Below are 144,179 nucleotides of genomic sequence, written 5' to 3' on the forward strand. Positions count from 1 at the left end.
AGATAGTTAGCTGGATCCTATAAGATTCATCACTGTGAAACGGTATTCCTGTAGCTGCAGGATCCATTTCTCAATCCTGGGAGGTGATTCTGATGAGGACCCTGTAAATAGAAGCATCAGTGGCTTGTGGTCCATGTGAACTATGAACGGATAGCAGTAGAGATAAGGGTGAAAATTATGACAACCCCAGTAGACCGTAATAGCTTCCTTCTCAATATGACAGTAACTCTGCTCCGCATCCGTTAGAGCACGACTAGAGTACGCCACCGGAACCCATTCACCGACATCCTGTTTTCGTCCAAAAATATTATTTATTGGTTGTAATGATAAGACAGTACACAACAAAACCAAATGGCGGAGGGTAACAACATTGCATTACTTATGCTGAGAGCGACAGAAAAATAAAGAATCGTGCACAGTTTATGCATTAGGTCTCAACAACCCCTTAACAGGTTCAACCAGAACCTCCCAGACCCCTTCTCGACATCCTGTTTTTAAGAGCGAACGGCACCCAGGCCATTAGGGTTGGCATTCACGACAATTCTGTCCCATGGCCCAGAGTGGTTTGGGCTGACAAAGTTTTTGTTATTGCTTAAAAAGCTTCTTCTTGGGCAGGCCCCTACCCTGCATTTGTTTTAGTCAGTTCTTGAAGAGGAGCTGTGAGTGTGGTCAAATGTTGAATGAATTGGCCACAGTATGTGACCATCCCCAAGAAACTGCGAACGCCTGTGGTTGGCGCAGGGGCAGACTGAATGTCCAGAACCTTTGCAGGATCGGGCATGACCCCATATTCAGAGAAATTGTAGATGAAAAAAAGCACACTTTTCACGATGCAGGGTGAGTCCACTGTCCTGCAATCGCTATAACGTTGCCTTCAGCCAGCCAAGATGCTGTTTTATGGTTGGAGCATGCACTAGGATGTCAACACTGACATTGATGACCCCTTCAAGACCAACCAGCACGCCCCTGATGGTATCTTGAAAAACTTCATCCTCAATCGAAACCCCGAAACTGAGGCGTTTGTATCTCCTTAGACCCATGTGTGTTGACAAAGCAGTGATAGCTCTGGTTTGGGAGCGAGCAACAGTTAATGGTATCCTGCTCGGAGATCCATCTTTGAGAACCATCTCGAACCACTCACTTCCACCACTATATCATCCTAAGTGGGCGTCAGGTGACATTAACGCCGGATGGCTATACTGGGTGGTTGCAGGTCAATGCAAATCCTGACTTCACCAGGCTGTTTAGGCTTGCAGGCGACAACTGGGGACACCCAGGGCGCAGAAACCTCTACTTTCTCAATGTCTGCCTGCTCCAGGTTCCTCAGTTCGTCCTCTACCTTTGGGCTCAGATGGAAGGCCACCCAACGATGTCTCAGTGCAACCGACTGGATGGACTCATCTATATGAAGTGTATGAGACGGTCCTTTAGGACAACAAATGCCTTGGAATAGCTGCAAATACAAAGTCAGCAAATCGTCTACACTTCCCAGGTGCACACTGAGAGCAAAAGTGACTGTGTAAAGTCATTCTGCCGTGTGACAACTCAGCAACATTCCAGAGTCACTCTTGGTGACGTATACCTTGGCACGTATGGAACGTGATTCATGAGAGATTTCTGTGGTAAAGACCCCTGCTAGTGGAAGTGGCGTTGAAGATCCATAGGCAAACACCTAAGTGATGGTGGGGAGTAGGATAGTCTGTAGCTGGAGAGTTTTCAGTAGAGACTGTGCAAGAATATTAATCGAAGCCCTGTGTCTCTCTGGGCCGAAACTTGGTAGCCCACTAGGACTGCACTGTGGAATGCGTCGTTGAGGGTACTCTCCTAGCTGCATGGCTGCCCCCTCCACATCATCGTCATCATCTTCACCATCTGGGGCCTGCATGACATTAACAGATTTGGATTTTCACGCCTTTTGAAGGGCGGAGAAGCGTCATACTTTGGCAAAATAATTGTATTTATTGCAGGCAGTACATCTCTTGCGATGGGCAGGGCACGACCCCTGATGAGGGTAGTGTCCTCCGCACGTGTAACACACCTTGGAACTCATAGTAGGCACGCCTTGGAACTCATAGTAGGCTGGGGTGGGTCTTCTTTTTTCCTGCTCCCACACTTGTCACCGCATTGACAGGTTCAATCTTAACGTGTGTTTGGAGAGCCACTCACATGTGAGCACATGTACTTTACAGAGTTTCTTTGACTGCAGCATCATGTGTATATCAGTTATGGACATCCCTGGGACCTGTAAAATGTATCCCGTAGTATGACAGATGCGCAACCCTACTTGAACTGTGCACAAATCTCATCATCAGTGTTGAGCAGCGTGCAAGTGCTTAGTCACGCTTAAAAGGTGTTCACCAATTCCTCAAGAATCTGCCTGGCTTGGCTTAGGAGGAATCGTTCATAGTTGGGATTTGCAAGAAGCTCAAAATGCTAGGTGAAGGCTCGTTTTGGAGTTGCACATGTAAATGGCGGGCTGGCCTCCACTAATGATTTTCCTAGCTTGCGAATGGTGGCACGCCGAAGATGTAGGAGCATGAGACGGCAACTGTCATTTTCCAAGGCTACTGCAGCAAAATAGTTTTCCAGTCTCTCTACCCAGTCTTTACATCAGGCTGCCTGTGCAGAGGCGGGGCCTGCTACAATAAAAGGCTCAAGTGTAGGTACTGAGGCCACCCCAGGTCAAGCAGGTAGCCGATTGTGCCGGAGCAAGGAGGTGGGGCAACAGTAGGAGCCAAGCAACTTGTGATTTGAAAGGCACCACCAGGGGGGAAGACATACGGAGGAGATGGGGATTTAGGCCTCCAGGTCACCACCACCAGGAGCCACACCCCTTTTTAGCCTTAAGAGGTGGCAGCAGCAACAAAGAGGTTGGGAAGGCTCTTACTCTCTCACTGATGCAGACAGCTGGCAGCAGAGGACGTTGTTCAGCCCAGAACACAAAAACATGTCACATGAAGGCTAAAGCAGCTGCGCCCTCTAGGCAGCTCACCCTTATGAAGGAGACAAAAGGGCAGCAGCAGCACGCTCCGGACATGGAGCTGAAGGAGGCAAGAAATGCAGCAGGCGGGGCAGCCAGGAACAGGAGAAGCGCCCTCCACAGCCCAGGAGGACAGTCGATGCAGCCCGCCTCAATTGACACGAGCAGCTGCAGACCGTGGTGGACGGCGAGGCCGGAGAATAGACAGCAAAATTCCCGGGGTCCAGTACGGAGGAGGCGTGCAATAGCGACAGCACCTGTGGGAGAAAGCATAATGCGTGTGAGCTTCGGGGCCAGATCGGGTGCACAGGAACAAACCACCCGCTCGTCAGCAATTTATCATGTAGTGGAGTGCGACCTGGAGCTGGAGGCGATCTCACAGTGTAAATAAATGTAGAGCGGACACTAGTTTTCGTTAACTATCTGACCACAAGGTCCGGGCCTCTGGTCCTTTTATTCATGCATGACAGGTTCCTCTGCTTTACCCCCATCACTTGCTTTGAAGAGTGGGACGTTCCACTGTGCCAAACACAACATATTTCAGTACTCCAACGAGTTTCACAGTTTATCCCACCCCATCCTTTTTCCACCCAGGAGACAGAAACAAAGACTACTCTGCTTCATACCGGAAGAGAAAGCAAAAGACTGAAAGATGCATTGGTCAAACTGCATCCATCACCAAGTTATCAGTTCCTTCTGCTGTTTCAGCTGAGAATAGAATGCTAACCATTTAATTCTATTTTTTGTCTAAAGATGTCAATTGTACGTAATTATCGAGCTCTATTTTTAGCACAGATAAAACCACCTTTGCTTCACTTTGTAAACGAGAATGGTAGTAGTTGGTTTGAGGTAAATACAAGTCTTCTCCTTTCCTTTTGACGCAAATAAACACATTTAAAAATACAGCACTTAATTAAGGCCTTTTCTGAGACACAAAGAATGTATTAGAACTGAATAGACATATCCAACAACAAGCTGTGGACCCCTGTTGATGGGCAGGTCTTTGGTACACATTGGTAATACATAATACAAGCACAAACGGGCTTATCACAGCTAGCAACATCTTAGACGCGCCTTTGTGCTGTAAACAGACTTCACAGCTCCATGATGTTAAAAATCACTGACGGTTTGAGGCTTGTTGGTGTAACTGACCTGGAAGGGTGTATGCCAGTTACGTGGTGAATAAAAACAAACAACTTTAATGTTAACACCAGCAAAGAAAATGGAAAATGTGCAGCGCTTATGTGCAGTTTTCTTTGATTGGGCACTTCAGAATGCTCTATTCAAAGTTGTTTAAATAATAACTTAAAAATTAAACAGAATTTTTTTAAAAACACTCTTGACTTGGTTTAGCGTACCGATTTCTGAATATCTCAAATGATTCAAGAATCTCTGTTGGTTACTTGAATTCTGAGTGCGACACCAATCTTCCCACTGGTCTCTGTCCTCTGAGGGCTACTGCCGACCCGGTTTCCAGGCAAACGTTGTGCGGAGATGGGCAATTGGTTTGTGGCAACAAATTGACAAAATCTGAATAAAATATGAATTTGATACTGAACTTGGCAGCATGGAATATATCGGTCCGGCTTAAAAAAATCTGTTACACAGTTAAAAAAAAATCTAATAAAAAATATGATTTTACCTTGCAAGAGTGTCCAGAGCAAACTTTTCCGCATAGTTTAGTCTGGTTTCACACAGCACGGTGTCCCATACAATGACTCTCCTAGCAGCGCAGCAGGAGGGACATTCACTGCATTGCAAAATCTGAGTGCCAGATTTCAATTTACAAAATTGGTAGGGAGTGAGGATAAAGCAATTATTGCCATTGAAATAGATAAACTATAAGACATGGGGGCAAAAGGCAATAAGGTACTTCTGGTACCCGCACTAAGCCACCCCAGTAGCACCTAGAAATCTTAATTGGTTTCCTGCTTTACACAGGTGGCTCCAAAACCCATACTAAGTATGCATCTGAAAGAGTTTGCATGGAGATCATCCACTTTTCATAGTTTTCAGCAGTTTGGCAAGTGGCCATTACATTGTGCAATAGCTGGTCCAAGTCTTTCACCAGTTACATTAAATCCAGTCTGCCTGTACTACCCCCCACAATCTCTTGTGGAATAGCGGTGATTGTCTCAAGCCAGAAGGGCCTATCGTTAATAGACTGCTTCATCCATGTTATCATCGCTGTCTCCGCCGAAATCTTCCCCATTTTCGAAGTAGGACATTATGTAGTCGGTCTCCTGAAAGAGAAGACAGAGTGAACAAAAACATCGGAAATTAATGAAAAGCAACAAAAACTAGGAATCAATATTAGAAAAAATTGGAAATTTATCAACAGCCTCATGGATCATAATGGCAGGAAACAGGACTTTACCACTGTCCCACCAGCCTTTCAGATGCATGAGCTGCCAAGAAATCTCAAGTATTCATAAACAGTCTACCCTGCATCTGGTAGGCACAGCAACCAGTTCAACCTGCTGAGGGAGAATGTACTTGTAAAAGAGAAACAGCCAATGCTATTAGATCAAGTTACAGCACTAAGGACATCTTTCATGCCAAAGAGCTTTAAATAAAAATACAAAATAAAAAAAAGTCATTTTATAGAGTAACTTACCACCCCTCAATAGACATAAGCCACAACACTTACATAAAAATGCACCTCGGAAACGATGCCCAATCGTAAGCCACATAGCCTCAATATGGCAAACTTCACCACTCGTATTGCCAGAGGGATGTACTGAGTGGGGGCCCTTCCCATGCTTAATATGTCCGTTCAAGGACCATAAACTCCAAGTTAATTCAAAATATTTTATTTTACAAATTGAAATATACCTTTGAAAAGTTGACTCTCCTCAGTTTGGAAGAATACGTCCCTTACGTTTGGCACCCTTCTTCCTGATGAATGCTGAAGTCACAAAGCCCTCCAGTTAACTCACCCTAACCATCTATTCCACCACCACAATGCACTGAGAACTACCCTAATGTGCTAAGCAGCTTTCCCCCGCATTTGGTTTGTAATTTTTTGTTTTGGCGACTGCACTATAACGTAAAATGTCCTAATATCGTACGGTCCAAGTGCCCAATAAAAATGATTCAAACACATTAAAACTACTGGATGAAGCCAATAAAGACGAGTGGCAAGTGCTGAGGATTAAGGAAGCAGCACCAGTGGCAGCCTCTGCAAGCTACGTTTCCTTTTTTTATTATTTATTGTTTTTTCATTATTTGGAGAGGATTTACAAAAATAAAGATTCGTAAACATTTCATACATATAATAACCTCCTGCATCCAATTAGGCAAGAGATTATAACTCCATATTTCATGTATATTTACATTATATAGACAGAAAACAAAAGAGTTAAGCAAAGAAAGAAAAACATGAGAAGTATATAGGCGAATCACAGCGAGATCAAGAAAATGACAGCGAGATCAAGAAAATAACATTTCAATACACAATCAGTTCTTGCCGATCTCATGATCGAGGGACCATGTTACGACCTATTCCTTTTACACACCAGTTTGTCTAATAATCTATTTTTCCAAAGGTGCCCAGATTTCTCTGCCTCGCTTACGAGCGCCCGACCTTTACATTTATATAGAGATTTCTCCAAATGATATATAGCCAGCAAACGACTTATCCATGCTTGAAATCGAGGAGGATATGGATCTTTCCAATGGGTAGCAATAAAAAGTCGTATTATGTCAACAGCAATAAAAACAAATTTGCTCTTGCGTTAATCACATTGTACCTTCTCATCACACCCTAGCATCATTAGAGTTAAAGATATTTTAATGAAATTCTCTACGGCTGCTGTCAACATTTTTTCTATTTGTTTTATTAATGGATCTAGTTTCTCACAACTATAAAACATATGAATTATGTCTGCTGGTCCTTGATCACACCTAGGACATTTATCGTCCTCCTTTTCCCCCCAGCGATGTAATTTCTCAGGAGTAAAATAAAGGTCATATATTGTATAGTAATACTGAGCTTTTAAATTTGCAGCAAGAAATGTCTCATTAGATAAGGTCAGGGAGCGACATATATCAATATCATGGTCTCCAGTTTTCATAGCCCATTTGGCTTCTACCACCTCCAGATCATCCAGAAGTGTACCCATTCAAATTTTATATATGTTTTTGATTCTAGTCTGAGACTGAGAGATAGTTTCTATTAGGGAGTTCCTTTGCAAGAAGAGTCCCTTTAACTCGTAAACTGCCTATATTTAAACAATGTTCCATCCGATATACCATATCTCTGCTGTAGCTCCAAAACGACAGTCTTTGTTGTATTAAATAAAGGTCCCCCACCCTCAGAATTCCCTTCTCCTCCCACTGCCTGGCCAGCTTATCATACATTGATATAGGAAAAAGGGAAGATCGCCACAATGGAGTTTATCTGTTATATATAGGAATTTTCACAAGGTCCACCATCCTTTTCCAGATTTTCCAAATTGCTATCATTATCTTAAATTTAGTTTTTTATAATAGCTTGGCTCAATTTGCTGAAGAAGCACCCCTTGAGCGTTTGTTTCCATGGCTAGCTCATATATTGAAGGAAGATCCCCAGCTATATTATACTGTCTGTTTCCTATAACTGGCAGGATTACAAAAGCCATTTGCTGTAGAAAGCATGCATAATATTAGTACCTAATATTGGGGCGGACCATCCCCCTCGATCTTGTGGCAATGTTAAAAATGTAAAAGATCGCCGGACTTTTGAATACTTCCAGGCAAAACTACTAAAGATACTGCATTTTTTAAAAAATGATCCTCGATTTCTACTGGAATAGATCTAAACATATATAGAATTTTGAGAAACATAACCATTTTTTAAATATTACAACGCCCTATAAGTGACAGATGAAGTCTATCTAATCAGCAAAGATCTGTACTAATCCTATTATTATTGGTGTCATATTAATCTTCCAGATGGCATCTATATTACTGGAAATCTTAATACCTAAATAGGTTACCTTGGTTAATCTTCGAGGATCACTGCACGGAGTTTTGGTATTACATAAAATTTGGGTTTTCCCAGCATTTATCAAATACCCTGATTTTCGACCATATTCCTCAGCTAATTTCTGGATTTGTACAATTGCTTTTTCAGGGTCCCCTCTTACTATTGCCAAGTCATCGGCATAGGCCAATATTTTGGTCTCATAGCCATTACACTTAACCGGAGTGATAATCTGATCTTGGAGGATTTGCTCTATAAAAATGTCAATATACAGAGCAAATAGTATTGGAGAACAGGGACACCCCGGTCTCGTCTTCCTGCAATCTCAATAGAGATTGATTCTTGCCCCATTATATTTAATCTAGCATATGGCTGATAGTAGATAGCTTATATAGCTCTCAAAATACCGGGCCCAAAACCTCTCTGTACCATCGTTGTCCATAAATACTGCCATGCCACACAATCAAACGCTTTCTCCGCGTCCAGGAGGATCATAGCCATTTTCTCGCCAGTTGCCTCAGTAATATCTAATAAGGCTATAGCACGTCTAATGTGGTCTGTTGTGCCTCTAGTTGGTATAAAGCCGTGCTGCCATGGGGAGACAAGATGAGCTATGATCCTCCCTAACCTGGTGGCTAACATTTTTTAATATAATTTTGTATCAACATTAATGAGGGATATAGGTCTGTATGAAGCAGGGTTATCAGCAGGTTTCCCCTTTTTTAAAAAAAAAACACAATATCTGCCCTTTGCCAGGACTAGGCCGGGGTCCCAGTATGTTGTATCCCAAGTAACAGATCTAAAAGTATAGGAGCTATTTCTTCTTGGATTGCTTTGTATAACTCCAGTGGGATCCTATCTTGACCTGCCGTTTTCCCTAAAGCCATAGTATGAAGTCGAAGAGAACCTCTTCCTTGGTTATTTCTCTGTCCAGCTCTTGCTGCATTTCTTCGCTGAGCCTCCGTTGGTTACCAAAAATGTGCTCAGTGTCATTAACAGGCATAGGAACAATATTACCCTGCTGATATAAATCTTGGTAAAATTTCTCAAAGGTCTTAATGATATCTTTCTTTTCTGCGTATACTACTCTATCACGTCCCTTGATTTCCATTATGTTTTTTCTGGCTATTTTCTGCTTGGTCCGTAACCTTATTCATATCCCTCAGACGTGTGTGCTTGATAGATAGCTGCCCCCTTCTTAGTATAGTAGTTATTTACTTTAGCTTTAATGATCCCGATCTTTTGGCGTAATATCGTTTCTTCGCTTTCTTGATTTTGTCTAACTGCCTCTGTATACTCTTTTTCAAGTTCTCCCAATTCGATTATCAGCATATTAATTTCCCTCTTTTCTTGTTTTATAGCTTTCCCCACGAAGACCAGCTTTAAAACTATCCCAGACTACATTGCGCGAGGAGCGATATTGATTAATCTCATAGTATTCTAGAAGTTATTTTTTAATATATGCAAGATAAATATCATTAAGTAATATTGATCTGTCAAATGCCCATTTCACTTGTGGATGATCTCCATTTGAAAGTATCAAATCCATGATTAGAGGATTGCGATCAGAAAATAGTTTGGGTAATTTTTTTATGCCTACAGTTGGAATCAAGCAAGATGACGCCAAAAAATAATCGAGCCTAAAAACGTTCTTGTAGGGATTTGAATAGTATGTATAGCCAGGATCTACTGGATATTTCGTCCCCCAGACATCTTGCAGGTCATAACTAATTTGTAAAGCCAAAAGTGCTTGATGAACATGGGGTTTTCTCCTTTGATATTTCTGAGTGCTACAACACCCCTTCTCATAGTGAATATTCAGATCCCCATAGAATATAAACGGGCCCGGCCATGATGCAGTCTCGACTTCTAGGTTGCTCAAAATCTGTGGATCATCTTCATTTGACCCATATATTGTGCAGACAGTCCGTCCAATGGGGAGTTGCGCAATAGCCCATCTCCCCGATTTATCTCCCAGTACCCGCATGGCTGGTCCAAAACGATTCTTCACATGAATTGTAGTCCCTCTAATAGTTGAAGTTTGAGTAGAACAAGTTACAAGATTGTATCCTCTTATGGCAAGCATATCGCGATTCCCCCAAGGGATATATGTTTCTTGTTGATATATTATGTCAGCATTTAAACTTTTTAATATTTTTATAACTCTGATACGTTTTTGCCTATCATTAAGGCCGCCTACATTAACCGAACAAACAGTAATCTTCCCCATTTAAACTTTTTGGTTTCCTCTGCCTTAATCGCCCTTGCCAACTGATAACTGTTATTTCAAATTTCTTTTCTATTGCATCCTCTCCCCAAAATATGTTTCCCCCCTTTCTGTAACCCTTCCACCCTGCACCCTTTCCACCACCCTCCCTTCACCCTCCCTTCCTTCACCCACCCTACAACCGTGCCCTAGCACCCCCTTTGGGCCCCCCCGCCCACCCTTCCCATGCAGAAAAGTGTTCAGACTACTACCAGTCTGCTGTGATGGTTGCTGCCCCCTGACTCAAAAGGTTAAGTAGCTGACAATTAGGACAGATAAGAACTTGGAAACATATACTATAAACACAGGCCTTATAGCACTATATTCAAAAAGAAAAGAAAAGGAAAAGAAGAATAGAAAGTGATTGGACAGCCTAGACCTTAATCTCAGAATTAATCAATCTATGATTTCAAGTCCCAGTTCTCCAGATATTCTTTCACTTTAATTTCTGAGGTAAAAAAGCGAACATGTTCTCCTTTTATTATTTTTAGACGGGCTGATGTAGCAGATATGCTTGCCCCCCTCGATCTTGCACTGGTTTGATCATTTGTCGAAGACGCCATCGTCTTTCTACCATAAAATGGCAGAAGTCTGGTTGGACAAAAAAGGAATAATCCCCACCGCTGAGTTTCGTTGTTGGTTTTGCTTTGTCATAAACTGCCTGCCGAAGTAATACATTTCTGAAGTAGACATCTATGGGGCGAGGTTTTGTATTGGGCTTTACAGGCAGCTTGAGATTAAAAGGGACACAATGGGCTCTTTGAACTTCCATTTTCCAGTTCCATCCCTCCAAATCTGGGAATGCCTTAGCTAGGATATCAACCATATACCTCAGAATGTCTGCCTCTTCCTTTCCCTCCGGTACGCCTAGGACCCGTAAATTATTTCAGCGTTGCCGGTTTTCATAGTCCTCAAGCTTCCATTGTATATCAATTAACTGCGCATCATGTGCCGTGGTGTTTGTGCGTGTAGTTGCTACATAATTTTCCAGCACTTCAGTCCGAGCTTCAAGGGTTGTAAGACGTTCATCAATGACAGCACATGATTTTGCAACCTGTATTCTGGCGAGGGAGAGAGAGGCAAGATGGCGGCTGAGTAATACGCCTGCTTGCTGCTCTCTGACCACGGACTATGGATAGAGATAGAATCATAGCGGCAAGGAAGGATAAGCTATATGGAGCTTATAGCACGAATGGATGTAGCAAGTTACAAGAAAAATTTGGAAAAGCAGAAGAAAGAAAAAAAGCAAGGCGGCGGCAGATGGACGGGAATGGATGCAGTGTTCCCGTACCTTGAGCTCTGCCCCGGACCCGCCCAGTGTGGAGTTGTGCTCTGCCGTGCAGAGCTTGTGAAGGCAGTCTCAGCTTGCCTGGCAGTCTCGGCGTTTGGCGGAGCGAAGAGGGATCACTGCTTGCGGTGTTCTGACTTTCGTCAGGCGTGTTTCTCCATTATGGCCCGAAGATTCCTGTTGTGACGGGCGTAGAGGGGAAGACGCGCTTGGGAGTGAGCGCTGGTTTATCCCCTAGGCGGCTGCATCTACGGACTCCCACCCAAAGCTAGGTGGGAAGAAGCAAAACTCTAACGCTGCAAGTGGTCTGCTCAAACTGGATGAGAAGAAAAACCAGAGTGGACCACAGCCGGCGGCCGAACCTAATGTTCTGGAGATGCTACGAGCAACACCAGGGATAAAACATGCACAGCAGCAAGAAAACTCAGCAGGTAAGCAGTACCGGGGGGATGGGGGAAAATATGGACAAGGGAGATGGAGTTGGGGAGGTGGATGGTTTAAATCCTCTAGTAGCATCAGATGAAAATCGGATTGTGAATACAGATGTTGACATTGAAGCATGTAAATCTAGTCAACATACCCAGCCTTCTCTCCCAATAATCACCCCCTCCTGTCTGCAACCAGAGATACAAGCTTTTCATGATGGAGATATAATATCAGGGCCAGGACTTCAAGAAAATTACGCCACATCAGGGTCCATTACTCCTACCAATACTCCAGGAGGCGCTATGGCCATGGCTAACAATCATGCTACATCTCCTAATCATAGTGAGCAAGACTTTTATTCATTCTCTGATGGCATTTGGCCAGTATCCAGCTCAGCCTCCGAGTCACTTGAGGACTCTAGCGAAGAAAATTCAGATAAAGGGAAAAGAGATATGACCGCTACAATGCGCAAAGCGGCAAGAAGGACAATCCAACCAAGTCCACAAAAAGAAACTTTAGATGGGACTATCTGGAAGCAGATTTACTTAATGCTAGTGCAGTGTCATCGACTAAAGAGGAGAACATACCCCCTCCAGTACCTCCAATGCTGGACACAGTTATCCAATGTATACTTTCTCATCGCGAAGAAACACGCCAGGATAGCAAACGTGTGTAGACAACAATGCAAAAGATTCAAGGGGAAATTAGAAAAGTTGCAAAAGCAAGCTACGTTTCCATCGGAGAAAATACAATAATTGTGGTTCTTGCTGCGACTAGTGAAGTAGCTTTCTGAATTGTCATTTATATCCATGGAAGTTGAGTTAATTCTGGTGGAAATGGCATGGTAGACAAGAAAGGCCAAGAGTGCGGTCTATAGTCGCTCTCCTTTTAAATCTCACCCACAACTTACTTTCTCACCACGCAGCCTCTACCCTTTCAGAGGCATTTTGATAAGTCTGGGATGGACCCACCAGAAAAATCTTTTCTCAATACTACATCAATAAGAGGCTGTGAAAATAGACTTACCAAATGGTTAGGTACACTTGACCCATCTGATTCAATCAATTTCCAAATCATATGGAGGTATTGGACCATTTGGCAAGTGTAATTGTATGTGGCCAATGCTAGGATGCCTGGGGGGGAAGACCCTGCGGGTCTATCCAGTTTTTTTTTTTTTGAAAACCTTTATTGAATTATCAAAGCATTACAAGCGCAGGCCTACAACCACAGGGGCCGGCCGCAAACTCTGGATGTAGATTCAGGGGGCATGCAAATGTATACGACCGTGTAATATCAAAGAGACAAGCATAGCTTATGATTGCATGTGCCATTAAGCAAAGGATATCAAAGGTTTCATTTTTTTGGTTATGAAGAAGAAGTAGTGGCTGCACTATCGATGGCGTCACACCATAGAGTAGAATTAAGAAGAGATGGGGGGGACGCACCCCGCAATGTAATCAGAACCAGGTGATGAACATTACAGCCTTAAACATACTACGCCCACTAAGGCAAACAAGGAGCCAAAATCAGTGTAATAGCGAGCAATTCAGCTAGAGCATCATCCCGAAAAACCCACCCTCCAGAGAAGTAAGGCATAGGCAAGTATAGACGCCAGATAGAGAAAGAAGTGAGATAGAGAGAGACAGCCAACCTACTGAAGAGGAAGGAAAGCTCCACCTGAGAGAAAGAGAAAAGAAAGAGAAAGAGGCCATAGAACAAAATAAACTAAAATAATAAACCCCCCCAACACCCACCACCCTGCACCCCTGTAATGGCTACAGCCAACCCCACTAACAGCGTGCCTGTCGCCCCAGAACTGCCCTAAAGAAAGGAAAGAAAGCGGAGGAGGAGAGCAATAGACACACTCCCGGTCCTCATTACACCCCACCAGCAGCAGCCTCCCCAAATTCCATGTCGACTATTAAAGCAAGTATTGAACACGTACATGGGGAGAACTCCAATAAAAACCTCCCGTCTCCCAATAGCATACACGGTGCATATCCGGCATAAAACAGATAGAAAAGCTAACCCCGAATGTCAAAGTCAACCTTGACCAGTTCGGTTCTTCACAAAAGCCCATGTCGTCCAAGCCACAACAATCGCGAGGAAGGCGAAGCGTCCAAGACAGTTCAAAACAATGGCAACGGATCGAGGAGAGGAGACAAAATGGGGGCATCTGAAAATTCGACAATTGAGGATGAAGAAAGAAGGCAAACCTCCCCGAAAGTCACTGAAGAACTGTCCTTGGCGGTAAAAACCTTTAGCAACAATGTTCCGTCGAACAGGAATGGAGCAGGGAAAGCCTACGACGATCACAGGTGCATCCTCCATAAGACCAGAGTCATCAAAATAGGCTAAAACCGGCTTCCGTTCGGGGGTCTCTAGATGGTGCGAAGAATAATCCACGGTGTCCAAGGCATGCTGACAGCTTGTTGGATTATCCGCTTCCAGTTCCAAGTGCCCGTTATCCAGCTTTACAGACATCCGTTGGCACAAGACGGCAAAGTGAGAGCGGAGCGCCCCAATGGCGGCCATTGCGGATCGCAGTGTTGGTGAACCGTCAGTATCCCTCATCCCCTCCAGCATGAGACGAGGCAGGATTCGGATCCCTGAAACACCGTCCAGGAACCAGGCACACACGGGGCTTATGACAACAACGAGCGCTCCCACAACAGGCAGGGTCAGTATTTCGCCACGCGCGGGGGCCAGCCCGACAACCCGGGCTCCCCAGGGGGTCACCGGGCATAGGACCCCCGACCGCGGTCACCGATATCACATGCGTCACTGCGCCGTGTCCTTGAATGAAGCCGATTACTCAGTTGCCAACTGGAATTAGAAGGTTTGGACCGAGGTCGGGAGACCGGAAGCAACCCTGGTCCCACAGCCGATGTTGATCACATCCAACCCGGACGGGTCAGAAATCGAGGTCCCGGTGGAAGCTCTGGAATAGGCCGAGAAGTAAATTCGACGTAACTTTGTCACCCGGTAAGTTGGAGGTTCCGGGTTTGCACCGCAGGAGTCAGGAGCACTTCATACATGTGGGAGTCCGGCGTACTGAAAGGATAAAGGGCAGGATATACGAGCTGCCGGTGGAGGTCGGCGGAGCCGGGAGCTTATGCGGCCATCTTGGATCGTAGCGTAGCTCCTCCCCCGGGTCTATCCAGTTTTGATGACTGCCCCTCCAAGGGTATCCATTAGAATGCATGTGCTCTTTGTTTGGCTCTCTGGGTCATAAGTGCCAATAAAAAATGAGGGATCCAGCGTGGGCATTCTATGCTTTACGTACTCATTTCTACACTGTGGAGGACGGACATGCGGCTTCACGCATCCTATAAACATATTCGTAAACAAAAACTCAAAGAGAATAATACGGTAATGTGGTCACTGCATCCTGCAATTTGCCAATAAGAATGAGTGATGATTTTGGACTTTCCAATATGGAATGTAGCGCCAGCGCCAACGTTTTCAATTAACGTAACAACACTCTTCGATTGCAGGGCATTACCGCTTTAACTACCCATGTCCAAGAATTCAGGAAGGATGAAATCTGTCTGATGCGCAGGCTCCATCTTATCCCATGACAGAACCCTGGAGTTTGCTGGAGCAAGATACCAGGAAACATGGAACTGCTGCAGAACCAGATAGTCTTGATTGACACCACTTCTTTCACAAGTAGGTGGTTGCCAGCTTACTTTTTTTGGGGGAAAGTTGGTGGCCTAAAAGTGACAACTAAATTCATGGACCTCATCTGTATGAGGTCCATGAATGTAGGTGCGACAACGTCTGACACCGAAAGTATAATGAGGTGAAGGATTCAAATGCCAATGCTTGAAGCTATGGCATCACATTGGAGCTATTTAAATTACCTTGCATCAACAGCAACCCTAATGGGGAAGCAGAGGCTTTAGGCCTATTTGCAAATATAGTCCTTTAGACCTGTGCCATAATAAACCAACCTGATATAGTTGAGCTTGAGTTTTAATATGAGACAGAATACCCCTTTAGAGCATGCAGAAAGTTTCACGATGAATGAGGATTATTAGAATTCCAAGTAAACTATTATACGCTTAACAATGGAACTATGTGATTCGACAGTCACAACATTTTTTGCTTAATTGTGGATTCACCACACTTGCCACAGAACAAAGCATTCTTTGAATAATTTTCAGATTTCGACAAAATAAGTAGCTTCAAGTGCAAACAAATCAAACGTTACTAAACAAAAGTGTCATGCATTGGCAGAACCTATTTTGACCATGATGCTCACATCCTATTGAATAAGCATCAGAAACAGTGCTCCGTCTGTGTACAAATTGCTTTCAAGTTCTTCGGGCCATGCAAAAAACCCTTTACGCCTTTCAGGCTTGTGCAAGTGCATTTAACTAGGGTTGAGCAATTTGTTTCGTTCCACCTGCGGAACTGGCAGCATTTTGTCGCTCTGCTTTTCTCTTTAATGCAAAGTTCAGACCAAATCTCGCCAATCAGCACAAAAGAAGAGGCCCCCTACTAATTAAGATGTGGTTCCTTAAGGTAGGGAAATTAACAATAAATGTACAGATTTAAGGCAACCATTCAGAATACAATAATTGAGTTGTTAATCAGTGGACAGTAAACAGTCAAAAAGAACCAAAGACACCACATTATTTATAAAAAATTGACATTTGCCCCTAGTCTGCTATCTTTTGATATAGGGACCGTGGCTCTGAGCGACCATTACCCGCTTCGCCTTAAGTTCCATTTGGAAGCTTTTGGGCCCGTGAGGAATAAAACTATCAAGAGTATGTCAGGCACACTGGAACTGAATAGAACTAATGGATATGCTATTCGCTGGTCGAATGTCGAACCCAAGGTTTTGACCAAGCGGCTGATCTCTACCCATAAAACTGCTTTTGATATCTGCCTCAATGAGTTCTCCCTTCCGGAAGAAATTACCTCCTCCTTTAATGAGATAACTAAGGAGGTCAAAAAGCTATTGTCCGTCCAATGCGGTTCCTCCCCTAAAACAACTGGTTGGTTTGATACCGCTTGTTCTAAAGCGTACTCCAATCTTAAACTGGAACTCCATAAACAGCCTAGACTACAACAGGAGGTAAAGAGGGCAAGAGCCACTTATAGGAAAGCAATAGCAGATAGAAAGAGATCACTGAGGGAAGAAGCGTGGGGGGAGTTACATGAGGCCACACAAAAAAAGGACTCTGCGGCCTTTTGGAAAATCTTAAGAACTCCACCACTGCTAGGGTAGGGGAGACCTACCATTTAATTGGCCATTTTAGAAAAGGACTGGATAACCCATTACTCCACCTTATATAATGGTCCTTCTTTTAATGAGTATCCACTTCCTCAGTCCCCGTCCACATACAAGGGCAACTTCCATGTCACTCTAGATGAAACTATGTTAGCCCTTGAGCGCAGTGAGGGGGGCAAGGCCCCTGGTCCCGATGGGGTTCCAGTAGATCTGTTCAAGTCAAATGTAATGTTATGGGCCCCTCTTTTAACCCAGCTGATTAAAGCCAGTGATGGCTCCACCTTTCCTAAGACCTGGTCTGAATCAATCATTGTGCCAATTTTCAAGAAGGGAGATCGTCAAGATCCTGTTTGTTACAGACCGATCTCCCTTCTTGATTCCATGTTAAAGGTGGTTGGCCGAGTCATCCTCCAACGTTTGCAGGACTGGGCAACTGAATCTAAGGTTTTATCTGAACTGCAGTAAGGGTTCCGGGAGTGCCTGGGTACCCTGGAACAAAGTCTCAACCTGGCTATGTTAGTCGGGAAGTACACTCAAGCAAAAAATTGAGAACTTTATTTAGTTTTCGTCAACTTGACTGCAGCGTCTGATTCTGTTGTTCATGTGAGGCTATGGGAGACCCTTGTCGATCTTGGGGTGGACCATGGCCTAATTGCTTTCCTGCATCGTTTCTATGAGAGAGCTTTAGCCAGTGTTAGATACGGGATGAAGGGGCAATGTACTTCGGGATTTCCTGTCAGAAGATGGGAGCGCCAGGGCTGCATACTGGCCCCTTTCTTTTTAACCTATATATAAATGGTATGATCGAGGCACTTCTCAAGGGGGGCTCATATTTTCCGCAAGTTGGCGGGAGAGGAATTCCTGCTCTCCTCGGCGCCGACTACGCAGTCATCATAGCGCGCACAGGCAATGGCCTACAAAAAGCCCTGACCAGTTTTAGCACTTTTATGGGTGATCTTGGATTAAAAATAAACCTCTCTAAGACTTTCACAATGAATTGTGTATCTGGGTCTCGGAGCACTACTGGCCGAGACATCTTTCTGGAGGGAAGTAAGATAGCTAACACAAGGACCTTTTCATATCTTGGTGTCCTCTTTAGCTACGATACTTGGAGTCAAGCAATCGCCCAGAAAAAACTGTCCTTTAAAAGATCCACTAGTGCTTTGACCACTTTTACTAAAAGATTAGGGAGGAAACCACCCAGGGAGCTTCTACATATATATAAGGTTCAGGGTGTATCGGCTGCGGTATATGGGGCTGGGGTTTGGGGCATCTCTAATCCGACTTCCCTGCAAACAGTAGAAAATCTCTTTCTTCGTTTTATTCTTGGTGTTCCACCTGGTACGTCCTCTTTCGTTTGCCATGAGGAGTTGGGTCTTTCATATATTATAGATCATATTAAACTTGAGCCCTTACTCCTTTAGCACAGGATTTGGTCTAGTGAACAGCCCAATTAAATCGTGATATCCTGTACGTTTGCATGAAGCTAGATGGAGCATTGAAAATTCCTTGGTTTAAGTACATATTCCAGTTTGCCAAATATCTTGGTCATCCTGAGTATTTTTAAAAACCAAACTCAATGACCCAAATGTCAAGGAAATCTTTGAAGAAAGAGTGTTTGGATATATTGGGAGTTGTGAGATTAGCGTGTGAAGCCCCAAAACCCACAGTCATCTACCCTCAGCTAAGGCTTACAACTTTCGATATGGAACCCTATTTTGTCTCTAAAGACCATGACAGAATGTTGTTAATGAGATTTTGATTAGGAATAGTCCACAGACTTTTGACTATCCCGCTTATGAATGAATGGTCAAGAGAACTCCCTCGGTGTATGTGTGATTTAACATCAGAACAGTCTACCATTCACTTATTCTTTTTTTGTACATTTTTTTAATGAATTAAGGAAATTCTGGATACTTCCTATTTAAAGCTCCTTCGGCCTAAGACAATGTTGTCCAGCGCTCATTCGATTGCAATATTTAGAGCATGAACTTGTGGCTTGGAGGGTTTCTAGCTTCTTGAAAAAATCTGTGAGGCTGAGGAAAAGTATGTGCTTTGATCCTTGACGGGCTTTTCCTCTTTTAAACCTGTTTTGTATGAAAAATTTTAAATGTAGAATTTTATAATTCTCTTGAGATCTGAATTTTTATATATTGTGATTAGTCTTTTGTATAGTTTCTGATGCTTGCTTTTATGATATGTATATGATCGAATAAAGCTTGATTTGTTTTTTTCAAAAATACAAAATAAGCTTTTATTCAGTGTTAAATAATTAGGAAAAATGTAATAATCATTCATTCACTTTCATGACCAACATACAAACTCACAAACACACTGGAAACAGTTCATAAATATTGCTGGTATGATGACATATTACTCAACAATGACAAATTAACAATATATATAAAAAACAATTTCAGTTGGAAAATAAGTGGCACAAATTCAAATGACTGGTGATTCGAATTTGAACAATGTTTTAAAACTGTTTCCAGTGTGTCTGTGAGTTTGTAGGATGGACATGAAGGGAATGAATGATTATTACATTTTTCCTAATTATTTAACACTCAATAAAAGCTTATTTTGTATTTTTGATAAATATTTATTGTCTTTGGTTCTTTTTGACTGTTCACATTCCACTGATTAACACTCAATTATTGTGTTCTGAATGGTTGCCTTAAAGCTGTACATTTATAGCAAGTCTCGGCAATCACCACGTGGTGACATTTTTAGGGCTCGACCTCTGCCAATGCGCAAGCATTGCAGATGTCGACACATATTGGAGCTTATTCAGAGCTTACCTAAACTGGCGATTTGATGCTGTGCCCGTGAAAAAGCGCGTGCACAGCATCAAAGCCACCAGCCTCCCTCTACAAGCTTAACCCAGCGTGTGCTCTGGCATTTCTCCTCCCCTAATTATTCACTGCCCACGGCCGGCCGGCACATCAAAGGCTGCTGCTCCCCATGCGTCTCGTCACCCTTACTCTCCACTATTCTTCCCTTCTTCCCTAAATCCTATGTAACTTTACCCTTGCAATGCTTTCTTTTGCAGCATAAACTGAAAAGCAAGAAACCCACACAGAATGTGTCTCTCAGTGCCTTTTAAGGGCACTTTCAGTGTGCTCAGTGTTTAAAGTCGGGTGAAGGGTTGCTGGAAAGATCCAGGGACAGCAGGCAGTGTTAACAAGGCGTCAGGATGAAGCATTAACATGCCCCTTTACAATCCCTCTTTGACACCGCAAGACACATGGACACCCGAAGTCTTTCCTCACTTACTTTAATCCTTCTCTTACCAACTCTGCCTGACTGACAAATACTCTGAAACTCTCCCCGCGCCCCCTCCTCACCACAGCAATGCCGAAGGCTTGTTTAATGTGGACTTTTGCTACTGTAGGGTCTCCCAGTGGTACGTTCAGCCGATCCTGTACATTGCTAGGTTTTAGTAATTTAGTTGAATTCTGTTTAAAATCACCTTTTTAAACCTTTTTTTATATAGTAAAGAACAGGCAGGGACTCAAACCCTGTTCCCCATTTCCTAAGTTGGCAGCTCTGTATATTATGCCACATCCTTTCTCTAATAAGGACTCAATGACAGTGCATTTTGTTACTGCGCTAAATTCCAGGATGACAAGCCCTTGTTTTTTGATGTCCTTTAAGCATGGCAGTTAATCTTGGCTGGGGGGGGAGGGTGACTACCTCTTCTGAGCCTGCTTCCGAGCCCCAGCTCAGCCGCACTCAGGACTCAACTTCTTACCCCTCCTTTCTCAGCTCTGACTCCAGTCCCTGTCTCACACTCCGCTTTCATTTGTTTTTTATTGTCCGAAATCCTATCTAGCCAATTCTTGTTCTTTGTTTGCAAAGCAATTCAACATCGCACTTTCCCAGGCTGCCCTCCCCTCCACCACTCCACCACCTTCCGCACGTCATTGCTTTTATGACTCTGGTTTGCTGCAAATACTGGCGCTGCCACTAAAACAGCAAGATTGTTAACCTAGATTAAAATGGGGTGCAAACATCACTTTGGAAAGCCACCCTTAAAGAGACAACGCAGCACTAACGCTCCACTCGCAGCGCTGATCTCGGCATGAACCAGTGTGTTCACTATTATGAAAAATAAATGTCACGATCTGTCTCACTAGGAAGCACGACGATATTTATCTGCCGTCAGTGACTTCACTGTGGGCGTGCCCTGCTCATTTCCAGGTCGTTGCACATCTGATACTCTTCAAGATAGGGAAAGCACTTCCAGGGTAGGGGCTGGCTCACTGGCATAAGCTCGAAAATGGACCCATGCGTCTCGAAAATGGAACCCGTGCGGCTCTCCACATGACCTTGCTCCAGGATCGTACTTAAGAGCTGGGTGATGGTTTGACCATGCTGCAGAGCTCAGGGTGGTACTGGTCCTTGTTTCTACCTCCCAAAGCAAAGGGACGAGGTTTGGCGATTTCAAACCTGCCTTAAATGTAAACGGGGAGATTTTCTGACATTCCTTCTTTCTGAATACTCGTAGGGCTCGAAAAAGGTCGTTCGCTGCTCAACCAATGCACCCACTAAGCTCCACCGATGCACCCACCACACAGCTTCACCGATGTACCCACCACACAGCTTCACCGATGCACCCACCACACAGCTTCACCGATGCACCCACCACACAGCCGCACTGATGCACCCACCACACAGCTCCACCAATGCACCCACCACACAGCTCCACCAATGCACCCACCACACAGCTCCACCAATGCACCCACCACACAGCTCCTCCTACACAGCTCCACCGATGCACCCACCACACAGCTCCACCAATGCACCCACCGCACAGCTCCACCAATGCACCAACCACACAGCTCCACAGATGCACCCACCACACAGCTCCACCTACACAGCTCCACCGATGCACCCACCACACAGCTCCAACGATGCACCCACCACACAGCTCCACCGATTCACCCACCACACAGCTCCACCAATGCACCAACCACACAGCTCCACCGATGCACCCACCACACAGCTCCACCGATGCACCCACCACCCAGCTCCACCGATGCACCCACCACACAGCTCCACCTACACAGCTCCACGGAGGCACCCACCACCCAGCTCCACCGAGGCACCCACCACACAGCTCCACCGATGCCCCCACCACACAGCTCCACCGATGCAGCCAACACGCAGCTCCACCGACACAGCTCCACCGATGCACCCACCACCCAGCTCCACCGATGCACCCACCACCCAGCTCCACCGATGCACCCACCACACAGCTCCACCGAGGCACCCACCATACAGCTCCACCAAGGCACCCACCACACAGCTCCACCGATGCACCCACCACACAGCTCTGCCGATGCACCCACCACACAGCTCTGCCGATGCACCCACCACACAGCTCTGCCGATGCACCCACCACACAGCTCTGCCGATACACCCACCACACAGCTCCGCCGATGCACCCACCACACAGCTCCACCGAGGCACCCACCACACAGCTTCACCGAGGCACCCACCACACAGCTCCACGGAGGCACCCACCACACAGCGCCACCGATGCACCCACCACACAGCTCCACCGATGCACCCACCACACAGCTCCACCAAGGCACCCACCACACAGCTTCACCGAGGCACCCACCACACAGCTCCACCGAGGCACCCACCACACTGCTCCACCGAGGCACCCACCACACAGCTCCACAGATACACCCACCACAGCTCCACAGATACACCCACCACACAGCTCCACAGAAGCACCCACCACACAGCTCCACCGATGCACCCACCACACAGCTCCGCCGAGGCACCCACCACACAGCTCGGCCGAGGCACCCACCACACAGCTCCGCCGAGGCACCCACCACACAGCTCCACCGAGGCACCCACCACACAGCTCCACCGAGGCACCCACCACACAGCTCCACCGATGCACCCACCACACAGCTCCACCGATGCAGCCAACACACAGCTCCACCGACACAGCTCCACCGATGCACCCACCACCCAGCTTCACCGATGCACCCACCACACAGCTCCACCGACACAGCTCCACCAATGCACCCACCACACAGCTCCACCGATGCACCCACCACACAGCTCCACCAATGCACCCACCACACAGCTCCACCGAGGCACCCACCATACAGCTCCACCAAGGCACCCAGCACACAGCTCCACCGATGCACCCAGCACACAGCTCCACTGATGCACCCACCACACAGCTCCAGAGATGCACCCACCACACAGCTCCACCCACCACACAGCTCCACCGATGCACCCACCACACAGCTCCGCCGATGCACCCACCACACAGCTCCGCCGAGGCACCCACCACACAGCTCCGCCGATGCACCCACCACACAGCTCCACCGATGCACCCACCACCCAGCTCCACCGATGCACCCACCACACAGCTCCACCGATGCACTCACCACACAGCTCCTCCTACACAGCTCCACCGAGGCACCCACCACCCAGCTCCACCGATGCCCCCACCACACAGCTCCACCGATGCCCCCACCACACAGCTCCACCGATGCCCCCACCACACAGCTCCACCGACACAGCTCCACCGATGCACCCACCACCCAGCTCCACCGATGCACCCACCACACAGCTCCACCGATGCACCCACCACACAGCTCCACAGATGCACCCACCACACAGCTCTGCCGATGCACCCACCACACAGCTCCGCCGATGCACCCACCACACAGCTCCGCCGATGCACCCACCACACAGCTCCGCCGATGCACCCACCACACAGCTCCGCCGATGCACCCACCACACAGCTCCGCCGAGGCACCCACCACACAGCTCCGCCGAGGCACCCACCACACAGCTCCCCTGAGGCACCCACCACACAGCTCCACCGATGCACCCACCACACAGCTCCACCGATGCACCCACCACACAGCTCCACCGATGCACCCACTAAGCTCCACCGATGCACCCACCACACAGCTCCACAGATGCACCCACCACACAGCTCCACCGATGCACCCACCACCCAGCTCCACCGATGCACCCACCACACAGCTCCACCGATGCACCCACCACACAGCTCCACCTACACAGCTCCACCGAGGCACCCACCACCCAGCTCCACTGAGGCACCCACCACACAGCTCCACCGATGCCCCCACCACACAGCTCCACCGATGCCCCCACCACACAGCTCCACCGATGCCCCCACCACACAGCTCCACCGATGCAGCCAACACATAGCTCCACCGACACAGCTCCACCGATGCACCCACCACCCAGCTCCACCGATGCACCCACCACACAGCTCCACCAAGGCACCCACCACACAGCTCCACCGAGGCACCCACCATACAGCTCCACCGAGGCACCCACCACACAGCTCCACCGATGCACCCAGCACACAGCTCCACCGATGCACCCACCACACAGCTCCACAGATGCACCCACCACACAGCTCTGCCGATGCACCCACCACACAGCTCCGCCGATGCACCCACCACACAGCTCCACCGATGCACCCACCACACAGCTCCGCCGATGCACCCACTACACAGCTCCGCCGAGGCACCCACCACACAGCTCCACCGATGCTCCAACTAAGCTCAACCAATGCACCCACCAAACAGCTCCACCAATGCACCCACTAAGCTCAACCGATGCACACACCACTCAGCGCAACCACATCATCACTCAGCGCAACCACAGCATCACTGGTTCAAATATGTTCTTTCAATGTTTCAAGTTGTCTTCAAGCTTTCACGCTTTATTACAAATCACAAAAAGATGTTAATTTCACTTCTGTTCTCGGATTTTCGTCACAATAAAAAACACTGAACATAATCTTCACAAAAGTTATTTACAAAAGTTTAAGCTATTGCCATTACAAATTAAATACATTATTTAAGTATTAAATATTTAAAAAAAATAAAAGCCATTGTTATTTGTAATATCAATATATCTAAGTCACGTAAATACAAAACATGTTGCATTACAAATGCTATAGGTGTCACATTTGCGCAAGTTATAACTATTGGCATTGTAAATGACAAAGCTATTAATTTAGCTATTTAAAAAAAAAAACACAAATTAAAAAAATTCATTCATAAGACCAATAGCTCAAACTTTCCTAATGCGAGCCCTATTGCATTTCCAATGCTTGTTTTAACAGTGAGGTTCCATGAAATAAGAGCGGGCGAGTGTGAATGAGATTTGGCATCCCCTAGTGTGATTTTCTAACACAGGTAGCCACAGTCAGAGGGTTGCCTCTTAAGTAGTTTTGCTGCAGCTTGAGTAGATTTTCTACTCGAGCTGCAGCAGAATCAACTCGAATGGCCATACATGGTGCCGTTTAAGCTTATTTTCTAGCGATGAAATGAAAATAAAATATATAGCGCAATGGCTACCCTCAGGCCTCCCAAGGCGATGCACGTGTTACCGGCGTTAAATTGAATCTCACGCTGTATTATTTTCTGCCCGCTGGTAGAACTACGGGGAATCTCATAGAGTTTCTATGTAAGACAGCAAGTTCTGCCCACCCTTATGCTTTACCACTACACAATATCTACAAACATTGTACAGTTTTATAAGGGTGATGCAGTGAAAGCCTGACCTCTTCATGTTCCTCCTCATCGTAATCCTCTTCTTCTTCCTTCTCCTCTTCTTCTTCCTTTTTCTTCTCCTCTTCCTCATCAGATGTCACTTCCTCTTCTTTCTTTTCCAGAGTCTACAAAAAAAGGGGAATTGCCAAAATAACCACATGCTTATAGTTTTACAGTTGTGTGTTTTAAAATAAATTTAGTTCACAGACAACTGTTCTCTTCAGCCTCCTACGAGGTAATCAGCCAAACTGAGCGAATCTGGAACGGCATGAAGCAGTCCCTAATTAGACCAAACCAGCAGCACAACATTTAAAATCATCAAAAAAGCAGATAGTCTTAATTTGACGTGCAAAATAAAGCAGAATCATTAATATTTAACGTTTTTGAGCTGTATTTACTTCTGTTTTGAAAAGCTGTGAACTCGTGCACATAGATGGATTTAAAACTGAAATGAATTCACAAAATGTGACATTGCAGTCATAAACCCTTTCCTACTTCCTCATAGCGCTCTATCGTGTAATATGATGCAGGATTAAATCCTAAGAAAGCAAAGGGAGTTTCTCTTGCAATTTTGTGAATAACCACAAACGCAATTTTTTAGCCTTTCACAAATTTATCTCGGACCCTTTTGCACCACAGAAACGGTTGGAAACACGTTTCTGTAGCAGGCTAGCGAGAATCCCTATACGGGGCAAAAAGTGGAAAAAACCACCACCCCAAACATTCTTAGGTTGCACCAAAGGGCTTTTTCCACTTGGGAATAAACATGAAAAGGAAAAAGTGTGAAGCTGCACAGAAGCACTCTTGTATATATATCTGAGGCACTTCAATATGAGAGTAACATTAAACTTCTCACTAAGTAACATGAATCCCCTCAATGGCATCTTACCAAGAGGAATAATCAAATGATGAAAAGTCATCTAGGCACTGGTGTAACGAAACTTGAGGGGGCCCCCTGTAAGGTACGTGGAAGAGGCCCCTGCGGACTCAATTAGGCAATCACCAGCCAGAGAATTATGCTGAGGTTCCCCCTGGAGCTTGGGGCCCCCGCACTGTGGGGACCTGTGTTCCGCCACTGCATCTAGGCTAGGTACCAGTGAAACACAGAACATGCTGGATTGCTTAAATCAGTGGTTCGTAACCTTTTGACTTTTACCATCTTAATCAAGCCCTTAAATAGCCCTCCCCGGCCCTGTACTCACCCTCCTGAATGATTCTCTCTCATCAGTCCAAGTCCCCACGGCTATTAAGAAAGCCATAGTAGTACCTCTGCTAAAGAAACTAGGAGATGACCCCACGCTTCTATCCAATTACGCCCGCTTTACCCTGTTCCTGTTTCTTGCTAAGATATTGGAGGAGCATGTAGCTAATAGTCTCTCTAAATTCCTGGAAGAATCCAAATACCTTGATCCTTACCAGGCAGGGTTCCGGCCGGCCCATTCTACAGAAACAGTCATATTGGCAGTCCTGGACACTCTCCGGGACTGTGCTGATAAGGGCTCCCCGCATGCACTGGAACTTCTGGATCTATCTGCGGCCTTCGACACAGTCAACCACGCAATTTTGGTTGACCATGTCAAACTGGCTGGCATTCAAGGCGTCGCTGCCTGCTGGCTCACCTCATTCCTGGATGATAGGTCTCAGGCGGTCTGCCAAGGGCCCTTCCTGGCTTCCCCACGCAAAATCACATGTGGAGTTCCACAAGGCTCGGCATTCTCCCCTCATCTTTTCAATATCTACATTTCCCCTCTGATTCAATCCCTTAAGGAAAGAAACGTGACAATCTTCAATTATGCGGACGATTTACAGTGGGTCTTTAAGATAGACCGCTCTGACAGCTCGGTTGTGGACTTTCACCGTATTTTTACTCATGATGCTTTGATCCAGATTATAATTGCCACCGTTTTGTCACATTTAGATTATGCCAAATCGGTATACCTGGGTAAGTCTCTCTATCTGTTCAAAAGGCTGCACCTGGTTCAAAACCAGGCAGCACGGCTGGTCCTTCGACAACCAAGACGGCAACCAGTCAAGCCTGTTCTAAAGAAACTACATTGGCTCCCCATTTCTCAACGCTGTGCTTTTAAAAGGGGCTGTCTTGTATTTAAAGCCTTACATGGCAATTGCCCTGCATTTATCAACAGCCTGATACTCAGACACACCCCGACACGTAATCTTCACTCGGCCCATCTCTCACTGCTTACCATTCCAACCTTCAAGCGAGTACGACAAGGATGCTGCAGATTTGCGGTCCTCGCTCCTAAACTCTGGAACTCTTTCCCTCTGGAAATCCGGTCCAGCACTGACATTCTGCAATTTAGAAACTTTCTCAAGACCTGGCTGTTTCTGCAAACCTACAAATAGATTTCCTGGTAGCATACTAAGCCTCTCTAGCGCCATGAAGCCGCCCGGTGTAAGCGCGCTCTACAAATTCCATTAACATTAACTGCTGGAACCGCAACTGAACCATTATTGGAATCCAGGCACAATGGCCTAGCTATTTTCGATAATTTGAACTGCAGAACAATACACCCTAATTTTTCTTGCTCACACCGTCCTGTATTCTTGTTTCCTGCTTATAATTGTATATTTTTGCATTCACCATCACGTATGTTTCAATACTTTTTTCTTTAAACACTTGACACGGACTTCGATCTTGTGTTTTTCATCTCGGACTTCGCGTTGCCTGTTTTCCTTTTCTTTTGACCTTGGGGTTGTACTTCCGGGTTCGGTAGTATTTCCTACGTCACCACGCCATCGTCATTTTTCGCTATGGCATGTTTCTTTCGGAAACGCGGGTCTAAAGCAAAGAGGTATGTTTAATTATCTCACTAATTTTGTGAGCACTCTTTATCCGTTAAGAGCACTTCACTTTTACCGTTACCCTCAGCCACTTGTTGTCGACACGGTAAGTATGTCCCCGACCTTCACGCTCGTCTCGAAAACTATTCACTTGCCCGTGCTACACTTCTGTTAATGACCAAGTTTTCCTTGGCTTGTATTTTTCTAACACGCTCACATTCTTTCTTGTTAAGAGAGCACTTTTTTTCCCAGCTAGATTTTTCTAACACGCTCACTATTTTTGTTGTTATGAGAGCACACTCCCATACCAGTGTTACTGTTCTACATGAACTTGTCACATTCATGTTCGTGTTTCAAAAGCACATTTTCTCCTTGCTACCCACACCTGTAACATATCGAACTCACATATTTACCCGGGCATTCAAACTTGCACGTTCGCATACCACGGCGTGCACCATTTTTGTTCTTGTCTCCTTTAGGAGTCACCACCTATTTAGGAGTGAACGGGCTAGCCACTCACCTCACCTTAAGTTATAGCAGCATTTTTGCTGCTACAGTTAAGCATTCTGTACACTTGGATTTCGACATTTATTTTCTTTTTCATTTCTCAGAAAATTTCCCCTGAAGAAGAGCATCTGCTCGAAATGCATTGGGGCTATATTTTCAGTGGGTTGACCTACTAAGCACCAGTAATACATGCTAAGACCTGTCCAATCATTTAATCAGATAGGATTAATATGGATTGAATAACCTTGTTTCATATCAAGTAATATGAACACAACATTCCGCACATAAATCTTGGATTTTTTTTAAAGACTTTACTTGCTTTTATTGAATTTGTTGAAAAGCGACATTCATCGCTCCAGGAGTGCTTCAGATTCTTCACCCTTCCCGGGGAAGGGTCTTCTCATACGCATCCTCCTTAGGTAGCCATGTTGAAGGTTCTCGTACAGAGACTAAGTTAGATGAGTCCCTCAGAATTAGGTCCTGGTCCTTGTTGGATCTGGCATCTTTATGGAATATTCTGCAATCCAGCAAATCTGGCTCTCCCGCTGGACCCCCTGCCCCCTGTCAAACTTAAAGTACTTAATGACCCTGTGCTCACCGTACTTTTAAAACTCCTTAATTCCTCTCTGAGTGTGGGTACCATTCCTCAGAATTGGAAACATGCGCTTGTTCTCCCCCTTTTAAAAAACGTTGGATTGGATCCCTCCTGTTGGTCAAATTCCCACCTCCCCCCTATATCTCTTCTTCTACAAAATTTTGGACAAGCATGTCAACGTACAACTTTCCACTTTCATTGAGACTCACGACATCTTTATCCTTCACAGTCAAGCTTTAGGGCGGCTCTCAGCACAGAGTCCACTCTAACCGTGACTGAATGCCTCAGACAACATCTGGACTCTGGTGGTACGGCTGCTCTCATTCTGTTTGACTTGAGTGCAGAGTTCGATACAGTGTCTCACTCTATTCTGATCGACAGACTTGAGGCCTTCGGCATTGAAGGCCTGGGTGAGATCCTTTTCAAAGAATCACCCCTTCCAGATTTTTTCAGCTGATGCCAGATCAAAGACTCTAGACCTGACATCTGGAGTTACTCATGGATCTACTCTAAGCCCCTTGCTCTTTAACATCTCTGTTCGCCCTCTAGCGGACGTCATTGAGAAATGCGGAATCACCCTGTTTTCTTATGCCGATGACACTCAGATCATCTTCTCGTTATCTGATGCCCATCGATAGGACCTTTCACTACTTCATGCAGGCCTGAGGAATATTTCCTTTTGGATGAATAATAATGCATTAAAACTTAATGGCAGAAAAACAGAGATCCTTGTTTTGGGTAACAATCTGGGTCTCTGGGGACCCAGCCACTGGTCGGACTCTCTGGGGCCCATACCATCTCCATCTACAAAGGTCAAGAATCTTGGTTTCTTCAAAGATGACAAACTTTCTTTGAAGCCACAAGTTTCTAAAGTCACGGCTGTCTGTTTCTCAGTACTTAAATGGCTGAAAAAGATCCACTAGATGTCTTTAGAGACACAGAGAACAGTCATTCAGGCCTTGGTCACGTCCAGATTGGACTAATACAATGTGTTTTACCTATGCGCCGACAAGATTTCAATTAGAAGCTCCAGACCATTCAGAATCCTGCTGCCCAGCTTCATTTTCGACCATCGGGACATGCCCCTGTCTCTTGCACTGGCTAATGATTTCAAAACTCTTTGAATTTAAAGCACTTTGCTATATGTTCAAGGCCAAACATGGCCTTGCACCCGCGTACATTCAAGAATTAGTGACTCCTTATGAGCCTACGTGTTTGCTGAGGTCTGCCAGCCAAGCTTTGTTTACTACGCCTAGGTTCCGCTTAACCCGCATCCAAGGACGCTTCGTTTCCTATCTCGGCCCCAAGTTATGGAATTCTCTATCTTCCTCCCTTAGGAACTGTAATTCCTTATTGATGTTTCGCAAAAATCTGAAAACTTGGCTCCTTTAGCTATTGGCTGGGTTTTCACTGTCTGAAACGGGGTAGCTGTGCGCATTATAAGTTTGTAAAAAAATTTAAAAAGATGCCCTTACAGGTGAATGATGTGCTTTGCTAAAGTATTTCCATTCCATTCGACCCCAAATATTATGGCCAAACATTGTGGAGGATACAATATTTCAGTAGTACACCGCAGAAGGTCATGGAAAACATACAATGAGGATTGTGTGTGTTTAATATAAATTCTGTAAGTAAAGCAAAAACAGGCATTCTCAGATTGCATTTTTAAAATGAAATGGAGTCACTGCAATGTAAGACTAATCTAAAATGTCCTAGATATCTCTGTAGTGGATCTGTGCCATGCTTCCAGGTAAGGAGTACATTTGTCATTATAGAATTACAGACATCACTTCACCACCAGAATTGAGGTATATCTGACGAGTCTACAGCAGATAATTTACACTAATTCCCACCACAAAAGAATTACACCATTCAAAGAAATTTCTCAATGAAAGAAGCAAATGAAGAAAAATATAAACATTAATCAAAAAATAATCAAAGGGACATCAAGACATGGAAATAACAAGAGCCACCCTTTGTAAGTTGCCAACCATATCTCCTGATGCCTCTTCAAAGCTCTTGATGTATGTATTCAGGGTCCAAGGTTTTGATTAAAGAATATTGAGGATGCTCCAAGCAGATCGGTTGACTGAAAATTCGAGGCTGCATTTATTTGTGTTTACTTTTTTTTTGCTGTATACATTTTAACGGTTTAGGTTGGTGTACTCTGCTCTCACGTGACCTTCTTCATCACAATCTGCAGGCGTTGCCTGTGTTCCATGTTCTTAGTTAAATAAAACCCCAGAAACTAATGTGGGTGTGCCCTATGGGTGGAGTCTACATTGAAGTTTAGGTCATCAGAGATTAAGTATTTAATGCACAATGAAGATGTGCCTACTCACTTCCTATGTTACCAGGTCTTCGATGCCCACCAACTTTGTCCGAGATTTATATGCAGTTATTCAACATGGGCTCATTCTTTACAAATACGTCTTCTTTAATGGTTATTTCTAGTTCAATATCGTAAATTGTGGAATGAGTTTTACTTTAAACATGGTTACCTCAAGTTTCTTTATGATCTCTTCTTTGTCCAAAGGAATCCTCTGCTTGTGTTTAGGGAGAACGACAGTGGATCCTAAAAAAAGAATGTAGGAATTATTGCCAGTAAGAGGTTATTCCCAGTGTAGACTACTGGAGCCATACCAGTTTCTTAGAGTCATACTAATGGCATAATATAATTCACAATATTATTCACTTACGACATGAATATTTTCAAATTTGAATACCATCTTCATCATCCTGTGAGTTATCAAAAATATCCCTAAAAACAGTGAGACTTTCTGCAAGGTGGATACCCATCTCCTGCAATATGGAAAATCTGCAATATTGTTAGTTAAACACGTATGATTATGTGGGTTTCCGATACAATTTGCAGCAATGGAAAATGACGTGGAATATTGTAGTCATTTTTAGGACTTGTCTGGCGTTAGCTATGGGAGGGCTTTTTGTAATCAATACGCTTTTGGCAGGGGAGTTTAAGCCCAGCCCATCTTTTTTATTGGGTAGCGTCATCTTCCATGCGAAATGCTGGCTTCTGATTGTAAAGGAGGCTTCTTAGTCCCTCCTTGTTACAGTCCTGTCCACTTTGGCCCCGCCCACCCGGACTGGATCTTTTACCTGCGGCATTAGACTGGGTCCTTCAATTAGCCAGGAAGAACTTTCTTTTCCATTTGTCCGCGAAGCCCTTCCGATAGTGGAAGCACTTTTTTCTCCCATTCGGCCGCAAAGCCCTTCCACTAGTTCCCCCTGCTCCCAGATTGCCCCCGCCTGCCCATGCCAGGCCGAGGCAATGTCCTTTTAAATAGATTCCTGGGCCGCAAAGCCCTTCAGATAGTCCTCCCAGCTCCCAGATTGCCTCAGCCTGCCTATGCCAGGCTGAGGCCTGGACGGGCTCACTCCCCCCCCAGCTCTAATTGAAGACATTCCTAAACAGTATCCCGTGGCAACGGCGTGACTGTCAGTACGTGGTTTCTGCTAAGTCTATGGGATTGTGGCTCAGTGTGCACAGAATCCTGCAGTACTGCGGTGTGCACTGAATACATCCAGTCCACATCTCTTCCTGGAGAATCGGTGACAATTAGCCCCAGAGCACAAACTCTTGACAGTAAGAGCTCTGTGTGTAGGATGAACGTAAAGAACTTATGTGCATTCCAGCTTGCTTCGCACAATGTGCGCACAGCCCAGCCAGTCGTGGTAAACTCCAGGGGTGAGTACTTAGTGCAGTGAAATGGATTGACACTACCACATAGGAGAAAATAGCAGTACTAGGCAAAAGCAAATTACCTGCATTATGCACACCGTAAATGTCAAACCAACTGCTGTCATATTAAGTAGGTTAAGTGTTAGTGTTGTTAAGATACCAGTTCAGCAGTGATAAATGGTTGTCTTTCACTGCAAATTTAATAGAAAGTGCAGCAGTAGGCTGAAAACACAACTGCATTTGTTAAATTTCACATTAAAACTATACAACACACCAGAGCACAATCAAACCACTATCACACAACAAAACATGACTAGTCGCAACACATCAAACTACAACGGAACACATTAAAACACAAAAATACATATTACAACGCAATATTTATTTATAAAATTTTATATTGCTTAAAAAAACACTGTTTTTTTAAGCTGTTGTGTCATTGCACCTCAGCTGTAGCCTGTATAAATACACATGAACATCCCACATCCATAAAGATGGATTCCACATTCATAAAGATGGATTGTGGGGTTCGCCAGGGATGCATACTCGCTCCATTCCTATTCTGTTTAAATATAAATGACTCAGAAAGTCACCTCAGAATCGGACATGTAGATGAACCCACCATAGGCTCCAGGTCTTTACCTGCCCTAATATACGCTGATGATTGTGTTTTAATGTGAAGAACTGGGGTGGGATTACAAAGACTTTTAACCAGTTTTAATAATTTTATGTGAGATCTTGGGTAAAAAACAAATGTCGCTAAACCGCATGCTATGGTAGTAGGAAAATCACCATCTAAAACTAAGACATTTTATGTAAAGAATGAAATACTGTGTCAGGTGGCAACTTTTACCTATCTAGGTATTCTTTTTAATGAAAAAAATACCTGGTCCCGCTTAGTGCATGCAAAGATCGGGGGTTTCAATAAAAATGTGGAGGCCATTTTTAGATTTACAAAAACATTTGGCTCGCGTCCCCCCCCAAAAAAAATCCTAGATATATACAGAGCACGTACTTGCTACGCCACTTTATATGGCGCTAGAGCATGGAGTTACACCAGCACTGAGGGCCTTCAGAGAGTTGAGAATTTGATGCTAAAACATGTTTTGACACTATCTAAAAGTACCCCTGACATCATGTGTCATAACTTAAGGAATTGGGTGTAATACTGTTGTCATTTCGTGTGCAATTAGCATCTTTGATACTTTGCTGCAGCATCTGGGTAAAAGTTGAACCAGCCCTGAACTGTGTTATAATCTTGGATTGTTTGAAATTGGACTGTGCAAAAAAAATCCCCTGGCTCTCTTACTTGCAAGATCAACTGGAGAAGCTGGGATTGCAGGATTATTTTAATAGACCGAGAAATATATCTGCAATTCAAAAGATAAACTTAAAAATTATTTATTATTATATTTCAGCAATGTAAAAGATAACCAGGAGATGGTTAAAAAAAGGGGTTGTAAGAGCATTCGTTGTTCGTAAACTCCCCATGCATATAATCTTATTTTTCCTTCTATTTTAATCATGCCAAGATGTTTTATTTAATCAGGTTCAGGATGGGCATTGCTAATCTGTTGGTTTTGATCCAAGTAATGCATACTGTGACGCTAAATTAGATTTGTGTCCATGTAACTCAATCGCTGCACAGAGCACTCTGCAATTTGTTTTTTTGTAAACTTTACCTTAAACCGAGACACACTTTTTAAAAACCTTTATTAAGATTTTTAAACATTAGAAAGTGTCAACCTGCACTATGTCACCTACTTCTCTTAAATGATGAATTCACTTGTTTTATGATTTATAAGTATATTTCTACCGCAGTCCGGCTTCGTAATATCGTTGGAAAGTGAATCCCTGTGTATTGAGTATGTTGGTTAAAATGTTATGTTTATTCTCCTCTGTAAAATTATGTCTTATTTTGTTCTTTTATGGCTATCTTTTAGCCGCATAAAGATTTTTGACTGACTGACACGTGAACATTTTTGGCATGTTACCGCCACTACAACCCTGATTTCCAAATACAGAAGACAAAATGTTTGCACCAAGCACTCCCATATTTAATACCAAAGCCATGAAATAACGCCAAACAAAATTGTTTTCTGCTTTGCCGTTGGGTATTTAACAAGCCCCTTTCCATGCTGGATAAACAAATACATATTGTCCAGAACACACTGTGCAGTACTTTGCAGCAAGAAGTCCCAGTAGCAGACAGAACATTTATCAGGGTTATGTACCTCTTTCTTTTCGCTGCTACCTTTTCACTCGATTGATGTGCCCTATACAAATCTAATGTTCCCGCCAATTCCTTGTGGCTGCTGTCACAACACACAAGATTACTGATCCACAAACACGAACTGAAGGTATAGCTATGTGAGTTTTGTGGAGGGAATTTTCATTGGTTGTACACTCTCCTTCTGTTGTAATAAGTCAGAATCTGATTCCAGATATTTTAAAGTGAGGGTGGTGATGGAAGTTGATCCCAATAAAAGACTCCACTAAGCTTCATGCAAACAGGGTGCACAGAACCTCCAGATCAAAATCAGCCTCTTGGAAGAAGTCTCTGGAGCAAGAGTTGTGAGAACAGTGCTAGTCTGCCTGCTCTAGGGGAATGGGGAAAGAGAGATGAGGCCCGGCTGCTAAATTCCAGATGCTGAAGAACCAATGAATGGGGCTAGATGGAATGACACCTTTAGAAATTGTGCTAGTGAAAGCAAGATAAAACTGAACTTGAAAACAGAGCTACTGGCCAATCTCAGGCGAGATGTCTTATGATAATCTGGAACAACATGTGCAGAAATAATATAAATTGTATTCAGCTGTCAAACGAGGCAGACCAATTATTGGTGAAACAGTGATGATGTCAGCAGAACACAATGTGGCAGTGCTGCATGTTTTGATTCAAGGAAAGATGGCATTGTTAGAGAACTGGTTCCTCCCATTTCCAAAAATAATATTAAAAATACCTGTAAAGAATAAAGTACTAAAAGACGATAAAAGGCTCTCTATTGACTTTGATGTCCTTCTATTAAAATTGAACGTGGGCCACCAGGGCAAAAAATAAAATCTGTATTTTGTTAGGTTCAGGCCGCTAAGACCTTTTCAGTGCAGCTTCAGAGACATGAGTTTTCCATGATTCTTTGTCAAGGTTAGTGGATATTGCCTTTTTTTTGCTGTCCTTATATCTCTGAGGGTTGTTGGAGGACGATGTCAGTGTTACTTTTAAAGATCAAGAGGTTCACAGAGGATTCTCATTTGGAGAAGAAACAAACGGGAAAGTATATTCTGTATTCTTGTTTTGACTGAATGTGTTTTCCAATTGCTGTGTGTGTCTGCTGTTCTTCGTCTACCTCTTTAACCCCTTTGATGCGTCGGGCACGCGGGAGCCGTCCGACGCATCAGTGTTCATGTGCGTCGGACGGCTCCCGTGCGTCCAACGCCATGGCAATGGGAATCCCTCTGGTGCGGGCACCTGAGGGATTCCCTTTACCCCCCAAGAGCCTCGGGAGCTGGGGAAGAGATTCCCAACTCCCAAGACCCCGCCCCTCAGGGTTTCCCTGAAATGAAGATCAGCGTGCATGTCGCGCTGACGTCATTTTAGTGAAACCGAAAGGAGCCGAGAGGCTCATTTCAGTTTCCCTTTCTACGTGCTCAGGGGGCTATCCCAGCCACCTGAGCACGTAGAAAGACGGGAGAGGTATTGTTGGAAAGGGGAGAATCTCCCCTTTCTAATGGCACCCCTCCCCAGTGGATCCCTGTTTGGGGATCGCCCCAGGAGGGGGATCCCCAAGCATGGATCCACCCACTAGGCACCAGGGAGGGGGGAGCGGCCCCTTGGGCAAGGGCCTTTGCTTCCCGCATATTAAAAAGGGCAAATTTAGTCTTTCTGCCCCCCCCCCCGGGGGTAGTAGCCCCTAATCTGCCCACCGGGGGGGGGGGGAGGGGAGAAAGCCCACTAGTTACCTGGGATATCATACCAATTAGAGGTGGGGCTGCCCAATATGGGCATGCCCATGCCCCCACCCTCCCTGCCACATGCTTACAGTCTTTCTGCACCCCCTGGGGGCAGATAGGGGCAGTAGCCCCCAATATGCCCCCCGGGGGTAGAAAGGCCACTAGATACCATGGATTTAAAAAATATATATAATTAGGGGTGGGGGCTGCTCAATTTGAGAATGCCAATGCCCCCACCCCTCTGCCGCAAAGGTACAGTCTTTCTGCCCCCCTGGGGGGCATAAAGCCCACTAGATATCAGGGATTTTTTTTTAAATTATAATTTGGGGTGGGGGCTGCCCAATATGGGCATGCCCCGCCGCAAAGCTACAGTCCTTCTGCCCCCACTCCCCTTGGGGGCAAATCGGGACAGAAGCACTCAATCTGCCCCCCCCCCCCCCCCAGGGGGTCAGAAAGCCCACTAGACACCAGGTTTTCCCCCCCCAATAACTGGCATGCTAATGCCCCCTCCCCCCCACAAAATTCCAGTCTTCCCGCCCCCTCGTCCCCACCCCCCCCCCCCCCAGGGACAGAAAGCACCCTAGATGCCAGGGATTCTGTTTTTTTGTATTTACATTTACATTTAAAGACCCGGGGTGGGGGCTGCCCAGAATAGGCATGCAAAAGCCCCCTACCAACACTCCAAAGAAACAAAAAACGTTCTGCCCCTCCCCCCCGAGGCAGATGGGGGCAAAAGCCCACTAAGAGCCGTTTTAAAAAAATATATAAGTAGGGGAGCGGGCTGCCCAGAATGGGCATGTCAATGCCCCATCTCAAATAAAAAATGCTACAGCCATTCTGCACCCCCATGGGAGGCAGACCCCCCGGGTGGGGGCGGGGAGGGGGGGGGGGAGGTGGGGCAAAAAGCCGACTAGCCACCAGGGATTTTTTTCTCTCCAAAGTTTGGGGTGGGGGCTGCCAAGAATGGACATGCCAATTTCCCCATCCACCCCAAAAAAAGAAGCCACAGTCTTTCTACCCCTCCCAGGAGGCAGATGGGGGCAGTAGCCCCTGATCTGCCCCCTGGTGGGGGCAGAGAGCCCACTATGCACCAGCGAATATGTTGGCTTTTTTATTCGCAGGGGTGGGGGCTAACCAGAATGGGCATCCCAATGCCCCCAACCCCCGAAAATATTAGCCACAGTCTTTCTGCCCCATCTGGGGCATATCGGGGCAATAGCCCCTGATTTCCCCCCTCCCAGGGCGACAGAAAGCCCACTAGGCACTGACTTTTTTTTCGGAATGTGCCTACCTGTGGATTTTGGGTCCTAGCGCAGCAGGAACCTAGGGAAACATAGCAAACATATATATTTTTGAAAACTAGACACTGAGGGGAATCCAGGATGGGGTGACTTGGGTGGCTCTCACTAGGTTCTGTTACCCAGAATCCCTTGCAAACCTAAAAATTAGTTTTAAAAAAACACATTTTCCTCACATTTCTGTGGTGGAAAGTTCTGGAATCTGCGTGGAGCCACAACATTCCACCCACCCCGCTTTCCCCAAAGTCTTCCGAGAAAAATGGTACATCACTTGTGTGGGTAGGCCTAGTGCCTGTAACAGGAAAAGGCCCAAAATGCAACATGGACACGCCACAAATTTCACAATGAAAAAGGCCCCTTTTTTGGAAAAGTGCCAAGCTTTAGATTTTGAACCCTAGCTCTGCCGGCACCTAGGGAAATCTAGCAAACCTATATATTTTTGAAAACTAGACACCCAGGGAATCAAGGATGGGGTGACTTGACTGGCTCTCATCAGGTTCTGTTACCTAGAATCCCTTGCAAACCTAAAAAATTGTCCCAAAAAACAAATTTTCCTCACATTTCATTGGTGGAAAGTTCTGGACTCTGCGTGGATCCATAAATTTCCACACACCTTGCATTCCCCTAAGTCTTCAGAAAAAAATGGTACCTCACTTGTGTGGGTAGGCCTAGTTCCCGCAACAGGAAACGGCCCGCAACGTGGACACCACATTTTCACAGTGAAAACTGACCCTTTATTTGCAAAGTGCCTAGCTGTAGATTTTGAACCCTAACTCTGCCGGCACCTAGGGAAACCTAGCAAACCTATAACTTTTTGAAAACTAGAAACCCAGGGGAATCTAGGATGGGGTGACTTGTCTGGCTGTCACCAGGTTCTGTTACCCAGAATCCCTTGCAAACCTAACAATTTTTCAAAACAAACACATTTTCCTCACATTTCTGTGGTGGAAAGTTCTGGAATCTGAGTGGATCCACAAAATTCCACCCACCCCGCATTCCCCAAAGTCTTCTGAGAAGAATGGTACCTCACTTGTGTGGGTGGGTCAAGTACCCGCGACAGGCAAGCTTCAAAACCTATTGAGGCGATATCAAAATTACCTATCAGAAAACAACCTGGTTTTGCAAGGGGGGCACATTAGTTTTTGGCCCCGGGGTCGGCGGCTATCCAGGGAAACCTACCGAACCCACACATTTCTGAAAACTAGACACCCAGGGGAGTCCTGCAAGGTATGGCTTGCGTGGGTACCCCAACATTTCCCTACCCAGAATTCCCAGCAAACCTCAAGTTTATCTAAAAAATCATTTTTTCTCACATTTCTGTGTGGGAAAGTTGTAGGTTCACTGGGCTGACACAAATTTCATACCACCCAGCGTTCCTCTAGGTCTCCCAATAAAAATGGTACCTCACTTGTGTGGGAAGGCATAGTGGCTGCAACAAAAAATGCTCCAAATCGTACTGTGGAGACTTCAAAATTACCTATAACAAAACTTCCTGGTTTGAAGGGGTGGGGCACCTGTTTTTTTGGCCCCGGGCTCGGCCGACATCACATGTGTTTTATTCAGCTAAATTCGAAGTTTGCAGGGTATTCTGGGTAGGAAAACGTTGGGGGATCCACGTAAGCCATACCTCGCTGGACTCCCCCTGGTGTCTAGTTTTCAGAAATGTGTGGGTTAGGTAGTTTCCCAAGATGGCCGCCGAGCCGGGGGACAAAAACCCAGGTGAACCCCCTTGTAAAACCAGGTTGTTTTGTGATAGGCCATTTTGATGTCTCCTCAATACGTTTTGGGCCCTTGCCTGTCGCGGGTACTTGACCCACCCACGCGAGTGAGGTATCATTTTTATCAGGAGACCTGGGAGAACGCTGGGTGATAGGAAATTTGTGGATCCACGTAGATTCCAGAACTTTCCCACACATAAATTTGAGAAAAAAGTATTTTTCAGCTAAATTTGAGGTTCTGCAGGGGATTCTGGGTAGGAAAACGTTGGGGGATCCAAGCAAGCCATACCTCGCTGGACTCCCTCGGGTGTCTAGTTTTCAGAAATGTGTGGGTTTGGTAGGCTTCCGAAGTAGGCCGCCGAGCCCAGAGCCAAAAACCCAGGTGACCCCCCTTGCAAAACCAGGTTGTTTTGAGATGGGTCATTTTGATGTCTCCTCAATATGTTTTGGGCCCTTGCCTTTGGCAGGAACTTGACCCACCCACGTGAGTGAGCTATCATTTTTATCGGGAGAACGCTGGGTGGTAGGAAATTTGTGGATCCACACAGATTCCAGAATTTTCCACCACAGAAATGTGAGGAAAATGTGTTTTTTGGACAATTGTTTAGGTGTGCAAGGGATTCTGGGTAACAGAACCTGGTAAGAGCCAGTCAAGTAACCCATATTTGATTCCCTGGGTGTCTAGTTTTCAATAATATATAGGTTTGCTAGGTTTCCCTAGCTCTAGTTCAAAATCTACACCTTGGCACTTTTCCAAAAAAGGGGCCATTTTCACTGTGAAAATGTGGCGTGTCCATGTTGCATTTTGGGCTGTTTCCTGTCACAGGCACTAGGCCTACCCACACAAGTGATGTACCATTTTTCTCGGAAGACTTTGTGGAAAGCGGGGTGGGTGGAATGTTGTGGCTCCACGTAGATTCCAGAACTTTCCACCACAGAAATGTGAGGAAAATTTGTTTTTTTTAAACTAATTTTTATGTTTGCAATGGATTCTGGGTAACAGAACCTAGTGAGAGCCACCCAAGTCACCCCATCCTGGATTTCCCTCAGTGTCTAGTTTTCAAAAATGTATAGGTTTGCTAAGTTTCCATAGGTGCCGGCAGAACTAGAGTTCCAAAACTACAGCTAGGCACTTTGCAAAAAAAGGGTCATTTTTCATTGTGAAAATGTGGTGTGTTCATGTTGCGTTTTGAGCCGTTTCCTGTCATGGACACTATGCCTACCCACACAAGTGAGGTACCATTTTCATCGGTAGACTTAGGGTAATTCAGATTTGTAAATCAACTGTTATTACCTATTGACTTTCAAAGCATTTCTGCCTTCCAAATGAAAGACAATGTGTAAAAAATACGTCATTTTGAAAAATGACCGATAATTCTCATGCTAGTATGAGTATTCCCAATTTCGGAAATGTGCAAATATCTATTATTTCTAAACTCTTTATTTTTTCCCATTTCAGAAATACATAGGTGTCTTTCATACCGATGTGTCCATGTATACATTTTCCCACAATAATTGCTATATACCAGGTACATAATAAAAACCCATTGCAAGTTGCTGCTCAGTTTTTGGCTCTGGGTTCATCGGGTTCTTGGTGAACCTACAAGTCCTATATATCCCCACAACCAGTAAGGTCCAGCGGATGTAACGTATGTTGCTTTCTAAGAGCTGTCATAATTAGAAGACGTTACCGGTGAAAATGTTGACACAAAAGGCTGTTTTTTCAACTATTTTTCGATTTTTCCTATATTTAACTGTTAGATTCTATGAAAAAACCTTGATGGATCTACACAAATGACACCTTGCTGAATTTAGAAATCTGTCTAATTTTCTAAAATGTATAGCTTTCTAGGATCCAGTATTGCTTTCATACCCATTTCTACCATTAACTGGAAAGAGGTTGAAAGCATAAAAAATTGCAAAAATAGGCTATGTCCCGGAAAAATGCCAAAACTGTGTAAACAAATGTTGGTTTTCTGACAAAAGTCTTTCATTCCCTAAAAGCTGGGGAAATGGTGATTTCAGCCACACAAATCCTTTTTTTATACCATTTACAGGGACAAAACCCAGAAGCTTTCATTTGCAGCACTTTTTTCCCATAAAAAAAAAAAAAATCTGATGTATATGGTCTAATTTCTGGGTCTCCGCCACGGGAATTCACAAACCCTGGGTACTTTCAGAATCCCCAGGATGTTGGAAGAAAAGGACGCAAATGTGGCGTGGATAACTTATGTGGTCATAAAGTTACAGGGACCTAAGCGCAAACTACCCCAAGTAGCCCAAAAAAGGCTTAGCAGAGGCGGGGAAAAGGCCTAGCAGCGAAGGGGCTAAGCTCCTAGCAAGCAGCTGTGGCTTCTGTTATGTTAGTTTCTGACTGTTGTGCTGTGAATATGTAACAAAAACATGATCAGAGCTCTGGGTGCAGTTGGGTATTGGGACACAAAGATCTGAGTTTCCGGTCAAGTGTTAGACGTGCCAATAGCATATTTGAGGACTTAATTGTTTAAAATAAAATGTTTCAAATCATTTCCCATTTGTGGGTAGCATTGTTCACTATGCTAGTAAACTTCAAAGTAAACCAGTGAACATAAGACGATATGGGAGACCACATGAGGAAACATCAGTGTGTGCCCCTACCCCCATAATAACATCTCAAAGTGACTTTTTCCCCCATTTAATTTTGAAAACAAACTCAATGCACCAAATATGTTCCAGGGGCTTGAAGGCAATCAGTTGGAATGTTTCCAGGTATCACACTACTGTGGAGCATTATACATTTCTATAAGAAAGCATACCTCTGTATTTCTCTTCCTCTGAAGAGGAGACACTATCCACAGAAGACTGTTCTTAAAAGGCCAGTCCCATATCTGAATCACTAGGACAAGAAGAAAATGAAGAGTTCTTTCCATACATATGGATCCATTATTAGACCTTGAAGAAATGTCAATAAGGTCTCAGTTGGCTCAGAACTATTGTAAAGCTGCCTCATCACTACATGAAATCCAGAGGAGGAATTCCACTCCTGTGTTGGAAGGGGGAAGCAAACTTATCAATAAGCCGTAATGTGCAGTTTTTAATCTGCCTACGCATAACACAAGCATTCTGGTAAGATGTTTCCCCTTTAATTCTGACAGGTTAGCTTCCTTCTAAAAAACAACCATAGAGGGGGAGCTGGATGTTTACCTTTGCCCAGGATTGCCTTAACCACAAACAATTATGCAGCAGGAGCCACAATCACCACAACAGGTTCATTTGTAGTCATTCTGTGTTTTTGTCGCTGGCTTGAGGCATGGAGGGTTGACAATCCTGCGAAATCAATAAAGCAATGCACTAATCCAAGAGAGAAGGCCCACTTTCAAGTGAAGGAGGTAGCAGAACAGTGGGCAAGAAACTCAATAGGTGTCCTAAAGAGGCAGGTTGAGAAACAGGAAGCCAATGCATGGTTTCTATGGCTTTCGGTGTACGATAATACTTTGTGGGATGCACAGAACTCTGTATCATTCTCAGAATCAGGAGAATCCATATCTGTGCCTAAAATGTGCTCTTTGAACATGGATTGACAAACTGATTCATGCCAGTTTAGAAGCAAGTAGACACTGCCCTATTAAGACTGAAACAGAATCTAGCAACAGCAAAAGAAATATTGTGCATTTCAAGCAAGCCACAATATTGTGAGAAACTGGTCTGAAAATATATGACTCTTTTTGCGATTCTTGGCTAAATCAAAAATGTCAGAACTAATTCTTCTAGAAGAGTTGTTACTTGAAAAACAGCATTGTCTTCTTAACCTGAAGTAGTGCAAGAGATATTAAAAGTACCAGGAACAGTATTGATGGCAAGCTCAAATTTATTATTCCCTACCAGTCTTGGAAGCATGTATGTTCATAAGCAAAATTGGGAGCAACTTAGAAGAAGGATGAAAGTCATGTTAAAACAATAAAGCACTGTGCTGCAATGTGGGTACTTAGAATGCCATGGAGAGAAATGAAAGAGGTGGAGAAGGCTCACATTCCATCCACTGGAGTCCTTAACAATTTTCACCAGGAACTAACAAGATAGTCACTAAGCCGCCCAGTGAAAATATGTATTGCCTTTGTGAGACATTGTACTACAGGTTGTAAGACAACCTGCGGTATCAGTCGCTAGATACCCTGCACATCAGTGCCAAGCACCAATCTTCAAGAACATCCTCCTCTCCCGACGCGGAAGGGTCTTGAGCTCAAATGTCCACGGACTCGATAATTCTCGCTTCGGTGCCTGCTCTAATCATGGGTTCTCACTCTGCAACTCTGGGCATTAAGCTTGCTTAATCTCCACAACGGCCCCCTGCGGCGGGATGCCTGGCTTTCACCTTGGGGATGCCTTGTAGGGGCTATCTCACAGGGAAAAAGCCAGGACGGGTTCCCAAGGCAAGCGCCGGGAAACCTCTGGGTAGCTGTGCGCTCAATAAATGCAATAATAATAATAATAATAATAATAATCATGAATTTGACCTCCTTCTTAGCCAGTCCAACCATCAAAAGTCCCTAATTAATAGCAAAAATCCCACTGAGTTGTAGACATCCTATACCGGGTCTGGTGGCTTAGTGGGCTTCACTGTGAGGGACTGTGTTCGACCTCATGGTCACAGGTTCGAATACCAGCGGGTCCACTCTGCCTTTCATCCTTCGGAGGTCGTTAAAATGAGTACCATTGAGTTGGGAAATAATTAACATCTGTTATTCAGTACCAAGATACCCTTGGATTAGCGTGCACTTTACAAATACAAATCTAATGTTATACCAGGATGATCCATAAGAAACAAAGTCTCAAAAGAGTCAGGGGAGCTGTTCAGTTACTACCGATCTCCAACTCTTTGTAAAGTCAGCTAAAGATTATCCATTCAATAGATCTCAGCTTTTTTTGTAAACTAACAAAAAAACCTTCTCGCTGACATTCAAACAGACTGAAATTTAGGTGGAGGGAAGAAATCTGCCTTAATCACCACTTGGAACCACCCGAGAACAACTGTGGACGCAGTGTTGCCACACTAATACTACTGGATTTCCATTCTATTTTTGGCATGGTGCATCATTGTAGGAGAGTAGGGTCTACTTCCTATGGTTACCTCCACTTTTTGCTGTGATTCTCTGTTTTTTCGACTTTAGTGTGGCTGTGGGCCTGCCAATCAGACCCACAGCCCAGCTGTTCTCTCTCTAAATTGATATCATGTACTTTAGGTACATACCAGATTGGTTACTGGGTCACCCTTGTAAGCCCCTGTATAGTGTACCATAGGTACCCAGGGCATAGGTGCACCTTAGGCCTACCAGGGGCTGCAGCATGTATTGCGCCACCCCTGGTTTGCCTTCCAAACTGACATCACAGGTCTGTTCACACAGCCTGTGTAAGGTGGTGTAATCACCCCTTACTTAGAGATATAGTATACCTATATCTATATATACATGTAGACACATATACACCTATAAGTCACTCCTATGGCAGGCCTTAACAATCCTGGAGGCAGAGTGCTTGGTTTTATATGAGAGGGTGCCCTAGCATGAGCTGAGCCCCTCTGCAGCTTTCGGAACCAACTCCTTATAGCTGTTCTATGATATAGCCATACCATATACTCTTAAGTGCATTACAATCCTTGCGGTTAATGCTAACTTTGGTTTGGCTTCATCAAAACATGTTGTGTAAGGTGTCAAACACTTTAGAATACTACCCCTCCCCCGCCAGTCCTGGCGGCGGGGGTAGCATTCCACCCTTCTAGAGGGAGAAGACATGTAGTTACTGGTTTACCGGTTAAAGTTAAACAGAGCCTCAGCATCACAAAATGGATGCTGCTGCCACAGACACGAGTCTGACCTCCTGTTGCTGGACGAAACTCCGCAGGGGAGGCCTGGACAATAGGTTTCCTGTCCAGGAAGGTGCCAGCACCTCCCCAGATAGGCTTTTGTGTATTGGAGAAGGGAGGGCTGCATTCAGTGAATGCTTTCCAGACACTGCCTGGGGCACACAAGGTGCTCCATGCATAGCCCAGTTCAAACCAGTTGCTGGGGCACTCTGCCCCAGCTCTGGCACGAAACTGGACAAAGGGAAAGGGGTGTAACCACCCCCTTCCCTAGTCCACCCATAGGAGAGACCTTAAAGATAGTCCAACCCCTAAACCTAGTATAGGTATAGGAACCCAGTCCCTAGGACTTTAGATTACCCTGGACGAATCTTTGCAAGTCATATTGTGGACCTTCGACGTTGGATATCTCCCTTGTGGTCAAGGAGTGACCACCCTGTTCAAACAGGCACCAACAGCAACTTTGCCGGTCTGCATTTTCGAGGCTCCCGCCGGATCCCGAAGAATCTGCGACACAGGACACGGACTTCCAGACATCTCTGATCCGACCCACACCCACAGCAAAGCTGAGACACGTGGCGGACATGAGAGACGTGGGAAAGGAACTCCTGGACATCCTGCATTTTGCAAGCTGCACTCCTTCTACAAGGTATCTCGAAGTTGCGCATTGGGGTGCTTGAAGCCCCAGCCCCGAGCACCATTTGCACCGAAGCCCAGGCCCCCCACACTCCGCGACTGTCCCTTGGGCCCCGCTTTTGTATTTGAGTTTGACGCGTCTTCCCGGTTTCTTGCCTGTTGGCTAGTGAGCCCCCTTAAGACTTTTCTTTACAACAAACTTGCTTTCCTGATTGCTCCAGGCTTGCTCCAGCTTCCCTGCAAAGGAGAAGCGCCACAGACCTTGTTGCTCTGCAACAGAGCCAATCTCGACATCCTGCGTGGGTTGCGGTTGCTAAGGCTTGTTGGGTCCAATCCGGATACCGACACTGCAGTCAACGACATCCGTCGTGGGACAGCTCGAATCCAGCGCCTGGTCATCGTCGATGCCTCCTGGACCTCGTGGCTGAAGAGACAAACTCGACTTCTTCACCTGAAATCACCCGACATCGCCTGGTTCCTTCCTGGTACCTTCCTGGTCACTGGCTAGTGACCCAGACTCTGTCCCTTCTGCTTTCAGGTTCTTCAGATCTTCGATACACCCTTGGATCCACCCGGACACTTTTCCTCTGGTCGCCTACAGCACTTTGCAGCTCTCCATTGAAAACAACGACGAAACCCAACACGAAAAGACACCTATGCACCCGGCTTCCCTGGGTGAGGTAACACGAGTACTCCGGTGCTCCCGGGGGTCTTGACTCTCGAAATGTCCTAGTTTAAAAGGGTTCCATCCTAGTCCATCCGGAAGTGTCCTTAAATTGTATATTTGTAACTTCTACGTTTCCCATAGAAAGTCAATGGTAACCCGCGCCTGTGTTTAGACACTGCACCGTCTCCTGTGGGACTCCTATTTCCTAACCTTTGGTTGTTTAGAGTAGCCCCAGCGATTCCACAGGCCCCGGGCCTGCTTTCCAATTTTCTCGTGGTTCTTACACCACTATTTTAGTATATGGTTTGTGATGCCCCTAGGGCATAACATATACAGTATAACTTATCGTATATTAACTCAGGGACTTGTATTGTATTTTTACCTCTGACCTCAAAGAGTGCAGAGGGGTTGTGTTTAGAATAAATACATATATATTTTGATATATACCTTGTGTGGTGTCCTTTCATTTGGCACTCAAGGGATTATAATTGGTAAAAACAACTTGCTTAATACGCTCTCTGAAGTCTTAGCCTGATGACTGCTGGTCCACGCTACCACTAGGATAGCTTTCTATAAGGTTGACTTTACAACCACCATCAATAAGGGTCGATTAGCCTGGTGCAAGGTGCCCACTAGAACTAGTGGGTATCATATGCCAGGCTAACTTCTCACAATCATCTCTTCAAGTTTGAGCGATCTTGATATTCAAGAGGCTTTAATGAAGTTAATTTTGCCTACCCCACTATAATATCTAACATAATTTCACATATGTCTTTCATCAGCTCCTTTTCACGAACAGTAGCTACGGAAACCCATGTTTGTTCTTCAATGTCAAGAACTGTACAACATCCCAAATGAGCCCTGCCTTTGACAAGCAAACAGAGGAAGGACTTAGGAAGTAAATGTCGCCTACTTTAACAAAACAGTCTTTATTTTTATCCATACATGTCCTATCTAGCACATACAGCCCTCTCCATTCTTTTATCCACATATGGAAAGCCTCTAACAGTGTCAGCTTGGTATATCCTTGATACAAGCACCCCTTTCTTTCTGTTCCTGCCTTCCTGAACCATTCATTTTAGGTGTTTGGCCAGTTCATTAACAGGAAACAAAAAGCACCCCTTTGCACCTATCCACACTTAAACCTCACCTTCTATGGGTCGAATAATTTTCTACCCTAAGTAGTATAACTCAACTCACCAATGCTGGAAAATCAACAGGGTACCAAAAGCAACAAACTACATCACCCGACTACTCCTGGAAAAAAAGCAAGAATTCCTAAACTAAAAACAGGAATACCAAAAGTCGATAGCTACGACACGGGATTTTAGTAATGTGCCCTATCTCTGAGGACACAAAAAAGTTGGTGCTCTCACCGAATGACCCGTTTCAAAATCAGTAACAGAGAGCTCCAAACTTCAAAATGCAAGTGCTGAAAACGGAAGAACAAAATGTGCTTCTAGTTTAAGCGATATACCAACACTTCGTACAATTCAAAAAGGATTTTGGGCATAGACCTGTTATCTCTCCAGGAGTAACACACAATACCGGAAATCAGCAGCGTCCGCTCCATCTCTTTCTAACTGTACAGTTAGAAAGAAATGAAATCATTGGACTATTTATGTGACACAACCTGCCACTCTCTAGAGGGCATGCCAACTTTTAAGCACCTTTTGTGATAAAAGATCTTTAAAAATATCTTGCCGGTCGTTAATGACCTCTATATACTGTATTTCTCAGTATAGCCAGCAAATAATCAAGAGCTGCTCCCTTCTGGTTAAACAGTTGGTTGATGCAATTTAAGTCATAAAAAGGGTAAAAACCTGTGTATTTATTTTTTGATAGGAAAAATGCTACGGGCCTGATTAACAAAAGGTAAACTTAAGTTTTGTGGAAGTTTACGCTTTTTTGGTATTCACAAACTCAGATTTTTTTTGATAAAGAATTTTTATTAAGTTTTAATGACCACTAGGTGGCCAACAGTGGTCGTCGCACAGATACAGTACATTGTACAACAGGTTCATATTGTGACCAAGGAAAACCAGAGCATAAATGTACAAATGATGATTGTTCTCCCAGCCTGCCAACTTGAATACATTGCACTAAAAGTTCATCCACTTCCCCCACACCCGTTCATACTTTTGGGGGCAGCCCTCACCGCAAATACCACCCGTTCCTGCTGAGCACACTAAACCACCTCACGCCGCCACTGTGAAAGGGTGGGGGAGGAGAGAAGCAGCCATTTTGCTACAATATGACGCTGTTCAACAAGGAGGGCCATAACTAGAAAGGGCCTTTCAGCTCTAGTTCCACCCATACCCTAAATATCCTGAGGAAGATCAAAAGGAGAGAGAGGGGGACTGCATCCCAACACCTTGGCAAGGTCATTAGACACTGCGGTTCAGTATTGTCATATCTTTGCACAGGACCATACCATATGGAAGAAGTCTGCTGAAGTAGCTGCGCTCAGTGGGCAGGGAGAGTCGGAGCGAAGGCCTACCTTGTGTAGGTGCCCGGAAGGGGGTGGGGGGGAGGGGGGAGGAGATAGGCTACATAAAGATCATGTTTGTATTATTTGCAGCCTGGAGGAATTGGTGAGTTCACTGGGGTGCATCAGGGTATCATGCCAGTCTTCCTCCTCCAATGGACTCTCCTAATCCTCCCATTGGGCTTCGAGGTGGTTAAGTGAGCCAGGAGCGTTTATTATGAGGGTTTGGTAGATTTGAGAATCAGCATTCTGCACGTGGTTGTGAAGGGTGTTTGATTTGATGATACCTATAGAATTGGGTATGTGAAAGTCTGTACAACTATTTGCCGTCCTATTGCACATGCCGCAGTGACACTCGCCAGGCTAGAAACACCACCTGTGTAACCAAGGGCATGTGGATGGGGACCATACAGCAGTGTTTGCAGATAAGAGAAACCTAACAGGGAAAGTTCCAACTTGTAAGCAGGGTCTGGCCACCCCCCATTGTCCCAGTCATGGATGACGAGAAGGTTAAGAGAGAGATAATATAGATAAATATTGGCCATGCCTAAGCCACTGTCAAAAGGACCTCGTTGACACTGGGTGAGTGCCAGCCAGGGTTCCAAACCCCACCATAAAAAGGTCAGTGTATTACCCTCCAGCCCACAAAACTATTACCTATGGAGTTGAAGTAGTAGGTTCTGGAAAATGTAAAGAAAGCGGGCAGTACCATCATCTTGTACAGTGATATGCAACCCATTACTTTAAGGGGGAGGGTTTGCCATTTCGTTGTTTGAGGGCCCAGGTGAGTTTTGGGTGCAGTGCCACCCACAGGCCCACATACTTAAAGCTCAGTCTGTGAAGAGGAATGGAGGACTGCCAGTTAAAGCAGTCCCTCAAGGTTACCAGGGGGAACAGCACAGATTTGGAGCAGTTCATCTTCAGCCTGACACCTTCTCAAAAATATCAAGCAACAGGAGGCATCAAAGGCCACTCCTGGCTGGGTCCGCCAACTAAATGAGAACATCAACTGCGTATAGGGCAATGCAGTCATCATGATTGAAGTCCCATTGCCAACCCTTGTAGCGTGAGTGTCTGTGGAAAAGTTGGGCTAGGGGTTCTATTGCAAGGGCAAAATAGAGAGGGGATAGAGGCCAACCCTGCCTTGTACCTCGATTTATAGGGAAGGAGCCCGAAAGGACTCTGTTCACATGCACATGGGCTGAGGGGTAGAAGTATAGGACAGGGACCATATTTCGGAAGTGTGGGCCGAAGTCGGTAGAGGCCAGCACCTTTTGGAGGTAACCGCAGTCCACCGTATCAAACGCTTTCTCAAAATCAATGAGGAGTGAGTCTAGGTCATGTGGTAAGGAGAGACAGTGGGCTAGGGCCACTTGAAGGCATCTAATGCAGTGTCATGAGCTTCTCTAAGGCATGAAGCTGGATTGGTTCGGATGCACTAGTGTTGGCTGTACTCGTTTTATTCTGTTAGCCAGTACCATAGCGAAAACTTTGATTTCGCAACTAAGCAGCATGAAAGGATGATAGTGTGCCCAAGATGTAGACGGGGTTGTGTTTTGGGAATCACAACTATTGTGACAGAGTCCAGGTCTCCTGGGAAACAGCCAAAGTCACATGCCTCTTCAAATAGTGCCAAAAGGTGTGGGAGTAGTAGGTCTCGGTACTCGACAAAGTATTCCAAGGGGAAGCCATCTGGGCCTGGAGTTTTGTCCAGGGGGTAAGGCCTGAAAGCACTTCCCTAATCTCCTCTACTGGGAAGGGTGTGTCCAGCAGTTGGGAGTCCTCCCTGGAGAGAGCGGGGAGGGCGCCAAGTCTAAGGAAAGACTATGTGCCATTGGATCCCTACCTGTCGGTACAGAGTATAGTTTCTCATAATAATGGGCAAAAGTCAATGCAAATTTTGGTAGGGATCATTGCATACAACCTGTCTCATCCATGTCCTCGGGGACTATCCTATTTACCTGCTGGTGGCGGGGCCAGCCAATAAAGGAGCTTTCCATTTGTATCACCCCAGCCTTTTATATTGGCTGTCATTGCTCACCAGAGGAGTTTAGTGGCTTCTAGGGAGTGTAGGTGTAGGTCCTCCAGGACGAGGCTTAACTGGCAAGAGACCTCTTCATGGGGTTCGGATGTGATGCGCTGCTCCATATGCAAGGCCTGGGCCTCCAGCCGGGTGATGAGGGAGGAGCTCTCACGCTCCCGGTTTCTAATTAAGTCAAGTCAAGTTAAGTCAGATAATTTATATAGCGCACTACATACCCGGAGGGTCTCAAGGCGCTTAGGAAGGGGAGGAGGATTACTTGTCAAATATCCACGTTTTAAGTTGCTTTCTGAATGCTAGGTGGTTCTGGGTAAGGCGCAGGTAAGCGGGGAGTGAGTTCCATGTTTTAGCAGCCAGGTATGAGAAGGATCTGCCTCCCATGGTGGTCTTGTTGATGCGAGGTACAGTGGCGAGGGCTTGGCTGGAAGAACGTAGTTGGCGGGAGGGGGTGTAGAAGGACAGTCGTGAGTTGAGGCATTCTGGTCCGATGTCGTAGAGTGATTTGTGTGCGTGGGTTAGCAGTCGGAAAGTGATTCTCTTATTGACGGGTAGCCAGTGGAGGTCTTTCAGGTGACCAGAGATGTGTTCGTTGCGCGGGATGTCTAATATGATCCTGGCTGAGGCGTTTTGGATTCGTTGGAGTTTCTTCTGGAGTTTAGCGGTAGTGCCTGCGTAGAGGGTGTTTCCGTAGTCCAGTCGGCTCGTGACCAGAGCATGGGTGACTGTTTTCCTGGTTTCGGTGGGGATCCAGCGAAATGTTTTTTTGAGCATGCGAAGAATGTTGAAGCAGGATGAGGATACGGCGCTGACTTGTCTGTTCATTGAGAGTGAAGAATCCAGGATGACGCCAAGGTTCCGTGCGTGGTCTGTCGGGATGGGTGCTTTTCCAAGGGCTTCCGGCCACCAAGAGTCGTCCCATGCAGAGGGGGATGTACCTAAGATGAGGACTTCTGTTTTGTCTGAGTTCAGTTTCAGACGGCTTTGTTTCATCCATTCGGCAACTTCTTTCATTCCTTCGTGTAGGTTAGTTTTGGCGGTGCTGGGGTCATTGGTAGGAGAAAGGATCAGTTGAGTGTCATCCGCGTAAGAGATGATGTTGAGGTTGTGTTGGCGGGCGATGGCCGCGAGGGGGCTCATGTATACGTTGAAGAGGGTGGGGCTGAGTGAGGATCCTTGTGGTACGCCACAGATGACTTCAGTGGCCTCGGACTTGAATGGTGGAAGGCGGACTCTCTGGGTTCTTCCGGTGAGGAATGAGGTGATCCATTCAAGTGCTTTTCCTTGTATTCCGATGTTATTGAGGCGTTGTAAAAGGGTGCTGTGGCAGACTGTGTCGAATGCTGCAGAGAGGTCGAGGAGGATGAGGGCGACTGTGTCTCCATTGTCCAGTAGAGTTCGAATGTCGTCTGTTGCTGCGATGAGGGCGGTCTCAGTGCTGTGTTTTGCTCGGAAGCCAGATTGTGAGGAGTCGAGGGATTTGTTGGCTTCGAGGAAAGCGGCGAGCTGGTTGTTGACAGCTTTCTCGATTACTTTGGCCGGGAATGGAAGGAGCGAAATGGGGCGGTAATTTTTGAGTTCGGTGGGGTCCGCTGTGGGTTTTTTCAGAAGGGCGGTGAGTTCAGCGTGTTTCCAGTCTTCCGGAAAGGTGGCGGAGTTGAAGGAGCAGTTGATGACGTCTCTGAGGTGCGGTGCTATGACGGAATCTGCTTTGTTGAAGATGTGGTGAGGACATGGGTCTGTGGGGGATCCTGAGTGGATGGAATTCATCAGGCGGATGGTATCCTCAGTGGAGATTGGGTTCCAGCCGTTAAGGGTGTTCACGGGGGGAGAATGTTCAGCAAAAGGTTGGGTGGGTTGGTCTCCGGGTTGGTTGTCGAAGCTGTTGTGGATGTCTGCAATCTTGTTGTGGAAGAATGAGGCTAGGGAGTCGCAGAGGGCTTGAGAGGGGGTGATGTCGTTGGAGTTGGCCGAGGGATTGGAGAATTCCTTGACGATGTTGAAAAGTTCCTTGCTGTTGTGGGCGTTGTTGTCAAGTCGATCCTTGAATGCTGTTTTCTTGGCCTTTCGGATTAGTTGGTGGTGAGTGCGGGTGGCGTTTTTGAAGGCGTCCTTGGTGCTAGTGGTTGGGTCTTTTTTCCAGGCCTTTTCAAGGGAGCGGCAGAGTTTCTTGGACTTCTTAAGATCATCGTTGAACCATGAGGCCTTCTTGCTGCCAGGTTTGCTTTGACGTTTTTTCAGTGGTGCTAAGGTGTCGGCGGTGTTGGATAACCATAGGGTGAGGTTGGCGGAGACTTGGTTTGGGTTAGAAGAGTGGGCTGGGGTGTTTAGAAGGAGCGATGTGGAGATCTGGTTGGTGGTGATTTTGTTCCAGTTTCTTTGCAGAGTTGGTTGGAGGTGGTTGGTGGGTTTTGGTTTGTTGTAGGTGAAGTGAACGCAGCTGTGGTCAGTCCAGAGGAGATTCGTAGTGTGGCTGAAGGAGACGTGATTGCTGGAGGTGAAAATAGGGTCGAGAGTATGACCTGCGATGTGGGTGGGGGAGGTGACCAGTTGTTTAAGTCCGAGGTTGGCGAGGTTGTCCAAGAGGGTGGTGGTGTTGCGGTCGTTGATCTTTTCAAGGTGAAAGTTGAGGTCTCCCAGAAGGATGTAATCTTTGGAGGGGAGCGCGTGTGGGGTGATGAAGTCTGTGATGTCTTCACTGAATTGTGCGCGAGGTCCTGGTGGTCTGTATAGGAGGGTGCCTCTGAGTGTGGTCTTGGGGTCGATGTGGATTTGAAAGTGAAGGTGTTCGGAGTTGGCGAGGTTGGCGTCAGAGCTGGTTGAGATGCGGATTGATTTTTTATGGACGATAGCGATTCCTCCTCCTGTGTGGCCGGTACGGTCCTTGCGTGTGATCTTATAGTCTTCAGGGATGGCAATGGTGATGTCTGGGGCGGAGGAAGCGTTCATCCATGTTTCTGTTAGGAAGGCGACGTCTGGAGAGATGGTGTCTAGCAGATTCCATAGGTCAATGGCGTGTCTGTGGACCGAGCGGGTGTTGAGAAGGATGCATTGTAGGTGGTTGGGGTCGGGAGTCTGTGGAGTGGTCGTAGCGGAGTGGTTGTCAGTGCCGCTGAATTTGCAGGAGTAGCAGGAGAAAGGTCCATGGGTGTGTCCAGGAGCTGCTTGGACGCAGTTGGGGGCGCGACCGGGGTTAAGGGCTAGGAGGGTGGCGGCATCGTAGGTAATGCGGGAGGGCTGGGAGGGACGAGGACCAGGGGGACTGGCGCTGGGCGCGGTCCAGGCGCGGACGGGCGTAGACGGGCTTACCTTTGGCGCACCTTCGGCGTGTCTGAAGCGCGTGGACGCTGCGCGTGGGACCATCTGACATTAATGGACAGTGGAGGGGGCGGAGCGTGGGAGGGGCAGCTGGGAGGCGGTGTTTGGCAAATCCTTGTGGGTGGCTCTGCTGGTGAACCAGAGTGTGCTCACTCGGGCTACGGTTCCGGTGTTGTTAAGGAAGTAAGATTGGAGCTCTTTTTTCAATGCGTGGACAAAGGTTCTATCCTGGAGGTACCATGTGTTAATACGCCACATAGGTCGCGTTGCTGGGGAGGGATGACCAAGCCAGAGGAGTAGTGAGGAATGTTAATGTTATTTGTATTTGTAAAGCGCAGACTGATACCCGAAGGTGTTCTGGCGCTATGAGAAGACATACTGTGAGCTGGGCATTAGGATAGCCAGTTAGATTGCAAACAGCCACGTTTTCAGTGCCTTTCTGAAGGGCAGAAGGTTTGGAATATTTCTAATGTTCAGCGGTAGTGAGTTCCATGATTTTGCCGCATTAATCGTGAAACTCCTTCCGCCCCAGTTCGCTTTTTTTACTCGAGGGATGCTGATGAGTTTTTGGTCAGCTTACCGTAATACTCTATTGGGCTTATACCAAGTAAAGCGTTATTGAAGAAAGTTTGATCCTATGCCATGAAGAGCTTTAAATACAAGGCAGAGGAACTTGAATTGAGTGCGTTTGCTGACAGTGAGCCAATGAAGTTGTTTTATTATTGTTGTGATGGATTTGTATTTTGGTGTGGCTGTTATGAGTCTGGCGGCTGCATTTTGCAGCATCTGCAGTTTACTCATTGATCCTTTATGAACCGTGAGGTAAAGACTGTTGCAATAGTCTAGTCTAGACATTAGGAGGGCAGATACTACAGTTTGTTGTGCTTCCTTGGGCAGCATGGGCATGATTTTCTTGCACGATTTCAGGATGTACGAGGTGGTGGAGGCAACCTGGTTTATTGGGTCCCTAAAACTCATTTTATCATCGATCAAGATCCAAGGTTCTTGACCTTTTTTATAGGGACGGGTAAAGGTCCCAATTCATCTGGCCAACAGCTAAGGGTCCAAAAGGTGGGGTCATTTCCAAAGAGAACAATCTCGGTTTTACTGGAATTGAGCTTCAAACAGTTCTGAAACATCCAGTCTGCTACTGCTTTCATGTAATCCTTCAGCCTTGCTGCAGTTTCGTGTAGGTTCTCAGGAAGTAGAGTTACGACGATTTGGGTGTCATCAGTGTATGATGTTAGGGCAAACCCAAAACTTTGAATCAGGGGAGATAAAGATGGTACATAAGCATTGAACAATGTTGGGCTTAGAGATGAGCCCTGTGGCACACCACACGGCAGGGAAAAAGATTTGGCTTTAAATCCATCTAGTGTCACTGTTTGGGTTCTATCTGTGAAAAATGATTCAAGAAGATTCCATGCGTTGTTCTTGATCCCTAACTTGTTCAACCGGTCCATCAGCAGCTTGTGATGGACCATGTCGAAAGCCGCAGATAAGTCCAACATAATCAGTACGGCTTCCCCCCCGTGATCTAGAATAGTTCTGATCTCTTCTGTGGACTTCAGGAGTGCCGTTTCCGTGCTGTGGGCCTCTCTAAACCCATATTGGGTTGCGTCAAGGGCCTGTGAGTCCTGTAGAAACCTGTTAAGTTGGGAATTCAGGTCACTTTCTATGAGTTTTGCGGGGAGGGGTAGCCTAGAAATAGGTCTAAAATTATTGGGATCACCCGCATCCAGATTAGTCTTTTTTAGGAGAGGTAGGATGGATGCATGTTTCCATTCCTTGGGGAAATATCCCTCTTGGTAGATGCTGTTAAAGATTGTGTTGCAATGGGCCCAGCTGCCATTTTTACAATTGAGCATGGACACAGATCAGTTGGGGAGCCTGATTTAGCTTTATTCAGTAGTTTAAGAGTATATGCTACCTCTAACTTGGAAAAAGAGTTGAAAGTAGGCATATAGCCTGCCAACCGTCATTAAGACTGGTACTATGGTCAGATGACGGAAATGTTTGGAAAATGTTGTTGACTTTGTCAAAGAAGCTTTGAGCTATTTTGTTACAAAGCTCCGGACTGGCCACTTTTGGGGGAGTCTGAGCATGAGCCAAAGATTTAACAATTTTAAAAAGTTCTTTGGGGGAGTTTTTTGCTGAAGCAATTTTGTTGCTAAAAAATTCTTGCTTAGAGCTTTTAAGAAGTTGTTTATAGAGTGACAGCCCTGCTTTGTATTCCTTTTTATTATTTTCTTTATAATCCCCCCTCCATATTCTTTCCAGGCGTTTGCAGGCCAGCTTTTGGTCCTTCAACTCCTTCGAATATTATGGGGCGGAGGGATGTTGTCTGGTATGGCTGAGGCTTTTTAAAGGGGCTAACTTGTTCCCTACGGATTCCAGCCATTTAGTGTAAGCTCTAGTGGTGTCATCTAGATTGCTGGGAATGGGGGTGAGGGAGTCAGTTAAAGTTTGAACTAGATCCTCCTCTTTTATCTTGTTCCAGGCTCTATTCTTGGTGTAGCTAACGGCTAAATTCTGTATTTTGCGGTTCGATATTGAAAGCTCAAAGAAAATTGCTGAGTGGTCAGACCAGACTAATGGCAACATTTTAGTTGCTGAGATTTGGGGATTGTTAGAGAAAATGCCGTCTAGGGTGTGACCAGCTAGATGAGTGGCACCCTTAACCAATTGCTCTAGGTTACCACTTCTCATGAGGTCAAGTAAGTTGGATGTGTCAGGATCCAGGGGTAATTCCAGATGGTAGGGAAAGTCACCTAGAATGGTATAGGAGTTCGAGCAAATACCCCTTTCTATTATACTACTGATTTGTGTTGGAAAAGGGCCTCTCGGGCCTGGTGCTCTATAGAGGAAGGTGTCTCTAAATGTGTAAAAATGGGATAGTTTGAGGCAAAATTCAAGTGCTTCACAGTCTTCTATAGCTAAGGGATTAAAAGACGCTGTGATCGAATGATGGTAGATGATAGCAAGGCCCCCTCCATGTTTCTGTTGTCTATTAAGTGTATAGCAGAATTAGTCAGGGGGGTAGCTTTAACAAGATCGGGTCCAGATGCCATATCTGTCAATGTCTCTGTGATGAAAGCTGCGTGTATGTTCTCCTCTGTAATGAGGGAGGCGATTTCTATGCTATGTTTCACTAGAGACCTAGCATTAAACAGAGCAAATTTCCAAGGATGTTTGAGGGCATTCTGCTTGGTAGGAGGTTGAGTGGAGCTTCTTTCACGAACAGGCAGGATTATAAAATTAGTTATGTTGACATTGCAGCCAACACAGTAGACTGGGCTCGTAGGGCATAAAGTTTCAGCATGAAAGATGGCAAATCTATGGTTATTGGGGGTGGGGTTAAGTTGTATTATGTCTTCTCCTGAATATCTTATACAGGGAGTTATATCTGCCATGTTTGGTCCAGTGGGGCTGGCGCTGAGCGCGTTTCGGAATGACACAAACTCAGATTTAATATTAACTTTACGACTGTAGAGACTCCGCTCACAGGCCTATCTTTTTATGTGAGTTCTCTGACCTCACTAAGGAGTCTTCACATAAATTTACTATGAAATCAGAGCTTGTGAATCCCTAAAAAGAGTAAACATCCACAAAACTGCTAAGTGTACCTTTGTTAATTAGACCCTTTGTAACTGTTGCAAAAATTCATCAAAATGTGTTTTTAGATTTCATACTACTTTACTACTTGGATTTTTGTACCACCCAACCACACTCATGGATTGCTTATACCTAGGTTGTTGAAGATGTACTTACGGTCTTTTAGCACTTTTCGAACCCGAATCTTCAGCTCTGGGGGCAGTCGCTTCCAATCTGCGTGGAAAAACAGATTTTCAGATTATTTTTTTTTATGATCACCTATCGTTCTGTTTTAAGAAATGTGGCATGGGGGCCCTATCTGTCTTGTGTTTTGATTATTGTTTTACAATAATGTCTAAGGAAAGCTCACAATGTCTTTACCAGCCGCAAAGTGCTCTGCAATAAAAAAGAATTATACATTTGACATATTATACTATGTGTGTATGGCGCAGATTAAACACACCAGTCCAAATATGTTTCCAATTTTTAAGGTGAAGAATTTGTAAAGTGAATCATATGGCCAGATTCCCTGGGCGTCTACATAAAAGTTGTGAAAATAATAAATAAATAAATCTACAAATCACCAAAAGCTAAATAAGTGAAAGCAACTTCACATGTAAAACTAGATAATGCATTAATAAGAACAGCATGGAGAAGCATGGTAAGACAGTACACAACTTAACAATGCAGTGCTGTTGCTGGTTTAAAACAACACTGTGCAGCAACACCTTCAAAGATGACCTTTTACTAATGCGCAAGTCACAGCACAATGCCGACATTCTTGATGAACCTACCAGGGTTCCAGTCTATTGCGTTGTCCATAGGTCCTGAAGTCTGATATTTATCCGAGTAACGCTCCACATCTAAGAAGGGATATAAATACCATTAGGGCACAAAAATAGCCACGAGCTACAGGAAGTTCAAGAAAACAAATACTGATCCTGCAGACAAGGAAAGATACAGAGAAGACACAAGACATGGTCACAGAAACCAAAGAGTTAGTGATGGTGTCAGAATAAATCTGCTGCTTCTCTATTACCTGTGCACAAACATGTAAACCAAACAAATGCAACTTATACTAAATTAAAGTCTTTGCTAAGAGAAAATCTGCACTATAACCTGAGCAAATGAAAATGTCCACTTTGAGCTGCAGCAGATTCAGCTAATGAGGCCTGCAGAGAAACTGATTAAAGTGCATTATTTATTTTAGTTTTTATCTCGATGGTCCCCAGTAATTTCCTTGTGGTAAAATATACATTACCCTGTCCTCAAAGAATGTTTTAACCTATTGCAAATGGCATCACACCTGCAGCTAGGGCCCACCATTGTATAGAAATCGTAACACTGTGAAGGCATTCGATGGGGCAGAGATGTAGTACAATACCACCTAGACAACCCCGAAAAATCTTCTGCTCCGAAAGTAGATACGTTTCTAGCCCAGGTTCTTAACAACGATACTCTAAAGGTGGAAGAAACCCCTTGAAACAAGAAGACTTGGGCTCTCATTTAGGTTTTGGCACTTGACCAAAAATCCTGTGCTATCCCCGAAACGATAAACTCCAGTCTCAAATGAAAATAAATGCAGCCCGACCGTACGATTTCTCTTCAAACCCATCAATGAAGAGTAGGTTAGACATATCCATATCTGTAAAGCGCAAACATATCACCCCTTAAGGTTTGATGCACTGGGGGCTGTTGCAGAGATTAAGTGAGCTATTGCCCAGAGTCACATGGTGCTGAGCTGAGCTGCTGTGGACGCACGGGATCGAACAGCGAAACTCGCGCTCCGGAGTCAGCCGCTCTGACTGCTGCACCACACCTCTCCCTACCAATGCCCAAAAAAAGTCTTGGCAAAGCCAATCAGTCTGGCCTTGACTGCCAATCTTTTGGTTTTGTCAATGCTTGTTTCGTTTTGCTATGAATTTTAGCACACACTATGGGAGCTGCCAGGCCATCGATATTAAAATGTCCTCTCATATAGCACACGTTGCCAGTCCCTGGCAATGGAGGGAACTACTATGTATGTGGTGGGCTGTCTGTGAAAGATCAGTATGCTGTCACATACAGTGAAGCAGACAAAGGCTGAAGCGGGCCGACCTACTGCCCCATGATATATGCTGTAGTAGATGGAAGAAATATGTAAATGGTACAACAATAGACTAATGGATTAGGAGGGATGGCTGCAAATCTCTGATAAGTATATTATAAATCTAATTTGAGAAAAATCAAAAGATCTTGGCTTACGCCAGATCTAAACATACTGGTCCTTGCCAATGTCATTAGTAATGTCTAACATGTTTTTTCCACTGCAGTACTGTCCCTGCCTAAACTATTTAGTGGAACACCTTTTTCACTGGATTTTGACTTTGTAAAAAGTATCAATGGAAAACTGAGTGAAACGTTTGCCTCTACGAGTTTTAAGTAGGTCTGGGCTTCTTTTCCAAAACTCCCGTACCTACTGAAAAGCTTTACTTTCCTTTTACTCTCCCTCTTTCAGTTCTAATTCTTTGGGCCACGCTGCATTCAATTCTTTACACACTAAACTTGCCCTTCATCCGTTTGTTGTGCAGACTTTCTTAACCTATATTTACAGTCACTTAATACCCACCCTTGTACCGCACCTCCTGCCTAACCACTATTCAATGCCTCACCAACCACCTTCTTCAATATTTTTTTTAAAACAGGGACATCAGTTATAATTGAAGGCAAACAACCATAACATACTTTTCTTATTTGCTTTTACACCTAAAACTTCATTCAGGTCACAAGTATCAGCATACAGCTAAAACATGTCAGTTTGCTGCTGATGTTTTCTTGCGCCTGTCCATCATGCAAGAACTAATAAAGACATCATTTATTTAACTGGATCATTAGTTAATCACAGACACATACATGTGGGTACCTTGGTGCTCGAGATATGTATTGTGCCTGACTCAAGAGTAATGCCCCGGTTACTTACTGGTAATCTTCATTACTCCGAGCATTGTCTTCCTCGCCACATGATCAACAAAGTGAGTTTCAGCTCCACAACAGAAACCTCCAGAGCAAAAGTTAGCCTCCCATCCCTTCCCAACATGGCTGACCCATATCACCCTTGACCTCTATAAGAGGAGGGCCAGCCCAACCCCCAGCCTGAAGAACTACTAAACCAAATATGAAGCCGCTAGCACTCCAGGGAGGGAGGGATGGGAACTCATGAGGCGAGGAAGACGATACTCGCAGTAATGAAGATTACCGGTAAGTAACCGGGCATTACCTCCTCGTAAGCCTTTCTCGTCACATGATCAACGAAGTAGCACATACCAAAGCCAAGAGGCTTCATAGTGAACAAGAGACCACCGACAAGGAGTACATGATACCAACAAAAAAACCAGGATTTAATCCAGTGTACAAAATACATAGAACAAACCACAAAGGACAACACAGAAGGCCAAATCAAGGGACGGAGGACCCAGCACCCAGAACCGCCTCCGCAAAATCCCCAGGAGGAGAACCACCCAAAACCACCCGGTAGTGCTCCATAAACATGTGCGGGGAGGCCCAGGTGGCAGTCCTGCAAATATTTTCAGTAGAAACCCCCTTTATTGAGGCCCACGACACAGAGAGGCCACAGGTGGAATGACCCTGAACACCGTCCGGGAGCTCAGACACCTGGGACCCATAGGCCATCAATTTAGCCTGCTCAATCCACCGACTCAACGTGGAGACGGAAGGCTTGTGACCAGACCGGACTGAACCAAAAGCCACAAACTGTAATAACAACAGAAGGCGGCCATCATGACCTCCCGCCGAATATTCAACAGGGACAGAGAGGCATCAGAACCTTTGTCGACCGCCGGAGGAATATAAGGCAAGACCACCTCATGGGAGCGGTTCACGACCGAAGGGACCTTGAGAAGAAAACGAGGGTCAGGGTGCAAAACCAGACAATCTCGGAGAACCCGCAAGAAGGGAGGAGACCGAAGGAAAGACAATCGCCACCAAGAACACCACCTTGAAGGTGAGAAACTTCAAATCCATCGAAACCAGTGGCTCAAAGGGAGAACCCTGAAGGGCCCGCAAAACCAACGGAAGATCCCAGGGAGGAGCCAGGCAAATAGCCTCAGGCCGCTGCAAAAAACAACTCCGCAGCAAGCAAGCCACAAAAGGATTGAGGCCATCCGGGCCGCCCATTCAGCCCGCAGTGTTGAGGGAGTCAAACCCAGGGAAAACCCCTCAGCAAGAAAATCAAGGACCCTCAAGGGATCCACCGAGACAGGGTTGACCCTGTTCAGACCGCACCAACGAGAAAAGTGAGACAAATAGCAGAAATAAGACAGCAGAGTAGAAGACCTGCAGGAACCCTGCCGCAATTCTACCACCCCCACAGAACACCCCTGGGCCAGCAAGGCCACCTTCTCAAGAGCCAAGCCTGTAGAAGGAGCCGGCGCAACCTCTCCAAAGGGAGCGGAGGGCCTGCAATGGATTGGGCAGATCCAGAACCGGGCAGATCCAGAACCGGCCAGCACTCCTGAACAGCCAGCTTGCACAGGAGAGGAAACCAGAGGTGATAAACCCAACCAGGAACCACCAATAGAACGAACGCCTTCTCCCGGCAGTTCTTGCACAGGACACGCAGGGTCAAGGGAAACGGGGGAAAGGCATACAGGAGGCAGTGTGGCCAAGGGTACAACAACGCATCCACCCTACAGGCACCTGGGCATGGATGGAGCGTGCAGAAACAGGGCAAGAGAGCATTGAACTCGGCCGCTAATAAGTCTATCTGCGGACGGCCAAACAGAGCCACCAGGCACCTGAACACAGAGGCATTCAGGGAGAGGCCAGACAGATGAGGAAACACCCGGCTCAGGTGGTCCGCCTTCACATTCTTCTTCCCCGGGAGTTACACAGCCTTGCAGTACAGGATCGTAGACTCCGCCCAGAGCATCAGCTCCTGGGTAAGCAGCTAAAGGGAGCCAACCCAGCAATCCCCCTGATGTCTGATGTACCCCTGTATCACCCGATTGTCAGTCCGAATCAACACATGCCGACCCTGGAGAGAAGGGGCAAACCCCCGGCAAGCCATCAGAACCGCCTTCAGTTCCCGAAAGTTGGAGGAGCACTTCACCTGAAGATGATCCCACTGACCCTGAAAAGACCAAGACCAAAGGGTCGCCCCCCAGCCAAGGTGACTGGCGTCGGTTGTGACTACCCAGGATGGGGAGACCCCTGGAGAGATGTGCCTACACCAACCACCAGCCCAGGTCGGCACAAATCTGAGGGGACACCACCACCGGAACCTCGTAATCCCCCAAGCAGATACCCCAGTGGGACAGGAAATGATTCACCAGGGAGTATAAGTGGAGGTGAGCCCAAGGCAGTACATTGATGGAAGCAGACATCAACCACTGAACCCTCAACCATTGATGGGCCGGAGCGGAATCCAGACCCAGAAGGCAACCCAGATCCCGCCACAAGGTGTTCCGCCATTCCAGGGGCAAGAACACCATCCCCCGGATCATGTCCAGATGACCCCCAAGGAAAACCAAGTCCTTGGTTGGCGACAGGTGAGATTTCTTAAGGTTAATCAGGATCCCATGGGAAGATAACACCACGCAGACCCTCTTGACGTGAAGCTTCCCCTTGGAAAAAAAGAAAAAGGCAGAAATAAGCCAGTCATCAAGATACGGAAAAATCCTGATCCCCTCCCGGTGGAGGATACTGACTAAAGGGGCCAGAACCTTAGTGAAAACCCTCAGGGCAGATGACAACCCAAAAGGAAGTACCTGGAACTGGTAGTGGCTGCCCCCTTCACAGAACCAAAGGAAATGCTGAGAGGATGGGTGGACGGGCACATGGAGGTAGGCGTCCAGACGATCCAGTGATGCAATCACTTCCCCCTAAACCAGCAGCGGCAGAACCTCCTGTCGAGAGAGCATTTTCAACTTAATATGGGGCATGATAGATTTAATCCGAAGTCAGGAACAGGACGAAAGTCCCCAGACACCTTCCTCACCAAGAACAGGATGGAATAGTCGCCACATTCCCTCTGAGACGGTGGAACAGGCCAAATAGCCCCCTTGCTGAGAAGATCCTGAATGCCGGCCAGCAGGGCCAAACGCTTCCCTGGAAATTAAGGCAGGGGTGTGCCGTGGAAAGCGTCCGGAGGAGTGGAGCTGAACACAATCGAAAAACCGTCCCGGAGAGCCCACGGATCCCAGACTGAATACTCCCAAGCTGAGATGAAAAGGCGTAGGCACCCACCCAACTGATAATTCCCTGGCGGGACCAGAAGATATTCAGGACTTGGGAGTGGAGGAAGAGGCCGCAGGCTGAGACCGGGATTTGTTGAAGAATAGGGTGTCCTGGCTGCGACCACGTCCTCGGACGGGCACACTGCTACTAGCCGCAGACGTAGAAGAGAACGCCTTCTTGGGCCGAAAGAAACGGCCCCTGGATGATCTGATGGGAGCCAACAGCTTCCTGTCCTCCACTGATATTTTTACCATGTCTTCCAACAATGCCCAGAGTAGCTTAGACCCCGAAAAGAGGATCTTCCTCAGGATCGCCTTCTGGGTAGCATCTGCCTTCCAGTGGCGAAGCCAGACCTGACGCAGAGTTTGAATCGCAGTGCCACCAGCCGCAGCTACGGCCCCAAGGTATCAAACGAGATGTCCAACAGGAGGTAAGTTTGTTGCTCCATCAGCGCCAAGGTAGGAAACACATCAGTCCCCTGGTCCAGCAGCTCCGCTAAAGCCTGGAAGTCCTGCAACAAGTACTGGACCGTGTAAGACAAGTAAGTAGAAGCGAGGATGAAAAAGTTGGCCGCCGCATAGGCTCGCGTCCAAAGGAGCAGTGTCCTCGGAAATGATGGAGCCCCGATTGGCCAGCCCAGCCATGAGAGTCCACCTTCACAGAGGGAGGGAACTCCTTGGCGTAGCGCTTGGCCAGATACCTAGGGAAAGCTTGTTTATCGACCGAAGGAAGGGATTCAGGCACCTTGCGCTGGTACTGCAAGAAGAAATCCTCTGAAAGTTTATCAACCGAGGGAGCAGGAAATGCCATGTTGTCCTTGAAGTGCAAGAGTACATCACACAGCTCTTGTCCCTGGACATCCTGGACATACCGGCCCGAAGGTCCTCATCCTCCCCATCGACATCTGACACCGGAGGGGGGTCCAAGCGTTGACTTTTTTTTGGGGGGGGGGGGACCCTTCCCCCGTTCGGGCTCATCAAAGGCCGCTGTTACCGCAGCCTGGATCATAGCCTGGATGGACTGTAAAGACAGGGCCTCAACAGGAACCTGGGAGCTCGAGCCAGCCACCGCAGGAAGATATGCCCCATGCTCCATGAGCAACAACAGTAGGAAACCCCCACAGGAGAGAAAAATATGCAAGTTGCCAGTTATACAGTCACAGACAATGAGCAAAAAAGTCAGTGACTTTAAATAGGCAAAAAAAAAAAAAGGCTGCCAGAAACAGCCTAGGGAACAGCAATGATTAGATGCACCTGTTGCCCAGCAACCAGCCGCGTGGGAAGCCGAACAAACCCGGACCAGTCCGGCAGGAGACCGGACACAAAAATGCGGAAATTGCGCTCCTCCATAAGCAGTCTCACAGCGAAGACTGCGACAACCGCCCGTGCCACACTACGAGTATGGGCTGAAGAGGCCGGTAGGGCTGAAGAGGCCGGTAGGACCGAAGATGGCGCTGGGAACTGTGCACGTCCGGAAGCCTAATCCAGGTAAGCCTTTCGGAGCTCCTTGAAGCTCGAGAAATTCAAGCGGGCCCGTCCGCAACCTGCGCAGTCTGGCATCCACCCACGACGGGTGCCGAAACCGCACAGGCCATCACAAGCTCCCCGCGGGCCCCCGCTCAATGCCAAAGTAGCAGAAAGCACGCCAGGGACCGGAGAACGGTCTGTTGGGCCCCCCATGCCTAACAGCAAGCAGGGCAGGGAAAACAGACTCACGTAAAGGCCCAGGCCATAGAAGGGGGGGCCCTTGGGCAAGGTATCTCCAGTCACAAAAATGCCCACACAGCTTCGCGGGCAGAAGGGGCCGATAGGCAGAGCCCCAGACCTCCTCGGCCGCCCCCCTATTATCCGTTGGCTCTCTAAGGCAGAACCTAACCGCCCTACAGTGAGAAAAACGGGTGAAGGAAGGGGGAGGGTGGCAAAGCCCATGGGCCCGCTAGAGCAGGGCCACCAACCCGGGACCCAAGTTCCTGATACAGCAGGAACACACTTACCTAACAGCGCATCTTGGAAAGTCAGCACAGAACCAAAAAATTAGGCTGGGGTTGGGCCGGCCCTCCTCTTATAGACGTCAAGGGTGATATGGGTAGGACATGTTGGGAAGGGATGGGAGGTTAACTTTTGCTTTGAAGGGTTCTGGTGTGGAGCAGAAGCTCACTTTGTTGATCCCGTGGCAAGGAAGACTTACGAGGAGGTAATGAGGATTTACATATATGCAGGCGCCAACCTTATAGCGTAGCATCCTGGAAATAGACAAGTTTTGCAGTTTCCGGGATATTTGCTGTGCCTTTGCTGTACTTGCACACGACGTCTTCATGTATCTGACACTCTAGCCTATCTCTCACCTAAATCTGATCTAACAATGTACCACATCTGCATGTATCACAAGAGGCCAATTTATGATTGCACCAGGAGATGTCTTATCCAACGTTTGTCTAGGAAATTGTCCTCTAGTTCTACGTTATTAATAATTCTGACTTTAACCGAGCAGCTGAACTCAATTGACCAGTAAGGCCTACTTATGATGTCACACGAAACAACCGTCCCCAACTCGACCTGGTGGCTACAATTTTGTTACAGCAGGACACGGGAGAAAAGCAGAGCTACGGTAGGTAAACAGTGATGGTACAGAATTTTTTTCAGAGGAGTCTACGATACATCGAACAAGAAAAGACCGGAATGTAGCTTTAAATGCTTGCATAGAGGAAAATTATTACATTTGGAAGTACCTTTTTTGGGTGCTGCAGGCTTTACATAGTAAGGCAGGTTCTTCATAGCTCCTCTCAGCTCTTGCTTCAGGGCCAGCATATATTCAACCTCTTCTCCCATTTGCAGCGGGACAGGTTTGTAATCCAGGGGCTGGTGTATAAAGCATGAGTGAAAAATAGAAATCATTCATGGACATCTTAACACTGAATGGGCGCATACCTTGGAAATGTGCAGTGGTGATAATGCATATCCTAGAAACATTCATAGACAAAGGAACCCAGTCCCCTTGTGTAGATTATGGAAAATGACTATCATGTCTCAAAGCACAGAAGCATACCACAAAGTCTTGGACATATTCTTGACGTCTTCATGATGAAAAATCTAATATGATATTCAAATTGTGACATAGTTTGATAATTACACAGATTCAAAGATATTCTTCACACAAGACTAAACATCTTTTTTTTTTAAACTATTGCTTGGTACACCTTTGCAATAATACAGAGACAGGATGCCATCTAACAGAAATCGCAGAAAGAAGTTATACAGGACTCACAATATCTTAATACTGCATCCCGAATTTCCAGTCCCTATCATTGCTTTACCTCCACGTTTCCACACAATTAATTTCTGGACTTGTCGCATGAGGACCAAATCTTTGCCCATTTTGTGGGGCACCCTCTACTTTGGTAGACCTTTTTCTCTGCCTATTGGCACCAATCTAGGTCATGTTCTAAGTCTCTAATCTTGGAGGGAGTGGTAGTTCCTCACTTTCTCTCAATGTTTCTGGTTGCCAACCCGAGGCCAGCATGAGCCATGTTTTAGTGTGTGCAGGCCAGTGTACCTCCCCTGTCACTACCAGTAGCTGCCACCTTGCTTCCACCGGAACCTGCAGTCCCACTACAATGGCCATGATCTGGATCACCCCATTTCAATAACGAATTTTGAGGCAGGCCCAGATAATATGAAAGAAGGTTCCCACCTACCCGCAACCCCAAGCGCATTGGTCTGTGTAGTATCAACCCAATCGATGTTTAAGTGTTCTGGGGGAATATGACCAGAGTAAGATCCGGAGTTGGGCCAATCTAAATCTCGCTCATATGGCAATTTCCCTGGGACTCTGGACAACCCCCCTCCAATCCTCATCTTCCTGGAGCCCAAAGTCTGTTTCCATGCCTCCCTCAAGGAAACCGGGGGTCCTGAGAATTATTCACGATTTTGCGGAAGGTGAGAGAGTCAGCCTTCTCCACCATTTGGTCAATTAATAGTCAGTCCTCCATCTGGCAGTATTCGGGTAACACTTCCCACTCCGGTATGTGACATCTAAGGGCATGTCTTAACTGTTGATAGCAGAATCACTCAGAGTTGGCCATCTGATATTCTGTTTGTAGATTTTCAAATTTGATCATGCGCCCGTTTCGCCAGTGTGAGAAGTGGGCCTGGTATATGCTGTCCACTAATTAAAGTGGGCACCTTGCCCAGTCCAAAAAACCCTTATGGTGATTTAAGAGGTCAAAGATAACCGTAGAAAGCTATCCAAGTGGTAGCTGTGGAGAGCAGCCTTCAGGCTTAGTCTTGAAGAAATGTTAAACAGGTTGTTTTACCAGAATGCAACCTTATTGTATTGGTTAAATGAAAGGAGAACCACACAGTAGTTATAAAAATATGTATTTATTATTATAACACACTCTAAATACGTCATAATATCTGTTACATGCAGATAAACACAAAGCACACAATACTGTAGCACAGAAACAATCGTAAGTAGCAAGCATACACAGTGGGCTCCAGGGCGAGACCAAACCATGTACTAAAATAGTGGTATAAGAACCACGAGAGAATTGGAAAGCAGGCCTGGGGCCTGTGGAATCGCTGGGGCTACTCTAAACAACCAAAGGTTAGGAAATAGGGAGGCCCACGGGAGACGCGTGCAGTGTCTAAACACAGGCGCGGGTTACCATTGACTTTCTATGGGAAACGTAGAAGTTACAAATATACAATTTAAGGACACTTCCGGATGGACTAGGATGGAACCGGACACTTTGAGAGTCAAGACCCACAGGAGCACCGGAGTACAATTCTATGGGAGAGTCGCAGTTTTTAAGTTTAAGGACACTTCTGAGTGGACTTCGAAGAAGCCACATGGAACTTAGGAGGTTGGAGAGCCACTCCACCTGTAGATACCGTAGTACCAGAGTAACCTAACCCAGGGAAGACGGGTGCACAGGGCTGAAGTGGCGTCGGAAACTGCTGTCGATCTCTATGGAGGACTTTGAAGAAGAGCCATTGCTGGTAAGAAGAAAATTGTCCGTCAGAATCCAAAGGGGGATTCTTGATGAAGAGTACCTGAAAGCAGAGGGGACAGAGTCCGGGTCACTTAGGAGTGACCAGGGGCTCGGTAGACTAATGCCCACCGATGTTGGGTGCTTCAGGTGCCTTGCGGGGGTTCTTGACTCTGCAGCCACCGGGACCAGGAGACGTCGAGGACGACCAGGAGTCGGATTCGAGCTGTCCCACGAATGATGTTGAGTGCTTAGGGGTCGGTGTCCAGCTGAAGCACCAACCAGCCTTGGCAGTGGAAACCCACAAAGATGGTCAAGAAAGGATACGGTTTGCACTAGTAAGGTCCAAGAGACTCACCAAACACAGAGGAATTGGGCAAGCCTGGAGCAACCAGGGAAGCCCAAGGAAAACAGTGTTGACCCGCAAGAGGACCCACAGGTCAGAGGCACAGGAGTCGTGAGGGGACCTGTAGCAGTTTCACAAAGCAACAGGCCATGGAAAACTCGGTGTGAGGAGGCCGGAGTTCGTTGGTGGAAATGGTGCCATAGTTCGGGGCTGCTCGGAGCCCAGTGCACTTGTTTTGGGAACGCCCCCAAGCAAATGCACTTGCAAAAGTATGTAGTGCACAGGGGTACGGGTATTGCATCCCCCACAAGGGATTCGGACCTAAAACTTCATAAGAGGGCAGCTCTGACCTCGAGGTACTTGGAAACCCACCTCCTGTGTTGCTGGGGCCTCCGGAGTCCATAGGAGCTCAGGAGCAGCAGACCAGTCAGTTGAGATGTGGTGCCTGGGGTTGCAGGGGAGTGACTCCTTCACTCCAAGGGAGCTATCTTCAGTTGTCCTTGTTGCTCCACAGGTCCTACACAGAGCCTGTATGGTGCACAGGCACAGACGATGCTTCAGACTGAGAGGGGGACGAAGTCAGGCCCAAACGAAGTCTAGGGTCTCCAGACGGTAGCAGTTCAGTGGTTTCCGGTTCAGAATCTAGGGTCCTACAGCCAGGAAAGCTTTTTTGTACCCACGGGAGAGGGTTGGAAATATTCAGGGGACCCTCCCAGCGGAGGTTTTGAACAGTGGGGAGGTTACTTCCAGGTCCTTTGTCCAGTTTCGCACCAGAGCAGGCTCTCAGGACTTTCGATCGCTGGCAAGCGCAACTACCCAGTCCTAATACACTAAATCCTGTCTGGGAGTTGGTCACACTTCCCTGTGACAGGATGCCTATTGTTCTGCCTTCCCCTGCTCGAGTTTGGCTCAGCAGCAGGAGGGCAGAAATGGGTCTCAGGTCGGCTGCAACCCTTTTGGGCTGCCCGGGACTAGACGGCTGGTAACGGGAGCACCAGGGACCTCACAAAGCTAGTTTCTGAGGGATGAAATCATACAGTTATCGGTGTGGGAGTATGATTCCACAATGTTTGATATCAACACGATAGGGTTACTTTCATCCGTTTTAGAGATGGTCATCACATGGTCCAGTAATGCCACTTTATATGTCGTAAACGGCTGCAGCACGAACAATCCGGGAGAATGGACCCCGTATGCTGCAGGGGTGTCCTGCTCATGCTTTTTGTTTTTGTAGAGTTTTATATAGCGCAAACTTGACCCGAATCGGGTATCAGAGTGCTTTACATAGCACCAGTTACTTCACAGGAGGACACACATTCATTTTTTGTTAGGCACTGGGAGATTAAGTGATTTGCCCAGAATCACAGGATGTTTAGCGTCATTACCGAGACTCGAACCCAGTTCCCCAGGTCCGAGGTCGAGCGCCCTAGTCGTTATGCCAACTCCCCTCCCCTATTATCCTATGGACGGAAATTCAGTTTGCAGGTAAAGTATGTTTGCAATACTTTTGTAATCAAGTGCTGGGCTCCTAGGTTCAGGACTGGGACATTATCTAAAACAGGCAAGTAATTACGTTTTTATCGTTGGCACAATTTTTAAAGAATAATTGTAAGTTTTAAAAATCGACACTTCGAAACTTTTTCAGCAAAAAGCAGGCAATGATATCCTATAGAAGGAAATTCAAGTTACTGGTAAGTACGGTTAAAATTACTTTTGAGGGTCAGTACTGGGTTAAACGATGCAGCACTGCGGAAATCGGAATTCGTTGTCCGGCTGATTTTAGATGAATATTTTAGTTCCAAAACTCCACACTTAAAAGAATTTCCAAGTGAAACCAGTCAATGTTAGCCTATGGAAGAAAAGTGAGTTATCGGCTTTTAGGTAAGTACTCGACTGGCAGAGTTAAGATTCTGGGCATAGACTCAGGGGTCTCCCAGGGCCAGGTAGGTACAGTTGATACACCCTCAGCGGCACAGGGGCAGCCGGGTGCAGTGGTAGTTAGGCTCAATGTTATCCAATTAGAGGCAGGGGGCCTTCGGTTGGTGGCTGCTGGCAAGCAGGCCACGCGGCTGTGGGAGCTGCGCTCCTGGCCACTTGCTCGGGGCAAATGGGGAAGTAGTTTAAGACCAAGGTTGCACTGCTAGGGGCACTCGGGCGGCTGGGTGCTTTTGAGCCGTCGGGAGCTCAATGTTATTCAATGGAGCTTTTGGAAAGTGAACAAAGGCTGCAGGCTCGGGACGGAAGATCTTCTGGAGCAACCAACACTTTGAGGGGTATGTTGGGATCTTGGAGGATAGGTATGCACCCAGGAGTTGGGCACAGGGGCCCGTGGGGTGCAGGGGTGTCTTGAGGTTGGGCAATCTTACCCCCTGCTGGTCGCGGTTGGAGGGGTCCCTTGTCCTGAGGCTGCAGGCGTCGTCGAGGTGGGTCCTTGGGCACTGGATTCCAAGTCAGAATAGCCGGGGGGGGGGGGACGTCCTCAGGGTCTTTGTTCACTCAGGCACAGGACAGGCTCGGCGGGTGCAGAGTGTGCTGGATTCGCAGTTCCTGGCTGGCTGGCACCAGGGGGTATTGTTGTTTGAGCAGAAACACTGCTCCTGGGAGTCCCAGTCTTGTTAGAGTCACAAAGCAGTCAGGTCCTCCGGGGTTTTTGAGGTTGCTGACCACAGAAGGAGCCGGGGTTTTGCAGGAGCAGGTTCGAGGGTCGACAGGCCTGTAGGGCTGGGGCCAAGTCAGTTGGCGTCGTCCTCTTCTTAGCAGCTGCACGGCAGGTCTTCTTGTTTCTTGATTTTCTTGCTTGTTTTTGTATTGGGAACTGAGGAAGGAAGGTTCAGGGTGCCCCTAAATACTAAATTTAGAGGCGTTACAGGTAGGGGAAGGGCAGGGCTCAATAGGTCCCTGTCCTGGGGTGAGTACACCCCCTATCCAGCTCCTCTCCTGTGGGAGGGGGCAGGAGCCTATCTCTGATTGGGCAGGGCTTCCCATCCTCAAGATGGCCGGAGCCCGGAGTTGTGCTTCACCTTCCCTCTCTCACCTGAGGGGTGGAGTTGGCATAGGCTGGCACACCCACTTTCCTCACGTAGGGTTTCTCGCCAGTCTTCTTGCCAGAGTGGGGATCAGAGCCGGTGGGGGCCAGCTGATGAGTACAGCAAGTGGCCTGGAGAAGCTCACAAAGGTGGCATGCCTTTGAAGCTTCCCCCTGCCCATCCTGGGGGAGGAGACCTAGCACCTTGCTCAGGATTTGCACTGTTGCAGGCCCAGGAGAGCGGGGGCTCTCCACCCAGGGGTCCAGCAACATGTCTGCTGTGTGGCAGCCTAGGCAGCCTGTCAGACAAGACGTGGATTGTAGGTTAGGTTTCAGGGGGCATCTCTAAGATGCCCTCTGTAGTGCATTTTACATTAAATCCCACACTGGCATCAGTGTGGGTTTAATGTGCTGAGAAGTTTGATATCAAACTTGTCAGTCTTTAGTGTAGCCATTATGGTGCTGTGGTGTTCGTAATGACAACCTCCCAGCACCATATACTCTTAATGGCATCACTGCACTTACAGTGCCCAGGAATGGCCCTGGGTACTGTAGGGGCAAAGGGATCATGCACCTGTGCCCACACCACTGGATAGGGCACACAGCTAGAGGGGTGGCTGGGCATGGCACACAGGGATGTGCGCAATGTCGACTCTTTGTTCTGTTCTGCACCAGGGCACTCAGCCTGCAAAGGTAGTATGTTTGTGTCAGGGTACAGGGCCCCGTAATGGTGGCACAATAAGTGCTGCAGCCTTAGGGGTCTCCTGTGGTCACAATGCCCTGGGTATCTAGGGTACCATTTACCAGGGGCTGACCTGTGGCCAGAAATGCCAATTGGGTTTAGGCTTTAGCACAGTTTTTAGGGAAGGAACATAGGCCCTGGTTACCTGATTGGCAGGGACCCAGGGGACACTAAGAAAAAAGTGCATCAGGTATCAGGCAAAAACTGAGGGAGTTACTGCAACAGAAACCCTCTTCCTTACATAGACCTACTGATGTACTTCCAGCAGTTCGACTTAATCCTACTCCAAGAAACTTGGCTAGCAGAGCCTTTCCATCTACAAGACTATAAGTCGTACCATCTTCCAGCCAGCAGAAGCTCGAAGTTCAAACACGTAAAAGGAAGCCACACCATATATGCCTCAATAAAATAGGTTACTACAACTATAGAATTATTGAAGAAGAACTAATCAAATAATGGAATTAACATAATACAGATAGAGATAGCAGACCCTTGACAAAGCAAACGACAGTTAATTCTGGTTAACACATATCTACATCCGAGTGGAAAGAAAACCGGTGTAAAATCGCTGGTGTCCGAACTAGCAAGGCTCAATACTAAAGAGGAGATATCGAATTATATTGTTTCAGGACACTTTAATATGTTACTCTGAGGGAAAGCTGGGTACGATCAGCTGGCCGAAGATCAACTTTTTGATTGAGGGATCCCACCCCAAGAAGAGTGTAAATGGGGCAAACAAACCAAGGCATCTAAAGACTTACTGGCAGAGCTAACAAGTCTAGGTTTGATAGCATCAAACAGTAGATTCCCTGGAGACCGCCCTCAATCAGCTACTTACCACAACTCAATGGCAAGTAGAGCAATATACTACACTGTCCTATCTATTTCATTTTTCAAATTAGTTATCGATTTTAAGATCGGGACCCAAGATTGCAGCAATTATTTGCCACAGGAGCTTACACTTATGGCTCATGGAGCAGCATTAACATTCCAAACTGAATCTCTAAACTTAATAGTAACATCGAATTTCAAGAGGATTAAATGCAAAACTGCTGACCCCGGAAAACTCTTGGATGAGACAAAAATCTGCTGGGAAGTTTACAAAAACCAAGATGGCGGCGGAATTAACAACTGGGAGAATTAAAAAAAAAAAACTATGCTTAGCTAGCTCAAACTCAAGATCAAGACAAGCAACACCTGCTAATAAAAACGGCGAAGACACATCCTGTAAGCATTCAAATGAAGATCAAATCTTTCAACAAATCAAGGCTGCAAATTAAGGCAAATTAAAAGGGAAATTAATAGAATAATCTGCAAACTGCGCCAGATGGGCCCGGACGTCAGCATACAGACAGAACTGAGAGAGTTAAAGTGTAAAAAAATGTAAAAAAAGAAATTCATCTGGCAAGTGAAACAGGAATCTGCAGAGAAGATAAGGGTCAAACTATTATATGATGTAAAAACTAACAACAGCGCCAGATTTTGGCATACAGTTAACAACGTAGACAATCCAAGGGCCCATAAAGTCAACTCGTATATAACAGAGGAATCCTGAGTAAATTACCGGTCGCATCACTTCAACAAAGAAACAGGCGGAATTATTCAAGACAATGAAGTTATCAACCATACTCTACAAGCCCAAAACCATCTAGATGTGGAGGCCTTTCTTCCATGCACAACCAAACAGATCAAGAACTGAATTACGAAAGGCAGGAAAGAGGGGGCCCCCGGGCCCAATGGAATACCACCAATTTTATATGAACAGGACCCGAACTATTGGGCAGAGCAACTAAGTGCCCTCTTCAAAAACATTTTAAGAGTAGGTAAAATTCCAGATTCCTGGAAGGGATCACATATTTACCCTATTTATAAACAAGCATTTACAAGGCAACGGTTTCGCCTTCGGAAAAGTTTGAGCTATTGGCATTGTAAATGACAAACTTTTTATTTATGTGTTGGTTTTGAAAACAGATAAATAAATGGCATTCTCATTTACAATGCCAATAGCTTACTCTGTCGCAAATGCAAGACGTATTGCATTTGCACACACACACCCACACAAGAGCCCCCCACACACACACACACAAGAGCCCCCCACACACACCACACAAGAGCCCCCCTCACACACCAGAGCCCCCCACACACACACGCAAGAGCCCCCCACACAAACACACACACGCAAGAGCCCCCCACACAAACACACACACGCAAGAGCCCCCCACACACATACGCAAGAGCCCCCACACACACGCAAGAGCCCCCCCCACACACACACACACGCAAAGAGCCCCACACACACGCAAAGAGCCCCACACACACGCAAAGAGCCCCACACACACGCAAAGAGCCCCACACACACGCAAAGAGCCCCACACACATGCAAAGAGCCCCACGCAGAGGTCAGGGGTGGCACAGAAGCAGAGTTTCACCAGCTGAGGCTCGCATGAAGCCTCTAACATGAAATAGAGGGAGGGTAAGGGAGAAGTGATGAAAGAGAGGAGGTAAACAATGAAGAGAGAGCTCCATACGTGGGGCGGGGGGTCGAACTTGGCCAGAGGTGGAGGAGGTGTACCCCAGATTCGAGGGACTGCCCCTTCCAGCAATCTAGGAAGCTCTTTTCAGGAGAATTTGTTTGAAAAAGCAGGTGGAGCAAGTTGTTCCAAGGGGAATAGCTGTTTTTATTATTACTGCTGATAAGTTATCTGTGCCACCTGCTCTTGTAAGTTTTAGCATCTCAGTTGTTTTCTTAATGATTGGTCTTGAGAACCCCTCTTTGATCTCTTTATTAGCAAGAAATGTTATCAGGCTATAAAGTAGTGTCCTCCAACAGTGAGAAATGCCCTGCGTGGCCGAAACAGGTCGGTGTGACAGACTGGCTCTGTTTACTTAATTAAATACCTGAAGTGAAGGATTTCTGAGTGCGGCGTATTTTTGCTAAAAAAAAAATAGATATATATATAATCCTGCTATTGTTGTATACACACAGCTTGTCAACTAGTAGCAAGGTGATCCCCATAGCTATATGCATTGTGTAACTCATACAAAATCATTATAGGTTTCTTTGATGAAGCAAGGTAATAGTGTATTGCCTGTTGCACAAAACGGTGAAGGTTTAAAATCATATGATGTATTAATCAATACAAGACAGGTTCCTTTTAAATCCAAGTACAGTTTGAAGTAGAAACCCCAAACTGAAACTGCATATTAAAAAGATTTAATAAAAAAAAAAGAATGACTGGTGCAAACTAAGTCAGACTGTATTATTCATTCAACCACATATCGCTTGTTCTTTTTCAAAGAAAAGGAATACTGAAGAAAATATTTAGAGCGCACATAGGAATCATTTTTTCACCACTTAGTACAAGGTCTGGAGCAAAGTCTGCTTTGATGCCGCTAAGAATTAGGAACAACGTTTTTTTCCGTTTAACGTCCTCCGTGCATGAAAAGCATAGGACAAAATAATTCCAATGGGTTAATGTCTCTATGGTTACCAGGTCACAAGCTCAAGCTCGAATGCCATCCCAGGATCCCTGGCTGACATCAAAGGGGCTGATTTACTGTAGCTGCTACTTCCTCCAGAGGCAGGCAGATGGCGTGGCCGCCTCCACGGAAGTGTGTTCTTAATCTGGGGCCCTGAGTTTTAGCTGCGATAGTAGTTTGTGCAGGGGTCCTCAACGAAAACATACACCTTAGCGATGCCTATGCAATGCATGGATGAGGAAACATTATGCAGTACGTTGTATCGAAAATATTGGCGTTTCTGAAACCTTTAATGTTGCTGTGAGGAAAATATATATATAGAATACACAGTATCGTTCCGAAAAAGGCCACGTCGACCAAAGTGCTTTACTGCCGGTGGGAAGTCTGCGTTCTTAACTTAAACATAGAAACCTGCCACATATCACCACGGAATGCTTGTAACGTCAAATAAATATACAACAATAAGCTCCACTGCGGTGCCGAATATAAAAGCGATCATACTAAGAGTGCGTGCTGCACTTGAATGGGCGCCGTTTCTCATTGGAGAACCTGTTACTGAGTATCATCCCTGGGGTACAGGGGGAAATGCATTGTGTATGAACGTCCAATTGAAGAGTTGCTGGTGAACCCCTGTATTCTAAAGGCACAGTTGTAGAAGCAGCGCTCCTGCCTCAGCTGGTTTCTCCCCTCAAATCAGGGAGATCGGGTATTGGGCTGTTATCCCCGGGTCCCACGCGCAATGCGGGGCACTCGGGAGGCGAGGCGCACGTCCGTGACGCTTTGGCGAGCGAGCGCACAGCCCCCCAGCGCTTCCTCTCTTCAGCCGGTGTCAATACCGGGTGCGGGGTGGAAGGCGATCTCCCCCAGCTTCTGGGCCGAAGACTCACCCTCGCAGGCACGGCCCCCGTCGCAGCTCCCACTGGCCTCCGCTGACGTCGAGGGTTCCCCCGGAGTCAGCCACTCACAGCGCGGCTCCCGGGGCAGATCCTGATGACGCGGCGAGGCTCCAACCAACGGCGGCGCAGCTCACGGGGACAGGCCCACTGCAGCGGCCAATCAGAGCGCGCCTCTGCCAACGAGCCTCCGAAAAGCCACCAATGCGGTCGCAGCCCCTTCGTGCCTCGGCCAAGGTGCCGAGCAGCTGCCGGTTGACCCCCGGGCGGGACGGGATACCACAATTTGTGAGGACACGGGGGGGGGCGGGAGAGGACGAGGATGTCGGGAGGGAGGCGGGAAACGTGGGGACGGCGGGAGGAGGGACACAAGGCAGGACAGCAGCAAGCACGGCCCGGCCGGACACAAGGCAGGACAGCAGCAAGCACGGCCCGGCCGGAGGAGACTCGGGGGCGTTCCCGGCGTCGCGTGACGTCGGCAAAAGCCAAAGAATCTCGGCAACGCCCCCGTGTCTGGTCCGGCATTGATGGACAGGCCCCTCGTCCAATGGCTAGGCTCCATTTATGGAGCTAGCCAATGGGACGGGGGGGCGTGTTCCAGAGTGCTTACTGTACTCAATAGATTTCTCTGGAGGAGGAGCCTAACGGCTCCGTCCCCCAGCGAAACCTAAAAAGGCAGGAAAATCATGCAAAGAATTACAGGCTTATAGCATTAATTGATATAGACGCCAAATACTTTGCGGGTCTCCTGCTGGAAGAACTTACTGAGTGAGCATCAAAGGAAGGCGTAATTCCAATCAAGCAGTCCGGCTTTCAAAAAAACTCAGGGACAGTGACAAACATCCTTGCTCTTTCACTGTTAATAGACGCCACTATGAAAATTAAAAAGCCACTATTCGTCTAATTTATTGACTACTCGTTGGCCTTTGACAGTATAGACAGGGGGAACTATGGGCAGATTGGGACATAGACCTGAAACTTTGTACCAATTGATTTCACTTCATTCAGAGACATGGATTAAAAAACAAAAACTAGGATCAGGCAACTGCCTATCAAGAAAAATAAGGACCACAAAGGGGGTGAAGCAGGGATGCGTTCTTGCCCTGACTCTGTTCAATCTCTTTCTTTCCGGCCTTTCGTCAGAGCTCAACATCTGTAACTATCACGCCACAAACTTGGGGGGTTTAACATTGTCAAACTTATTGTATGCAGACAATCTTATACTGATAAGTAGAACCCCAGTTGCAGTTTCTCAGATAAGAACGGGCTATACATAAACTTAGAACAAGCACTGGCGTTGCCAATAGGTCTCGCAGTAGGAAAGTTGGAGCTATTACAATTGCAAATAACAATGCCTTTTATTTTTGTTTTCACTTTAAAAACATAAAGGGCTTTGTCATTTACAAAACCAATAGCTCCAACTTTCCTACTGCGAGACCTATTGTGCACTGCACAGTGTGGGTGAAAGTGGCACTGCGTGGGTGTGAGTGGCGTTGCGTGTGTGAGTGGCGTTGCGTGTGTGAGTGGCGGTGCGTGTGTGAGTGGCGGTGCGTGTGTGAGTGGCGGTGCGTGTGTGAGTGGCGGTGCGTGTGTGAGTGGCGTTGCGTGTGTGAGTGGCGCTGCATGTGTGAGTGGCGCTGCATGTGTGAGTGGCGTTGCGTGGATGAGTGGCGTTGCATGTGTGAGTGGCGTTGCGTGGATGAGTGGGGTTGCATGGGTGAGTGGGGTTGCGTGGATGAGTGGCGTTGCATGTGTGAGTGGCGTTGCATGTGTGAGTGGTGTTGCGTGGGTGAGTGGCGTTGCGTGGGTGAGTTGCGTTGCGTGTGTGAGTGGCATTGCATGGGTGAGTGTGGAGTTGCGTGTGTGAGAGTGGGCTTGCGTGGGTGTGAGTGGCATGTGTCTGAAAGTGGTGCTGTGTGGGTGTGAGTGGATTTGCGTGGGTGAGTGGCGTTGCGTGGGTGAGTGGATTTGCGTGGGTGAGTGGCGTTGCGTGGGTGAGTGGCGTTGCGTGGGTGAGTGGCGTTGCGTGGGTGAGTGGCGTTGCGTGGGTGAGGGGCGTTGCGTGGGTGAGGGGCGTTGCGTGGGTGAGTGGCGTTGAGTGTGTGAGTTGTGTTGCTTGGGTGAGTGGCGTTGCTTGGGTGAGTGTGGCATTGCGTGGGTGATAGTGGGCTTGCGTGGGTGTGAGTGGATTTGCGTGGGTGAGTGGCGTTGCGTGGGTGAGTGGCGTTGCGTGGGTGAGTGGCATTGCGTGGGTGAGTGGCGTTGCGTGGGTGAGTGGCGTTGCGTGGGTGAGGGGCGTTGCGTGGGTGAGTGGCGTTGCGTGGGTGAGGGGCGTTGCGTGGGTGAGTGGCGTTGCGTGGGTGAGTGGCGTTGAGTGTGTGAGTTGTGTTGCTTGGGTGAGTGGCGTTGCTTGGGTGAGTGTGGCATTGCGTGGGTGATAGTGGGCTTGCGTGGGTGTGAGTGGCGTTACGTGTCTGAAAGTGGTGCTGTGTGGGTGAAAGTGGCACTGCGTGGGTGTGAGTGGCTTTGCGTGAGTGAGTGAGTGGAGTTGCGTGGGCGAGTGGCGTTGCATGTGTGAGTGGTGTTGCGTGGGTGAGTGGCGTTGCATGTGTGAGTGGCGTTGCGTGGATGAGTGGTGTTGCGTGGATGAGTGGCGTTGCGTGGATGAGTGGGGTTGCGTGGATGAGTGGGGTTGCGTGGATGAGTGGGGTTGCGTGGATGAGTTGCGTTGCGTGTGTGAGTGGTGTTGCTAGGGTGAGTGGCGTTGCGTGGGTGAGTGTGGTGTTGCGTGGGTGATAGTGGGCTTGTGTGGGTGTGAGTGGCGTTGCGTGTCTGAAAGTGGTGCTGTGTGGGTGAAAGTGGCACAGAGCCTTTGATGTGGCCTGGCGCAGGAGAAATGCTGCTGCTGCTAATTAAATATAAAAAGTGTTTAGGGAGTCACGGCTGCCGAGAGTAACAAGGCAGTGCTGGGAGGGGGGCTGCGCACCAACTGAAGTGCTCTGGTTGCACGGCCTGAAGTGATAAGCCTTTGAAGTACACAGGCATGCTGTGACGGAGGTGTGAGAGGTCTGGCATGGAACAGATGGCCTGGCCATGAAGCAGGGGGCGGGGCAGTGCTGGGGAAGCCTGTGGGAGGGTGATTGATGCCTTTGATGTGGGGAGGGAGGAGAGCCTTTTGCGAGCCTTGTGCAGGAGAAATGCTGCCGATGCGCGTGCATGTTTAATCACGTGATTCACGTGAACTTAAAGAAAACCGCGGCTGAAAGCCCGTGGTGTAAAGAGGATTTTGCCGACATGAATTCTCGCTCCGCTCAATGCGCTTGCGCGCATTGATAGGTTGCGAGACCTAGAAATCGAAAGTGATGAGGGAATAGACAAAAGACACTATCCTAAATGGGAACTGCAAGGTCAACAGCTGGAGGTGGTCAAAGAATATAAATACTTGGGAATAACCTTCGATAGAAGTGGATTGTTCGAACAACAAAAATCACTGATTAAAACAAGAGGGATCACACTGGCAGTGGCATTCAAAACCCTCAAACAATAGCAGGACCGAATCTAACTCCTCTACTCCTCTACTAGAAGTGCTCCGAGCAAAACTGCTTCCATCTATCACTTACGGTAGTGAAAGTATGAGAGGGAGGGACATGACAATCTGGGACCAAATGGTGTCAAAAACAATACAAATAATATTTAATCTCCCACAGTACACATCGCCAGCACAACTAAGGCTAGAGTTTGGCCTCCAAAAACAGAAATTAGCTCGAAAAGGAGTGTACAACAAATGCTGGCACAAGACAAAGGGAGCAGAGCAAGATTCTCGGAATTCATACTTAAGGAAGGAGCTAGAAAGGAAAAAAGACAGTCCCGCAATGATCTACCTCCAAGCGGAAATAAGTCCTCTTGCCCTACAAGACCTCTGGGAACTTAGCGGGCCTCATAAAATCTTTAAGAAGCTTGTAAATAAAAAGCTACTATCTCTGAAGGAAGACAAGGCCACATTGACCAAGAGGGCTCACGGATGGTTCGTTATTCAGAGTTAAAAATGGTCTTTGCGACAAGCTTAATTAGGAACAGGTTTCTCAAGTAAAGTGAAGGAGTCCTATTTGAAATTGAGGATGGGAATCCTACCCATAAATCGGCATCTGCCACCTTGGGAACGTATAGAAACAAAAATAAACTGCAGAACCTGTGGCGACTTTAAAGAGGACGTCCTGCACATACTGTGTAGCTGTACAGCTCTAAACAATGAGTGAAGACTTTTATTAAAACCACTCTGGAACCAAAGAGGAACACGAACATGCAGGCAAGCAGTAAAAGCCAGCTTTGAGGGAAACGACACTCGATGCTCCTCAATGCCCGCTTCATTGGGGCTTTTGCTGTTTTCATTTTTTTTTAGGTTGAGCCTGGGCAGTGCAAGCGCTACTCTGCGATCCATGCTGTATTCGTGTATGGAAAAGAAGCCCAGCCCACTCTCTGCCTATATTTGTCATTGGTTTGGATCATTGTCATTCGTAAATGCTGGCTTCTGATTCATTAATAGGCTTGTTAGTCCCGCCATAGTACCGCCTTGTCTTCATTCATAACGTCCCATGATGACTGGCCCTTTTACTTCGGTTGTTACACAGTGAATCTTTTTTAGTCTGTAACCACTATTTTCTTTGTATAAATTCTCCTAATGCAGGCACAACATGCTTTTCTGCAACATTCAGCACGCCATGCGCGCTTTCACTTTCTAAGCAGCCCAGGTTAATGGTGGCCGCTTCTTTGAATTGGTCTTGCATTTACAAGAGTTTAAGCTATTGGCATTGTACATGACATTTCCTTTTATTTATGTGTTAGTTATCAAAACCTATAAATAAAAGGCATTGTCATTTACAATGCCAATTGCTCAAACTCTCGCAAATGGGAGACCTATTGCATTGCAAATGCTTGTTTATTCTAGTGACAGCCTGCCAGCTTGTGTACTGTGCTCAAATGTTTGTATTCAATATAGGCCACTCATCACAAAGACCCAGCTATTTCATCTAACTCATGGAGTCAGTTCTAGTATTTTGGCACAATGTACTTTTATTGCAGCAATATGCATCAAGGTAAGATCATATTTCGATATATACGCATTCGTGTCCCATCAGCTGAAAATCTGGCAGTCACTAGTGCTGTTTCTACTTCTATATTTTTTTATTCAGTTCCTTTGTTGCAGTGTGTGATTAATTCTTTGTTTTCATTATTTTGATGTAACCCTCTTCAGATCTGAGCCTCACTTGTAAAGCAACCAAATCCGTCTGCTGTTACCTTGGCTCTTCTGCGTCCACATTGCTGTCCAGCGTACCAAAAGTCTAAGGGCCACTACCCTTCGTCGCTACTGATCCGAAGAAGGTGCAGTGCAAGCATTATGGAGAAACCTTTTGTAGTAAAGAAGATATCCACTTAAATGGGTTCAAGAACGTTTATTAAGATATAGTAAACACAGGTGCTACCAGCTTGTCGGGTATAGTCTCTGTCAACACCAACATTATATTGCTGCCTTCAGGTGACAGCGCGGGCCGTACCAAGTGTGGAAGTAGCGTAGGGGGACAGAAGGAGGTGGGTAAAACCAAGGGAGAAGTTACAACACATCATCCTCCCTAGGGAGAACACAGAGGGTAGGGGGCACGTGGCCAGGAACCAGAGGAAGAGTAAGGACGAGCATGAGAGGGAGAGAGGGAGAGAGGGAGAGAGGGAGAGAGGGAGAGAGGGAGAGAGGGAGAGAGGGAGAGAGAGAGAGAGAGAGAGAGAGAGAGAGAGAGAGAGAGAGAGAGAGAGAGAGAGAGAGAGAGAGAGAGAGAGAGAGAGAGAGAAGGATGAGGATCAGGAAGGGGCGGGTGAGTGCAGATGTGGGTTAGAACAACAAATTAGTAATGAACAACAACACCAGAACATGGAGTCTTGCGCAGAAGACCCTTTCCTTGGTTTCATGCCTAGGTTAACCTGACAGGAGATACCATGAGCCCCTTACATAGATGGCAGAACTAACCTTTACCTCATGTTATACTGTCTATGCCAGGACGGGGTGGTTCTTTTCCTGTGACTTTCTCTCCTCTGCCCCATTTCCTGCCTTCTGTCACCTGACTCTGAAGCCCCCTCCCCTATCTGGTTTTCTCTAATGGTAACGGGGACTACCTGGTCTTGACTCCACATTTTCCCATCCTCCATGACCACCACATTGCTCTTAACTTCCTTTATTTTCCCTGGAGCGTAGAATCTGTCCCCTCTTTCCCCAAACGTGTCCGGCTTTCTGATATACACCATCTGTCCTTCTTTGAGGTTCTTCTCCTTTACACCCCACTTCCTGTCGTACCAATCTTTGTATTTGCTTTACTTGTCTTCAATTTTCTTTCGCATTTCCTCCTGATCGACTTCCACATGACCATTTTTCCCCATCCAATTCGGGGACAGCTTTGATCCATCTTTTCTTCTTCTCAACAGCTCAAACGGTGAGTGCCCTGAAATGGAGTTGGGGGTGGTATGATAGGCCCACAGAGTTTCCATGAGGGTGTCCTCCACATTTTCCCCCCGACTTGCTGGCCAGATTGATACATTCCTTCAACAAGCGGTTCGCTCTTTCCACTTTGCCGTTCGCCTTAGGACAATACAACGGAGTACAGATATGGGTTATCGAGCAGTCTCTTAGAAACTCTTTCATTTCCTCCGAGATCAGTTGCACTCCGTTGTCTGTTATCAACGTTGTAGGAATACCCTCTTTTGTAAACACTTCTTTTAGGAATCGTATCAAAGACTTTGTATTGATATTACATACCACCTTGTGAGTTATCCAGTTTGAGTAATAGTCAATCATTACCAACAGGTACCAGTCTTGTGACCCACTTCCATGAATGGGTCCCGTAATGTCAAAGCCCAGTTTTTGCCAAGGTGCCATAGGTACTTCCACCGGAATCAAGGGAGAATGTTTAGACACTTTAGATTGGTTGCTTAAGCTACACGCATAACAATCGCGTACCTTTTCCTCCATCTCTCGATCCATTTCTGGGAACCAGTAGTCTGCTCTTAACCTTGACTTACATAGACTTCTGCCCAAATGACCTTCATGGGCCAAGGAGATCACTTGATTCCTCATCCCCTCGGGGGAACTAGTTTTCCAGACTTCAAGATAAAGTTCGCCTCCACAGAAAGGTCTTCTCTAACATTCCAGTACGGTTGAATTTCGGTATCCAGTTCCTTGCACCTCTTAGGCCATCCTGACACAATATACTTCTTTACCCTCTTCAAGGTTTCGTCCTGTTCCATTTGTTTTTCCCATTCTTCTTTTACCACTGCCGCTACGCCTATTTCCAAAATAGTGTCATCAAACTTTTCCTCCTCAGCATCACTGCGGATAGGTGCTCTTGAGAGGAAATCCGCCACCCTGTTTTGTTGGCCCGGTATGTACACTGCTCTGAAATTAAATCCTTGCAGGCCCAACACCCACTTTGCTATGCGCGGGGTCATTTCCTCCATGTTTTTCTTTGTGAACAAGGGCACCAAAGGCTTGTGGTCCGTATGCACCTCAAATTGTACCCCCCACACATAGTACTTGAAATGTTTGATTGCCCAATATACATCTAGGGCCTCCTTTTCCACCGTGGAAAAGTTGGCTTCCGGAGAGGTGAGGGTTCTGGAAGCAAAAGCTACCACTTTTAACTCCTTCTCCACTCGCTGAGCTAAGGTTGCACCTATTCCTCGGTTGCTTGCATCTGTAGAAATTATTATGTCTCTTTCAGGATCAAATTTTCCTATAAAGGGTGCCTGTATGATTGCATTTTTATATCTCTGAACGCTATTTCTTGGTTTTCTCACCAGTTGAAGATGCTGTCTTTCTTTACCAACTCTCTCAAAGAATATGATCTGGTGGCAAAATCTTTGATGAATTTCGCCATGTATTCCGCCAGTCCCAGAAATGACACAACCTCCTCTCTGTTCCTTGGCATTGGAGCATCTCTAACTGCGTTGACCAGATCACATTTTGGTTTGATCTTCAGAAATAGTGTGGCCCAAGTAGTCCACCAAGCTCACCCCCAACTTGCACTTGCTCACTCTGGTAGTGAAGCCTACTTCCTTCAAACTCCTTAACACTCCTTTGATGTTCTCACTGTGTTCCTTTTCATTTGATCCATATATCAGGATGTCATCCTGAAAGCACATTGTTTTTTCGCAGTCTTTTAGAATGTGCTGCATCACCCGTTGGAAGGCTGCAGCCGCAGACGCCAAACCAAATGGCATCCACAGGAATTTAAAATTTCCAAAAGGAGTTGTGAATGCTGTCAGGGACTGTGACTCCGGATGTAGCTCTATCTGATAATAGGCAGAGGACAGGTTCAAGACACTAAAGAATTTTGCCCCTTGAATGGTGCTCAACATCTCTCCAATTCTCGGGAGGGGATATCGGTCTACTTGTATGTTTGCATTCAGATCGCTCAGGTCTACACATAGCCTAATGTTCTTTCCTCCATCCTTGCTCGTGATAACGACCGGAGCCAACCATGCTGAACTTTCTATCTCCTTGATCACCCCTTGGCTGACCAGTTTGTCCAACTCTCTTTTCAATGGCTCCTTCATTCGCAGGGGAATGGATCGTGTTTTGTGTACCACAGGTACAGCTCCTTCCTTGAGAGTGATTCTGTGCATATAGTTCTTTAGCACACCCACATCTTCATTAAACACCTCCTTAAATTCCATGGTTAGGTTTTCAGCGATACTGGGGGGTTCCACTAAAAGCACTTGCTCTCTGTTGTTGGGATCTAGCTTAATCCCTAATTCTTTCTGGTGCTTCCACCCCAGGAGACTAGATCCCCTTGTGGTAACATACACTTTCCCCACCGTGTGCCTATCCTTAAATGTTATCCTCATTTTCGCCATTCCCTCTAATGGTATACGTTCCTTGTAGTAACCTACTGGACAAATGTCAGCTTTCTCTAGTACCACACCATATTTTGCAAACTTTTCTTCAAACACACTTTTGTCTTTTAACGTATAAGGGGAGCACGAATCAGCAAAAACTTCAACTCTCTCTCCATCAAGGGTAATTTCACATTTAGGATATTCATTACATTCATTTTCCTCACCACCCCCCACCTGAAATATGAAGGTTTTCTCTCCCTCTTCACCAATTTCTACATTTTCCACCATGTGTACTTTTGGATTGATATTCTTACACACTTTTGAAAAATTCCCTCTCCTGTTGCATTTCCTACATAACACATCCCTGGCAGGACACTTCCAGTTGTTTGCCAGATGATTAGGACTACCACATTTGTAGCATAGTAACCCTTGTTTGTTGCTGTGTTGATTACTCCTTGTCTTTTCCCCCACTTTACAAACTGTCTCGCCCTCTTGTACCCCTTTGCTCTCATTTTTCTCTCTTGTGACCCCTTCATGTATTTTCATCTCTTTCATGCACAACGCAGTGTGCTTTAAACCTTTTGCAATACTCAGAGCTTCCTCTAGGTCAGGGTTCCTTGTAAGGAGTTCCTCCTGGATCCTATGGTCATTAGTGCATCTAACAATCTGGTCTCTTATCATAGAGTCCGTTAATGCCCCAAAATCACACATGGCAGATAAACCCCTCAGGACCGCAACATAGTTAGTGACCTTTTCATCTTTCTTTTGCGCCCTTTTGTAAAATTTGTGCCTCTGAAGTACCACATTCAGTTTAATTTTAAAATGTTCCTCCAATTTCCTTAAAGTATATTCGTACACATTGGTCCCTTCTACCTCTTCTTGTTCATCATCTACCTGCCTGCCAGTTATGGCCTCAAACACTTTCCTGCCATGAATTCCCAAATTATGAACTAATATATGTTGTTTTCTCACATTGTTGTAATTACCTCCCCCAATAGCTATGAGGTATGACTTGAAAATACCTTCCCATCTTTTCCATGGGATGTCAGGCTCACCCAGATCATTTAAGAAAGGTGGAGGCTGGCTCATTCCTGCCCCTGCCATGGCCATAAAACAGGGTTCCCTCCAGATAACACCAGTAACTATCTCTAAAAGCCTCCCCAATAGCAGGGCAATTTGCCAGCTCTATTTAAAATTCCCTTTATTTATTGTGCAGAGTAAATTTGATGTACCAATATTCCACACCCAGGGAGGTGAAATTTACTTTCCTTTAAACACCCTTCTCACAGTACAGTGTAATCGTTAAACCCCTTGCTAGTGAGACTAAATAAGTCCTCTTTCTTCCTCCCTCGATTTCCCTCACCGAACCAATGGCAAGCGATGAGTAATGTCCAAGGCGGGAACTTCCTGTGAGGAGCGTCGTCGCCTCGTCAGAAACAGTCAGTCAGGCATGCAGACCGCCTTCGTTTACTTCCTCACAGTTGTCTGTTGCTCGAAGCGCCGTACACACCACTCCACACGCTCGTTAGCAGGAGCGAAGCAGTTACCTCACCAGCGTACACACTCGTTGACAGGAGCGAGGCAATTACCTCACCAAAACGATAGCCGCACCGCGTTCACCAGGCAAACTTCAAGAACGCGCCTCCGCTCCCCCTCGGCGTCAGACCAGCCTCTTGAACTCCCTGATGGACGGCCTGAAATCCTGCTCCTATTTCACCACGTTCGCAGGGCACACCACCGGAGAATGCAAATCAGAAAATCATGCAGCGCCAGTCACCACTAGCCGATAGTCACAACGGCCAGCCTTGAGCCTTCACCCCCGCACAGCACCGGCTCACCTTCCCTCTACTTTCTTCCTGAACCGCGGGGGCGCCTCTCACATCAGCTTGCTGTGACCAGCCCTTATTCGAGAGGGAAATCGCATCGATGAACTTCTGCGTTCTTCACCAAGGTTTCCCTGCTCTCCCTGTACAGCTCCCGGCTCGAACTGCAGAGGAGAAGCACCCAGGAAGGGTAAGTCACCGAATCAAATTCACTTCTCCGACCAAGCTTCAAACTGCTCCAGGGGGGAAACACCTCGCTGACCCTGGCTCAACTTCCTTTCCAACGTCGCCAAAAATGTAGTAAAGAAGATATCCACTTAGATGGGTTCAAGAACGTTTATTAAGATATAGTAAACACAGGTGCTCCCAGCTTGTCGGTATAGTCTCTGTCAACACCAACATTCTATCGCTGCCTTCAGGTGACAGCGCGGGCCGTACCATGTGTGGAGGTAGCGTAGGGGGACAGAAGGAGGTGGGTAAAACCAAGGGAGAAGTTACAACACCGTTCTATTCACAAGGCGCCTCACTCATTGTCTCTCCCCGATCTCTCTTTTGTCTACCATTCACATCACTTTAGTATAGCCATGACCAACATTAAGTGGTTAGAATGCTGCCTACAGCCCTAAGAAAAGAAAATAACATTTTAGATGTGTATGTTAATTAAATAGTATGCCATTTTGTTTACTTTTTCCTTGGCAGATAAAATCTATCATAGAGTGTTTTTGGTAAAGATCTCTTATGATCTCTTGTGATGAAAGCTTGCATTTTACAATTCCCAATGTTTCACTGCTGTGTTTCAGGATGATGGAGGAATATGACAACAGAAGCATTCATCCCACCTGACTTCATACTTGCTTCCATACACATTAAGTAAACCAAATTGTTGCAGGTTACTATGCACATGAAGCTTTAAAACACTCAGTGAAGACCACAGGATTACGGAGAGCATTGAAAAAAAATAAAACTGGGGTGGGTTCACTTGGGCTTGGCGCTGGGTGAACCAGAGTGTACGTTGGTATATGGCCTGGCACACTTGACCTACCAGCTTCAGTAAATGAGGAATTAAATGAGTTTTCTTTTAATTACACTTTTGCATCATCACTCGTACACTCACCGGGAACAAGGGTGGAGGCTGCAAGGTTGGCGGTGGCAAAGCATCTCCTTTGCCGATTCCCACTACTTCCACGTTAAAGGTCATCTGGCCACGCCCCCTTCCTCTGCCTGCCATGTTCAGCACTCTTAAAATTCTCTATTGGGTCTGCGATTCCCAAACGCAGGACAATAGGGTCCAAAACTAAGAAAGAATATAAAAATACAGTTAATTGTGTTAGCACTGTTCTTGTGATTTTTTTCCCCAAGACACTTTGCAACCATTCAGCCAATTCAATTATACGTAACTAAAAGGAGATGGTAACGGACAAAATCAGTGCATTCAGTCAATTATAACAGGCCTAACAGTGAGACAGGTGGGTGTCCAGAAGGCAAGCTGGTATTGGTTTTCAAATGCTGCCAATCAACTTGACAAACGTTGTCCGTTTTGGTGGCCACATGTACAACCAGTTCACCACAGGTACTGAAAATTATGATATGGCAAACCTGGGCGGGGAATCAGGTTGTCAACAGGGATATCTTTATTACTTTGATCTTTGCTTTGACCCATTTTACGCATGGATAAATATAAAGACCAATTGTTCTAAATGTTGAAACCCGACTCCAAAATTTCTCAAAAATATAATTACATAAGGGTCAGGCAGAGGGATGGATAGAGGCAAAGTCTGTCTCTTTTTAGACAAGTGCAGAGAACAAGCAAGGGGAGCCATCACTATGGTACCCGTCATCAGAAATGGAAGGATCTTGCGTCATATCAAGCAGTTTTTTAACAGGTGGCCAACTAGTAAACGTGGTTGCCAGTCAAAACTAGGAGGAGTGTAGTTCACTGCCATAAGTGCCAACCATAGTAATGAGAATAAGATGTACAGGTAAAAGTGAAGTACATTGATGGTGTTGTAGTCGACGAAATGTGTAAAGTTTAATGGTACCTCAAGGGCTTCTTAATAAGATCCAACCCTCTAAAAGAGAGTAACCTGACATCCAAGAGTTGAGATGCTAATGACATTTAACTAAAAGAATAAACTCATTAAAGGTTCTCTAGATCTCTAAAGCATTGCTGAACTCGTACCAGAGCGAAAAGTAATCCTGTGAGTGATTTAAATGAACTCTTAGCGATTCACACAAGGCTAATGTTAGGAACTTCGAGGCAAGATATATTTTCAGTAAATGTACAGCTTGGCAATAAAAAACACAAAGGGACACACTCAGAGGGGTTGTGAATGAGACAATAAAAGGATCGATCTCCTGGAGTAGAGTTCCCAATATAACATATTCAATTGGCAAGCTGATATTTACAATCTGGACTTTGCATGTAAGCTACCCCACCATGTTCTACTGACCGTTTAGAGGAAAACTGCGATGATATAATGTATGGTACTGTTGGTAATGGGAACATCTGGCAAGTGCAATGCTACCCTTGTATTATGTGAAGAAGAGACAGTCAACCATGCCCATTTTAATATTATAATTTTATTAAGCCTCTGATGTCTATATTGCAAAGTGCTATGCAGGTATAATAAAAGTGAAATTGTGATGATGTTGGTTTCAAAGAGGTTTGGAGCTGTTCTCAGAGGTGCGTAGTATTGTTAACCAGTAACTATCCTTATCGCCTGTCCACGTGCCACATATACAATAGGAGGCTGTCAGTCTGGAATAATGCTAATTTGGCTTTAAGGTAGAATTTTCATAAATATGAAAAGGGTGGGATGGCGCACAAAATTTGAAGGGTTATACATAGAGGCATTGAAGCACTTCACAGAACGCAACTCAACTAGGAAACAAACTGTGTAAGATTGTTGTTCTCCATATTGCCTCAAGATCTCTTTTGGAGAAACTATGGATTATCGCAGTTGAAAGTGAGTAAAGTTTGTTGAACTCAAATAGCACTAACACACAACAAAAGTACAGCCCATCAAGTAACAGATCAAAATAACTTCACAAAAACTTCTACAACTATTAAAGACAGTCTAAATAAAAGAACCTGAGAAGCAAAGTAATGTAAAAACACCAGGAATTACAGAGCTCCTTGCATGCTTGTGTTTTGGCAAGGCACACTACAATTTGTTTCATTAGGATACTTTCAGTAGGAAGAAGAATTCAAATTCCAAGAACAAGGAAGCAGTTTTAGACTACAGGGGATAACGATTGTTGAAAAGGAGTGTAGATTGTAGACTTACAGCTTCACAATCCCCTTTGAAAAGTGCTAGCAATGGGGTCTCTAACAGTTTAGAGATATTCAACAGTCCGAATTTTGACAAAAACGAATTTCATAATAAACTTATTTCAAAACATGAATCACTTCTCACTGTTAACAGTCCAGAAATAGAAGTACAGATTTTCCCCAAAATTATGCCCAATCGTCCCAGGGCCTGTACTTTCAATTTGGCAGCACATAATCTCATCAAAGGCCGTTGAGAACAGTTCTGTAAAAAGGTTAGTATGATCTACATTTTTTCCACTTTATAAGGGTTCCCTTGGTTTCGAGAGAAAGTTAAAAGTGCAATCTGACTATGAGGCGGGGGCGGGTGGATGAAAAAGAAAATATGAGACGAATGGGTCCATGTCACTGAAATGGGACTTAAGAATCTCGAATTTACTTTAAAAAGGGATCAAGGAAGTAGAGACTAAATAAAATATGATCAATAGCGCTCCCCTTCCCACATAAGTCACGGTATGATCGATCATCCACATCGTCCCGAATTTCAGATGCAAGTTAGAGGTTGCTTGTCAGCATTAACATGGTCAATGCTTCTCAGTAGGGAGAGTGGTAAAAGTGTGTCACCTTATCGTCCTGCCCATCTGCAATCCCACACACCCGACTCCTACCAAGAGTGCATTTAGGAATATTAAAATTACCTGCCCATATTTTTGAGATACAATTGCACTCTTTACCTATTAAATGTAGAATGGGAGACCCCAGGGCCTCGATAACATTCAGCGGTTGGGAAGAAGAGAAATTATAATAGCAATTTACTAAAAGTATATTAAGATCTGTTGTGAAGGAAACCCTCAGGATTTGATAATGGGGGTTTGTAATTAACTCTCCAACAGATAGATTCCTATGCCTAGTTGATAAAAAAAACAGCTAGCCTCCCTTGTCCCTACCCGCAGAAGAAGAGACTGCTGAAGAACAAAAGGATCTAAACCCATCTACTGTAATCTTTTTAAAAAAACCCAGATTTCTTGGCAACAAATGACATCAAAGGAATCTGTAATAAACCACTAATCAGAATTACTCGTCTTAGAACGTAGTCCCGCCACATTACAGGAAATAAAAGCTAGATCGTCATTACAATTTGTGCCAACATAGTTTCTTTTTATCAAAGTGTCACTTTGAGTCGTACTAAATGACTCGGTTAAAGGAGTTTCAACACCAGGATTCCAAGCTAAAGGATTAAAGATGATGTCATTATGGCCAGAGCCATCCGTGGGCCTCATTACAAGCCAGCAGTTCCTCAACATATGAAGATGCGGGGAATAATGAATAAGACCCAAAGTCCTTTTTCTTTGGGTGGGGAAAATATTGAAATAGAAGCAGTTGGATGTGCCAAAATATCTCCTTGAGTCGGGCATTGATGATCTAGATAGTACTCAGATCAATCAATTGCATCCAAATCACAAAGTGGCTGAAATCTATTAGTAGGTGGAATTACACACAGAACTCCTCCTACAGCCAGAGGTGGAAGGGAGGGCCCATGCCCTATCCCCTGGTGTTAATGGCTCTAGGGCGGTAAAAGAATCCTAAAGGTACAATAGAAAGGATAGCAGGCAAATTATTTGGACCTTGCCAGCACAGAATTTATCAATTGGCATGCCAGTTCCAGATCTGTGCAAGCCACTACTATGCAATCCCCCTCTATCGACTTTCAGTGGGCCCACCCATCCTACTCTCCTCATAAGGATCTCTTGATATTCTTTGATGAAACATTCAGAGTTTTTTGTCGGCCAATAACAAGTGTTTTTTTAATTCTTTATAATGTACTTCCCTATCCCCTGGAACAGGTAGCACCCCTACTATTACTGTCACATATGGACAACATGCTGGCAGAAGATTTAAAATCTGCTGGGAATGTTCTGCTTCAAGATGACGAGGATAACCATTTGCAATGTTGGCACTCAATGGTCTCGCTAAATTTTAAAGTGTCGATCTTTGATTTGTCCAAATTTCCATCTGGGATCTTTCAAATGAGGCTGGAATGTTTGAATCCGTAAATGAGGAGAAGGAAGGGGGATACAGGTTGCACACTTAGAGCTCTGATGTAAATTCTTGGCTTTTGGCACTACTCCGGGCTATACCCTGTGAAATAACATCAGGAGAAAAAGAAGAATTAGAGGGCGACAAAAGTTCACTGGATTCATCGCTAACTGAGATTTTAACATGGTTCCTATATCCAGAATAATTTTTTTCTATCCAAAATAGGCATTATGGCGGTAGTAAACATAGTTTCGATCGGGTCCAAGAGCCCAACCATTGGGGATTTAATTCCTCTTAAGTTGTAGCAGTACTAACGAGGGGAGCCACAAACTGAGTTCTCGGTCCCCACAGATGGTACGGTACACTTATAAAAAAAAACATGCAATAATTGGTTGAATTGGGGCCTAACTTACCCTTTGCTTTCTTTTTCGCCATGGGTTCACTGCTAATAATACTCGATGAAAGATCAGAGTCCGCCATGGTTGGACCTAAACTGCTCTCCCCTGAATCTAAACAAAAGGGATAAACTCCTGTAGAGTTGATGCATTCACCCCCACAGCTGAAAAGGTACCAATAGTGTCACAATGAAATGTATTTAAGTGGCGGAGTGACAAGACTAAAGTACTCCCCCAAGTCCAGTGATAGTCTCCTCTCAACCTGCTCTATATCCTTTGAGATCAGCTAACAGCTCAATTAAGAAAAGAATCCAGGAGTAGTGCCTGTTTGTGGCTGGCCGGAACCAGGCTCTTTGTCCTTCCCTGACCGTAATTTGCGTTTTACCATTTTTACAAGCTGAAATAGCAAAGATATAAAATATGACTCACCACATGAACTAGAGTGTCTCGGAGGCAGACCAAAGTGGGTGGCCCAGCCTTTTTCGGCTGATGACGGGCTAAGAAGGGTCCACACTTGGCCCAGGCTTAGCCTGGGCATGTCTCCCGGTAAAAGCAGTGGCCCTATGAGCGCTTCAGGGTGCTCCTACCCCCACCTCAACTGAAGTGTGTTGGCAGTGATCCCTGGCACAGCAAATCCCATCAGGGAAAGAAGCAGCATGCGGCACGAATGCCTTCCGCGCCGGGGGAAGAGTGTTTGCACACGAGCGCTTCAAGGTACTTCTCCCCACTGCCTCTGCTGGACCGTGTCAATGGAGTTCCCTGGGACAGTGAGTCACACCACGGAAAGAAGCAGCAAGAGCGAAGAATGCGTCCTGCACCGCGGAGAGTGTTGGCGTTATGAGCGCTTCAGGATGCTCCTCCCCTTTGCCTCAGCTGGAGCGTGTTGGTGGTGTTCCCTGGGACAGCAAGTACCACCAGGGAGAGAAGCAGCAAGAAGGCGCCCCCACCATGTGAGTCACCTCCCAGCAGTACTGTACACAGACCTCGTTCTCAGAGTTCTAAAGTGGACTGCTTCCCAGAAGCACCTTGCACCCAAAGCTTTAGCAGTGGCTTACACTTGTAAGCTTCCTCTGCCGTTGACCTGTCATCATGAACTCCCTCCAAGCATTAATATAATTTTCCACTCAAGCAGATCCTTTAGCATGCTAGTAACCAAATGTGCCAGTTCAGTGGCATAATGCCAATCTTGTGGATATAGTGTTATAGAAAACTGTTAAATTGAGTGTTAGGCTACTCCTCGTTGTACCTTGTCAGTTAGGATATTGTTTTAGATAGGTGCTGCTTGAGAAACAGAGACATACATTGACAATTCTCCTTCACATATTTCCCGGCCTGTGACATAGGTCCTCAGCTGTGTTATCGGCCCATAGTACTTTTACATTCTCACAATAGTGCCATATTACTTCTTCAGGACTCCAGCAATGCCACAGCTTCAGGACAACGCAGAATGAGCTTCTCCAAGTCATTGCGGCAAAAGAAGGCTCTCTTTGATGCCATAATTGCTAAATGGACTTACCGCCATGATTTTTCTCTAGAAATACTGTACTATTCGTACATGACTTGTGAGGCCACCCAAATTACAAAAAGTGAAAATAATGTTGCTATGTTACTTCTCAATTATAACGTTCCACACTCCAAACGTTGTTAGGGAAATTCATTTACCCCTCATATTTCCAAATATTGGCATGCATACTCTGGCTGCACAGATCCCCTTCACAGAAGCACCGTTAACTAGTGAGTTTTGGTCTGTAAAAAGTGTTTTACTATGTACAAAATGTTTGGTTTGTCACTGTGTTATAACCAGGGGCACAGGAATTATGCAATCCTGTGGCTGCAGAATTTTCAGCATAATTAAGAATTTGCCCTAAAATCCATCCTGTTGCATAATTTGCAGATTTTAGTAAAAAATGAGCTAGAAGCTTGAAGAAAAAAAATCGAACGTTTGCCACATAAAAGTTTCACAACAACGGTTGACTGGTTATTTTTAGTTGCTTATTGTTGTATTTTGAGTTTCAAATGGTACTGGTAAAACCTTATCCCAGGCGTGTAAAAATTACTGAATAATAGAGTATTTTATCGCAAAATGAGAAATTACATCTCATAATTTGGCTCTTCGTGCCACATATTTTAGTCAACCCTGTCACGTAATTTGGTCATTCCTTGTCACAAACTTCCAATGGCCCGTCTTATACCCTGAAATTAAAGTGGTGACAATCATAACACATTGAATATTGGTACGCTTTTAGGCTTGTGATTTAAATGTTTTGGAAACTGAGAAAGAAACTGGTAGCAAACTGATAATCGGGTCACAGAAAGGTGGACTTGCTGTTCTATAAATGCAATAGAAGAGGCAAGTCCATAAAACAAGGCAACACTTCTGAATGAAAACCCAAGGTCCTGAACGCGAAGTTAGGAGGGATAATCCGATTGTGTGTGCATGTATATATTTTTTCTTCAACAGTGACCAAATTAATATACGGAAAAAAGTCATTAAAAAATGTTATGTTTGGTATGTGTATTAACGCGTGTGCCTGCATGTGCTTCTTTCTTATGTATATATTGGTCATGCATATTCTTGTTATTTGTATTACGTAACATTAGCCCTTTGGAAGATGGCAGCAATGGACGCTAGTCCGAAAGGCAACCTTTTATATTGGGAAAGTTTGGGTTGGAAATTTGCTCCCAACAATGTTGTTATTTATGTGGCGCAAGTCTATAAATAATCTTATCTTCCCATTACTCCATCTTGCAATCTTAACCAGAACAACCCACTCTGAGGACTCAATAGGCTCAATTATGTCTGCTGTAACTAGTTTGTCCAATTCCTTTTCCACTTCTTCCCAGAGAGAAATCAGAATATTCCTCACTTTGTGTATTTTAGGACATGCATCCTTTTTCCAAATTATAGGTTGCTCAAAGTTCTTAAATTTACCAACCAAACCACTGAACGCATCTGGGAATTCCTTTAACACTTCTGCACCAATAATTTCACCCTTCCCCATTATCATAACAGTGTCTGGATTGTTTGGCTTTGAAGAACCGGAATAACCCACTTACAGGGTCTCGGCGGCGGGGGAACCACCCAAATCTTCCATACCCTTCATACGTAGTAAAAGGAGACACGGTAGCCTTCGTCTGCAGGAGGAACCCAGATTTATTCAATAGCCCGGGCTATGAAACAGAGTGCCAAGCTAGTCAGAGACAAAACCCAGGAGGCTGCTACTTTACTCTGTAGCTTACAAGCCTTTTATACATTTCTCATACCATTCTTTTGGCTGTCAGTCCATTGTCCAATCAGGGCAGTGTTTGTAGTTGATAGCTTGATCAAGGCGATGCTTGTAGTTGGTGACCTGGTCAAGGCTTGGTACACAGAGCATTGTCCACTCTATGCTTGTAGTTGGTGACCTGGTCAAGGCTTGGTACGCAGAGCATTGTCCACTCTGCTTTGATCAGGGCTCTTTCTTTCAGGTCATTGTTCAATTGCCTGATCAAAGCCTGGTCTTTCAAGTCATTTGTTTATTTACCCTGATTAGAGTCCAGCAGTCAGACCATTGTCTAGATAACCTGATCACTGTGTCAAGGATGTTTTATCAGGCTGGGAGCAGGAGAGGAAAAATGAATCATTCACTCGGGGTGAGGGCCTTGTGGCTTTCTGATGAACTGAAGAGAACTGGGGGTTGGGCGGGTGACAGTTCCTGGGCAGAAATGCAGGCCTGCAAAAATGGATTTTTGTCATGCTGATAGAATTTTCCTCATACATCAGGAAAAACTACCAGGTGGGTCGTGTGGAAAGTGTTTGCCACAAGATGGCAATGTAAAAATCAAAGGAATCCTGTAAAAATGATTGTCGTTCAAAAAATACATTTCCTCAGCTTCAAAAAAATGTCTAGCTCTCCTTAATCCATCCAACCCAGAACAGAGGGACCCTTCCTTGAAATATAAAATCTTCCCACAAGACTCTATTTTTTGAACCTGAAAACTATAGGTCTGTACCCAATAATGTCTATTTTTTTCCTTTGAAAATATTTCTAGGTGAATATCTGTTTTGTAAAAGATTATCTCCTACCAGGTTAACAAACTTAGTTCTTCATATATATTCAGTAACAATTGTATAAGGAAATCCAGAGTCCGCGTACATCTGTACATCGACACCTCCAATCATCCTCAAACAAAGGTTTGTTCCTTCCACCTGCGCTTCAGTCATTAAAATTCAAAATGAACAATTCCTTGAACTCAAAACTCTTCGTATACTCATCAGAATCGTAAATAGTATGGGGTTTATTACAATGTCGGTCTGATTTTCCTCCGACCGACACCGTGTTGGAAACGGGACAGACCAACCTCTGGTCGGCGGTCCCGACTGCCTGATTACGATGCAACCACACATGATGCGGTTGCATTCCCACATTTCCCTTTGGGATCACGGGCTGCAGCCATAAACCGGCCGTAGCACAAGCTCCATAGGGAAATGGGAGGTTGTGTTCATCCCTGAACCACGTGCCAGGCATCTCAGGGTGCCTACCACACTATGCAGGGATCAAAAACGAGGCACCATAGGTGCCCCCTCGGCCCCCAACCGGAGGCCATAGGATGAAGGGAGCCCTGCTAGGGGCCCCCAAACATGCTTGCTTACAGGCTTTCCATATTGGAAAGCCCAACATGGAAAGCCTTTCGGAAACCGTGCATTTTTGTCCCAATGGCGGAAACGCCGTCCATTGGGATTATGGGCCAGTTTACGTCTGGCCGTCGGCAATTTTGAGCCTTCTTCAGGGGCACCGTCTCAGCTTATCTATAATAAAGTGTACAATACATACACATTAAGAACATATTTAACAACATTTAAGGCCTGAGATTTCAATCTTGATACAATTATGAACACTAAATGTTTCATTCTCTTTGTACAATTTCTGAGTCTGTATTTACGGGAACATTCCTCCTGTCGCTATACAATAGTTCATAATATATGAACCAAACCAAGGAGAGAACATATATAGGATAGATCCAAATGTACCAAAGTAAAATCACCCAACGTGCTGAGTTACCTAATAGTATATAGATAATAAGTGATTTGAACAAAGAAAGAGGATGGGGCCAAAAATAACATTTTGCCCCAAGTGTGATTATTTATGAAATATGAAAAAGAATTAAAATGATTTTCCCAAATTGTACCTGCAATTTCGGCTCAAGTATTGAAAGGACTATTTACGACCGGTAGAGTGGAATTGGGGTCCCGCACTTGTGGTTAGTCTTAGGGATTTCTGGCTCTTCTGAGTTGCTATGGGTATATAAGTAAAATAACGTGAGAAATAGGGTCCTCAATCATTAAATCTTACCCCTATATTTCATTCTACAAATAACCTATGTATAATGATCTAGGTCCAATATATACTTCTGTGTTCGTAGTCACACCATTTGAATACTTCATTCATAACACTATGTATCTTTTTCTCAAAATTTCTTCATCTGTGTACTTAATCTGTAACAACAAAGTCTAATCAGGATCCAGTTATTTAAACATTGCATGCCAATTCTAGTATTTAGTGTAATTAGCCAAGTCAAAAATTAATCCTTATGTTGGCATTAGTACTTACAATAACTTATTGCTAGAGATCCTATAACTTAAGGACCAAAAGGATTCAGTGACTATCGTGTTCCTCTCTGGGTTCCCAATTGATGGCCCTAGATAAGAAATGTATGACAGCAATAAGAATCCACTATACAGCAGACTGCGTTTACTGTCACCATTATAAATAGTTCTAATATTAGCTTACCAGGAGTATTTATGTTACCAGGGGCAGGAATTTCTGAAAATGATGCAGTCTTTCTTGATTTTGATATTCCACCCTCACGTTGTATCTGGGGTAAAAGATATATATGTACATTGTCACGTATGTGTGATTCCTTGTTCTTAATAATTGTTAGACATAACTCGATTTACAATCACGTCAAGATATAGGCTTAGCTGTACCTAATCTATTGGCATCCTCTTTGGTGTTCCTAATTTTGTAAAATAATCTTGTAAGAGCTACTTCATATAATCAGGTCTATACATGGACTAACAATTTCTTGTCATGATGGCAATGTTAATAGCTCTATTTAAAGACCTCCTTGGCATAACTAATGGGGGCACTCAGTTTGTTCTATTCTTACGTTCCACCAGACCATTTGTTTGTGGGCAGGAAAGCAAACTTCTGCAGTGGGAAATACAACCCTAAACCAAGAAATCATGAAACCCCTTACTGATGAACTGCACACCATTGTCAGACTCAATGGTGATGGGGAAGGTTGCCCCGCAAAGAAATGTGTTTCCAAATATCAATGACATTCTTGGAATTAGGATCATTTCGAAATCGAACCTCAGCCACTTAGAATGGTAATCAATAACAACCACAGCATATTGAGAACCGGGGGGTAAAAGAGTAAATGGTCCCACCACATTAATACCAACCTTCTCCCAAGGCCTAGATGGAAGTTCAATGGGAAGTAGGGGTGGTGTCCTAACTTTAAAGCTTTTCTCCACTTTGGAACACACCACACACTCACAGATAAAAACATCTATATCCTTATCCATGAAAGGCCACCAGAAAATCTCACGCAATCTGCGTTTAATAAGTGGTTTTTCTAAATGCCCTTCATGAGCAACTGAAACCAACCTACCTCCACGCATCAAAATTCCGTCCTCGACAGAAAGAGACACTTTTTAAAAGTTTGGAGAGCAAACAGTGAGTTTTTCTCCTTGGGCCAACCACAGCTCATACACTTCAAAACATGACTCAGAACTGCGCCTTTGTCAAGTTCATTCCTCCACTCCTCCTCACTGACGGCACGCATGTCAGATAAATCAATGGAGGTAATGAAACAATTATCTTGGTCCTCATCTACCTCAATACCAGAGTCATCTTCAAAAACAGGATATCTAGAGAAGAAATCAGCTCTACCATTTTTGTTACCAGGCAAATAAGAGACCTCAACGTCATCTTACAACGACTTTGAAAAACAAGCGAAACAAAGTTAAGTGTGTGCAAGAAGGTAGCTCTAGCGATGAAGAGTGCAAAGTAAAAAGACTTTTTGGGTCCTATTACGATCTCGCTCGGAATGCCTCCGACCTTAGGTTGAAGGCTTTCCGACCGAGAATAATGGTTTTGACTCTGACCGGCTGATTACAATATAGCCAGTTGGAATTGATTCCGGCTGGTCATTCCAGTTCTTGGTTCTAGCATATTTCTTTACCCCTTGTTCAAAACGAAGTGCATTGCATTTTATGGTTTTACTGCACGACTCCACATTCCTCTACCAACGTCTCGCCTTTTAAATTATTGAGAGGAAGAAAGCCTGCTTCTAAAGTGTGTCCAGGACGGATGTCCAGGAGGGTGAAGTTCAATGCCATCGAGGGTGTGGATGAGAATGTCAGAGAAAGTGTAGAAAAAGCACAGCAACGTCCTAAAAATTACTTTGATTCTCGGTAAAGGTCTGTCCAGGTAAAGGTTGTTGTGGGCGCTGTGGTACACATCATGATCCCTGTTCACTGCAAAAAGGGGGATGTGAATTACGCTGATCCCATGGTTGTGGACAAAGCATGTGGCAATGCCTTTAGGGTCAACAACAAGAATTGGTGGATCGTCTCATGTGTTGTTAAAAGTTAGTGGACAAACTGACCCCAAGATATTCTCCAACTATTTGTCTGATTCACTTAATGGTTTGCGTTCTGATTTACTAAATGTTAATGGTTCTAATTTGCCTATGCATGTTTCCACTGAGCCGCGTAGAAGCAATCGCCTTTGCTCAGTTCCTGTGAGGTTTTGTTAGTTCCTTGGAAGCTCACGTCGTCCTGTTCTTGTGAGGTTTAGCTTGTTTCTGAAAAGTTTTTTTCTCTCATTCTTTTCATTCTTGCCTTCGCCTTCTTTTCCTGCTGTGGCCCTCTTGTTGTTTTGCCTCTCCTTATTTATTTTCCCTCTTACCCAGTTTCGTTTTTGCTGTTCTGTGTTCTATTCTTATTTTGGTCCTTCTTACGCTTTATTTTTTTATGTTTAAAAAAAAAAATCATCAAAAGGAGGATAATCTAGTGGTGTATGGTTACATTATAGTCTTTGCGGAATTCTCTCAGCTCTTCATTCTCTTTGCGTGTGGGCATTCGATTTTGACTTTAGAATTCGGCTGTGAGTGTTCTGCAGTTGTCAGTTGGTTTCTGACCTGCTCGCGTGGCTGCTGCACAGTCCCTGCTTATGAATAAAGTCTTCGCTTAATTTACCTGTTAATTGTAGTGCATTCTTACTAAACAGAGGCTGACAATTTGTACAACCACTAAAGAAAACCTGACCTGGAAGAATATGCTACAAGTGAAATAATGTGCATCCCATCGGCAAATCCTTCATCCAGATAGTCGCTCTGGTAAGAGCCTTTTCTTAGTCTTTGGAAAATGTATAGGAGCCCCTTCCGTCACTAATTCAATCAGCACAATAAGACCCTCCCATGCCCCTGGCAGATGTGAAGTCTGAAGATGATCTGTACAAGGCTGTCAATGATGCTGTGAGATTTGCCTTTTCACGAAGTAGACATACACTGAAACAATTTAATCATTTTGATTCCAGTAGCAAAGTGTTGCCCCACATACAGTGCAGACTTTCACTTACTCCGAGCATATTTTACAGGATATTTCTGTTATTACTATGGCATGAATTTACAAGTGACAGAGTGTCATTGCTGAGGATTAATGAAGAGGATAGAGAAAATATCCCCTGCTCGCCCCTAACAGTGGCATGCGGCCACAACTTTTAAGATAAACGCACACGCAGTACAGATACATAAACTGACGGCGTTGATAAATTTAGGAGGAGGAGATGATGTAACACCCTATTCAATTTATCCCTTACTCTTCACTCAGTGTTAATAATAATTGAATCACCATGCATTAACACCTTCAGCGCGGCGCGATTTTCGCGCTGTGCTGAAGGTTCTAAAAACGGGCGTGGTCGTGACGGAACGGTTCCGTCATCATCACAGCCCAACCGACGCTGATGACGGAACCGTTCCGTCATAAGTATCGAAGGGGTTAAGTACGTACAATCTATATGATTTGATGTAAGCAGGTTAAGCCATGAAAGGTACAGGCTGTGTACAGATTCACTGTAAGCCCCTCAAGTAAACAGTAATGGTCTTTTACAGCCTAGGCTGCATCATGGATTTCTCTCATGCCGCCAAGCCATTATCTGAACTGTAAACAAGGGAGGGTGGGAAAGCTGGTGGAAGTAATGGCAAGCACATAGCAAAAATCAGCACAGTGGCCAGTGGAAACAAGGGGAAGCAGCAGGAGGCAGATGGAGCAGGAAAGGAGAAGAGTACAATAAAACTGCTTAAACTTAAGGAAAGTGAAAGCGGTGCAGTGCTGAAATACAGACAGGCACGGCGGGAATGCTAGTGAAGTCAAAAAACTGTGCACAGACAAAAAGTAAAGTGAAAGTGGAGCCATGCTGAAATAAAGAAAGGCACTCTGCAAAAGCTACAGAAGTCAATAACAGTGCGCAGACATAATGGAAAGTGAAAGCAGCGCCGCTCCGAAATAAAAATAGGCGCACCAAGAAAGCTAGAGAAGTCAATAAACAGTGCGCAGAACACATTGGAAAGTGAAAGCAGAGCGGTGCTGACATAAAGAATGGCGCGCTGCGAATGCTAAAGAGTAAAACTTTGTGTGTAATATGAGGAAGCCTGTCCTGCAGCAAGCCACCAAACGAGACCTAATAGGAAATGAGTGCCCAGAGCTCCCACCATAAATAACAGTGAAAGTAGAAACCCAGCAGGGGCAGTCCTCATGGGAGGATACAAAAGTTTAAAAGGAGGGACTCCTAAGCCTATTCAGGAATGAGAAGCCAGAATTTGCGAAGGACAGTAAGGGGAGCCAATTGAAAGGGTGGGCGGGGTTTACCGTTCATATCTGAATACAGCATGTCTGGAAGAGACAGCGCAAGCTGCCTAGTGAAACCTAAAAAAAAAAGTCCTATTGTTATGAGGATGTTTGTCTAAAAAGCACCCAACAAAACAAACCGCGGCATGCAAAACGCTGCAGGGGTCAGAAGGATGCAGCGGCCATCTGAGATTACAACCTGGACACCCCACCTCCCCCTTCTAAGCCAGAGATGAGTAGGGGGGTATACTTTTTACAACGGATCCAACCGACCGGCAACATGTATCCAGTTTAAACCCAACAGCATCCATGTGACGTAGCCCCAATAAATAAATAAATAAAATCATCCTCACCTTCAAGTAATCTTTGTGCAGCAATTTAAAACTGATCACTACTGGTGCCAAGACAGGTGGATGTACGCTAATCCCCTTGAGACAGAAAGCACTCTGCCAGCATCGAACCAGGTCATCCCGACGCCCCTGTTTTGTCGTTTCCAGCTTTAGTTAGAATACCACACCAAAAAGCCAAAAGCATCGGCTCGGCGCCTGGCAGCCATATTAGACAAGAACAGCTTTTGTTCTGACCAGCCAGCATATTACTTCTGCATTGTCTAGCAGAAATATTTCATGATTAGGACTAACGAAATAACATTTTGAATTGTCACAAAATATATACTTGTTTTTATTCACTTATAATTGGTATTTTTGTACATCCGTATTCCTAATTTTCTCATTAAATGTGCATTGTATTCTGAAATAGCACAGTTATATACACGTATCATAACAAGGAATCGTATCTCACGTTGTCCTTCTGTATGTAGACATCGCACTGCTGAAAGATGGACACTTTATAACGAAAGTGCGATGCTGGGATTCACAGTTGTTGGCTGCGAAAGAGGAAGTTCATTATTTCGTATCTGAAAATCGAGCAGCCATGATAGAATTGTAGTACTAGGGGTGGAGTATAACTCATAACGTGGTAATTAGATCAAACTGCGTAATTTCTAAATATAGGCATTTTCAACAGAACATTTTTTTGTATTTCACAAACCGAGTTATTTTGCTAAACACATTTGGTGGAGACCGGAGTAATTGAGTTGTAATTGACAGCGGCACTAGAAATGTTTGACTTACATATTTTGTATTTAACTCTTGAATGAGATGCTTGAACGCAACGATGTGAAGATTTAAGAATCCACAAAATTCAAACTTGTAGTCTTGTGTGGATTTTTATATGGCGACTGCCTTCCTTCCATTTCTTTGTCGTAAAGTCAGCTGAGAGCGATCCGAAGTGTGATAGGTTCACTCTTGCAAAACATTGAAAAGGGGAGTGTGATTGGCCGGTCTCTCTGGATTAGGTATCATCAGCGAGACTGACTGAGGAGTGTTGTGCCCGGTGCAAATTTGACAGTGATAAAATGCTTATATTTGCCACAGAACGTTTCCTCTGTAAATTGTGCATTTTGAGCAGCAAAAAACTGAGCTCCAATAGAAAAGTAATACAAACGTAAATGGAAATACAACGCAGTGTAGCTTTTCACTTTACAGAAGTCCCTTGAACCTCCTTTACTCCTGTTAATATATTGAAACTCCGAAAAGGTAAGAGTCTCACCCAAAATAATAAAACTAGTCTGAGACTAAAAGGTATAGGTGGATGCGTGCGGCAGAAAAAGCCGCGTATTCCATATAATGGGGAGGCGAGGATTAATTTTGGTTAGAGGCTTTATTTAAAGCTTTTTTTTTTTAAATAAAGCCTTACAAAATATAATCCAAGGGTAAACAAGTACGTAAAAGGAGGCAATGTTGAATCCATAAACGAATTTGTCTTTTTAAAAATTTGTAACTATAGCATAGTACTGTTTCATTTTTATTTTGCTTTTCTAGACACATGAAACCTTTAATTTAACCGTTCATGGCAAGTCGTGTATAGCACTGCAAAGGCCATATTTTGAGGCAGGTAGAGTGTATAATAACTTCTATTTCATTTATTTTTTACACCTGTTAAGTGCTGGACTTGAACGAAATTTATTCTGTGAACCTATACATTGGAGGTCAAGTGGTGCAGAGGAAAGGGGTGGAGCGTTGAGGGTCAACTTAAGCATTTGTTTTATTTTACAAAGTCTGCTTCATAGAAATTGGCAACAAGGACGAATGTACCACACAATCTGTTATAGCATACTTAATTGGTCACAAAGAGGCTGCTTATTAAAATATCTAACAGGGTTAAAACACCTGCTGCAGATATGCACTGCAAAGGGGTTCAGCACTCTTGTACACCAATATTAATTTGTCATATCACAATCCACAGGCTAACAGCACAATAAAGAAGAATTGTCCATTAATATTGGTGTACAAGAGTGCTGAAACCCTTTGCCGTGCAATTTGTTGTGGGATTTTTTCCTACGTCGTGGGGAGTATAGAGGGAAGTACTATGGAATTCCCTTCCTGTTCATATTCGCGCCCTTAATAGCCTGACTCTTTTTAGACGCGCCATCAAAACCCACTTGTTTTCCCCTGTTATCTGATCTCTCTTCTTTTCAGTTTTTGATCTGTTGTGTTGTGTACATGATCTGGCGCCAGGACGCCCCTTTGCTGGGGCAGCTGTTGCGCCTAATAAATGTTATTAACATAACATAACATACTCCCTGGTTTCGCGCACCATCTGTTACTTTAGGACACTATTCAATTTGTTGTGGGCTGTCTTAAATAGCCTCTACCCTCTGCTTTGTGTGTTTTGACCTGCTGAAGATATCTTTATATGCCCAGCAATCGTATAATAGCAGTATCACTCTGGTGGTTAATGCAGTTCTGTGATCGTTCTGTTTTTTTCCCAGTTATAGTTTTGGCTTCTAAAGGTTTAAAGACGGTAATGTGCCTGCTGCAAAGCACACGGTGTAACATGCAGATCACAGATTCATATTTATTGTAGATAGGTACGTGGGCTATTGCATATGACACCAAGAGCAATTTGCCACTTCCAATTCTTAAGTTGCAGTCCTTCTAATATGGAACACTGATCTATTTACCAGCATTAAGGATTTGTAAGCAAGCTGTCAGTAATGGGTTTAGATCCTGATTGTTTTTTTTTTTTACCTCAACCTGTTCTTATCCTAAGATTGCAAATAAAGGTTCCTCTGGGAAGTAATAAAGTGAACCACAATCACTGCATTACTTTTTATATGCTACTTTGTGTTTCTCCCAACCATTCAATCGTACCATATAATGTCCACAAGTGTGGACGATATGTGATTCTTACCACTTATAACCGCATTATCTTATAAAACAGTTCCTTGAAATTGATTTACTGAATTGCATGATATATTATGCCTCGGTGTGAGAATTAAATAAAAATGTAGGTGCCATTTAAATCATTACTTCTGTAATTCTTCATACACAAAGATACATCTTGCATTCTTACAATGCATGCCTTATTTTTTATGAAATTATTCTTAATTGTGTCTTAAGCTCTTTTGCCTTAGAAAATTGATCATGCTCTAATAATTACTTTAAAAAATCACTCATATGTCTTATTGGGTTACATGATTTTATTATATTGTGCAATGTGTACTGTACTTTTATGATTTTAATTAATCAAATAAAGTGATTTGACTGACTGACTGACAATGCATGCACAATTGTTACATGAGGAGGTTAAACAAAGTGAAAAATCTGCCTCCAAGTTATAGCTTCTCTAAAGTTCTTGTGAGGAGATAAGCTGTGTGCAGGCTCGAAAAATCATAAAACTGTCTCTAGACTTGTAGGTCTAGTAACTTAAATAATCTACTTAACTTAGTTTTAATGCTCTTGACCCATAGATTGGCTTCAAAATATTTGTTACTAGAACAATATTTTAATTCAGTGAGCCACCATTTTTTCATTATCACAGACTAGAGCACCTTCAGCATGTCTGCTGTACAAAAACTCTTTAGTTTTAGTTAATAGACTAAACTTTTTCTCCATATATAATACAAATCTACCACATATAGGATACACATGACCCATGACTTGCATCTTGGTTCATTAACAGCATTGTCATCAGGGCGGGGGCAGGAATGTTTCTCAAATCATGGTAAAAACTATCACTTTTAATAAATAGGTATCTAAAGCATGAAGTGGTAGAACACTGTCATTTGCAATCAGCAGATTTTCCATTAAAATAGCCACAAAATTTCCCACTGACATGCGGTTTTACTAATAAAACGACACAGTGTACAAGACAACGGGGAACGTCTTAAGGATATGCAACCTGAGATCGACTTCCTTAGGAAGAGGGTGGATGAGCGAGAAGGTAGGTCAACGCAGAATAATGTTTGAATTGTGGGCCTTCCGGAACACAGGAAGGGCCCGAACATGGAACAGTACCTCGAAAAATAGTTTGCAAACATTATCTTACAAGGTACACATTTGACTTTCTTCTCCAGTAGTAGCTGATCTGGGTCCTTCGTCTTCCAAAAGATCAGAAACTAAAAGCCTGCTTGCCAGGTCCCACGAGGTCAAGTCAAGTCATGAAATTTGTATAGCGCACTACATACCCAGAGGGTTTCAAGGCGCTTAGGAAAGGGGGGAGGATTATTTGTCAAATATCCACGTTTTAAGCTGCTTTCTGAACGCTAGGTGATTGTGGGTGAGGCGAAGGTAAGCGGGGAGTGAGTTCCATGTTTTGGCAGCCAGGTGTGAAAAGGATCTGCCTCCCATGGTGGTCTTGTTGATGCGAGGTACAGTGGCGAAGGCTTGGCTGGAAGAGCGAAGTTGGCGGGCGGGGGTGTAGAAGGACAGCCGAGAGTTGAGGCAATCTGGTCCGATGTCGTAGAGTGATTTGTGTGCGTGGGTAAGCAGTCGGAAAGTGATCCTCTTATTGACGGGTAGCCAGTGGAGGTCTCTCAGGTGACCAGAGATGTGTTCGTTGCGTGGGATGTCTAATATGAGCCTGGCTGATGCGTTTTGGATTCGTTGGAGTTTCTTCTGGAGTTTAGCGGTGGTGCCTGCGTAGAGGGTGTTTCCGTAATCCAGTCGGCTCGTGACCAGAGCATGGGTGACTGTTTTCCTTGTTTCGGAGGGGATCCAGCGAAATGTTTTTCTGAGCATGCGAAGAATGTTAAAGCAGGAGGAGGATACGGCGCTGACTTGTTTGTTCATTGAAAGTGAAGAATCTAGGATGACGCCTAGGTTCCGTGCGTGGTCTGTCGGGATGGGTGCTTTTCCGAGGGCTTCCGGCCACCAGGAGTCATCCCAAGCCGAGGGGGATGTGCCTAAGATGAGGACTTCTGTTTTGTCTGAGTTTAGTTTCAGGCGGCTTTGTTTCATCCATTCTGCGACTTCTTTCATTCCTTCGTGTAGGTTAGTTTTGGCGGTGCTGGGGTCCCTGGTGAGAGAGAGGATAAGTTGAGTATCATCCGCGTAGGAGATGATGTTGAGATTGTGTTGGCGAGCGATGGCCGCAAGGGGGCTCATGTAAACGTTGAAGAGGGTAGGGCTGAGCGAGGATCCTTGTGGTACGCCGCAGATGATTTCAGAGGCCTCGGACTTGAATGGTGGGAGGCGGACTCTCTGGGTTCTTCCATTGAGGAACGAGGTGATCCAATCAAGTGCTTTGCCTTGGATTCCGATGTTGTTGAGGCGTTGTAAAAGGGTGCTGTGGCAGACTGTGTCGAATGCTGCAGAGAGGTCAAGGAGGATGAGGGCGACTGTGTCTCCATTGTCCAGTAGAGTTCGAATGTCGTCTGTTGCTGCGATGAGGGCGGTCTCAGTGCTGTGTTTTGCTCGGAAGCCAGATTGTGAGGGGTCGAGGGATTTGTTGGCTTCGAGGAAGGCGGCGAGCTGGTTGTTGACTGCTTTCTCGATGACTTTGGCCGGGAATGGAAGAAGCGAGATGGGGCGGTAGTTTTTGAGTTCGGTGGGGTCTGCTGTTGGTTTTTTCAGAAGGGCGGTGAGTTCAGCGTGTTTCCAGTCATCCGGGAAGGTGGCGGTGTTGAAGGAGCAGTTGATGACGTCTCGGAGGTGCGGAGCTATGACGGAGTCTGCTTTGTTGAAGATGTGGTGAGGGCATGGGTCTGTGGGGGATCCAGAGTGGATGGAGTTCATCAGGCGGATGGTGTCCTCGGTGGAGATTGGGTTCCAGGCGTTAAGGGTGTTAGCGGGGGGAAGATGGTCTGCAGATGGTAGGGTGGGTTGGCTTCCGGGTTGGTTGTCGAAGCTGTTGTGGATGTCGACAATCTTGTTGTGGAAGAAAGAGGCTAGGGAGTCGCAGAGGGTTTGAGAGGGGGTGATGTCGTTGGAGTTGGCCGAGGGGTTGGAAAATTCCTTGACGATGTTGAATAGTTCCTTGCTAACTGACTCGTTGGTCGATGCACTGTGGGTGGAGGTCCCCTCGTTACACCTTAATCAGCTGAAGATCTGGTGTAGCTTGTAACTCTAGAATTGGTTAATGTTTCTGGGCTATGTATTTTTGCTTGCCTATGGCTGCTGGAAATAACCGAGGTGAGAGATTGCAATGGTGTATCTGCTGGGGGTCGCAGGTACAACTGCCTCAGCTTACTGCTGGTAACATGTAGCCACTAACCCACACTTGTATAGTACCACTGCTCTACCTTGATATTTTGCTTTGTTCATTTTCTCATTACAGTGGTAATGGCTGGTTGCCCGTTGGCGCATTGGCCTGGGAAGAGGTGTTGGGGGGGGGGGGGGGGTCTTGTTTATTCATTTTGTTTCTTGTATAGACTTGGATTCTATTGCTGTGCACACTGACATGCAGTGGGGTTTGTGTGGGTTGAGGGGCGAGGATGGATGGACACTGTGGGACGCTGTTGATGAAGCCTGCACATTTCATGTATTAATATGGGTACTAATATTGCACAGACTGACACAACTGCTGTTCATGACCTTAAATGTCCGCGGGCTAGCTGGCTACACAAAACGCTATCATGTGCAGATGCAAAATTCAAATAGCGCTCCTCCAGGAGACACATTTGACTGCCCCTGACTTGCTATGCGCAAACGCTGGAGGGGCACTCTGGTGGAGACCACATATTTTAGGTATGCTAGAGTTGCCCATATATGGGTGGCACCGGGGACGCCTCTCGAGGTATTACACACCAAAAGTGACAAAGAGAGGAGCTATTTGGTTTTGGGGGGTTGTTGGATGGCCTCCCACTACCACTTGAATCTTTTTGCTCCCAGCTCCAACCAGGCACCGTTCCTACTTTCGCTGACTCCTGTGCTATTACACGATGCAATGCGGCCAGCTGCTGGGGTGGGTACTTCAATTGCCCCCGTATTTGAAATACAATCGCTGTCATCCGCCACTACAGGGGGTGCACTCAACCTCCCGTACTCAACACCTTGTGCGATGGGGCACCAATACAAAGGTGCTGGACGACTGGCATAGCCTGCATCCAGGTAGTATTCCTTCTACTCAACTCTTCACAGCTTGCATACTAGGATAGATATCATTACCTGTTGCCCAAACTCTCTAGGGTGATATGCGCAAAATACCTTGGATGCACCCTTTCGGACCACTGCCCCTTACAGGTTCATTTGCTTTGGGGTAGAAGATGACCCTGTATTCCCACCTGGTGCCTTCCCACTGATGTGTTGTTGGATGCTATACAACAACAGAAGAGAGGTTACATGTGTCTCAGAAGCCACAGAGACGGAGCCATGTAAAGAGAACGTTAGCCAGCCCAATTTGGGAGGATAGGAAAGCCCTCACACACCGACCTAGTCAGTGTCATGCTTCATCATAGGGCCCCACTTCGGAGGTTGAGTACCTCCTTGGGTTGCTACGACGCCAGGAGACTGCGGAGCAGGTTGTGTGATAAGGCGTGCAGTGAAAAAGATAAAGTAAAAGTGTCTAACGGGTATCTCAAAAAATACTTTATTGGTAGATCCCTATAGCACAGTTAAAATTAGTCTTATGTGTCTGAATTTATAGCCAAAGGTAATGGATTGGTTTAATTCAGAATATTACAGTCAGTCAACATGTTTCAGCCTTCAGATGGTTAAAATTTACCTCGGCATTCGTCAGGACTAGTGTAACCCCGGCAGTATGGATTCTCTAATCATCCACCCTACCTGAGGATGTGAAAGTGAAAAAAGAAAAGAATTGTGAAAGAGTGCAAAAAGGAAGGGTGGACAATTGTCACATCCCAAAAAATCCTGATTTAGGGTATATCTGCACTTTAAAATATGGCGCTAAATGCACCATGGGTCTCGGGAGGGGGGTAGGAACGTCCCTGGCACATCGCCCTCAGCGTTCGCTACCCTCGTCAGCACCTAGCTTAGCCTCACGACCGGACCAGCATTTCGTTCCGACCTCTCTAATACCATCACATCGCTCTTGCTGGACAACAAAGGTTCAGCCTCAAGTGTTGATGTTGAGGGTGACTCCTTAAAGGTGGTGCTCCACAGCCATGCCAACAAGGCAGTATATGGGGCCAGGCTGACCTTCCGTAGGGTACTCCACACCCTCGAAACCGACATACAGCGTTATGAACAGTTGACACCCACAGATCAGACGGTAGTCGATTTGCTAGCTCAGGCCAGGCTCACGTACCGAGCCATTCTGGAGAAACTGGGTGCACTCAACTACAGGGACTACTTGGCATGGAAACACGTTGAAGGCGACAAAGTGGGAACGCTTCTGGCATGGCTTCTCCGCTTGGACTCATCCAGTAGCCCGATCACTGCCATCAGAGATGAAACAGGTCTAATTATTAATTCTCAGGATGGTATAAATGCTGCTTTCTGCTCACATTATGCTGCTTTCTGCTCACATTATGCTAAATTGTATAGGGCTCCGCAGGGCACAGGCCCGTTATCAATAGTAACATTCCTGGATGGCATACCTCTACCTTGCATGCAAGCTCCCCAGCATGCAGCTTTAGAGGCCTCCTCACGCAAGTCGAAATCACTGGAGCAATTAAACAAATGGCACCCGGCCGGGCCTCTGCCACTGATGGCTGGTCCCTGGAGTTTTACTTCGCTTTCCAGTCCTAACTCGCCCAGTGTCCGCTTGCAGTTTTTAATATAGCTTACACTGACAGTATCCTTCCCGCACCCCTTAGCGAGGCGGTGCTGGTTGAACTGCCCAAGCAGGACAGGGATCCATTGCTCCTTAGGGTCTTATCGACCCCTTTCGCTATTCAATTCGGACCATAACATTTTTGGCAGGGTGCTATCCAACCGGCTGATCCCTACTGTACAGTATGTAATACCTCCTGACCAAAATGGGTTCATACCCAACAGGAACATGTTCCTTAACTTATATTGTCTTTTCATGCTGATGGACTGGGCTCGCAGGACATGCGTACATCCCTGGGTAGTGTCATTTGACATCAAAAAGGCATTTGACACCCTGGGATGGGATCACCTGTTGCAAGTCCTCTGCTGGTTTGGGATAGGCCCAAGTGGATTGCTTTGTTGTATAATTCATCTCTGACCCATGTGAAAACTGGCTCTACCGTTGCCGACTCCTTTAACATTGGATGTGGCCCCCTTCATTTTTGTGTTAGCGATGGAGCAACTAGCGTGCACTCTCTGGCTGAATGCCATGAGATGGGGTATCAGTGCCGACAATCATTGGCATATAATATCTATGTATGTGGATGATGCCTTAGTATATCTTAGTGAGGATAGCACGGTGCTCCCAAATCTTATGGAGCTATTGCTGCGGTTTGGTGCTGCCTCTGTATTATGGGTATACTGGGATAAGTCTCAGCTGTTCCCGCTGATGTCCCTTTCTCCGGAACAGCAACGTGTGCTCCTAAATACCACACTCCCTTGGGCCTGCGATACCTTCAAAAACCTGGGATCAGTGTCTATTAGTGAGACAGGGGCCTGATTGACGGCAACCTAGGTAGAACCCTTACTGGTGCAAGAACCTCCCTTTTTGGACTGCATTGCTGCTCTCACGTATGCGGTGCATAGCTATCTCTAAGATGCTCCTTCTACCCAGGTTGTTATATTTCTTCTCTGCTCTCCCTAAAAATCTTGACCGCACTTATTTGGGGCAACGGGAGGTGAGTCTCGCTTCACAATCTGTACGCCTGTTTGGAACAGGGCGGCCTGGCGTACCGCATTAGGAATATATTATTATGTAACCACACAACTTCAGTGGCCAACTCTGTGGTTGGCTAGACACAATGTATAGGAGTTGGGCCAATGGTCTGACTAAATGCTTCCGCCCATGGTTCTGGAATGGCTGTTGGGCTCAGAGGGAGTGGTTCTTAGAGGGGCTGGGAACATTCTTATGCAAACAGCGCAGTCATTGTTTGAATATGTTTATTGCATTTTTTTTGTCATGATACATCCATACACATATGAGAAAATTGAACAGTTATGCGTTGGTACAATTGACGAGGCCGTGGCCAATTCAGTCGCCTGTATACATGTAGGAATACATTTGTGAAGAGCAACTGTAAAGCAAGTGAGTCGATATGGTATGACAACTTCATTAGCCACCGGCATAACAAGAAATGAGTGTAACAAGAAGGAAATACTGATTTGCGTGAATGGTGATGAAACAAATGTCGTTCTCCAATATCCCATCAGAAATTGTGCAGTGCAGATCATAACCTGTGCCTTGGCAGTGTATCAAAGCATGTTGTATACATTGGCAATACAATATATATCCAAAGCTTTATTACAGAAAAAAGGAGATTAACAATTATTGAGAACAATCTGAGAAGGTGTGAAAACTAGAGACTGGACAGTGTGTAATAGCGGAAGTGTGTGTGTGTGCTCGTCGTTTTCGGGCCAGGCGGGCAGGGGCAGGCACGAGTCATGTTATGTCAACAATAGGGATCTAGTCACAAGATCCGTCAGGTGCGCAGGAGGGGGGGGAGAGGAGGGGACCCTGGGGGGGCAAAGGGGGGGAGGGGAAAGAAGGATAGAAGAGAAGACCTCACCCCGAGCTCCGCAAGGGTGGGTGTTAATGCTTAAACAATGCCGCTCTGTAGGCACACCCGGTGGTAAGCCGTCAGGGCGGCATCCCAGTCAAGAGCTATGGGATATTTGCGGAGCCCCGCTGTTTCCTCCCTATGGAGCGCTGTACTTTCCGCCCTTGCCCAATTGTCGAACGAGTTACGCCATTGTATCGGCTGGGGGGTGGGGGTGTTATTCTTCCAGCGCCTAGTAATGAGGCGCTTTGCAGTGATTAGCCCCAGGTCCCAGAATCTCTCACGAACTTTTGTCTGTTTCGTTCTTCTGAACAACCCCAGCAGGCATGCTTCCCATGTAAGCGGCAGGCTGCCTCCCGTCGCTTTTGCCAGGGTGTCCGACACTATGGCCCAGTAGAGGTGGAGGGAGGGGCATGCCCAGAGTGCATGTAAGAGTGGCGCATCTACAAGTCCACATCTGGGGCACGCTGTTGTTGTTAACCCGAAGTATCTATTGATCTTGTTGGGGGAGAGATAGGCATGGTGCACAATGTAGTATTGTATAATCTTAAAGCGGGCGTTGCGTGGTATGTGTAGCGTCCCGGCTAGTATCTGTGCCCATTCCTTGTCTGTCCAGTCGCGGCCTCTGTCAGCTGTCCACTTGTCTCGCAGCCGCTGTGACGAGAATTGTGTGTGTCCGTGTAGCGCCTGGGCGAGCCAGTGTACCACGTGAGAGCCATTCCCCATCACGTGGAGGTACTGAATTAGGAGGTGTGTTGGAGGCTCCTCCGTTAGCGCGCCCCAGTCACGCGTCAGTGTGTGTAGGAGCGTTGCATGTGTCAGAAATTGTCCAGCCGGTAGACCCGTGCTGTCCGCTAGTGCTGCAAAAGGTAGCAGGGCGCCATCTGCAAACAAGTCACCCAGGCTCTCTAAGTCCACAGCCGCCCAGTTACTCAGCGCGTGTTCCGTTAGTGCCCCCCCTTCCCAAGGTGTTCCCAGTAGTGGTAGGTTAGGGGCGTATGGCTTGGTAGCACTCGTGAGTTTCAGACTCCTCACGTAGCATTTTCTCGCCACCGCGAGGAGTATTCGATCAGGGCAGCGGGTCTTAGTTAAGGGGTGAAATAGCACGTGTATTTGCGAGGCCGTCATAATCCCATCAACCGTGGCCGTATCTCCCGAGTTTTTACCACTAAGCCAATAGGTGACCCACTGTAGTTGCACTGCTATATAATAAAGTTCATGGTTTGGGACCGACAACCCACCGCACTCTGTTGCCGCATACAGGGTCTTCAACGCGACTCTGGGGCGCCTCTTAATCCAGATCAGGCGTCTGGTTAGGGTTTCCAGTTCACGGAAAATGCGAGTAGGGACATATATCGGGAGGTTCGCGTAAAAGTATAACAACCGAGGGAGGGCGACCATTTTTGCTAGCGTGATGCGACTGGGGACATTCAGCGGAAGGGAGTTCCAGAAGGTCACTTGGGTTGTGAGCGACGAGATTGTTCTCATAGGATTACCGTCCAAGAGATCCGTGGAGTCGCGATAGATTTGAATTCCTAGATATCTGAATGTGGTTGGATACCAAAGGAGCCGTTCCCCCTTTACTGTGATGTCACATTCTGGGGTATCTGCGGCAAAGGAATACATCCCAGATTTCGCCCAATTGACACGAAGTCCTGACACGTCGCCAAAGGTATTAAATATGTCAGTGAGTGAGTGTGGAAAACGGGCTAGCTCTCTGACATAAATCAGTAAATCATTGGCATACAATGACACCAAGTGTACCCCGTCAGCTAGGGGGATACCCCACTCTGCACCAGATGCAGGCAGCTTCGCGGCCAGTGGCTCTATCATTAGTGCAAAAATCAGGGGAGAGAGGGGGCAACCCTGTCTGTTACCTCTTCGAATATGGATCGGGTCAGAGAAGAGTTTGCCTGTGCGTGCGCGCACGCGATAGGATCAGAGTAGAGGAGGGCCACCATACGCTGGTAAGTGTCACCCAACTCGAACTTTCCCAGTACCTGCATGAGATAGGGCCACTCCACGGAATCAAATGCCTTTTCCAGATCCAGTATCACACAACCTGATCGCGGCCACTTGGACACCGCCAGGTTCTGCACACGAAACAGTCGCCTGATATTATATGACATGCTGCGAGTGGGTACGAAACCGTTCTGGTCGGCGTGCACCAGTGTGGGGACCAGAGGCGCCAGTCTCTGAGCCAATGCGGACGCAAGGATCTTGTAGTCTGTGTTAAGGAGAGCAAGTGGCCTGTAAGACCCCACATTGAGCCCGTCCATACCAGGCTTCAGTAGAGATATCACATTCGCCTCTTCAAGTGTGGGTGGGAGAGTGGCATCTTCTATCGCCGCCCCGTACATCCGTAGGAGTTCGGGGACAAGAATAGTAGAATAGGCCTTGTAAAACTCCGCAGGCAAGCCACCAGGGCCCGGGGTCTTACCGTTAGAGAGTGAGAAGATGACAGTGCGAAGTTCCTCTGCCGCAAGCGGCACGCCCAGTTCGTCTCGTTGTGCATTGGTGGCCGTCGGCAGCAACAAATCCGATAAGTACCTGGAGATATCATCACTTGTTGTCTGCATTCGGGAGCGGTAAAGCGCCGCATAATGACCAGTGAAAGCTTCATGTATGGTTCTCTGCGTGTATACCACGGTATCTTGGGTAGTGCGAATTGACATTACCGGTAGTGTTTGGGTGTCTCACCGTATCAGCCAGGTCAGGAGCCTGCCTGGTTTATCCCCAGCATGGTGTGTGCGTGCTGAGTGTGCTGCATAGTTCAAGCTCTTCAACCTATCTAGAAGATGTGCGTGATGTCCGCGGGTTGACACCAGTCTCGTTCCGTCGCCCTCCGCTGCCTCCCGCTCAGCCTCCAGTAGGGTAGTCTCCGCTTCTGTTAATTCCCTGTCTATCTGGCGCCTCATTCCCGCTTGCGTCCCCAGACAGCGACCCTGAATAACCACTTTAAAAGCGTCCCACTCAACCTGCGGTGTGGACGCAGTATCAATGTTATCTTCAAAAGTATTGAAGACTGTGTGTTGAGTGTCTCTCGAAATGAGGCGTCTAGTAAGGCATCTGGCTGGAGGCGCCACGTGGGTATCGGTGGGTGTGGGCGCTCCCAGTTAAAGTCAATGGTGTGTGGGTTGTGGTCCGAGTGGGTACGACCCAGGTAACAGGAATCCGTGACATGGGGCAGTAATTCGCTAGAAAGCATGAACCTGTCTAGTGTGACATGGAGTGTATGTGCACCTGAGTAATACGAGTAAATCCTCGTATTGGGGTTGTGACTACGCCAGACATCATGGAGGTCCCACTGTACCGCCCAGTCCGCGAACAATCGCGATGCTCCGATTATCGGAGCATTTGCCGGTGGGGGAGATGAGCGGTCCAATTGGATGTCCAGTACACAGTTGTAGTCACCCCCAAGTAAGAGTGGAACACCTGGCCATGGCGCTAGTGCCGTCGATAGACGCGTAAAAAAGTTACCCTGCTCCGTGTTAGGGGCATAAACAGAGGCCATGACTATCTGTTGTCCATCCAGTCTGCCCTGTAATATCACATATCTGCCCTCAGTATCTAGCGTGCTATGAGTGAGAGCGAAGGGGACCCCTGGGCGTATCCATATTAAGGAACCACGCGCATATGCAGAGAAACCTGTGGCATACAGTTGACCCCTCCATCTACGGCGCAGTGTGTGTGTCTCTTGTTCTGTCAGGTGAGTTTCTTGCAGGAAAGCCACCTGCACCCGGTGTCGTTTAAGGTAAGAGTATACCTGGTATCTGCACGAGGGGGTATGCATACCTTGCACATTCCAGGTGCAAAATTTAACAGCAGACATTGCAATTTCGTTTACCATCCCCCGGCCCCCGCCACCCACACCCAGCGCCCCACCCAGCTACACAACGGCTCAGTTCTTCGCGCCATGTCCACCACATTGCCCGCACAGTCCCATCGTCCCGCAAACACACATCAAAAGGAGAGCAAGAGAATAACAGTCTCATAAACTTGGAAAACATAGGCAAAATTCCAAAAGGACAACAGCGGAACATGCTGTCGTCCAAACGCTCTAATGAGCACAAACAGTCCGTAAGTTCAAGGGGGAGTACACTGAGGTGATAGTATTAAATGCACCGAGTGTTCATGCGATCAGGGTGAGAGTGTATAGGCTCCCCACCATAGGCAGAGATCGTCACACTGCCTACCAACAACGAAGGTCTCCAGTACATGGGGTAACCAGTTCGAGTGGGCCAGATGCTCAGTAGTCAGCAGTAGCATTGGGCAGGACGGGCATGGGCACTCACCTCCAGGGGGGCACGTCCTCCCCCTCGATAAAGTTCCGGGTCTCCCCGTCGCTAGTACTGTTCGTAGCAAAGTACAGGTGTTGAAGGTAGCTTCCAAATCCGAGACTCTTTTGTCGCCGCACTATTGCACCCTCAGCAGCACTCTAGTGCCCAAGGGCGCCGCGTAGTATCAGCTGTAAATGCGACTGCTTATCTCAAACATAGGCCTCATAGACTGGAGTATTGTCAATGGAGTAGATCAGCAGTTTGAGGCGTGACAATTGGAAGGTCTCCTGATATCTGGGAGTCTGGAAGCCCGTAGAGGTATTCATCATCGCTCACTTGCCGTTCAGGGCTGGTTCCTGGAGCGGGGTCCCTCGTCGACGGTCCACTGATCTCCGCCACCATGCGGAGAGCCGCTTGTTGTTCAGTTTGCTGATGCTCAGGAGTTGGGCTCAAGTCCGACTCTGTATGTGTGGAATTCGCTGTTGATGGTCTCCTGCGCCGACGTCGCCTGGCTCCTGTGTCGTGTCTTCGGGGGCATCATTCCAGGACCAGTGTCCACTGCCGAGTCAAGCCAAGCCTCAGCCGCCTCCGGGGTGTTGAAGAAGTGCGTTTTGTCCTGGGCTACGACCCGTAGACGAGCAGGGAAGAACAAGGAGTATTTAAGGGCTAAGTGGTGGAGGCGTTGTTTTACTGCCAAAAAAGAGTGTTGTGGCGCTGGACTTGGATCGTGTAGCCTGGAAAGAACATAATTTTCGTGTTGTCAACTCAGACTTCTGATAGCTTCCGAACTTCACGTAATATAGTGTCTCGGTCACGGTAGTTCAACACACGGATCAACAGTGGCCTCGGGTTCGAGCCCTCGGGGGGGGGGGGGCGGGTTGGTACACGATGGGCTCGTTCTACAACAAAGTGCTGCGAGAGTGTGTCTTCCGGGAGAATGGCCCTGAGCCACCGCTCCACATACTCCGGTGCTTCTCTAGGTTCCCATCGTTCCGGCAGGCCCACTATGCAAATGTTATTCCTTTGAGCCCGGCCTTCTGCATCCTCTGCGCGGTCCTCCAGGAACTCCACCCTATTGAGAAGGTCTTGGACGTGTCTGTCCATCTGGTTAATCTTAAGAGTCAGCTCCGTCACTGTGGACTCCAGAGTAGTCGTCCGCTCAGAGAGTTTTTTGTGATTGGCTCGGAGGTGTGTTAGGTCTATGGCCACACTGTCAATTTTAGTCTTTAATGAGGCACGGCTTAGTTGCATCGACTCCTCCAGCCTTTCCATAGCTGCCAGCATCGTGTCCAGTTTGGAGACAGTTAGATCCTGCTCAGCATGCTTCATCGTTTTACCCTTCGCCTGTACGCCGCTGGCTACAGCTCTTGTTTTGGGCCCCGTAGACATGGGAGGCCTCGCAGGGTGCAGTCAGGTGTATGCTCAGAAGGACCTGTTTGTGAAGCTCACGGGGAGTTGCTCCACGAGGAGGCAAGGTTTTTCAACTGCAACAAAAAGGAGCCAGTCATGCCACGCAGGAGTATCGTGGTTTAAATCAGCGTGGGGGAGAAACTTTTCAGCAGTTAGTTCGACCACGGGGCCCTTTACGTCTTCCTCCCTCCAGGCGCCCAGGGTATATGTCCGGTTCCCGTGTCAGGGTCCACCTACAGCCACGTTGTTAGGGATAGTTCAGTGCGTACAGGCGTTCCCTGCTGTGGAGACAAGGCAGTCCCAGGAATCGCCTTCGCTACTTCAGGGGTGTAGGTACTGGATACAGCGCAAAATAGCACAGCTGCAACTCAACCCTAGGGCGGACTCGTAACACTCACCAGGGCTCAGGGATGGAGTCCGCGTCTCAAGGCTTCACCAGAGGGCTGCAGAGTCAGGGCCGTGCACGCCGCTGGGCAAGATGGCGACCAGTGTTCACCACCCCTATCTCTCCGGTAGCGCCGTCGCTCTCAGCACCTGTCCGTGTAGGGATCACGTCTCATGCCTCCACTCCGTGCCATCAGTGAGGGGGGAGGGGGTCAAGCTTTGGCTCCACACGCTGTTCCGTACCTCCGGTGTACTCTGTGTCCAGCTCTCGTCTGCCGGCTCGTCCCAGCAGTCACCAGCTGCCCGCCGGTGCACGCCCTGTCTAGTGTGGCCCTGGCCAGGGCGCTGCTGCACTCGTTGGTCCCCGCTGCCCCGCGGTTCCGCAAGGCCCAGGAAGCAAGTCGCCTCGCCGGCCTCAAGTGGGCCGTGTCCAAAGTTTGCAGCAATCTTCGGCAGGGGGAGGGGGAGGGGGGAAGGGGGGGGGAAGCAAGTAGCCCCGGTCTCCGGTAGGCAAGGGAGACACCACGCAGGTCAACACACCGCAAGTCTCAGGCTAACACAGGTGCCTCAGCGTCACGGGGATCCATGAACAGCGGCCTCCGCCCACAGAGCCCTCCCCACAGGAGCCAACTGGGGGAGGGATCACACCACGTCTCCGCCAGCCCCTTCCGTGATCGCAGACTCGAGCTCCGGTGCAGGCAGACGTCCGCCAGAAGCTCCAAATCCCCGTCCTCCGTCACAAGGCCCAGTAGCCAGCCGGATCCCCGACCTCTAGTACCTCTTCACGCTGGCCGGAAGCGTCCGTTAGTGGGGCAGGCAATGTCTCGTTCCGTCGGTGCGTTTCGGCAGGGGCTGGAACCTTCAAACTTCGGCAGACGGCAGTCGGGCGCCTGAGGCACACTCACTGTCAATTGCAGGACAGTACGGGCAATTTTGCCGGAGAAATGGCCTGTGGTAGGGGAGCCTCTTGCGGAGCGCTACCCAGGCACTTTCACCACCATTGCGTGCTCAGCCACGCCCCCCATGCAAACAGCGCAGTCATATTGGGATGATTACATGTTTAAGTGTCATCCTCACCCCCTTATGCCCTGAATTATCTCTCTAGACGATGCCAGGCTGTGCCACCAAGGGTTCCTGACCGGATGTGACCACATGGACAGACTGCGGCCTCATGACGTGGGACGACTTATTTAATGATAAAATTCCCTGCACTGTCAAGGTTATAGTAGACGATTACGGTATATTGCCGGGAATAACTTCCTCCTTTATCCGTCGCTTACTAGACACTCAAATACAGACTGGCATAGGATGCATGATGAGCTAGAAATATCAAAACTTTTTCAGGTGGTGCTAACCCACGAATGTGACCACCATGCAATCACCCACTGGTATGGCTCTCTGTGTGCGGATAGAGGGATGCCGCTAAATCCTCTTCATGCCTATTGGGATGAGGCTTTGACTATTAAGCTCACAGATCAGCAATGGCCACAATATCTTTGGTCCTGAAGTGTGTTTCTATGAATGCAGGACTCAAATATTCACAATTCAAATATCTATACCATACTTATCTGATCCCAGTGAGACTGGCACGCATGTACCTTCGACTCTTGCCCCATCGTCGCAGACACTACTGCTGACTTTATTCATATGGTATGGACTTGCCCTGGCTTGTTTCCTGCTGGGATGAGATAACCATAATTCTTTTGGAGGCCTTAAACTCCCCTCTTCCTAAAATTGGCCTTCTTGCCTATTGGGGATCACCTCCCGTAAATTTGTCAATAAATGTATTGATCTACCATTGGTTCTAGCTAAGCGCAGAATAGCCATGTGTTGGAAATCAGCTGCCACTCCTCCCATTAGACTGTGGCTGTCCGATCCGCGCACTGGCATTGTTTCGTAACAGGAAGTACTGCGCAATGCGGGGACATGGCGTCCAACCCCATCCCATCGCCCTAATTGGCAGACATACCTGGAAATAGTGGAGACCATTCCCCTGGCACTCCCCCATGACCATTTCTGTTGTGATAGCCCGGCTCAGGAATCCATTTTAGAGCCATTCTACGGTGTCCTCCCATCCGCCAGTCTCCTCCTGCTTAGAAAGGCGTAACACGTTCATTGGCTGTCCCCTTGGTGGTCCTCTGCTTTATCTACCTTCTTATCGCACCCGACATACTACATTGTTGTCTTGGGTAGTTACACAAATATATTTGCATAGTCTATACTGTTTCCCTGCTATTCTGAATTCGTTTGCATTATTGGTATTGTAACGGTCTGAACTACTGCACAATGTAGAAATTTCTACTGTCTGTGATGTTCAACGATCTAATTAACACTCTTGTTTCGCATTTAAAAATATTCCTCCTTTATGGAAAGTCCACAGAATTTATTCTAGAGTCCAATGCGAGCCCTCATGGCTGGGGAGCGTGCTTACAGAATCAGAACAAGGGAGGTCTATGGTCCAATACAGACAGCTCCCACCACATAAACTACCTAGAATTAACTGCTGGCCTTTACACTCCGATGAGCTTCAAACAATCCCTGCAAGGCAGATCAGCTGTGGCATACATAAATCCGTTAAGGGGTTCAAAATCCTCAGACCTATAGAATCTAGCCCAAAAACTCTGGATGTTCTGTCTAGAACACAAGATAGCCCCAAAAGCAGAATACTTACCGGGAAAAAGCAGCATCATTGCAGACTGGAATTAGAGATTCCTCCTAGACCACAGCGACTGCAAGCTCAACGTGAAAGCCTTCAGAACTTTAAATCAGTTCTGGGGCCCTCTGGAAGTCGATCTTTCTCAAGCAGACTGACATTCCAACTGAAGAAATATTTCAGCTGGATGCCAGACCCCGGCGCTCAAGCAGTCAATGCCTTTCTCCAACCATGGAAAGGAATTCGAACATACACATTTCCCCCATTTGCAATGATCCAGAGAGTCCTCCAGACAGTGAGACAAGACCAATGCTCCTTAGTACTAATAACCCCTTTCTTGCCCTCCCAGGCGTGGTTTCTGACTAACTTGGAATTAACCTGTGAAATACCATTTCTACTTCCAGCCGTGTAAGGCCTTTTAGGAGACCTAGACGGAAGAGAACATACCCTTGCCCAGACAGAGACTTTGAACCTTCTTACCTGGAAAGTGTCAGGAAATCTAATGAAATCAGACTTTTCGAGACAAGCTACTATACTCCAAGAGTCATGAGCTCCGGGAACCCACTATAGATACAATGGCATCTCGAGAACTTGGGTACGCTGGTGTCTGGAGAGGTACCTGGATTCCATGGCGGCTCCTATCGTACACGTAGCAAACTTTTTAGTTAAACAATATGAAAGAGGGCTTACTTGCAGATCAATTAATTGCTACGAATCAACTATTTTAGCAGGCCACACTATAATAAATGGTGAAACCAAAGGGGAAAATGGCATAATATGCAGGAATATGAACAGTACCAGACTAAGGAGACCACCTAAACCTAAATACGAAACCCTATGGGATTTTAAGTGACTACTAGAACTTTTCACTACCTGGCCTGAGAACAGATACCTAGATAAAAAGAGACTCTCCATAAAACTAGTGTCTTTTCTCTGCCTAATCTCCTGCTGTAGGGTATCAGACGTTAAAGCACTAGAAGTAACTAATAGAGTCTATGACGCCTTTGGTATCAATTCCGAGATTATTAAAAGAACTAAGACTATGTCAGATACAATTTTCTACCCAAAGTTTAACGCATGCAAAAACCTTAATGTGGTAGATTGTATGAAAGAATAAGATGCAAGAATGAGCGAACATCGTGCGAATGGTGTTAACCAATTACTTATCTAGTTTGTGAAACCCTTCAAACCGATTACATCACCTTCTATAGCAACATGGGTTAAATATGCAATGCAATCAGCCGGTGTTGACCATAAGCTCACTCATTAAGGGGCACTATGGTTAGTGAATCCTTTTGGAAAGGGAGTAAACTAGTGGGCATTCTTAAAGCAGCTGATTGTCTAATTCTAACACTTTTGCTAAACACTATTGTAAACCTATTGAACATATGTCAGATGTAGTGTAGCAAAACTACCAACATGCATAATGGTAGCATCTGGTCTTGTAATGAAATTGCGATTCTTCTAATAAAATGAGAATCTGGATTTCATTAAAGACACAGAGGCTAACATTATCCCACCCCTCCTCTCCCATGGGTGGATAAATAAATTACTGAAAAATAGATGCATAATTTATGATACAACCTTTATTCAACCTATTGTTGAAAATTTCATACTACCTTTATTAAATGTATTGTTGAAAGTCTCATACAACCTTTTTTCAATGGATTTTTTAAAATGTCATAACTTGCCCGCCTTGAAATTACACTTTTCTCAATTACATTACAACAGAGCACTTATACTCTTTCTTATTTCAGATAACCCAACATAACCGGTTCATCTATACTTCTGTTTCCGCAAGGAAGATGTTCAGAAAGAATTAACTCAGTGTCCCCTTCACTCAATCCTCATTGTTTCTATCCATTTGGAATGCACAAAATAAAGAGAAGAAGGACGAAAAATAAAGAAAGTGTTATACAGAAGACTTACCTTATTACCTCGCATTTAAAAGAGGCAGACTATCCTATATGCATGGCTGTTGTACATCTGGAAGATTCTATTCTAGATCTGTTTCACTTTATGATGTATTGCTTCTAAGTGGCTGCTTGGAGTTAGCCTTGGTGCCTTTAATGAAATCCAGATTCTCTGGTCATGTTATTAGGAGCATCGCAATTTACCTCCAGCCACTCGCTCATATGTAATGGTAATGACCAATGTTCTCCCCATTGTCCCAGCATACTGCAGAATCATTTTCGTAGCTCAAGCATGCGGTCTTGCATTGCCTTCAATCTAAAATGAATTTCCTCATCTCTGACGCTCATGACATTTTGATGGTTCGCAAGCTGGGTCTGTTAGAGAAAACCCTAGAGGGGGGTTGTGTGATAATTAACAATGTTTGCTCAGCATTTATTTCTCAAGTGTGAGCAAAGTGGTGTACATGATGGTGGTATAAAGCTATCCCCTCTATTATTTCTACCATCATCTCCAGAACATGCTTGTGAATAATCCCCGAATCAAGGGCCCTTCGTTAGCCAAATTCCCAATTCGCATTTCTAATCGTTTAGTGAACCTTGCCAGTCTGACCCAGAACAATTGTCTACCCTTTGATGATGGAGCACCGGCATTAGAAACTACCTCCCCTTGGGTTTCGTAGAAGCAAAGGGTCACAGATAACCAACCTCCCCTTAAAGAAGTTAAAACATCCTGCATTTCATCTTCCACCACTTGCACAGAACAACCGGGTCAAAGATATTGCTCTGCCCTTTTTTGGTCAAGTTGATTCTGGAACTTGCGTTAAAGTTTGTGGGCCAAGCAATCCTGCAGAAGACCTCCCCAAATTCCAAGTGGTACCTTCTATTCTCACTATCTGTGCACCTGATGCTAGGAAGCACAGAGCTCGAACTGTGAGGGCTGTCCTTGCTGACGACCAGATAGATACCACCCTTCTTTTTTATTCTATATTAAATCGCACAGTAATTCAGGGGTTGTTCTTATACTACCTAATATAGTAATACTATACGACGGGTACTCATAGTACGGCCCACGGGCCGGCAGCGGCCCGGCAAGCCTTCCGTGGCAGCCCGCGGACCATGAGAAATCGTACCCGTGTTTTAAAAAAACATTTTCAAAGAGTGTCTGCAAACACTGCCGGTTGCAGAGACACTCGGAGAGACTCTGCTGCTCTGTGGGGGCCGGGTGATTCTTTCCAGCGAGGCCAGAGTGGAGCTGCCGGGGCGCTAAGAGGAGGTGAAATACAGCAAAGCCCCATCCACATGCAAATGGTCTTTTTAAAGACCTGTGAAGTGCTCGGGTGGGGCTGTGGGTCTGTGAGCACTGGGGAAGCTGGCTGGGGAAGCTGTCGCAGCCCGGTGACACACAGGCAGGGTGAGATGGCAGAGGGTGACAGAGGGAGGTAGAGGGACAGAGACAGAGGGAGAGGAAGGGAAAGGGAGACCGAGAAATGGAGACAGAGAAAGGGAGACAGACAGAGGGAGGAGAGCGACAGAAGGAGACAGTGAGGGAGACGCAGTGAGGGAAGGGAGTGAGGGAGGGAATGAGGGAAAGAAGTGAGGGAAGGGGTGAGGGAGGGAGTGAGGGAAGGGGAGGGAGTGAGTGAGGGAAGGGGAGGGAGTGAGTGAGGGAAGGAGAAGGTGGGAAGGGAGTGAGGGAAGGGAGTGAGGGGAGGAAGGGAGTGAGGGAAGTGAAGGGAGTGAGGAAAGGGGAGGGAGTGAGGGAAGGGGGTGAGGGAAGGGAGTGAGGGAAGGGAGTGAGGGAAGGGAGTGATGGAAGGGAGTGAGGGAAGGGAGTGAGGGAAGGGAGTGAGGGAAGGGGTGAGAGGAGGGAGTGAGGGAAGGGAAGTGAGGGAGGGAAGGGGAGTGAGGGAGGGAAGGGGAGTGAGGGAAGGGGAGTGAAGGAAGGAGTGAAGGAAGGAGGGAGGGAGGGGGTGAGGGAAGGGGAGTGAGGGAGGGAGTGAGGGAAGGGGAGTGAGGGAGGGAGTGAGGGAAGGGGAGTGAGGGAAGGGGTGAGGGAAGGGTAGTGAGGGAGGGAGCGAGGGAAGGGGAGTGAGGGAGCGAGGGAAGGGGAGTGAGGGAATGGGAGTGAGGGGGGAAGGGGAGTTAGGGTGAGGGAGGGAAGGAGAGGGAAAGAGGGAGGGAGAGGGAGTGAGACAGTCAGAGAGAGTGAGACAGAGGGAGAGAGAGGGAGAGAGATGGATGGAGGGAGGCAGAGATATATATATATATATATATATATATATATATATATATATATATATATATATATATATATATATATATATATATATATATATATATATATATTGGGTCTGGTAGCTCAGTGGACGAAGGCATCCGCTGCAGGGACCTGTGTTCAACCTCGTGGTCACAGTTTTTTTTTGTTGCTCTAGCCCCGCCCCCACATACAGGGGCCCGTTATATCGCAATCCACTAGCATTCCAATGCTGCTAATTAAATCCATGATAGAAACAGGGGTCGACAGGAAAAATAAAGGACTATCTTCCTCCTATATGAGATAATCACCCTTTATGCGGCCCCACATAATGTCTAATATATTACTGGATTTGTGAGGGGCATGCCAGGCGCCAATGTGATAGGAAGCAAACTTGTGGGCTCCCTGCTGATCTCCGCCATCTAGGCCCATCCTGCGGCCGTTCTCGCCCCGAACATTCATGGTGCGGGTCTTACTGCATATCCCCCTGCACTCCTGGTGTGAAAATAGAATTTTGAGGCCAGAGGGCCTGTACTGACAAGACTCTCTAGGCAGACCAGGATGATGCGAACCAAAATGGTGGCGTGCAACAAGCGTTTCTTCCAATAGCCGGCAGCGGCCTGCTCTGCAATCTTCGCTGTGGGCCAGCATTGTCAGACGGCGTGCTGCACCCAAGGTCATCTTATCTTTATTAACTGGGACCAGTGGAGGGCGAGGAGCGGAGCCCCCGGGACCTGGAAAATGTAGTGTCTCGGGCCCTAGGCCTCCATGATCTACAAATGACCTCATAGATACTCATCAGTATGGTACTGGAACTGGCCTAGAGCACTTGCACCCGGGCCCTTTTATTGACGGGGCACGTCACTCGTGGCACCCGTGATGGATGAGTGTGGGGGTGCAATGTGCCCAGCCCTCGAGGGAGTGGCTGAGAGAACAGCTTCCTAAGGAGCACCAGAACGTGTCCGGCAGGACACTACATTCCTTCCCAACTTTATTGTATAACAAACAAAACGTTAGTCCAACCTGTGGGGACAAAAACAATCAACTAAACCGGTCAGTCTTCTGAGACAGGTGGCCGGAGGGCGTCAGACGTGGGCTGATGACTGCCTGCAGCAGCAGGACCTTCTCGGTTGGCACTCGTAGTTTAACCTGAAGGGTTCAGGACACGACTACTGGCTTGGTGACGTCTTCTGCATAGCGTCAGTTCACTTGTAATGACATGTCTTGCATGGCCTCCCATTTGTTGACGTTGTGATGATCTGTAGTGAATTCAAACCGTTCTTGGATGGAGTTCATGGTGGCGGCTCGTGGAGGTGTTGCTTGATCACTTGTCTCTGTGGAACTTTTTGACTGCAACCGATGACCCGTTGGTGGGGCAAAGTCTCTTTTTACTCTCCCACCTGGAGAGGCCCGTTGTCGGGGTTGCTGCAGGACTGCAGGAAGGCTGCGCTGGGGCTGCTCTTGTGCCGACTGGGGGCAGCTGCAGGACCACCGAGGAGCCATTACATGGTCGCACGCACAACCCTCTAGGGTGGAGATGTCTTGGCTGGTGCTTGCTCTCGCTACCGCGGTTCAGGGGTGTGCCCGGCTCAGAGGTGGCCTCTTTTCTCGGCTGGTGTGGCAACAGCGTGTGACTCCAGTCCTTCGATACTCTAGGAGTGGTGTTTGACGCATGTGCTGATGGCTGGCGTGATGGCGGTTGCCAGCCATGTGGTTACTCAGGATGACAGGTGGTGGTGACTTGCTGGGAGAGTTGGAAGTCAGGAGGGACTTGGCAGCTATGTGCCTCCGCATTGTTGAGGTTGAGTTTCTGTGGTGGCGTGACACGTAGGGTGTGTGGATCGTCTCTTGCCTGGCTTGGGGCCACTGCCAACTCCACCTTGAGGCAGTGTGAGGAAGGACACTCTGTGCTGATCTTCACCTATGGCATCTGCAGTCAGGAGCAGGGATGCCGCTTGGCTTGGACTGCTGACACTCTGGGGTGGACGGTCACCTGGGGAAGCGTTGGGATGATTCACGGTTTGCGTTTGCTGCGGCTTACTCTTGGTTCTCTCTTGAGGCTATATCCAGGGACGCCGATTGACGCTCACCTGGGGAAGCATTGGGATGAGACTCGGTTTGCGCTTGCTGCGGCTTACTCGTGGTTCCCCCTTGGTGTTGTTTCCAGGGCCGTCGGTCCGCCTTGGTGGCTGTCGGGTGTGTCAGGGTGTGCTCTTGGCTTGCTGTACGAGTCCTCGGTCTTCTCCCTTTGTTGGTGTATTCGACCCACCTATGTTCATCCGATTTCGGGCTGACAGGGCTGTCACTCTCTTCCATCTTCAAGGGCGTTGCATTTGGACCTCGAGGCGGTGCTGTCTTCTGCTTTCCTTTAGGCGTGCTTGTCCGGACTGGTCGATTGGTGTGACGTGCTCCTTGCTTGCTGAGCGACGTGATGTCCGGGCACGTGTCACCGGTTGGTGGAGCGCATGTAGCTGTGGCATCCTGCCACGTGGAGTGTGTGACTCCTCTCCTGCCTGTCTTGGGCCATTGGCGACTCCGTCTTGAGGCAGTGTGAGGGAAGACACTCTGTGCTGTGTTCGGCCTACTGCGGGGCTTCGCTGGCAAGGTGGAGATGTAGAGGATCTCCCTTCCGTCTGCAGCCGTTCCCTTCTCTGTGGAGAGGTCTCTCTCCTGAGCACCAGTCCGTATCGTTAGGTTTGCTGTTGTGGCCTTCTACGCACCTCTGACTAATGTGGGGGTGGGAGATGCACTGCCTAAGAATTTGATTGTTCTCTCTAATCTATTAATCAATGATTTGTAACAAAGGATGCGTACCCACTGCCTGACGTGACCCTGCAGGCTATAATCAATAGTATTAAAACAGGAAAAAATCCCTGCTTGTGGGTAGCACTGTTCCTGTGGCAACTGATGCCAAAAGTATTATAACAAATATTCAATTCAATCTAAATAACTTTATAACAAAAGTTTGACCAACAAATGTTTTTTACTTCTATCTGTGTTCACTTCACAGCATTAGAAATGATGTTCATACATGGAATTTTAATGCAAACCGTGTGTAAGCATTGTACTTTAGTGGATTACAACTCCACCCATTTTTCAGAAAATCATTTACAATATGCAACATCTGTTGTAAACATAAAAATATAATTTGCAAATTTTAGCAGATTTGTAGAAAATTCGGGACATGGGTGGTCCCTTTGTCAGGGGAACGTCTGTGAACAAACAGATAAATACACTTTTGTTATGTACATTTAAACAGAGGAAACTGCCTCAAATACAACAAAAACATTTTTTGCAACAGGGAATTATTTTTTAGTGGTGCCACATCCAACGTGTGACCTAATCATATTCATGTACTCACACGACGTGAAAGACCATCAATGTAAATGTATGTAAATGTATTGCGATTTATACAGCGCACGTATCACCCGAAGGCATCAAGGCGCTCGCCTTGGGAACCCGTCCTGGTATTCCCCTGTAAGATAACCCCAGCAGGGTATCCACAAGGTGAAAGCCAGGCATCCCGCCGCGAGGGGCCGTAGTGGAGATTAAGCAAGCTATTGCCCAGAGTCGCAGAGTGTGAACCCGTGAGTCGAGTAGGCACCGGAACGAGAATTATCGAGTCCGTGGAATTTTTGAGCCCAAGACCCGCCGAGCCGGGGACCTTAATACCAGTGCCTCACACGAGAAATGCCGCGTTACACAAGGTGCAAATGTGAATCCGTAAGACAGCGTGCTGCTCATACTAATGTCAAATGTGGAATATAGTGATGTTAACCGAACCAAGGTGCCGAGAATTCTATTAGAATGGTGCAGCATCCTGGCTCACCTGCTGTTTAATCGGGTCCAATTCTTAACTGGCACGAGTTATTATTCTGTAAATCAAAAAAACTATTTTTTAAGCTGTGTCTGTGCATTCCCAAAATTCTGAGGCACCCATGATATGAAGAAACTCTTACCAAGTGTAGATATCCCACTCTTTTGTGGGTCGGTATCGCTTATGAACTCCTGTAAAAAAAGCATAAACCTCATGAAATACATACAACTAGCCGCCAAAATTGTGCATGTTAGTGACCAAACCTTAGCTTACTGAGTACTGTGTATATGTGGAGTTTACGAGTTTGAAGATATACGTCCGAAAACTGTGGAGGCAATAATGCACACAGTTTTGAAACCCATTCACATATACTAATTATAAACTCCAATTTTGTCTATATACCGAGTTATCTGCTTACCCGCAATAAATGCGAGTGTGCCGAACCGCCCAATGGAAATGCGCTCTGAAGCTTGGATTGAACAAGCGACGTGAGTTGGAGATAGAAATAGGACTATTGATATTAGATACCGAAAGAGGACTCGCAACAGCGTCCCTGTGTAGTAAGAACGTTTGTACCATATGTATGGACAAACCAATATATAGAAAAAGTTTTATGGTGCGTATACTCAGTGTATCCAGTGCGCGCCGATATCCTTAGCGCATCTTAACTAATTGCGCGCAGAGAGTATGTCAATATTGTGTGATGGTGAAAAAAACCACAAACGCATCCAATTATGTAGTTACAGTGAAGATCGATGGAATGTGGACCAAAAAATAAAAAATAAATGTATTTAAAAAGGGAGAGAAACATGAGCAACCGTGAATCATGAATATAAATCACCACAATCATCCTATAGACATATGTCAGCTGTTATTCCTATACTACACCATATCTGTTAAGACACATTGTATTAACCTGTGACAATACAATATAATAGCTTGTGTATCATAGAATAATACATTTTGTGTAAAACAGTTGCAAACCTCTGAAATCCTCAAGGAATTACATTACTGTAAAACATTACAAGAAGCAACTGTAATCAACCCAATTATTTAACCCTTTGGGAAATGATGTACCAAGGAAATCTATCCAATAGACCTCCCTCTGCAATAATCTCTTGTGGTTGTCAACACCATCTAAAAGTTTTACTACCTCGACTACCTGACTTTGTATTTGGGAAATGGTGTGCTTGGCGTCATGCCAGTGTGCGGCTGGAAGTTTTATTGTGAGTGTGAATGGTACCCTTGTGCTCTGTCATTCTTATCTTAAACTTGCGTTCTGTTTTCCCGACGTAAGCCATGCCGCACAGGCATTTTAAAAAGTAGATTATGTTTGACGTATTGCAGTCAGCTGAATGATGAAGTTTAATGTTTTTCCCTGAGTGAGGATGAGTTAAATATTGGCTCACTATAATGTTATTGCAGTGGATGCAGTTTTGACAGCGGCCAGTGCCTTTATATTGTTCTTGAGACATTACTTTAGGTGTCGAAATCAGCTCCTGAAGGTTTCTTCCTCAAGTATATCCGAAAGTTGGCTTATCATGAAATAGCCCCTTAAAATCTACTTCCTCATCGAGTAACTCCCATCTCTTCCTTATGATTTGTTGTATCTGTTTGGAGCTTGTGGAATATCTTGACACATATTTTGGAGTTTTAGATTGAATCGGTCGGGATTTTGTGAATAATGGCATGCGATCTTTATCCGGCATTCTATCTATGTTCCTTTGGACGATTTCTTCTGGGTAGCCTCTTTTATTGAACCTTTGTTTGAATTCTAATGATTTAGCTGTGGCAGTTGCCGGATCTGAACAAATTATTTTGATTCTTATGAATTGGGAATATGGCAGGTTGTGTATGAGATTTCATGGATGAAAGCTGGTGCTCTGCGTCGGGCATAGTTGGAAAGACGGGTTGAACAAGATACTTGGAAAATAACTTTGGATGACATCAACCAAAAACTTGAAAAGTACAACAAGGAATTTCAAGAGGGGAAAATACAGAAATATAGTCGAGACACCATCGACTATAAATTAAATGAGGTGTATACGTGGGCAGAGATCTATTCCCGATGCAGATTTAATCAACCAAAAGCACACACATCTTCGGAGGAGAGTGTAGTAACAGAACAGGATGCAGCCACCAATCGTCCACCAGGGTAAACATCGTTTACCACGAAGTTTTCACCACGCGGTACCTTTACCACGCATCCCTTACAATGCAAGTCGTTACCACGACTTGCGCTGGAGGGCGCTAAAGGATTAAAAATAGTAAATTTACTATCCCAACACCTTCCCTAGGGTCCACGGGGACTGGTGTTAGAATAGTAAATTATACTGTTCGAAATCCGCACCCCCAACGCAAGTCGTGGTAACGACTTGCGTTGTAAGGGATGCGTGGTAAAGGGATGCGTTCTGACGGTACGCGTTGTACCGTCATACATCCACCACCAGTAACGGATATTGTCACATCTGTGTCAGGACCGTCTACTCAATCCGGTGAGACTAGTTTTCCACAGAAATTGTTACCTTTTTTTGTCTCAGGCTCTGGATTCAAGCCATCCTCCATCATTGAGCCAAGCAAAAACAACAGAACCAGCCACAAAACTAGGCGAGGAAAAGGGAGGAAAAAATCTGCGGAGCAAGACCAAACCCTAACCATCAACATCTCCTCAGCTACCCTTATGACCCAACAATCAACGTTATTATCCAAGGGCATGTCATTCGTACCAACCACTGACACAACAAATCTCGACACTGAAGTTGAATTCTATAGGTTCATGCGCATATTGCCTCAAACACTATTTTACCAACATCGTGGAACCTCGAATTGAAGATCTCAGTGATGAGACATCTAAGTTTAAACCACAAAGTAATTTTCAGCCACCCATTTCGCACAAAATGTTGGATGCCTTTGGGGCTTTGGTTAAGAAGGATCTGGCCAAATAAACTACAAGAAGACACAACACCGCAACTTTAATGTGCATGAAAGAAAATGTATCAAATCTATTGCCAACAATACAACTCTGACGTTCAAACCGGCTGACAAGGACGGGCCTTGATCATGATGGACACTACATATTACATATCCAAGGTTGATCAACATGTCTCGGATGAGGCAACTTACATGAAACTGGCAAATGATCCAATGGTACAATTACAAACCATGTTACATGATCTTTTGAGTCTGGCTGAAGAAATGGGCCATATCGACACATCTTGTAAACTATTTTTAACAACTTACAACCCAAGGAGACCGCAAATTTATATGATTCCGAAGATCCACAAAAATCCAATACATCCACCTTTCAGGCCGATAGTATCAGGATGCGGGTCACTTTTTGACCCAGTGGGTAGATTTCAAGATCATTATCTGCAAAAGTTTGTACAAAAGAGTTGTACCTACACAAAGGACACAACGGACTTCCTACAAAGTTAGATCTCATTCAACCTTATGCGCAAAAACACTAGTGCATGTTCACCATTGATGTCACCGCATTATACACCCCAAGTCCGCATGAAGCAGGTCTTGAATCCGTGGAATGGGCTCTCCTCGCAATGGAGGACGTTGATATGGATAAAGTCTTTTTGTTACAGCTTTTACATTTTTGTTTACACCAGTTATTTCTGATGGCAATCTGATTACTACGCCCAATTGACTGGTACATCGATGGGATTTTCGGGAGGACCGGCGTAAGCCAACATCTTTATGGCCAAATTTGAAAATGATCATATACTCCACAACCCAGATTGGACCACAGGTATTACTCAGTATACACAATATATAGACGACATATTCTTACTCTGGACAAAACCACGACAAGAACTAGAATATCTCATCGATCAACATAACACCAGAGATCCTAGGATCGAATTCACCCGCAAGATCAGTTATTCACAGCTCAACTACTTGGATGTCCTTGTAAAAAGAGATATGGACTAGAAGGGTTTCCTAACCAAAATCTACACCAAACCTACGGACAGAAACAGTTCACTGCACTTCACCAGCTTTCATCCACGAAGTCTCATACACAACCTTCCATATTCCCAATTCATAAGAATCAAAAGAATTTGTTCAGATCCGGCAACTGCCACATCTAAATCATTAGAATTCAAACAAAGGATCATTGAAAGAGGCTACCCAGAAGAAATCGTCCAAAGGAACCTAGATAGAATATCGGATAAAGATTGCATGTCATTATTCACAAAATCCCCACCGATTCAATCTAAAACTCCAACATATGTGTCAAGATATTCCACAAGCTCCAAACAGATACAACAAATCATAAGCAAGAGATGGGAGTTACTCAATGAGGAAGCAGATTTTAAGGGGCTATTTCATGATAAGCCAACTTTCGGATATACTCGAGGAAGAAACCTTCAGGAGCTGATTTCGACACCTAAAGTAATGTCCCATGAACAATATAAAGGCACTGGCCGCTGTCAAAACTGCATCCACTACAATAACAATATAGTGAGCCAATATTTAACTCATCCTCACTCAGGGAAAAACACTAAACTTCATCATTCAGCCAACTGCAATATGTCAAACATAATCTACTGTTTAAAATGCCTGTGCAGCTTGGCTTACGTCTGGAAAACAGAACGCAAGTTTGAGATAAGAATGACAGAGCACAAGAGTACTATTCACACTCACAATATAACTTCCAGCATAGCCACACACTGGCATGACGCCAAGCACACCATTTCCCAAATACGGAGTCAGGTAGTCGAGGTAGTAAAACTTTTAGATGGTGTTGACAACCACAAGAGATTATTGCAGAGGGAGGTCTATTGAACAGAATTCCTTGGTATATCATTTCCCAAAGGGTTAAATAATTGGGTTGATTACAGTTGCTTCTTGTAATGTTTTACAGTAATGTAATTCCTTGAGGATTTCAGAGGTTTGCATCTGTTTTACACAACATTTATCATTCTATGATACACAAGCTATTATATTGTATTGTCACAGTTTAATACAATGTGTCTTAACAGATATTGTGCAGTATGGGAATAACAGCTGACTCATGTCTATAGGATGATTTTGGTGATTTATATTCATGATTCACTGACGCTCACGTTTCTCTCCCTTTTTAAATGTTTTTACATTTTTTTTGGTCCACATTCCATCGATCTGCACTGTCACGACATAGTTGGTTGTGGTTTTTTCACCATCGTACAATATTGACATACACTTTGCGCGCAGTTAGTTACAGATGCGCTAAGGATATCTACGCGCACTGGATACACTTAGTATATGCACTATAAAACTTTTTCTATATATTGAGTTGTCCATACATATGGTACAAACGTTCTTACTACACAGGGATGCTGTTACGAGTCCTCTTTCAGTATCTAATACCACCAGTACAATTTCTATCTCCAACTCACGTCGCGCATTCACTCTAAGCTCCAGAGCGGATTTCCATCGGGCGGTACGGCACCCTCGCGTTTATTGCGGGTAAGCAGATATTCGGTATATAGACAGAATTGGAGTTTATAATTAGTATATGTGAATGGGTTTCAAAACTGTGTGCATTATTGCCTTCACAGTTTTCGGACGTATATCTTCAAACTCGTAAACTCCACATATACACAGTACTCTGTAAGCTAAGGTTTGGTCACTAACATGCACAATTTTGGCGGCTAGTTGTATGTATTTCATGAGGTTTCTGCTACTTTTACAGGAGTTCATAAGCGATACCGGCCCACAAAAGAGTGGGATATCTACACTTGGAAAGAGTTTCTTCATATCACGGGTGCCTCAGAATTTCGGGAATGCACAGACAGCTTAAAATAGAGTTTTTTGATTTACAGAATAATCACTCGCGCCAGTTAAGAATTGGACGCAATTAGGACGGAGCCTAATGCTCCATTAAACAGCAGGTGAGACACGATGCTGCACCATTCTAATAGAATTCTCGGCACCTTGTTTCAGTTAACATCACTATATTCAACATTTGACGTTAGTATGAGCAGCACATCGTCTTACGGATTCACATTTGCGCCTTGTGTAACACTGCATTTCTCGTGTGAGGCACTGGTATTAAGGTCTTCATTGATGGTCTTTCATGTCGTGTGAGCACATGAATATGATTAGGTCACACGTTGGATGTGGCACCACTAAAAAACAATTCCCTGTTGTAAAATCTTTTTTTGTTGTTGAGGCAGTTTCCTCAGTTTAAATGTACATAACAAAAGTGTATTTATCTGTTTGTTCACGGATGAAGGGACCACCCATGTCCCGCAATGCATTGGGCTAATTTTCTACTGTCTGCTAAAATTTGCAAATGATATTTTTATATTTACAACAGATGTTGAATATTGTACATTATTTTCTGAAAAAATGGGTGGAGTTGTAATCCACTAAAGTACAATGTTTACACATGGTTTGCATTATAATTCCATGTATGAACATAATTTCTAATGCTGTGAAGTGATCACAGATAGAAGTAAAAAACATTTGTTGGTCAAAATTTTGTTATAAAGTTATTTAGATTGAATTGAATATTTGGTATAATACTTTTGGCATCAGTTGCCACAGGACCAGTGCTACCCACAAGCAGGGATTTTTTCCTATCGTAATACTTCTGCACACCTCTGACATTGCGTTCCCTGATCTCCTTAATGGGCGCCCTCGGCTGGTTCTTGATGTGCTGATTTTCCTGGCTTGCGTTGATGTCCGTTCACCCCTGGGGGCGTGTGTAGCACAAACCCTTGGTTACAGTGGCATTGGATGACCCCTGGGAATTACGCACTCATCACAAGTCTTTCTAGTGTTTTCTTTGGGCTTGCTGCTTTATGTCCTAAGCTCCAACTGGACTCTTGACAGCTTTCTTGGCTGAGGCAGATGTGGGCTACTTAAATGCTCTCTGGTGGAGTTTGGTCTCTTAGGCTGTTGTGCCTCACAGTCTCCTGCTGTAGTGCCGTGCGGTGACACAAATGACTTCACAGAACAATGTGCTCCTGCTGTCATTGAGGCCCTTGAGGCACTACAGATGTCCAATAGAGGGTGCCCATTGACTTTGCACCCATCCAGTTATTGTGCTATGTATACTGGTACAGAGTCTTCATTCCTAATGCTGGGGGGTGGCCCTAGGAGCTCTGTTTCTTAACTGGTGACAGTGCTGCTTGCTACCTAGTCTCCTTCCCCACTCACCTGCTTGATATCAAGGGTTTCTGAGCTGCTAGCAAACCTCAGGACGTCAGGTGTGGTTTATGGACGGTTGCAAGGTGGCGCTATAACCACTTCTATTGTGAGGCCAAGACAGTCCCACTGCCGCTGCTCTAGTGCTGGTGATTGCGGTCTGTGTTAGCAGCTTGGGGTGAGGTTGCTGAATGGTAGGCTCGTGAGAAGGCTGGGCAGAGTTTGTCTCTCGCGGCCAGGGCTTCACTCCATTCATGACTGGGGCCTTTGGAGGAGGCCGCAGGGCTCACCAGCTGTCTTTCTCATGCCGGGCGGCATGCTTCCACGTAATCAGTCTGATTTCTTTATGTGGACTCCAGGTGCAGTGCAGGCATGCGGCCGCTAGGTGGCGCTGCACTCAGGCCTCTGCACTTTCCTTGTGTGAGCTGTCCAGGTCAGTCAGTCAAAATACACTTTATTCGATTTGTTAAAAATCCTAAAAGGCATAAAAACATTTATATACACGTATAAAAATATGTGATACATTTTCAACATGTGCAATAAAATGGGTCAAGAAAAATGAAGTGTGTAAGTAATGGGATTAAAAACTCACTATGTTACACACCGTGGCCCATTATGTGATTTAATTCTGGATGCCGCCACTAAAAAGTTGACCACACAAAATATGATGCGGGTGCTGCTCAATGACTGGAGGTAGACTAATGCCGGCCTCACTTGCGTGAAGCCAGCCTCCTTCACAATGGGCAGCAAGTATTTTTTTCAAATTGCCAAAAAGAACCCGCAAAACATAACAAAATGCATTGTGTCTTGGGTTGAAAATTGATCACAAGTGCAGGGTGTGGCTGTATCTGGGTTGACCCAAGTTGGATAGTTGCCCAAATAAAAATGAATCAAATTAAATCTAAACTTAACCAATAAAAACCTATGAAATGGCCTTGTGACAATCCTAAGAAATTGCTCGAGTGAGGTAGAGCCTAATAGCATATAGTGGGATCTAACTGTAGATTTCAGCAATTCCCTTTCCTCCCGGGCTAGTCAGGCCCTCTCCATAAAGTGCTTTTTGACCAGGATCACATCCTCCTTCTTAACACAAGATGGGGATAGGAAAAGATTCGGGCGTCCCAGATGTTCGAAGGACTTTCTCAGGTAATCCCGCCAGGGTACCTTTTTGGAGTGGTCTAAGGACATGACGTCTACTAAAATCGCGTGATTAAGGGTTAGTTCCTTGTTAAGCCAAATCTTTAGCCAAAATATTAGTGGCGCCAGATTAAGCCTGTCGATAACATAGTCCAAGCCCACCTCCGCGTGGATCGAAAAGGTCGGGGTGGACTGGGGAACAGACAGCAAGGAACGCAGGAACCTATTTTCCGCCCTCTGAATTGTCTCAAGATGTACGTAGCCCCATAAGGCTGACCCATACATCGCGATTGAAATACATTTAGCGTTGTAGACTTTTAACAGGGCCTCCATCGGCCTGGCCCCCAACCTTTTTGTGAACCTCATGAGTGCCGCAGTTGATCTAGCCACAGATAAACTATTTGCCCTTACCTGGGGGCCCCACGAGCCACTCTCATCGAAGAGCACCCTCAGGTATGGGAACACTGCCACTCTAGAGACAACTTCACCCTTGCATTTAAAATTTTTTGATTTACCCCTATTCCTATGGAATCTGACCACCATGGTGTGTGATTTGTTAGCATTCACTTTTAGGTCTAGCCTATCCATAAATGCCCCAAATGCATCCAGTAAGCGCTGCAAACCATTGCCAGTGCGGGCTATGAGGACAGCATCATCCGCGTATAGGAGAGCAGGAATCTTTGCATCTCCTATACGCGGAACGTCGCCATCCACCTCCTCCAGATATTGGCCCAGGCCATTATTATAGATGGTAAAAAGGAGGGGGGCCAAAATACAGATCTGGCGCACTCCTCGCAGCGATTTAAAGCGGGTAGTACACCTTCCCTCGTTAGTAACCCTAATTTGGGCGTACAGCTCTTGATGAAGGGATGCCATAAATCTAACCAATGCCTCATCTATCCCTAGCTCCAAAAGGATTGCCCACAGTTTGGCCCTGTTCACCAAATCGAAAGCCGAGGAGAGGTCCATAAAGGCCAGAAATAGCGACCCCCTCCTTGGCTACCGTATATTTAGCGACCAACAGATGCAAGTTGGAGCACTGCTCCAGGGTGCCTCTCTTCTCCCTGAACCCATACTGGATGTTTGATAGCCCCCCACATCCCTCAATGCTATCCCTCAGCTTGACCAGAAGGACTCTGCCTAGTATTTTAATTGCAGAATCTTGGAGGGATATGAGTCTATAACACCCTGGGTCATCACGATGACTTTTTTTGAAGATTGGCACTATTATTGAAGTGGCCCAAGAAGTAGGCAACGAGTTGCCATTAGCAGCATTAAATACATTACACAAAATTCTGGCCCAAAGCTTCGGGGAGTGTTTGTTAAAGTCTCCTGGCACCCCATCCGACACTGGGGCTTTATTCTTAGTGGTCTCTAAAATTGCTATCTCCACCTCTGCTTCGTTGAAGATTACTGGGGCAGCCTCAGGGACTACTGGTGGGCAACCAGGAGCTTCGTGGGCCGAGTCGCTATGCACAGCTCTAAAGTGGCACAGCCATTTGTCATCAGGGATGATGCAGTCCATGACATTGTTATCCACATCTGAGAAAAATGGCTCGTTAACAGTAGCCCAAAATTGGCTGCTGTTACGCAGGACGTCCGGTGAGAGTAGTTTTTCCCAAGCCGCTGCCTTTATGTCGTCCTCCCGACGTTTGATTGCTAGCTTGTACTCTCTCCTTAGTGATGTGGTGACCACCTTATCTCTCGGTTTATGTTTTTAGAGCTAGCATAAGAGCTCTGTGTGCTTTCGAGCACTTCGAGTCGAACCCCTGCCCTAATCTAGCCGTTAGGTCTTTTGAAATTTGTGTGCATATAGATTCAAAAGCCCCCATTGTTTCGTAATTTACAGCTCTCGGGTCCTCACAGATTGCCATATATCCCTCTATTTTTGGGAGGAGATCTGCATAAAAGTTTTCCGGGACCACATTAGCTTACTTTAACCTTCTCCCCTGATCCACAGGGCGTGATACTGGCCTTAACTTGGCGGGGCAAAACATAGACCCCCATGAAATCCCCCCATTTCGCCTCGAGTAAAACAAAATTATGGTCACTGAATGGGGAAACAATTGTTGCATAAGAAACAACCCCGTGTAGAATACCTGAGGACACAAATATATAATCTATAATGGAACCAGGGTCTGAGCCCTTATAGGTGATTGTTCTCATCCCCCCTCAGGAATATTTGGTTCGAATAGCTTAAAATTTGCTAACAGCTCTTCCAGGGCCTCTCCGGCCTTAGTGTGCTCAAAATGGGGGGCCTCCATGCCAGGAGGGCTCACAGGGTCGCCTGTGCTACACATTTTACTGCAGGGGTGAATATTAAAATCGCCCAGTAGGACGAACTCGACATTGGTGTATTTATCTCGACTGGCTAGGAGTAGAAAGGATTCCACGGAGGCAATATGATGGTTACCATTATCCCTATTCCAAGAATTATAAAAATTAATAAAAAAGGTTTTCCGACTAGGGGAAACCTTCCTTTGTACTATTAAAAGGTTTGGTGAACAGTTATTAACCATTTTTAATGCCCCCTTAAGTTTTAGTGAAAAGAGGAAGATGAGGCCCACCCTTGGCTCTACCGGTAATGTTAGGGACGGCTGGGACGGCAAAACTTGTGAAGCCATCCAACCAGAAGCAGGGCGAGCTGTCCCATGTTTCCTGGAGTGCTATGATATCGTGACTGGTGACAAAGCCAACCCATGCATCATCTGTCCTTTTGGCTCTGACACCAGCCACGTTCCAGCTAAGTACTTTACAAGCCACCACCTCGTCAGGAACAGAGGCCCCATCCATGGGAGCAAGCCTCGTGTACGCTAGTCAGTCAATTTCCTCTAGGCCTGACAAAGGGGCAAAACGAGTACTCAGGGCCGGCCCGCAACCCACAGCAGGACTGTGTACTGGGTGAGAATGAGGTGCCAGGACTGCAATATCTGTCCTCGGGGTATGGAAACGGTCATGCCCACCTAAACTTGCCCCTCCTGGTGCTGGAATCAACCCCCTCCACCTCGTTGGTGGTCGCTGTTCGCCATACATATTTACTGAGGGGGGATAAAAATAACCCAGGGGGACCGGTCTCAGTTGGTCTCTTTGTGATATGTGTGAGCCATCCCAGAACAGTCTATCGGCCAAATTGGCCCCTCTTATGACACAATCCCCCTGGACAGATTTCGGTCGCTTCCCTATCCAACCCACCCTACTAGCAAAGATGATCCTATTGGAAATGTTAGCCCCACTGCAAACATCGTCACATCAAGAACGGGCCCTTACCATGAGATCTGGGACGGATTCAAGCTCTCCCTCATTAAGTGGGGGGACCCCAATGAAGATTGCGACTAGGGGGGCAGCATCAGGGGGTAGATCGAATTTGGTCTGACTAGCCCTTACCCTCTTGTTA

General features: G+C 46.1%; 1 protein-coding gene across 3 annotated transcripts; it reads right to left on the minus strand.

Annotated features, from left to right (window-relative positions):
• Positions 1 to 3,389: 3,389 nt before the first annotated feature.
• POLR3GL (RNA polymerase III subunit GL) lies at positions 3,390 to 105,777 on the minus strand. 3 transcript variants are annotated; one of them, XM_086922340.1, is made up of 11 exons: positions 105,254 to 105,410; positions 100,774 to 100,858; positions 100,594 to 100,681; positions 100,172 to 100,277; positions 90,417 to 90,596; positions 67,855 to 67,984; positions 59,687 to 59,755; positions 59,070 to 59,126; positions 32,150 to 32,223; positions 25,756 to 25,869; positions 3,390 to 5,223 (listed from the first exon to the last, which is right to left on the minus strand). In XM_086922340.1, exons 5-11 carry the CDS (start codon positions 90,528 to 90,530, stop codon positions 5,137 to 5,139), a joined length of 645 nt encoding a protein of 214 aa, XP_086778466.1. In that variant the 5' UTR covers positions 90,531 to 90,596; positions 100,172 to 100,277; positions 100,594 to 100,681; positions 100,774 to 100,858; positions 105,254 to 105,410; the 3' UTR covers positions 3,390 to 5,136. The 3 variants fall into 3 exon arrangements, with proteins under 3 accessions (XP_086778466.1, XP_086778465.1, XP_086778464.1); XM_086922339.1 differs by lacking the exons at positions 100,172 to 100,277; positions 100,594 to 100,681; positions 100,774 to 100,858; positions 105,254 to 105,410 and adding an exon at positions 105,702 to 105,777; XM_086922338.1 differs by lacking the exons at positions 100,172 to 100,277; positions 100,594 to 100,681; positions 100,774 to 100,858 and having other exon boundaries at positions 105,254 to 105,714.
• Positions 105,778 to 144,179: the final 38,402 nt, after the last annotated feature.

The sequence above is a fragment of the Lissotriton vulgaris genome, chromosome 5 (assembly GCF_964263255.1).
Source record: "Lissotriton vulgaris chromosome 5, aLisVul1.2, whole genome shotgun sequence".
In the NCBI taxonomy this organism is placed as follows: Eukaryota; Metazoa; Chordata; class Amphibia; order Caudata; family Salamandridae; genus Lissotriton; species Lissotriton vulgaris.

What these genes read in the sequence shown, in the direction of transcription:
- POLR3GL (XM_086922339.1), bottom strand. Translation starts at nt 90,530, where the DNA reads ATGGCAGGCAGAGGAAGGGGGCGTGGCCAGATGACCTTTAACGTGGAA. An exon ending in GCCTGCAGCACCCAAAAAAG is followed by an intron (nt 59,756 to 67,854) that starts GTACTTCCAAAT and finishes ATCCCTTCTTAG; the next exon opens with ATGTGGAGCGTTACTCGGAT. An exon ending in CGCAATAGACTGGAACCCTG is followed by an intron (nt 59,127 to 59,686) that starts GTAGGTTCATCA and finishes TTTTCCACGCAG; the next exon opens with ATTGGAAGCGACTGCCCCCA.